The sequence below is a fragment of the Saccopteryx bilineata genome, chromosome 11 (assembly GCF_036850765.1).
Source record: "Saccopteryx bilineata isolate mSacBil1 chromosome 11, mSacBil1_pri_phased_curated, whole genome shotgun sequence".
NCBI lineage: Eukaryota > Metazoa > Chordata > Mammalia > Chiroptera > Emballonuridae > Saccopteryx > Saccopteryx bilineata.
The window spans coordinates 1,974,776-2,116,760 of NC_089500.1; the positions used below are offsets into that span (position 1 = coordinate 1,974,776).

At 49.4% G+C, this 141,985-nt stretch overlaps 1 protein-coding gene, 1 non-coding gene and 1 pseudogene across 8 annotated transcripts; 1 reads left to right on the top strand and 2 right to left on the bottom strand.

The window, feature by feature from the left end:
- Window positions 1-1,192: 1,192 nt before the first annotated feature.
- Window positions 1,193-102,936, top strand: ZNF516 (zinc finger protein 516). 7 transcript variants are annotated; one of them, XM_066246224.1, is made up of 4 exons: window positions 1,193-1,367; window positions 49,292-51,204; window positions 84,009-85,427; window positions 98,820-102,936. In XM_066246224.1, the coding sequence occupies exons 2-4, from the start codon at window positions 49,473-49,475 to the stop codon at window positions 98,834-98,836; spliced, it is 3,168 nt and encodes a 1,055-aa protein (XP_066102321.1). In that variant the 5' UTR covers window positions 1,193-1,367; window positions 49,292-49,472; the 3' UTR covers window positions 98,837-102,936. The 7 variants fall into 7 exon arrangements, with proteins under 7 accessions (XP_066102321.1, XP_066102325.1, XP_066102322.1 ...); XM_066246228.1 differs by lacking the exon at window positions 1,193-1,367 and adding an exon at window positions 1,697-1,777; XM_066246225.1 differs by lacking the exon at window positions 1,193-1,367 and adding an exon at window positions 3,443-4,635.
- On the bottom strand, window positions 15,213-15,288 carry TRNAP-GGG (transfer RNA proline (anticodon GGG)). The gene has a single exon. It is a non-coding gene; the product is annotated as a tRNA-Pro (tRNA).
- On the bottom strand, window positions 61,062-61,174 carry LOC136315810 (small nucleolar RNA SNORD115; annotated as a pseudogene).
- Window positions 102,937-141,985: the final 39,049 nt, after the last annotated feature.

The window sequence follows — 141,985 nt, forward strand, 5'->3', positions numbered from 1 at the left end:
AGCTGTGTGTAGTAGTTTCTGTTGTAAATACCCTAAGTTGGAGAGGCCCCCCGAGCTGCAGCTGCAGAGAGAGTGCTATTGAGAATGCTATCGAGCATTAGGCACCGGAGAAATGCCACCACGGAAGGTCTCGCCCGGACTGCAGCGCAGCTGGTGGAGCAGAGAGACGTCGAAGGTGGTGTCTTGGACGGAATCCATCCCCACTGCGGAGTTATCACGAGGAGAGAACAATATGGCCAGGAGCAGTGGGAGAGGACGCTTCCTCCTCCCCAGCTCCCCGCTGCGCCCCCACCGACAGTGGAGGGCACCCTCCTCGCCTTCCCCCACCTCCTTTCTTTCTTCCTTTCCACCTCCCCCAGCTTACCATTAATGCTTTTGGAGGTCAAACTGGGATTTTTTGTTGTTGTTCCCAGAGGCAATTTATTGCAACTAAATACGGCCCACGGGGGATTAAGTGGCTGGGGTGAAGAAATGGAGTTTTTGAAAAACAAAAATTAGAGTTGAACTTCAAGGATAAAAATAAAGACAACAGTCCTTTTAAAATTGCCTTATAGCGGAATCCGGGTTCTGAAGTCTTTCCAGAGGGACCCTTTGATCTTGGTTCAGGACTTATTGACATTGATATGCCGCATCTGAATACCCCCAACACATTTGCCAGGAAGTTGAGTAAATGCACCCCTCCAGGCCGTTTGCAAGGCACACGCCCTGGTACCGCCGTAAGGAGCCCCACAAATCGCTCTGGACTCAGTGCTCAGGTGCCCAAGCCGGCTAAGAGGTGCATCCCGACACGTCTGCACGTATGGATGCGTGCGTGTTATGTGTGGATCCGTGTGTGCGCGTAAACAGCTTCCCATAACTGGAGCTGTGGCGGCGGAGTCCTTAGGAGAAAGGGGCGACGACGAGCCGTTGGGATCGTGATTCAGGGCTATTAGGGGAAGAATGAGCTGCGTCTGAGTCATCGCGAGCTTCCAGACTTTCCCCGCAGTGTGGCAGAACTTTGTGCTGATGAGACAATAGTGGAGCGTGTGCGTTTCCTACAGGGCAGACCATTCCGGGGCTGGGGGAAACCTGGGGCCTACGCCGGGCCGCAGGGGCCCGGCCCCCTCCCCGCGCCGCGCAGCCCCCGGAGCCCGGCCGGCGCCGGGGTCCTAGTGGGGCGGGTGCGTCCGGGGCGCGCACGGGCGGCGCGGGGAGGGAGTCCGGTGCGTGGAGGGCTCCGCGCGCCCTCGCGCGTCCCCCGCGCCCGGGCGCAGCTGGCGCGGTCGGTCTAGCGCAGCGATCGGCTCCGCGCCACCGGCGCTCGGCTTAACCTTCAGAAGCGCGGGGCGTGCGCGTCCTCTTTCCCCGGCCGCCGCCTCCCCGCCAAGGTAGAGGACGCGGTAGGGGGGCGCCGCGGGCCCGCGAGGGGGCGGGGGGGCGCGGGGCCCCGCCCTGACCACGCCGTGGACTGCTGTGTGCTCCGTGGGTGGGGGGCGCCGGGGAGGGGCTCCCGAGCGCAGGGAGGGCGGCTGGGTTTTTCCTGCTGGTAATTGCTGGGCTCTGCAATTCTAGGAGAGGGAAGATGCAACTTCAGGAGGCGAGGCGTGCGCCGGGAGGTGGTTTTTACTGCAGTGGAGGGCCGGGGTGGGGGCCGGGGTGGGAGCGCGGAAGAGGCTCTGGCTTCGTACACTTCGTCAAAGGCGACGCGGGAGGAGGGGAGCTTGGATGCGCTCTCCGTCCATTAGGAGACAAAGAGCAAATTGCCTTACTTTAAAGTAAAACACGCTGGCTAATGAAGGTGGGTGATGGCGCTGCGGGGCCCGAGGAGCCGCTTCAATTATTAAGGATTTGGCTGATGGGATCGATGCAGAGAGCACCGCGCGCTGCTGCCTAGGGGATGTGTTTGCTTACGGCCGGGGGGGGGGGGGGGGCGTGGTGTTTGTCCTTCCCGCTCCCGTTTGCCTGCCTATCGGTGGGAGTGTATCAGTGACTCTAACATTAAAGAAGTGAGAGTCTGGAAGGGAAGTTAGGGCAAGGGTGGGGGCGAGGGTTCCCGCAATGACTCGGACAGAGGTGGGCAGAGGTGGTCCGGGTGGCAGGGACTCCTCGGAGAAGCACACAGCCAGGCTGGGGCAGGGGCTGTGGCGAGGGTGGGGTTAGAAGGAAGTATTGATCACAGTATATACTCGGGTATATGCAAGAAAAGAAAAGAAAAAAACAACCATGATGTGTGGTGGGGGTTGTGGGGGTGTGTGGGGAAAGGGCCTCGTCTTCCATTTCCAGGGAGAACTACCATACTGAATAGTTACGATCGGTGTTTAGATTAAGCCGCCTCGTCAAGTTTTAAAGAAACTTTGTATGGATAAGTTTGCTAAAAGCCAGAGAGTTGGGTATTTAAAACAGTGGTTTATGGAGGTAGGTGGCGCGATGACTATCAGCCCTGGTGGGCTGGGAAGCCAATGGACCCAGCAGTTAGGGACCAGGGAGACCCAGCCTATTACGGGAAAATGTGGGTCCCTAAGCCAGCCCCATTTATTATCAGCATTAATAAGCTCCCTACAGCAGACCAGGATCAGACCGGCAGCTTCTTGGTTGTGGATCTTGTATGTTACCCATTCCTCTGGGCTTGTTGATAATTACTTGGTCTCCGGTGTGCAAAGATGAACTCAGCCTTATTTTAAAATTATATTCCTTCTGTGCCTTATTTAATCCAGATGCACAAAAAAGCCATTTGCTGCTTCATTGTTGGTTTACATTTTTTGAAAAGCTGACTGGTGTAACCTGTGGAATTTGAAATGCAAATAAAAGCCTGTAGGATTGAGGCAGAACAAATCGGTGTTTATAAAGTGAAAAAAGATTTAATGTCTTTGAAATCATTGCAGAGGGGAAAAAAAGGGAAGGGAGGGAGTCATTTTTCAGGGAGTGAATTGTGGTGATGTCAGGTCTTTTTGGAAAAGATATTTTTAAGGTCTGAAACCTGGGTATCTAAAGTGCTTACAGGAAAAACAGATTACAAGATTAACATCTGTTAACATGATCGTTTATCTCCAGCCAAAAATAGGTCAGTTCTTAAGGAAACACGATTGCTGGCGCATGTTTAAATAAAATTAAAATGAGTTCATAAATTAGGACCCGCATTTTTTTAGAATCTGACCTGTAAAATACATTTTTTTATATATATATTTCGAGATCAATGAAAGGTCAAAAGTTCCTTGGATGTTGAGAACCGCTGTCCACCCTGCGTCCACCCCTCCCAGAAGGACCCCCTTCTCCTTATCCTAAGCTCCCTCTTTGCCCCCTCCCGGGATGGCTAATTTCCCTTTTCATCCATTGTGGAAGTACAAAATACACTTAAAATGGATATTGTCTGACGCCCGTATGAAAGAAGGAAACCCCTTCGTGCAGATGGCTAACTTTCAGAGCTCTGCTTTTCTTTCACCATTAAATGAAACGGTGGGGAGGGGGAAAAAAAGGAAACAGCCCTCGCAAAGTTTCCCTGCCCCTAAGTGAGAGTGACGGCTCTGCCGGCCAATCCGTAGCGGCTTTCTCCATCCCGGAGGTAATTTGGGGTGTGAGTGTGTGTGTGTGCGCGCGCGCGTGCATGCGCTCATGTGTCTGCACACTGTTAAGTCCCACCAGCCCCGCACATCCGCAGGCTCCTAATTTGCACAGCTGTATGCTGTAGACGTGGATCCACGCTTTTATCTGAGTCCCTGCAGTTCCTAGGGCAAGCCGCAGCCCAAATGGAGATCCTGCCTCCTCCAAGTGTCCTGTAAAGAATGGACACAAGAGGCGCTTTCGGATTCAAGTGGAAACCTGCAGAAAAGAGGAATGATGTGATCATGCTTCTTCTCAACAGCTGGGGGAATCGGCTTTTTCTACCTCGTTCCCACGCGGCAGGCGCGCCCTTGCGCGTCTGGAGCCCGTAAGATGCAGCCCACTCGACCGGCTCCATGTGCACAGAGGACGAGGACTGTTGAAACTGTGATGTTAACTCCGTACAAAAGTGAAGGCAGCGTGTACCTTCAGACTTCAAATTTTATTTTGTCTCCGGAAGTTGTCACTTAGTCCTTGGCAAATTCTAGAGTGTGGCCTGCTGCTGGTCAGTGAAAGTTCGGCGGACCACCGACTTAATGAGTGTGGAGCACGGGCCGCATCGCTCGCACCATGAGCACTTTCACGGGTGGAGAGCGTCACGGGCCGCCCCACGCTGGCCTACCAGCTTGATCTGGCACCAGTTTCCCTGGGAACGTTGGTAGTGGTGTGTGTGGAAGCGTGTGGACCAGACCAGGCTGTGTACCATCTCTTGTCACCGTTGCACTTGCTGGCCTGCCTCACTCCAGGATGGATGGTGATGCCCCAGGGCACGGGTTAAGGACCCACGTGTGCCCCTTCCTCCCCGGAGACCCCTGCTTGGAGATCCCTGGGAGGGACTCGCTCCAGGTCCACTGAGCCGGACTGAGATCACCTCAAGGCCCATGGACAACCCCAGGCGACCTTCGTTCTCCTTCTGTAACAACCTAACTCGGTTATGAGGCGGTGTCCAGCCCCACGCCTCCAACTTGGGCCGTTTCCGCCCCCCAAGGCGGAGTTGGATCCGATTCTGCCTCCCGTCCTCCCAGTGAGCTCGCCGGTTGAGGAATGGGCTGCAGTGGGGTGTGTAGCTGGATTAAATCATTCCTATTTTTGTATCTTCAAGCGTTTCGGCACTGGGTCTGGGGCACCGCGGGGTAGGCGTGGACCGGGTGGGGGCGGGTTGGGGCAGAAGCAGGGGGATCTACCTGCCCGCCTCGGGGGTGGGGGTGGGGGCGGTGGCAGCTTGTTGCTGGGCTTCCTGGGGGCGGGCCGTGGGCGGGGCGGCAGGGAGGGAGGTGGGGGAGGGCCCGGCCCTCGCCCCCGCCCCCGGCGCCCGCCCCCCGTCCCCCGTCCCCCGCCCCCGTCATGTGGAGCGGACGTCACACGCCTGCACTGTAACCCAAGAAGTGAAAGAGACGGGGACCCACGGCCCAACTTCTCACCGTAACAAAGGCGGGGGTCGGTGTGGGCCGGAGGGGGATCAGCTGGGGAGGGAGCGGGCAAGAGGAAGCGGTTCGGGGCGGGGGCTAGGGGGTGGGGCGGCGGGGGGGTAGGGGCCCGGCTGTGCGGGGTGGGGGTGGGGGTCTGCGCGGGGCGAGGGAATGGGGCCGGGCCTGGCCCGGAGTCCGTCGCGGGGCAGGCGTCTGTGCCTGGCCCGGGGGTCTGCGCCTGGCCTGAGGGTCTGCGTGGCAGAAGGGGTCGCGCTCCGGGGGCTCTGGCGCCTCGGAGGCCAGGTGATTGGTTTCTATTTTAAACTTCACTTTGTTCTGGCGGAGGTGGGGCGGTGGGAAAGGCGTGGCCCCCAGGAAGATTACATAAGTGTTCACACCTCATTCTGTCCGGGGTCTGGCATCCCGCGCGGATTTGGGTGGGAGGTCTGGGGTGCAATGACCCAGGCGCCTGGCGGGGGCCATTGCGCGTGGGTGTGTGTCCTGCGGTTAGACCTGACTCGACTGGGCTGGAGGAGCCCGGTGGACTGGGGGCCGCCTGGGAAGCCCAGATGTGCCCGTGGGCGTGGGCCGGGCCTGCCAGCTGGGCCCACTTCGTAACAAAGGGCAAGGCTACGGGACCCTCGGATGCGCACCGCACTGACCTAACAGCAGGTCACAAAAGGAACTTTAGAAGGTGGTCTTGATTAAACACTGCCCCCCCCCCCCCCCCCCCCGTGAACCTGCCATTAAGTCACCAATACTGATTAAAGATGATTTAAAAATGGATATACCTCCTGCTGTGGCTGCGTAATCAATACCCTTAAAGAATTCACCGGCGTCAATGCAGGGCGGGCTGTTCCCCCCAAACAGGACCTTCTCCAGATTATTTTTCAAGCCGCCCTGTGAATAGTATTGGGGTATTTTGGTGGAGGAATGTAAGTGCTACTTTAAGGAAGGAGGCATGCGTGCTATTTGATAGGGTACTCTTTTCTGCCGCGAAAGAAGCTCATTTTATCATTTGTTTGTTCCTCCTTCATTTTCTCTTGCATTTTTTTGATTGTGGCATCAAAAATCCCTGTTATTTAAATATACATATTTACCCAGACCAGCCAGAATTAAACATACCGCATGCCAGAGCTGCACAGTCAATGGGGAGTTCCCCCTCTTGGTCAAATTTGAGAGAGTTGGGTGCAGTGGGGGTGGTGCCTGGTCTGAGAGTTGGGTTGCAGGGAGGACATCTTTGGTTTCACAAGAGCGAGGGCCAGGCCATCTTGAATGGGCCCTAAGAGAAACTGAGCTTGCAGCCAGGCTGCTGGAGCATTTTGGTAATGGAATTAGACTTTGGATGTGTTAAGATAACACACGTAGCATGTTTGATATTTTTCTTAGTTGTTTGTGTGCGTAGGACTGACTTGTTTTCTTCAGCTTGCTGCTTTGAATAGGCTGAAACATTGAGAGCCCATGAATGTACATGTTCAACAAATAATAATCCCATAGGATGTGTGATAAAGTGACTCCGTTGGCCTGGGAATTGCTTCTCCAAAGTGAAACCAAACAGGGAAGTGCATGTTTGGTAGGCACTGTGTTCAGCAGTGGGAAGGCAGGGGTTTTTGCTTATTTTTGTTTTTCAGGGTCATTTTCCATAAGGCTGACTGTAACTGAAATTTACTGGCTGAAAAGAGCTTTAACTTTGGGATATATCACTGAGGACCTGTGAATCCTTGACTAAAAGGGGCCCGGGTTAATCCCCTGTATTTGTAAACAACCTTTAAAGTTGCCCTGACCAATTTAGAGACTCATGGGGTCTGAAAGCCCACGTCTCTAACTTGACAAGATGTTGTCCCAGAAACCAGCAGGCAGTGAATAGAATGCAGGGTTGATGGTGGAAAGAGGTCAAGGCTCAAAGCTCTGTTGTCTCCACTTCTGCCCTACTAAACTTAACCTTTATTTACCTTTCCTTGTTTCCTACCTGGGGATGTTTGAGTCTTGCAGGTGAAGCAGTTGATGTTGGGATGCATTGAACCAAGAGCAAGGAGGCTCCTTTAAAAAGGATGCTTTTTCAAACGGAGGTGTGTGCTCTCACAGATGGTTTATTAGCCTTACCAAATAGGGAAAAATGGTAATGTAACCCGGAGATTTAAGGAGGGTTTAGTCATGGATTGTTCTTGAAGAACCAGTACTCAGTGTATTGGGTTATGGGGGATTTTTGTTTATTCGATTTCAGAATACATATTGCTCTTAACTCATAATTTACCAGAAGGAATCTTTAAAAAATTTTTAAGGGAGTGTCTGGCTGTAAGGCTGCGTGGGGGCTGTGTTTAGAGTTTCAGCGGCATTATACCTTAATGCCACAGAAATAGGAAACTGAAATATAAGCTGATTACGTGCTGCAGGAAGGAGCTTGTCCAAACGTGTGTGCTTTTCCTTCTGTAACGTGCTTGTTCTCAGGGTTCAAGGTGGTGCTGTTTTGCTGTTTATTCCCTTTTCACTGGAGAAAAGGTGTGTGTGTGTGTGTGTGTGAATTATATAATAGAAAATGGCATTTTTCTTAAGAATGTACCTAGATTTCTGAGTGCGTGAGGCTTCTCAATCACACGTGAAGGAAACAATTAACTTTCTGATGGGCATTTGATGGCCAGATAGCTTGGAGGTGTCTCAGCAGTGGGCACAGAGTTAGGCAGAAGTCACAGAACCGATGGAGGAAAGCAGAAGAACGTTAACTTTATTTGATGGCTGTGTTCTACACGTTTGAATGTAGAAGGAACATTCCTTCTTCAAAAGCAGACATCTTCCGTGCTGTAAATGTTTACATACTTTAGCGCGTGGTTAGAGCTTCTGACACAGTTGATTTGTTCTTTCAAAAATACATCTCTTGGCTGCACTGAAGGTTGTTCACTACCCGTGGGCCCATGGGGGGGGGGGGCTTGCATGTGTTGGCCCAACCCTGAACCATGTTCCTCCTTGAGTGTGGGCTCACCTGCGGCCCAGGGAGCACCCAGCACCTTGAGCTGCCCCGGGTTGGCTTACCACATGGCACCTTTGACTTTTACTTCCAGGATTATTAATGTCAAAACCTGAAGAATTAATTGCGTTCCTGTCTTCAGCACCCAGACCCTGCAGTGGCTGGTGGTCAAAAAGTACATCTTGTATGGATTTGCGTTTTTCAAGTGAATTGCTCTGGTGGGATGCGGGTGGTTGGAAGACATCTCCTGGTGTCACGGAGATAGATGGCAGGTGGATGCAGCTGTGTGTGTGGAGTCTGGTGTGTGTGGACGGCTGACTGGCATCTACGGACTCTGTCCTCTTTGCCTGGGAGCTTAGGGAGCAGCAAATTGTTCCACTTCCTTCTGTGTGGGGCTCGGTGCTAAGGGGGCCCAGGAGCTAACTTCCATAACTGTGGTCTTCCTCTCCCTCACGCCTTCCCTGGGATTCTCACCTCCCAACTTGTCTGGCCAACAGTGTGTTGGCAGCCGCCTGTGAAGGCTTTTACTGTATCCTGTGGCAGCCTATTCCAGATTCAAGCTTTGGCCTTGGTCCTTTTTGGCCCCAGAAACAAGTGAGTTTGGGATGCGGGAGGTGGATAGTTCTCTTTGATGGTTGAGTGATTTCTGCTCTGAGCGGGGTGAGATTACACCCCCTCCGCACTTTCACCAGAGGTGGCAGAGTGACTTATAATGTGTGTGGGGGTCCTCTTTATCCTTGGACTCGGGCTGTGAATGATCCTAACAGTTTTCAGGAAAACTGGCAAATGGTGACACACCCCTTTCAGGAGAGCGGAATCAGATCAGATACTTAGGAAGAATTTATTAAACCAACCTTCTCTTTGGAAGACCAAAGAAAAACTTGTATGAACTTAAAACGTCTCCTCCACTTCTTTCAAAAGCATCTTTCTTCCCCACGAATTGTCTTCCACAGAGGACTGTTCTGGGGGGGAGGCATGACTTCGCTGTTGGAAGGGCACGTCCTCGGGCACTGTGAATGCGCTGCCTGTATTTGAGGACAGCCAGCTCCGAGGCTCGGTCTGTGGAGGGTGCTTGAGCGGCCTGGGGAATGAGCAGTTGTAACTGTCCGTTTGTGTCGTCTTTGTCCCTCGAATCTGGCCGCACGTGATTTGGAGCAGCTGCAGCTTTTCTTTGCGAAGCCAGCCTGGCTGTCCCGTGGATGTCCAGAACAAGAGGGTGTCCAATGGCGTGCCTTTGAATGATATGAAGTGTAAACCCATGCTGTTTCCCCAAAAAAGAAGACCTGACAATGAGGCTTCCCTTCCAGGGCCACTGAAAACCTCCAAGCAGGGGCAATCAGAAATGCGACTTTTTTTTTTTTAGCATGCAAACAGGTCAATACCTGTAGAGTAAGGGAGGAAGGAGCACCCCCCCCCCCAGGGGCCTAGAAAAATCAATTGTTTAAAAAAAGCAATGGCATCGGATGTGTACATACACTTTGCTGTTTACTTGAAATTTGAGTTCATTCTGGTCGATAGTCTTTCTGGGGTGTGTGTGTGTGTGGGGTGTGGGTATGTGTTGGCCAGGAGTTTAATCCACTTGTCCAACTCTCAAACTCACTTTGAGAGAAAGGTATCTTGTCAGACGGGGTGGTCCATAGGTAGGTTTATGGTCGTGAGAATGTGAAACACAGTTTATTCTTAATATTTATTTGCACTGCTCGCAAAAACTAGGGCATCAGGGACAGTGCAGAAGCTCCAGTCCTTTCAGCCTTTCTGTCTACTGCATGTTCACCAATGAAATAAAAGTTGGTTTTGCATCTCACCTGCCTAATCGAACAACTTCCTTTGACTTGTCCTTTGCTTTTCTGATGTTCTTGTTGAATGAAAAAAAATCAAGTGCTGCTTTTTTTTTATCGCTTCATATTAATTTTGAAATATCCCCTAATTTCTGTGAGTAGTAGTACATTGTCTTTCTCTTCCATGCAAGCCACTGTGAAATGACTTTTGCCCCACCCTGTATAGGATGGTGAAGTTTAGACAGTTCCTTGACTGAGGCTGGGGGGGAGAGACAACTATATTTTCTCTTCAAGAGCAGGATTAAGCTGGTGGTGTATTCCCTCTGAAGCAGGTAGACTCCTCTCTCTCACCATGGGGCACCCCAGGGAATTGCTGATGTCAGCTCTGCCCTGGGCTACAGCTGTCCTCCTATTTTCTTGCTCATTTGGGGGCTTGTGAGTGCAGGCGAAATGTGGTGTTGGCTTTCAGGGCCCTGTGAAAGAGAGACTTAGAAATTTGAGGTGCTGTTAAAACTCAGTATTTAACTGAGGTGCAGTATTTTTTTTTCCTTGGTGAAGAATTAAAACAACAACAACAACTTTTTTTTTCCAGCATTATTTTGCAACCCTCCCCAAACCCGCTCTTCTCTTTTCCCCCTATTGCAAGGAGAGGATGGTTGTTTAGGAATTTCCCTCTTTGTTTCAGAAAAGGGCAACAATGTGTCTGTCTCTGCCATCTGGCACTATTTAACCTCTGGTGCTCGGGCAACTGGGCCCGGTGCTGGCCAGTGATTTATTTTGGCATTTGAGAACATTGTCTGAAATTTATAGTGCGGGCGCAGGGCGCAGGGGAAGTTGTGACAGAGGCTGCCCCTGGCGCCTACAGCTTGTTGTTGGGCCCATGGGTTGGGGTGGTGAGCTAGTTAGTGTCTCTTGTAAGGTTCCCGAGATAAATTTTGTGGGAAATAGTTTGACGTTCAGTGCGGACGGGTTGAGTCAGTTCAGGCAATTGTGGAGCCCAGCGTGGGTGGTTAACATTTCTGCCAGTTGCAGACAGACTGAGGTTGGGCTGGTGAGAGAGTGCTTTCCCTGCTTCCTTCCTCATCGCTCAGTGAATTTAACCTCGAGCTCAGAAATAGGTTTTTTTTGTCCACCCCTTCAAGACTTGTTTTTTTTTTAAATAGATGGATGAATTGGCGAACATTCCTATTTCATAGTATTTTATTTTTTTCTGACTTTAATTTATTTTTTATTTTTATGGTTCCAGTTAATAACACAGTATTCTATTAGTTTTGGGTATCCAACCCAGCCATGAGACATTGTGTAACTTCCTAAGTGACCATCCAGGTGCATCTGGGATGGGTCTGACACCACAGGCAGTTACCACAATGTCATGGACTCTATTCCCTATGTTTTATACTCCACATCCTTGTGACGAGTCTGTGACTACGACTCTGTTTCATACTTTGAATCTTTGTGGTGCCCTGGCCCGGTAGCTCCGTTGGTTAGAGCGTCGTCCCCATATGCAAAGGTTGTCAGTTTGATCCCTGGTGAAGGTGTGTACAGAAACAGATTGATGTACGTGCCCTCTCTCTCTTTCTCTCTTTCTTCTTTCCTCTCTCTCTAAAAAATCAATAAAAAATGTTAAAAAGAAACTTTTGTGGTGCTGTTCTGGAGTGATCTGGAGGTAGCCCTGTAATGCCGTCGCTTACGGATGTGTTTTGAGTACCCAGGCTGTACACTTTTGCATTTTGGGGATTGGCTTGCATTTAATTCACAAGGGGACATCTTCAGCCACAACTCGGGGGGGGGGACCCCATGGAGACAGAGCTGCATGGAAGCCTCTCCCTGTGTTTTCCACGTCCCTGCAAGGCTATGGCCTCACTGCCCGTGCCCGCCCATCTCCGGGCCCCTTGCTGTGGATGGATCCATCTCATTAGCTCAAATCACACCCTGCTGCCCGGTTTTAAGGAAAGAAGTAAGCATATTGGTACTCCCTCCCGCATGTGCACCTGTCACAGGGCCTCCACACGCGCGCGAGGTGGGGCCTGGGTGTTGCTCGGAGAACCGCAGCCGTGGTCAGGAATGCGGCTTCGGGCGATGCATAATTTATATTGACATTATCAGTGATGCAGGGAGGGACACTTTTATGCCATTTGAGAAAATATCACCACTCACCTGGATAATCCTATCCCGTCCGATTCAGACTCATCACGCCAAGGCGTCTCTGTCTTTAGCGTGACTGTTGGCATCATGATGATCATTTTATCTCTTTGTCACGCCAGGCATCCTTGAACCTGTGTGATTGTGCTGAGGACCGCCCAGCCCAGCTGGGGGCTCATGTGGCTTCCTGGTTTCTGAAACGGGGCCGGGGGGGGGGGGGGCTTTCACTTTTTAAAATATGAGGTAAGGATGATGATTTCATGCCCAGAGCCAGCTTGGAGATTTGGACTGTTAGTAATTTCGAGCGTCAATGTACTTGCCGTGGTCACATGAACCTGGGGACAGGTCTGTGGAGTCGTGGGATAAGGAGGAGGATTAAAATTGTCCTCCATAAATTACCCTGGTGACAGAAAAGCAGAATCTGTTAATGGTTTTTTTAGGAAGATTGGCTTATTGGTGATTTTCTAGGTTGGTAAAAGATTATGACCTGTTTAGAATGTGAACTTTAGCAGGGAAGGTTAATTTTCCTAATAGCCACGCCTTTTTGTTCATGGTGTGTAGGACTTGGTTGCGGAAGGAGTTCCCTGCAGTTAGGATGCAAGGAGGGGGAGGGGTTTCTACGATCCCTGTTTGTTGTTCAACTAGAGACATGAAGGGACCGGGCCCACTGTGCATGTCAGGCTGTCTGGAAGTCTTATCTACTGTTCCCGGAATCTACAGGCCATTTTGGAAAGTACCTTAGATCCTTTGGGCCCCAGGGGCACCATTTTGGATGCTTCAGAGGGAATGGTTTACTACTGCACGGCCTCTGCCTGCCCGGAGCAGAGTTCACGTGGCACCTTACTCCAGAGTGTGGGTTTCATACCGGTATGAAGTGGTACTTGGATTCTGTGGAACGACCGTGAAGGAAAATGTTGATTTTCATCATTATTTACCTTTGTGGATTTCTATTTGGGCTTGTTTTAGAAGGTTAATATTGAGAGTTACGTATATGTTATAATGAGCAAGGAACTGAATGATGATTTTTTTGGAGTGAATTCTGGCATTGTACAGGTACTGAGATGCAGAAGGATTTGGGAACTCAGCCAAGGGCCTAGCGATGGACAGGGCTCTGATCCTGTTTTCTTCTTCTTTTCCAAGTGAGAGGAGGGGGGATAGATTCCCACATGTGCCCTGACTGGGATTCACCTGGCAGCTTCCATCTGTGGCTGATGTTTCACCCATCTGGGACAATGCTTAGCAATCGAACTATTGTTGGCGCCTGAGACAGAGACTCCAGGGAGCCATCCTCAGTGCCTGGGGCTGATGAACTTGGACCAGTTGAGCCATGGCTGTGGGAGGAGGAGAGAGAGAGAAAAAGGGGAGAGGGAGGGGTTGAGAAGAGAAGCAGATGGTTGCTTCTCCTCCGTGCTCTGACCAGGAATCAAACCCAGGACATCCACACACCAGGCAGATGCTCTAACACTGAGCCAGCCAGCCAGGGCAATCCCGTTTTCGTGAGTCCCAGGTTCCACCAGGGTGAATGTGCACAGGAAGCTGTGGGAACAGTCCACATTCCAGATGAGCTTGTTAAGAGTGGATCAGGTAGCAGAGAGTGCAGACCCAGGCCATGGCTGGGGATTGAGGAAGGAGTCAGTGCACTGTCCCTGCCTCCTGTGTGCCCTCTGATGCCCAGCTTGAGATCCAGAGAGAAGAACGTTGACTAAATTTTTTACATCGCTCAACAGGGATGTCGGATCAGTGTGAGAACTAGATGGACGGTCCCATTTCAAGGCAGCAGGGGTGGGGAGCTGAAACTCAGGAACCCCAGGCCATCAAAGACCCCGCAGCTGTTGGCACGGGCTTCCCAGTTCAGCTCAGGGGCCGGCCACACACGCTTTTTTGGGAAACCCAATGGTCATGCCCACACACAATCACTTTTTAAATTTATTATTATTATTATTATTTGTATTTTTCCAAAGTAAGAAGTGGGGGCAGCAGACAGACAGATTCCCGCATGCGTCTGATTGGGATCCACCCGCATGCCCACCAGGGGGCGATGCTATGCCCATCTGGGGCGTTGCTCCGTTGCAACCAGGGCCGTTCTAGCGCCTGAGGTGGAGGCGATGCAGCCGTCCTCAGAGCCTGAGCTAACTTTGCTCCAAAGGACCCTTGGCTGCGGGAGGGGAAGAGAGAAATAGAAAGGAGAGGGAGAAGGATGGAGAAGCAGATGGATGCTTCTCCTGTGTGCCCTGTCGGGGAATCAAACTTGGGACTTCTACACGCTGGGCTGACACTCTACTGCTGAGCCAACCGGCCAGGGCCCACAATCACTTTTTATGAGAATAGTAGATAGAGGAAGGAAATGACCAGCATAGGAGAGAAAGTCCTATAAGAAAAAAAGCCACCAAACGCTGGCAGGGAGAGGGGTCAGAGAAGACAGATGGTAGTTGAGATGGTTCCCTGCTTCTCTTGTGTGACCCTTTCCTGAGCGAAAGAACAATGAGTAGGTTGAGCCCCAGATTTAGAATGTGCTGTCCCTTCTCTGCACTGAGAACTGTCTCATTAATTACCAGAAACTCTATCCCAGGTAGTTTGTTACCTTTCTAGAAATTTCTCAAACTCCCTGATGACCTGTGTGAACTCAGACTGGCCTGAGTGGGTGCAGTCGGCGTCAGACTTGATGGTTCTCTTCCTCTATGAGAATGATGTGTGTGTCAGAGTTTTCGCAGCCCTGTCTGAGTCTCTGGTCATGAAATCTTGTCCTTTGCATGTGAGTTGCGACAGTTTGCTCCCGTATACCCACCTTTTTCCGTCAAGGGCGGGAGGTGCACTTGAGGGTACACTTTAGATAGGCAGTAAAACAAAAATGAAAACCAAGAAGAAATGGAATAAGAGGTCACGACAGAGGCGGGGGAGGGGGGCATATTACGGATCATAGTATTCCCTCCAGGGGGTGTACAGGAACCAAATGTCAGAATCCAGTAAATTTCCGGCAAGAAAAGCAAAGAGAGAAACATGGCCCTTATATGTTGAAGAGAAAGACAGAACTCCCATAAAACAAAAGGCTTTTTTTTTTTTTTTTGTATTTTTCTGAAGTTGGAAACGGAGAGGCAGTCAGACAGACTCCCACATGAGCCTGACCGGGATCCACCCAGCATGCCCACCAGGGGGTGATGCTCTGCCCATCTGGGGCATCGCTCTGTTGCAACCAGAGCCATTCTAGTGCCTGAGGCAGAGGCCATAGAGCCATCCCCAGTGCCCGGGGCCAACTTTGCTCCAATGGAGCCTCGGCTGCGGGAGGGGAAGAGAGAGAGAGGAAGGAGAGGGGGAGGGGTGGAGAAGCAGATGGGCGCCTCTCCTGTGTGCCCTGGCTGGGAATCGAACCCAGGATTCCTGCACCCCAGGCCGACGCTCTACCACTGAGCCAACCGGCAAGGGCCAAGGCTTTTTTTTTTTTTTTTAATGTCAAACCATAAGGAATCTTTTTTACATTGATTTTATCCTGACTGGTTATTGTATGTATTTTTACATAGACATATGTCTTCCGTAGTGTCCTCAGGTCCAATGCCACAGTGGCCCTTGGCAAAGCGGCAGCACAGGTATGAAGAACCAAGGCCCGTGAACAGAACGTGAGGCATGGAGAGTGAGTTTTTGAATCTCCATGATGGTGTGACCCAGGTTATTGGGCGTGACCATGTCCCATTTTATTGGAAGTTGAACGTTGACTCCTCATGACTGACTGTAGAGTTGAGTCGCCCTTGGTGAGGACCTGAACGAACAGCTAGCCCGCATGCGAGTAGCTCACCCGTTCTCTGCGCAGTCCTTCCCTGTCTGCAAACACCCACCAGACGCCAGCCTTTCTCCACATTCTCGGTCTCTGTGCCTCATCCCAGTGAGAGGGCCGGGAGTCCCGCCAGTTCCTGTCCCCCACGGAGACACTGGGTCCGGCATGATTTGCTCACCTGGTCACAGTACCATGGCTGGGTTGGCTGAGGGGACCATGTTTTGGACAGTCACCCTGAGTTCCGGTTTTCCTCACTCCTGTTCAGACGTGTAGAGTTTATTTGCGTTCTTGGTCTGTGCCATCTGGAGTTATATCATGTGATGGAAGACCAAGGTCCCCTCTTTTGCCCCCCCCCCCTCTCCTAAGTGGCTGGGGTCACCGATGAGCCACCCAGGAGGAGATGGGAGTTGCTGTGTGGTGTCCTGAGATCGAATGCGTATGGTGACCGTATCTTCTGTGAAGACAAACAGAGGTATTGAGGGACCCATCAAGAAGGAGAAATGTCTAGAAGAGTCGGAGGTTTTGAAGCAGGGAAACAGTGTTCCAGCCAGCCGGAAGGATGCAGCCCCGCCCTGGTCCCCTGACCCTCTGCTTCTCTCTCCTCCTGTTCTCCAGTGCGGCTTAGGGAGTGTCCCCTCTCTGTGCTCCGGAAACTGGGGGGGGTCTGTATTTCCAAAACTCTAGGGCAGGGGTCACTGACGTTTTCTGTGAGGGGCCAGATGCTAAATATTTTGGGCCCCGTGGGCTCACATCTCTGATGGCATTACCCAGTGGAGGCTCATGGCGCGGGAGCAACAAAAGACTGCTCACCAGCAAATAGATGCCCTTCGTTGGGGGACTTGCACTGGATGTTGTTCATGGGCCACAAAATACTATTACTTTTTGATTTTGTTCCAACTGCTTAAGAATGTGAAAACCATTTGTAGCTTGCTCGCTTTACCAGAACAGGTGTTTGTGCAGGGTCTGGCTTATTGGCCGTGGTCGGCTGACCTGCGGGGACCGAGTAGCCTGACAGAAATACGATGCACCTGTCATTGGAGATTTTCTGGCGACCATGTGAAAAGTGGTTAAAGAAATGGGGGAAAGTCACATTCATACGTTTTTCTGTAGCCTAATGGTTCCACGCTACTTGTGCACCTAGGTGACGTGCAAATGATTACCGAGATATCTTTTCTTTTACATGCAGTCGGGGAAATCTGGTGTGCCGTTCATGCGTACAGCTCCTCTCCATTTGGACTCTGCCTCTTTGGTCCCCACAGGGGGCTGAGATGATGGACCCGTTTGGGGAGCCCCCACCGTAACCTTAGCCAGGTGCTGAAGTTGAGTCAGAAATCTCCACTCTGCAAGTTCAGCCATTTCTACACAAGGACATTGAGGGAGAGATGTTACTTTGGAACTATCTCAGTTCAATTCTAGCAGTTTCCTTAGACCTCTTTGGGGTCCATGCCAGGAGCCCAGGGTGGCTGTGTGGGGCACCATGCAGGAGGGTGGGACCGGGCCCCACGGCGGGTCGGCCCCCCTGAGTCCTGGGTAAGTTGGCTGAGGGTGCTCTTGGGCAAAGACCCACCTGTGTAGGTAGGTGTCTTCCCTGTGTTTCTCGTGGCCGGCCCCCCACCTCTGGTACGATGTCCAGGGAGAGAGGAACCGAGGGAAAACGCAGACTCTGTGTTGGACCAGCCTCCGGTCAGAGTGAGTCTGGGCCACGTCCTTCACCGTTCAGGTGTGAAATAGGCTGGCGACAGAGAGTGAGAGGTGCTCTGGGGTGAAGGGAGACACAGTCCTTGGTAACAACCAGTTCCAGCACAGACCCTGTGATGGTTGGTGTTATTCTCTGTCTCATCCAGCGGTGACTTTACCTCCAGTGTCAAACCAGCATAAGCAGTCTGGTTATTTCTAATCTTTGTGCTTAAAAAAAAAAAAAATGTTGACCCTGCCCTGTTGGCTCAGCGCTAAAGCATCGGCTTGGCATATCGAAGTCCTGGTTTCGATTCCCGGCCAGGGCACACAGGAGAAGCGCCCATCTGCTTCTCCACCCCTCCCCCTCTCCTTCCTCTCTGTCTCTCTCTTCCCCTCCCACAGCCAAGGCTCCATTGGAGCAAAGTTGGCCCGGGCGCTGGGGATGGCTCCATGGCCTCTGCCTCAGGTGCTAGAATGACTCCGGTCGCAGCAGAGCAACGCCCCAGAGGGGCAGAGCATCGCCCCCTAGTGGGCATGCTGAGTGGATCCCGGTTGGGCACATGTAGGAGTCTGTCTACTCCCCTCTTTTTGAAGAGTTGAGCATGGTGGTCACGTGGAACGAGGTAGATGTTATAGTTTGGTTCCCCTCACGATGTAGAAGGCACATGCACAGAATGAGGCCGCTGTCCCCGTGGCTTGGACTTAAGGTGCACCAGCCGTGAGGACCAGAAGATGTGAGCGGGTGATGGCTTTTCAAGCCTCCCTCCACGCTCCTCACGGACCAGTGCACCTGCTGCTGTGGGGTTCCCCCCACCCCTGGTCTTGTCCCTGAGACCTGGGATATGGTGGTTGCCTCAGAAGTCAGCGCGCCGCCCATTCTGCGTAAGAGCTGGGGAAGGGCCCACGGTCAGGGTTCTCACTTAGCGAGGTTGTGTGGAGGCTACCACCTTCCTTCCGTGGCGTGGATCTGGAATGCACATATGTCATCAGGCCTTTCTAAGGAGCTCGTTGAACTAGAGTAATATTAATATTCAATAATAATAAAAGTGACTACCACTCCACCCCCCCAGCAAAAAAGGATTGCAAGCAGTATGGCTCAGAAAAGCTGTTTCTCAGAAGGAAAAGGAAATAGCTCTGGCAAGGCAAACCAGTCTTCTTTTTTTTTTTTTAAATAAATTTTTATTAATGGTAATGGGATGACATTAATAAATCAGGGTACATATATTCAAAGAAAACATGTCTAGGTTATTTTGTCATTAAATTATGTTGCATACCCCTCGCCCAAAGTCAGATTGTCCTCCGCCACCCTCTATCTAGTTCTCTGTGCCCCTCCCCCTCCCCCTAACTCTCTCCCTCCCTCCCTCCCATGTCCTCCCTCCCCCCACCCCTGGTAACCACCACACTCTTGTCCATGTCTCTTAGTCTCGTTTTTATGTTCCACCAATATATGGAATCATGTAATTCTTGTTTTTTTCTGATTTACTTATTTCACTCCGTATAATGTTATCAAGATCCCACCATTTTGCTGTAAATGATCTGATGTCATCATTTCTTATGGCTGAGTAGTATTCCATAGTGTATATGTGCCACATCTTCCTTATCCAGTCTTCTATTGAAGGGCTTTTTGGTTGTTTCCATGTATTGGCCACTGTGAACAGTGCTGCAATGAACATGGGGCTACATGTGTCTTTACGTATCAATGTTTCTGAGGTTTTGGGGTATATACCCAGTAGAGGGATTGCTGGGTCATAAGGTAGTTCTATTTTTAGTTTTTTGAGGAACCACCATACTTTCCTCCATAATGGTTGTACTACTTTACAGTCCCACCAACAGTGGATGAGAGTTCCCTTTTCTCCGCAGCCTCTCCAACATTTGCTATTACCCGTCTTGTTGATAATAGCTAATCTAACAGGGGTGAGGTGGTATCTCATTGTAGTTTTGATTTGCATTTCTCTAATAACTAATGAAGCTGAGCATCTTTTCATATATCTGTTGGCCATTTGTATCTCTTCCTGGGAGAAGTGTCTGTTCATGTCCTCTTCCCGTTTTTTTATTGGATTGTTTGTTTGTTTGTTGTTGAGTTTTATGAGTTCTTTGTAAATTTTGGATATTAGGCCCTTATCTGAGCTGTTTGAAAATATCATTTCCCATTTAGTTGGCTGTCTGTTTATTTTGATATCAGTTTCTCTTGCTGAGCAAAAACTTTTTATTCTGATGTAGTCCCATTCATTTATCTTTGCCTTCACTTCTCTTGCCATTGGAGTCAAGTTCATAAAATGTTCTTTAAAACCCAGGTCCATGATTTTAGTATCTATGTCTTCTTCTATGTACTTTATTGTTTCAGGTCTTATATTTAGGTCTTTGATCCATTTTGAATTAATTTTAGTACACGGGGACAGGCTGTAGTCGAGTTTCATTCTTTTGCATGTGGCTTTCCAGTTTTCCCAACACCATTTGTTGAAGAGGCTTTCTTTTCTCCATTGTGTGTTGTTGGCCCCTTTATCAAAGATTATTTGACCATATATATGTGGTTTTATTTCTGGGCTTTCTATTCTGTTCCATTGGTCTGAGTGTCTATTTTTCTGCCAATACCATGCTGTTTTGATTATCGTGGCCCTATAATATAGTTTAAAGTCAGGTATTGTAATGCCCCCAGCTTCATTCTTTTTCCTTAGGATTGTTTTGGCTATTTGGGGTTTTTTATAGTTCCATATAAATCTGATGATTTTTTGTTCCATTTCTTTAAAAAATCTCATAGGAATTTTGATGGGAATTGCATTAAATTTATTGCTTTGGGTAATATGGCCATTGTAATTATATTTATTCTTCCTATCCAAGAACAAGGAATATTTTTCCATCTCATTGTGTCTTTTTCTATTTCTCTTAATAATGCCTTGTAGTTTTCGTTATATAGGTCCTTTACATTCTTTGTTATGTTTATTCCTAGGTATTTTATTTTTTTTGTTGCAATCGTGAAGGGGATTATTTTTTTGAGTTCGTTTTCTAATATTTCATTGTTGGCATATAGAAAGGCTATGGACTTTTGTATGTTAATTTTGTATCCTGCGACCTTACTGTATTGGTTTATTATTTCTAATAATCTTTTTGTGGAGTCCTTCGGGTTTTCGATGTATAGGATCATATCATCAGCAAAAAGTGATATACCTTTACTTCTTCTTTTCCGATATGGATGCCTTTTATTTCTTTGTCTTGTCTGATTGCACTGGCCAGAACTTCTAGCACCATGTTAAATAAGAGAGTGGCCAACCCTGTCTTGTTCCTGATTTAAGGTAGAAAGTCCTCAGTTTTATGCCGTTTAATATGATGTTGGCTGATGGTTTATCATATATGGCCTTTATCATGTTGAGATATTTTCCTTCTATACCCATTTTCTTGAGAGTCTTAAACATAAAATTGTGTTGTATTTTATCAAAAGCCTTTTCTGCATCTATTGATAAGATCATGTGGTTTTTGTTCTTTGTTTTGTTGATATGGTGTATTACGTTAACCGTTTTGCGTATGTTGAACCATCCTTGAGATTCTGGGATGAATCCCACTTGATCATGATGTATTATTTTTTTAATATGTTGTTGTATTCGGTTTGCCAGTATTTTGTTTAATATTTTAGCATCTGTATTCATTAGAGATATTGGTCTGTAGTTTTCTTTCTTTGTGCCATCCTTGCCAGTTTTTGGTATGAGGGTTATGTTGGCCTCATAAAATGTGTTTGGAAGTATTGCTTCTTCTTCAATTTTTTGGAAGACTTTGAGTAGAATAGGAACCAAGTCTTCTTTGAATGTTTGATAGAATTCACTAGTATAACCATCTGGGCCTGGACTTTTATTTTTGGGGAGGTTTTTAATAGTTTTTTCTATTTCCTCCCTGCTGATTGGTCTATTTAGGCTTTCTGCTTCTTCATGACTCAGTCTAGGAAGGTTGTATTGTTGTAGGAATTTATCCATTTCTTCTAGATTGTTGTATTTGGTGGCATATAATTTTTCATAGTATTCTACAATAATTCTTTGTATATCTATGATGTCTGTGGTGATCTCTCCTCTTTCATTTTGGATTTTATTTATTTGAGTCCTGTGCCTTTTTTCCTTGGTGAGTCTTGCCAAGGGTTTGTCAATTTTGTTGATCTTTTCAAAGAACCAGCTCCTTGTTTTATTGATTTTTTCTATAGTTTTTCTGTTCTCTATTTCATTTATTTCTGCTCTGATTTTTATTATCTCCTTTCTTCGGCTGGTTTTGGGTTGTCTTTGTTCTTCTTTTTCTAGTTCCTTAAGGTGTGAAGTTAAGTGGTTTACTTCGGCTCTTTCTTGTTTGTTCATATAGGCCTGAAGTGATATGAACTTTCCTCTTATTATTCCTTTTGCTGCATCCCAGAGATTCTGATATGTCGTATTTTCATTTTCATTTGTCTGTATATATCTTTTGATCTCTGCGCTTATTTCTTCTTTGACCCATTCATTTTTTAGAAGTATGTTGTTTAGTTTCCACATTTTTGTGGTTTTTCCCCCTCTTTTTTGCAGTTGAATTCTAGTTTCAAGGCTTTATGATCAGAAAATATGCTTGGTACAATTTCAGTTTTTCTAAATTTGCTGATATTGTCTTTGTGGCCCAACATATGGTCAATTCTTGAGAATGTTCCATGTACACTAGAGAAAAATGTATACTCTGTCGCTTTGGGATGAAGTGTCCTGTAGATGTCTATCATATCCATGTGTTCTAGTATTTCGTTTAAAGCCACTATATCTTTATTGATTCTCTGTTTGGATGACCGATCTAGAGCCGTCAGCGGTGTATTGAGGTCTCCAAGTATGATTGTATTTTTGTTAGTTTTTGTTTTAAGGTCAATAAGTAGCTGTCTTATATATTTTGGTGCTCCTTGGTTTGGTGCATATATATTAAGGATTGTTATGTCTTCTTGATTCAACTTCCCCTTAATCATTATGAAATGACTATTTTTGTCTCTGAGTACTTTTTCTGTCTTGTAGTCAGCATTATTAGATATGAGTATTGCTACACCTGCTTTTTTTTGGGTGTTGTTTGCTTGGAGTATTGTTTTCCAGCCTTTCACTTTGAATTTGTTTTTATCCTTGTTGCTTAGATGTGTTTCTTGTAGGCAGCATATAGTTGGATTTTCTTTTTTAATCCATTCTGCTACTCTGTGTCTTTTTATTGGTAAGTTTAATCCATTTACATTTAGTGTGATTATTAATATTTGTGGGTTCCCTACTGCCATTTTGTAAATTGCTTTCTGTTAGTTTTGTATCTTGTTTGATTCTTCTCTTTTGTTTTTCTATCATTTGTTTTTGTTTGTTTGTGTTCCATACTTTCCTCTGTTGCTATCTTTTTTAAGTCAATTGTTTTTGTGGTGGTTTTTTCAAGGGTACAAACCAGTCTTCTTTAAAAGGATGCTTTTTTGCAAGGAGATGAGGGCTGAGGACATTGTAATGAATCTCGTTCATGTGCACTGTATTGGTGAGTATGGTTCCTGTATTGTTCCCGGGCTCCTAGGAATTACAGTGAGCTACACGGAGGAAGGTTTCAGGGGTCCTGCCTCGGCGGTGTAACTGGGCCAGTGTGTGGGTGCTGGGGAGTGTGTTTGGGGGAGTCTGGAAGGCAGGCGGCAGGGAGGGAATTCATCAGTGTACAAGTGTGGGAGAATCACGGTGTGTTGGTACATTATTGTGGGCCTCAATGTAGGCCCGGAACGCTGGACTGGTTTTTTGGAGATGGAGCTAAGAAGCTAAAGCTAGTCTTGCTCCTCATGTGGCCCCAGACGTCTGTTCTGTTGGGCGATTCCATTTTGTCCCATTTTCAAGGTGAGACAGTTACATTGCTACTCATTCCGGGGCTGGTCCCGTTCTTTGCGACAGGGTGTGTGGCTCACCTCTCCTCCCTTGCCTGTAAGTCCAGGGGTTCAGCTCAACAAGTTGATTATTTTGACTGAGGGTCAAAGTTCCATTCCTCCCCCCTATCAATCACTGAAATGCTGCTTTCGATAGGGAGCCGGTATGGAGACAGACGGGGGTTGGCGGGGGCAGTTTTGTTTACCGTCCTGCCCGTGGAATGGCCGTATCAGCGTTCAGCCAACTTATCAGATTTTTATTTTTTAATAAGATTGGCCAGCATTTCGGTGGAATGACAAAGTCCACAGCAGCGTGGTTCAGCCATGATACATTGTGCTGCTTATATTTTCGTGTGTCTGTGGCTCAGCCAAACAGCGCTTGGCAAACACGGGCAAAAGGGTATTTCTGCGCCGAGTAGAAAGACCAGCCTTCCACGTACAGGTCACGGTTAGGGTGGGACCTAAAAATGCTCCAGAGAGTTTTGCAAAAATCCACGTGTCTCGACAAGTTAGATTGCATCAATGAGCCCTTATCTCGAAAATGATTTCAGCCTCCTTAGCCGGTCACCCCCTATTGGCCATCCATGGCGGGAGGGTTAGGGAGGAGGCCAGGAGCTTAGGCGATTTCCACCTGGTCATGTGAAATTTATAGGTGTTCAGTTGCCCAAGGATCTGCTCATCAGATGAGACTTGGGCATCGCTGTCAATGAAAGTGTTTTGATGAAAACAGCCCTTTATTAGCTGGTCTGGGAAATTAGTGGGAAATCAGTAGCCCCCCGGGGGGCTTCCTGTTCAGTTGCTCAGGTCAGACTTTCATTTTCCCCTTGCAAGTCACTTTATTTAATTCGCTTTAAGATGTCCGAAGTTGAGCCCTGTCTCTGAGTGGGAGGAATCATCTTTGTGCTGGGTGGGAATAGGCGTGCTCCCTTCTTGCACGCCCATCTGTCACAACTTTGCTGCTCCTGCAGAAAATCCCTTTGCTGGCTGAGCCTTGGGCCACGTGTCATTATTCCAGGGGATGATGTGATTCTACCCAGTGTCAGTACTGAACTGGAATGAAACATCAGCAACAGGTACCCAGTGCCTTACAGGGCTTGTTTCTCCCGCATCAAGGGATCAAGACAGACACGATTACTTTGCTCTTCAGACACTCACAGAGGTTTTCAGCAGTACTACAGATGTTCACAGTCTGAAGATGCCACACTCCCTCCCCCGCCTTGGTGTCATAAAGGGGGCCCGGGGACAGTGTGGGAGTCCCAGGAGGTAACACACAACTTCATTTTCGCCTTCATTTGTCTGAATAATTTAGTTGTGGCTCAATACTTAGTGTTCTCCTGCCCAAACTGAATGCTTTCTTTCCCTAGCTAATTATGTAAAAGGAAGAATTCATCCAAAGTCTTCCTCATCTTTGTGTTCAAGATATAGTTACCATCTAAACTGGAAATTGCATTTTAAAACAAAAGAATGTGTTTTGGACATGTCAGGACATTGGATGTAATTTTTATTTTATGCAAGATACTGTGTATTGAGTGCCTGCTATGTGCCAATCACTGTATTAGGCATTCAAATATATATATTAGCTTAATGATGGTGAAGCATTTTAGTGTTTATAAACTTTAAAAAATGTATATGAACTTTAAAAAGTTAAAGGCTCCTGTGTCATGCCAACATGACTTACTCCCTTTAAAGGGTGCGTGGAGGGCACTTGCCTGCACTTACCCTCGGGGTGGTCCGCTTCTGACCCATTGGGAAGATTTTGGCGCCCAGGAGCTAGGTGTCCACCTGAAGAGGCTGTGCTGTTTTCATCTGCCCCACTGGGGGTTTGGGGGACTTTCACCTTGTTGTCTGTGCGTGTAGAGAACCTCTCTGATACATAGTGCTGGGCTATTGTGGGAATATTTCTTCAGGAGAAATGGAATGTTTGGAATGAAAGGGGTAAGTGAATGGGTAGGTCTTCCCAAATTTCCCAGCTAAAATGTCAACATGGCAACAGTCTCTGAGCAGTGATTGGCCTTTCCTTGTACCACTGGGTGTCCTTAGATGAAGTCCCCCAACTCGCTAGGGGAAATAACTTGCTGTATTTAACAAACTCAGAGGGGTGTTGATCATTTCCTGTGTTTCCTGATCATTTTATTTTTCTAGTGGACCACCTGTTCACTCATTTGTTCAGTCTCTCCAAGGAGTTTTTCTTGATTTGTTGCTTGATAAACACAAGTGGTTCATCAGGGTCACCACTGTGTGCTTTATGTGGGTTGGCTTTTGTTTGTCGACTTTTTGTGTCTTACATCCTAGGTGAGTTCTTTTTGCTCCAGAAATAATTAGCTTATATCTAAATGAGCTGTTTCTCAAAAGGTGTCTGATTTTAAGTGATCCTTTGTATTTTTTTTTTTTTTCATTTGAGTGGATGGAGGCATGTATAATAAATAGTTCTCTTGGTTGCCTACAAGGTCATTGGTCTGGTGACCTTTTCTGTCGATTCCTGAGTGAAATTTGGACACTTCACTAGAATATCAGTCATTTCTTTGATCCATATTATCCAGTGTATTAATCCAGAATTTTGAAAGACATATTATTTTCATTTTCCTTTTGTTGGTGGTCAGTAAACCGAATTCCCTCCACCCCCAGTCCTGCCTTTTTTCATCATGTCAGCTAATCATTTATCTCATTGGGTTATCAAAGAACCGATTATTGGTTTCATTTATCAGTTTTACTTTTTTCCTGGTTTACTTTTTACAATTGACATTGAAAGCCCTGGCCAGTTGGTTCAGGGGTAGAGCATCAGCCTGGCATGTGGATGTCCTGGGTTTGAGTTCCTGTCAGGGCACACAGGAGAAGCGACCACCTGCTTCTCCACTCCTCCCTCCTGCTTCCCCTTATCTCTCTCTGTCTCTCTCTTCCTCTCCCACAGTCAAGGCTCAGTCGGAGCAACTTGGCCCTGGGCACTGAGGATGGCTCCATGGCCTCCACCTCAGATGCTAAAATATCTATAGCTCCATTGCTGAGCAACAAAGCAATGGCCCCAGATTGGCAGAGCATCGCCCCCTAGTGAGCTTGCGAATGGATCCTTGTTGGTTGGGCGCATGCGGGAATCTGTCTCTCTGCCTCCATGCTTCTCACTTAAGAAAAAAAAAGAAAGAAACTTAAGGTACTTACATCTTTTTTTGTTGTTGTTGTTACTGTTTGAGTTAGGTGTTTTGTTTGTATATTTCCTTTGATGGGGTGGCTGGGGACACTGAGTTTTGAGTTTCGGGAGACTTTGCACTTGTACTTTGATTTCTTCTTGCCCCAGAGGTCCTTATGGAGTTTGGAGTTCTCCTAAAGGCTGGACTTTTGTTAATGCTGTTTTTATATGTTAATTTGGGTGTCCTCCTAGTACTCTATCTCAATATCCCTGAGATCGGTGCTGTTGCTGATTTTTGGAACTGAGAGAGGCCGTCTTTGTGGTCAGGAGGAAGTGGCTGTATCTTCTGATGCCCAGTCAGCAGAGGGACAAGTATGGGGGTTTGATGCTTGCATGTTACACAAACCTCACTTACTAATGTGAGTCCTTGACCGTTGTTCTTGCCTCTTTAATCTGCCCAGTTTTAGGGCAAGTGGTCATTTCTCCCACACCTCTCTGTTTCCTCTCTGTCCATCTCTACTCATAGTTCCTGGGGTGCTGGCCGTGTGGATTTCAGTCTGTGTTAGTTGACATAAAGGTTGAGGACAATTAACCTGCTTTGTGACTCTCCTTTTTCCCCTTGGTAACAACCCCGGGACTTTTGTGCCTTTGTAAAACTATGACTTAGACTTTTTTTTGTTTGTTTGTTTGTATTCTTCTGAAGTTGGAAATGGGGAGGCAGTCATACAGACTCCCGCATGTGCCCTACCGGGATCCACCCGGCATGCCCACCAGGGGGCGATGCTCCATCCATCTGGGGCATTGCTCTGTTGCAACCAGAGCCATTCTAGCACCTGAGGCAGAGGCCACAGAGCCATCCTCAGTGCCCAGGCCAACTTTGCTCCAATGGAACCTTGGCTGTGGGAGGGGAAGAGAGAGAGAGAGAGGAAGGAGAGGGGGAAGGGTGAAGCAGATGGGCGCTTCTCCTATGTGCCCTGGCTGGGAATCGAACCTGGGACTCCTGCACACCAGGCCAGTGCTCTACCCCTGAGCAAACCAGCCAGGGCCAGTGACTCAGACTTTTAATAGTGTTTTTACTTTCGCTATTGTTTTTATTTGCGTCTTTCCTAGTATATTTTGTTTGCATATCCAGATATTCTGAGCGCCTTCATTCTCGGTGTCTTGTGTAGCGAGTGCACCGTTGGATGTAGGCTTTCAACTTCCTGCAGAGCCTCTTTTCATAGACACTTAGTCCATGTATTTTAATGCTAAAACCGATTTACTTTATTTTCTTCCCTAAATTTTTAAAAATAAACTTTTATCTTGTTTTACACTTTTTCTCCCCCATCCCCTTTATTTTCTGCTGATTGGCCCCTGACTAGTTTCCTCACCTTTAATTCTTGAAATCAGAAGACAGGTACAGAAAACCTAATGTTCTCAGCTCCATACGTGGTTACATTTATAACTTTTACTTCAGCAGTGTCTCTCCACGTATCAGCCTCGGGACGCGGAGCGCGGCTTCCTCTTGGGGAAGGATGAAGAAACGCCTGTTTCTCCTGCTACCTCCTTTCTCTGTCTTCATCCTGTCTGCTGCCTCACTGCATCCCTGAGCCTCCTCTTTGGGACGTTGTGTTAGTCAACTGTCGTTCATTTGCTTTTTTACATTCTGTGCCTTTGGTTTTAATAACTGTGATCACCACGTGTTTATGTTACGTGTGGATCCACAGGTATTTGGGTTCAACGCAGTTTCTACTTACTTGGCATCCTGAGTTTAGTGACCACGGCCAGACTTGCAGCATTTTTACTTTTCTGCTTGTGTGTCCCCCAGTGAATGTGTCCTCTTCTGTGTGACCGCGTGACCTTTCCATGCAGACCAGGGAGGATGTGCCCGTGAGGATGCTAGTCCTGTGGACAGTCAGCTCCCTGAGGGGAAGGTGCTGGCTGAGCCTCTGAGTGGTGGGAAGTGTCCCGGCCCAAGAGCAGATGATTATGCATGTGTGCGCACGTGTGCACATGTGTGTGTACCTGTGCTCATGTGCATGTGTGCGGGGTGGCAGGCAGGTGAGTGGCGGTGAAGGCTGATGTCTACAGCGTCATCAGGGTCAGAGTGTCAGGACTGTGGATGGTGGTAAGGACTCTGGTGGGACTGAGAGCTGTGTCCTGGGGACCTCTCAGGGTCAGCAGTGGGGGCTCCAAGCAGGTGACTGAGAAGAGGCTGGTCAGGGCAGCTGGCCCAGGTGGAGGATGGTGCTTGCCACTGGACAAGTGGCCATGAGATGAAAGAAGAGGGACTGGAGGCAGGGCCGCATTGGGAGGTGTTGTCCTGGACACGGTGAGTGACCCAGGGATCTGAGATGGCACCTGGTCCCTGGGAGGGGCTGCAGGTCGTGGGACGCAGGCTGAGGGCTGAGGGCGGGCACCGTGTGGATGTAGTGAGCGTGGGGCCGCCGGGCAGAGGTGACACTGAGACCGGGTTTTGCTTACAGAGAGAGACGACAGTGTCATTGGGCTGGGCTGTCCCCAGAGCTGGGCCAGGATCTCGGGGTGTCTGCTAGATGTGGGACTCTGCTGTCACATGACATCACACAGTCCAGGGAGGCCCTCGATTTGTTCCACAGAGATGCCTGACCACTGCTGCGTAGTGGGCTGTTCCAGCTGTGGTGGCCTGGGTCTCCCCAGTCCCAGAAGCACTTGGTGTGGCCCCGTGGCTGGTGGCTGTGGGAGGGGGCTGATCTCTCCCGCCTGCGCATTATGGCACACGGGTCTCCCCTGGGAGAATTCGGGTGCGGAATTCAGCCAGCAGGGCTGAGGCCCCTCCTCTAGTTAGGGAACAGGCTGAGGCTAGACGGTACCCGATGTGGGAGTGTTGGGGGTGCGGGAACGCAGCTCAGCCTTGGCCCCTTTGAAGTAGCAGATTGAGGGCTTGCTGAATGTCATAACCTGTGGACTGACCATACATCCTCATACGATAGAATTGTTCTTTCAACGTCTGGAACAGGAACAATATCTTTACCTCTGTTTCCTATTTCTTCTGGCCAGCGGACTGGTGCGGAGTCATGTCAGTCAGTATCTTGGATGTGAGGAGTAGCATAAACCGTAGGAAAGGTGTCTTTCCTTTTTTTTTTTTTTTTTTTTTGTATTTTTCTGAAGCTGGAAACAGGGAGAGACAGTCAGACAGTCTCCTGCATGCGTCCGACTGGGATCCACCCGGCACGCCCACCAGGGGCAACGCTCTGCCCACCAGGTGGTGATGCTCTGCCCCTCCGGGGCGTCGCTCTGCTGCGACCAGAGCCACTCTAGCGCCTGGGGCAGAGGCCAAGGAGCCATCCCCAGCGCCTGGGCCATCTTTGCTCCAATGGAGCCTTGGCTGCGGGAGGGGAAGAGAGAGACAGAGAGGAAGAAGGGGGGGGGGATTGGAGAAGCAAATGGGCGCTTCTCCTGTGTGCCCTGGCCGGGAATTGAACCCGGATCCCCCGCATGCCAGGCTGACGCTCTACCGCTGAGCCAACTGGCCAGGGCCAGGAAAGGTGTCTTTTAACCAGTCAGCTTCCGAAAAGACTCTTGAAGGAAAGAAGATGGCTGAGGAGGAGAGACAAATATGGAAGGCATTTTAAAAATCGGTTTTCATGAATGTGGTGGGAACATTTTCCAGGGCAGGCAGGGTCATCCTGGCAGCGGGAGGGAGGGGTTTGTAGGTCATCTCAGATGAGGCAACAACCTGTGTGTGAGTTAAGTCAGAACATTTGTGCTTTGGGTTGGGAGTGGTCGTACAATGTCTGTGACGGATCACAGATGAGCTGGATCAGTAATCTCGGCATGAACCCGAGAGCACAGAGCCGGGTGTGGGGGGCGTCCCCTCCGGGAGGACGTGGGGCGTGCTAAGGCTGGCTTTCTATGAAAGGGCTCCTTGGAGCCCACACCGCAGTGACCTGTGCAGCACTGCATCTAAAGTAACTTGAACTTTTGCTTTGTGGAGCCTTCGTGCCAAGGGAGGAGCCCCCCGCACAGCAGTCTTGGACTGGGGAGAAGCACCCCCTTTCTAGAGCTCTTCCTTGTCGTCCGTGGATTAGAATCGTTCCCATAAAAACTTTAGACTTGTTCCAGAGCGAAGGGAGAAATTGTGGGTCGGCTGTGTGTGCGTGTGTGCATGTGCGTGTGTGTGTGTGCACATGTGTGAACGTGCATAGGTGTGTGTGTGTGTGTGTGTGTGTATTTGGGAGACACTTTCCTGTCAGTGTTTTGGCCCAGAGAACTCAGAACTCAGAACTTGAGGCGGAACAGCAGCATCCCTTAACAGGCCGCTCCGAATTAGGCGTGAGAAAATTGGCTGCCTCGTTTAGAGGAAAAAAAAGTCTTTTAAACAGGTTATGGATTTTCACTGGGGCCTTGGAGATGTGGACATCCAGCCCTCAGTTGGGGTCAATCTGTCTCAAGAAGTAGCATGTTTCATGTACTCTTCATAATTGATTTTTTACCTGATAAATCTGACAAAGAGCACTCATTTATCTTTTGGATTTAAAAAAAATATTTATTCATTTTAGAGAAGAGAGAAAGAGAGAAAGAGAGAGAGAGAAGGGGGGAGGAGCAGGAAGCATCAACTCCCATATGTGCCTTGATCAGGCAAGCCCAGGGTTTTGAAGCGGCAACTTCAGCATTTCCAGATCGATGCTTTATCCACTGTGCCACCACAGGCCAGGCCATCTTTTGGATTTTTAAGGGACTATAATATTAAAGCATTTGGAATGATGTTAAGCATTTGAAATGCATATAATTTTATTTTGAATTTTTTATCGTGGTTAAAATATACACGACATGAAACTTGCCGTTTTAACGATTTTTCGGCATACAGGTCAATGACTACATTTGTTTTTTCGTCAGTGATGAATATCCATTAAGAGAGACATGAGGTGATGATCTGACATTGTGAGTACAGTGTGACTTAACCTTTCACGGTCTTGGAGTTCGAATAGCAGGAGATAAAAGTAGCCCATAATGTTTCTGTTCAAGCCCGGCCTAAAATTTTATTCTTTAAAAATATTAACGTTTCTCGTCTGGAGACGAGGGTGGGCATAATCCATTTTCTCTAAAATGGGGCTCTCCTCCCTTGGCCCAATCTGGTAATTTGATTTAATAATTTCTTCTTACACTGAAAGACAGAAAATCTCAGGACAGTCCTGGGAGCTACTACTAGGTTTTTGGTTATTTCTATGTCAAAGGGAAAATAGGTCACCTCACATCACAAGGACTTCCTTGTAACTGTCCACTCTGTGTCACACACACATTCACAAACCTTCACTGCAACTTTTTAAAAATTCCATTAAATATAAAGATATAATGAGTGTAGCTTTACACTCATTTTTTTTCATTTTTACACACACACACACACACACACACACACACAGTGTCCGTAAAGTCATGGTGCACTTTTGACCGGTCACAGGAAAGCAACAAAAGATGATAGAAATGTGAAATCTGCACCAAATAAAAGGAAAGCCCTCTCAGTTTCTGTAGGATGATGTGGCAGCATGTGCGCATGCACAGATGACGACATAACACCGTGTATACAGTGGAGCAGCCCATGGCCATGCCAGTCAAGATGTGGATGGTACAGAGGAAAGTTCAGTATGTTCTGTGGCTCGCTAAATTCGAATTCGTGACCAAAGTGCAACGTGAATATCTGCACGTTTATAACGAAGTGCCACCACATAGGAATAACATTACTCGGTGGAATAAGCAGTTGAAGGAAACTGGCAGTTTGGTGGAGAAACCCTGTTCTGATAGGCCATCAGTCAGTGACGAGTCTGTAGAGGCTATACGGGATAGCTACCTAAGAAGCCCTAAAAAATCTGTGCATGAGCCCACATCGAACTGCACTGAATAGGTATGAAACTGGGAGAGTTTTCCTTTTATTTGGTGCAGATTTCACATTTCTATCGTCTTTTGTTGCTTTCCTGTGACTGGTCAAAAAAGTGCACCATGACTTTATGGACACACTATATACATACATACAGGACAGGAGGTCATTAATAATAATAAGTTTGGGTATAATTTTGGGCTGGGGACCTCAGCCCAAACCAGCCCTGCACCATGGTTGCTAATTTTACATTTTGCTGGGACAAGAGAGCTGTCTTCCAGTGGGGGGTGGGGTGGGGGGGTGGTGGTGGAGGGGGGTGGAGGGAGGTAGTTAACACACCCTCATTTGACAACCTCGGTTATTTATGTTGAGAATTACAGGGCTATACACATGAGGAAACACTATCACTACATTTAAAAAAGAAAAACTTCTCAAGAACGGACCTTCCATGCCTTTAAAACCAGTCTGGGAAGTGGGCGTCATGACGGCACGTCCAGACGTGAAAGGCCCCTCCCAGCGGGTCATTTTGTCAGTGTTGCACCGTGTAGGTGAGGGTCCGCCCTGGGTGCAGAGGTGTTCGGGTATGTGGAGGGTAAGGACCAGCTGGGCACCTGGGACTCTGAGGACGAACCCGCAGGATTCATGGGTGTGTCAGTCCACCTTCGTGTGCACGCCCCCAGAGTGAGAGGTTTTACTGTGGAAATGGCGTGTGTGATGATGGTTTTTCTTAGTAAGTGGACCTGGGTCGGGTCTGCCCACATCGCCCGTGTGGGGGGACATTGCTGGTCTTCATTTCGGCATCTCTGATTTCAGACAAAGAAGCATGCTTCTGTGTAAATGGGAAGTGAGTTCCCTGTCCCTCTCTCACGTGTCTTGTTTCCCATGGTCACCGCCTCCCCCCCCCCCCGACCTGCCCTGTCGGGGGGGGCAGCTGGTGTCTATGGGCACTGCAGGATCTGTGTGCAGGTGGGTGTGGGCTGGCGTTCAGAGTCCCTGCAGGAGTTCCCATCTCCATGCAGGGTTGTGGGCTGTGTTGCCGCCACCCTCGGGCAGGTCGAGGACTTGGCGGGACAGATATGTCACAGAGAAGCACTGGCCACGGCCTTCCAGTGACGGCTGTGTGCTCGAGGCATCGCTGCCCCAGGAGGCTGTGTGACTGGTGGTTCCCCTGGGGGGACGGGTGCGTCTGGGCACGGAAGGCGCAGGAACCACGTGGCCTGGCGTCTGAACATGGCTGTGAGCGTGGGATATTACCAGCTCTCGCTGGGACGAGGCCGCCCGTGGCGGCTGTGGACGGTGCTTCAGGCTCAGACCCTAAACTGGTGTGATGAGCTGTGTCATCCTCAAGGTCTCAGACATAGTGGAACGGGCACTTGGACCCTGGCTTTAGGTTCCTAGCCAGCAGCTCTTTCCTGAGTGGCAGGGTCACCTGTAGCCCTTGGAGGACGACAGGGTTGTCTCTGCCGCTGAGAGTCTGATTGGGTGGGGAGGTCTGCAGTGCAATGTTTGCTCAGCCACCTGACCGTGCAGTGGCCTTATCCGCCCCAAGGTTCTAGCGGATAAGAGGGCTTGAGGCCCACAGTTGCCCTGGGTGACCGCTTCCTGGCATCCAGAGGCTCGTTCTGAGCTTAGCCTGTGTTTTCAGCTCCTCCCGTCCCTGAACCTGGTGTTTCCCCGTCTTCCTGCATGTGGTGAGGCTCCCAGGGTCAGCTCCCCGGCTCCCTCTAGTCTGTTCCTGGTGACAGGGCTCTGCTGGTTTCCAGTGTCCTTGCTAGTCCCAGGAGCTCTCATCTAGGCAGTGAGGGCCTTCGTCACGTCCACCTGCTTTTTTGTTTGTTTGGGGTTTTTTTTGTACTTTTCTGAAGTTAGAAGCAGGGTGTCAGCGAGACAGACTCCCACATACGCCCGACCGGGATCCACTTGGCACGCCCACTAAGAGGCAGTGCTCTGCCCATCTGGGGTGTCGCTCTGTTGCAACCAGAGCCATTCTAGCGCCTGAGGCAGAGGCCACAGAGCCATCCCCAGCGCCCGGGCCATCTTTGTTCCAATGGAGCCTTGACTGCGGGAGGGGAAGAGAGAGACAGAGAGGAAGGAAAGGGGGAGGGGTGGAGAAGCAGATGGGCGCTTCTCTGTGCCCTGGCCAGGAATTGAACCCAGGACTTCCACACGCTGGGCCGACACTCTACCACTGAGCCAACTGGCCAGGGCACGGTTCTTTGTCCACTTGTTCCCCACCCCTCTCCCAGACTCTCCTCTACTGCCCTCCGTGCCCTGGGGACACGCTGCCTGCCAGGGCAGCTTCCCAGCACCTTGTCCCCAGGGTTGGAGTTCCAGTCCCAGAAGTCCCTCTGCTCTCCGATTGTTTGTACCTAGACCCCTCCCTCTTCTTGCCTTCCTCCTGGAGGGGCAGGCGTGTACCCCACACAGGTGAAACATAAATGCACACAGATACAAGTGAAGTGGTTACCAGGGAAAAGGGGTGGAGTAAAGAGGGACAAATATACAGTGACAGAAAATGATCTGACTTTGGGTGACGGGCACACAACGCGATCAACTGTTCAGATGCTACAAAGTCGTTCACCTGAAACCTATGCACTCTTATTGATCAGGCTCACCCCATTAAGTTTAATTTCTCAATACAAAAATTAGGATTGATATGAACAGTGCCCATTTCAGACTCTGAGGGACTGGTGAAGTTTGTTCTCATCCTGAGAATGGCAGCTTTGGAGGGGGGGGTGGCACCCCTGGAGGGTCTCGTGACTCCTGTACACACTGTCCAGAGAACCGGGTGTGGTTCAGCGAGAACGCCTTCCCGCTGGACACAGGGCTGGGGTGGCACACGTGAGCCTGGCAACAGCTGTCCCCTCGGCCCTGCTGCTGTCCCTTCGCCTGTATGGCTAAAGGGGGAATTGCATGGCATCTGCCCGCCACAGAAAAATAACCGGACAAGAACGCTTGGTTGTGAAGCCTCCGGTCTGTTCCCCCCTCGTCGTGAACTCACAGGATCACAGAGCGAATCAGAGCAAAGCTGTCCGGGACCTTCCCTGTGAGATGGCTGCGTCGGCGGATCTGAGTGTGGTCCTGGGGTGGAGGAGACAGCACTTTGGTGTTTATTATCTGGGAGGACGATGGTGGAAGGGTATTTGTTGCTGTATAAGTAGAACGACCATTGCCCTCCCCCCGCGTTGCCCACCCACCCCTACCCCAGGGTGGTGATTTTGGGCAGTGTGCTTCCGAGAGGCAGACAGCTCCCTGCCCCTTGCCTGTGGTGGTGCTGCCCTGGGTTTGAGGGTTCATGGGTCCCAGACCTCTGGGGGTTCCCTCTGTCCTGTGTGTGGGGTCTGTCTGTGTGGGCAGAGGGAAAGCTTTTGGTGTTGGCTGGGTGGGTCCTTTAGGAGCTGGGTTGCTCTTCATTCTGCACACTGGATGTGCTGGGGTGCCTGTGGACTTGTGGGGTGGCTGTGTCTTCACCTCGGCAGAGACTCTGGAAGCTACATGCCTTGGGCTTGCAGCTCCTTATTAGGAGAGGTGTGGAGGCTGCCTCCTCCACTGGTCTCTGTGCGGGCTGTTGGGCGATGACATCTGTGCAGGGGTTTGGTTTGAGTTCGTAGGAAGGGGAGTGTCTGAGTTGGAGAAACGGGAAGGTGGACTTGCTGTCCTGTGGGGACCTCACGTGGCACCTGGCCTGGCAGGTCATCGTGGTCATGTAGGGTGGCTGGGCTGGCTCGCTGGGGATGCCTAGAAAGCCCTCTGTGACAGAACCATGTTCAAAGCAAATGCGGAAGCCCAAAAGGATACTGCTTGTGATGTTAACATGAGGATGGTTTGATGTGAAATAGGGTCAAGAGGGAAAGCATGTGTCTGACCTCTGGGACAGGAGACAATTACTGGACTCGAGTGTCTGCAGAGCCGGGAACAGAACTGCCTTCAAGGATAAGGCAGATACCTGTCTGCAGGTGTGGATGCCCAGGTGAGGCTGCCGGTGACTTGCCACATTAGACGGGGTGATCCAGGGCTGCTCAGACAAGGTGTGGCCCAGGCGTCTGGAATGTTTGATACTCTTGATGGCGAGGAGACTATAGGTAGCTTCGTCCACATGGCCCATATGCCACACAGATGGCCCTGTTTTCAGTGGCCATGGAGGTGGGAAAGCCAACCATGTTCCCCGAAGGAGGATGCTGTCCTGTTTGTGGTGGTGACCGGTGTCCCCTTAGAAATGGGGCCTCTGCCCCGCTCTGTGGTTCTCTGGATGCCATCCCTGCCAAGTCAAGTTCAGGAGGTTGTAAAATCCACTCCTGCCCCTCTGTTCCCTTCAGAAAAACAAAGGAATAAGTCATCCCCGGTGAAGAAGGGAACGGGAACATCACATGGGTCCAGTGGTTTGAGACGGAGGTTCCTTCCTGTCACTTCTTTTTTGTGATTTCTTTCTTGGGATGAGTTCAGACCCAGTAGACACTGGTTATGCAAATCTGGAAACTCTCATTCTGAGTTAATAACCATCACCCGTGTTTCCTGAGCTACTGTGTTTACTGAACAAAGAAAGAAACAGGGGCCACCAGGTATATCCCCCAGTTTTTGTGTGAGGCCAGTGGCTGATGTGCCAGCTACCCTAAACCTTGCCTCTCGTTTCATGGGTATGGATTTGGGCCCTCAGAGGGTCATGGTTCCTCCCCCCCCATCTCCCACTTGACTGATAGTGATGCTCTGATCACACTGTGGCCATGATATTATTTTGCATTTGGGGTGCAGCCCTTTTACTGGGAGGTTGCAGCCTGTCTGGGTCTGGTAGCATCTGAATAGAAGTTCAGTGTCATTCAACATTTGGGCGAGGTTTGCCCCCGCTGCCTTGGAAGGCCGTACTCATGGCCAGTGTGAGCTGCATGGAAGCTCAGAGCAGCGTGTTCTGAGCATCGTTTAGTCCTCGTTGTTAGTGGGACTCCTTCCTAGTCGTACGTTGATGGTTGTGAGCTGAGAGGCTCTCGTGACCGGGATGTGGCTGCATTTTTGGGGACTGGTGGCAGGGCCCCCTCCCCCACATCTCTGGTCACTTGACTGTTGTCTGTCTGCTTGGGACTCAGCACTTGGCCATGGGCAAGGACCTGATGCTGATCTGTTTTCTTTGCTGCAGACACATGAGACACGTGGTGTCACGTGCATTTACATGTCAGATCTCAACATGGATGGCATTTTGTTTTCTGTGTGGTATCTCAGGCAGAAAGATTCTGACCCGACCCGTGCGCCCTTCAGGCTGGCCCAGAGGAGGGACAGGTCTGAAGCCCCGCAGAGGCATCCACCCCAGCTGTGGCTTTCCTGTTGCCGTCAGCGGGCAGGGATCGGTGTGACTTAGCACCGCCTTTCCCCTCCCCCCCATGAATTAGTGAATCTACTCGTTGATCATAGCAGATGTGCAGAGACCCTGCAGTGCATCTGAAACCCTGTCCTTGGTTCTGAGGGTCACAGTTTGGCCGAGTGTCCCAGGGGCCATGGGTTCTGGTGGCTGTGGTGGGCCCGGAGGACTTCCTGGGGTGGCTTTGTGCTTCAGGAACAACGGGCCAGGTCATGAGACTCAGCATGAGGCACTTTACACTTTGTGGGTGACCAGCTTGCTCCTTATTGTTCATGGATAAAACAGGGTGTAGTTGGGGGATCAGTTAAGCAAAGCCCCCGGTAGGCTTATTCACCTGAAGATGTCGGGCGCTGCCCAGGACCCCAGGGCTCAGACAGGTGGACAGGGCCCTGCTTGAGCCGTTTAGAGACGGAGTTCAGTGAGCCAGGCTGGAGGGAGAGCCCAGTCCCGCTGGCCTCCTGTGGCATGACAGGGCCTGTCTCTAAGGGCGCAGCGGGCTTCATGGTCTCAGACCAGTGGACCTGCCTTCATCTTGAGTGAGGGACCGTAGCTGTGCCCCAAATGATGAGCCGCCCTGGCTCCTGTCTTCGGTCATGTCTGTCACGACTGTAATAGCAGCTCGCTGGGTGAGCTGGTGGGAAACGTACTTCGGAGCTGCCATGTTTTGTTTCCCAGGACCTGGTGAACTCGGCGGGCATGCTGCCCACGTTGGGTGGTTTTCTCCCCTGCAGCATCTGTTCTCAGGAGGGAGGACCCATGCAGCATGTTGCTGGTAGGTGGTGATGCAGTGTCTTTGTGGGACAGACCTGCGCTGAGCTGTGTCGTGGGTGCTGCACAGCCAGTTGACGATAAAATGTCCCTCTCACCAGAGAGGCACTTCCATTGTTGGCTTTGGTGAACTCTACCAGAGTCGTGCTCTTGGACGTGATTGTCCCAGGCTGTGGTGGTCACAGTCCTAGAGGACTCAAGGGCAGGCCTCCCAGGACATCAGCCAGCTGGTTTTGCATGGGGGGACCCTTGGGACCCGTGGTCTGCTGCCCGCAGTGCCCGGCACAGCTGCTCACAGCACCGGTACCCAGCAGACCCGAGAAAGGGACCTGGAGTTGGGGGTTGTGTGCTGTGTGCATGGAGGTGGGGAACGAGAAGGGAGCAAGGAAGGGGACAGCGGTGACAGAACGGATGTGTCGCACAGGGCATGCCCACCACCGTGCCACTCTCCCTGTTAGAGTGGCCCTAGCTGGAGCCAGCGGACGACCTAGAGGTCGTCACTGGATCTGGGTGCTGTGCTCATTCAAGCGCACACTCTATTCCCAAACACCTCAGGCAGGGCTGACAGATTCAAGATTTCAAGTTCAATATGGGTCCTCTCTGGGGACCTGGGGTTGTCGGGAGTCTGGGGGCTAGGAGCTTAAAATTCAAGAACACATCTCGTTGTAGTTTACATTTGCTTTTGTAACCAAAAGCTGTGTCTGGGTAAGGTGCTCTCGGCTTAGGAAAGAAAAATAAAACTGTCTCTCATTTCTGCACGAACCCTTCAGGTGTAACATTTTCTTAACTTCTATGGCTGCCTAACACACACACACACACACACACACACGTGCACATGCGCGCACACACACGATTATGGGGAACGAAAATGGAATTTTGCTTGTTTATTCTTTTTGGTGCCTTTCGAGAAGAGTAGAGAAGATGGCCTTTTATCTTGAGAAGTCAGAACCTTGCAGTGATGTGTTATTAACCGGGCCTGAGAATGTATTTTTAGACAGGCAGGCAGGATGGGTCCCAGGGCAATGTGACATCATGTTCCTGTCGAGAACTGCTCTTTGTAAACTTGCCCCCCCCCACCCCCCTGATCCGCCTCTTTAAGGGGCTGAACACAGCCCAGCTGCTTTCAGAGAGAGGCGCTGCGTGGGTGAGCGGTGAACTAGGTCACGTTATGGCGGTGCCTGGCAGCGTGGCCCTGGAAAATTTAAGCTGGTTAAAATATATGCGTGCTGGACAGTGAAGCATTGTGGGAGCGCCTCTCCAAAGCATTGCCTGGTGTGTGTTCGTACAGTGGCTCACTAAACCTTAAATTTCTTGTATCGGTGCGCCTTTTGGCTGTTCTGTGGAAATATCCTCAGTTCGGGGATGTCTCTACAGAGAAAGGTTTATAAGCAGTTGGTTAGGATTCAGCAAACTTGATGATGGGAGTGGTTGTTCTTTCCCCTCCCCGTGGGCTCTTCAGGAAGGGATTTTGGGTGGGTGGCTGAGTTCGGTGCCAAACCAGTACACCTGGGAAGGTAATGTTTAACAGAACGGTTTATGGCTTGCTGCACATAATTATCTCTCTTTGTATTCTCGGGTACAATTCTTTCTTTCATTCGGTGGTGGGTACTTCTAGGTTGTTTCACAAAAAAAGCTCAGAGGAAAGAGATAATGTTGTTAGCTAGGTATTAATTGCAGTCTGTTTTCTTATGCTGGGAGAGAAATGGTGGTTTGGGGGAAGAGGCTGGAAAAAAATAGGTCAGTATGTATGTTGGGAGCAAACCTTGCCTGTTGTTGTTGGTTTGTGTGGGATAAAATACAATGGATGTAACAGATTTTCAGTTAAAATACGTTTTGCAGTCATCTACTGGGAATTTCAAAAAGATCTGGCTGGGGGACCTGGATGTTCAGCGTGGTAAGAAAATACAGGGAGTGTTGCTGTGCGTGATTGTTGCCACTGCTGAGAATTAAACGTGCCCCCCCCCCCAAATGTCTATTAGATACTGAATTGGTGGTAGTTCCTGCACTCTGAGTTTAGGGTCAGTGAACACCGATGAGCCAATTTCAATGGGATATTTCCCCCCCCTCTGTAGTCCTTCTGGGGCCTTCTGGTTGTCCATGTTTGTTTTAAAAACAGGAGTTGGCCAGTCTTCGTTTCCTCCGGTGCTCCCCAAGTGTCCAGCGTGTCTGAATTACTTGTAGCCTGGCTTTAGTTGTGCAGAAGACTCGGGACGGAACGCTCCTGGGACGAGTCACCCAGATCCGTTCTCTGTTTGTGTGAAAAGCCAACGGACCCTCTGTGACGACAGTTGTCCCCAGAGCCGCCCAGGTAGGGAGATGTGGTCGTGAGCTTCTGGGACGTGGGGCTCTTAATGGGACAGTTGCCACGATCCTAACGCTCCTCTTCCCTCCCCTCCAGGGGGCGGGGGTCCCAGGAGGTCCCAGGGCCTATGGAAAGAGCAGGTACTTCACCAGGACAGGCACCTGCCGGAAATCTGAGGCCTGTGCTTGTGTTCTGTGCTGTTCTGGGTGTTTTTTTCCTCCCATTTAGGTTTTGTGAAGTTTACTTTTTTTTAAAAAGACAAACAGATTGATAAGGTCAGTACTGAAGATAAGACTTGGGAAATGGCAAAAAACAGGTAACACGAAGCATTCATTTTGGAGAGTGAAAGAAAAACAAGGATAAGGGCACTTTTATTTTTTTCTTTTAGTATTTTTCTGAAATGAGAAGCGGGGTGGTAGTCAGACAGGCTCCCACATGCGCCCGACCAGGATCCACCCGGCATGCCCACCAGGGGGTGATGCTTGGCACATCTGGGGCGTCGCTCTGTTGCAATCAGAGCCATTCTAGCGCCTGAGGCGGAGGCCACAGAGAGATCCTCAGCGCCCGGGCCAAGTTTGCTCCAGTGGAGCCTTGGTTGTGGGAGAGGAAGAGAGACAGAGAGAAAGGAGAAGGGGAGGGGTGGAGAAGCAGATGGGCGCTTCTCCTGTGTGTCTTGGCCAGGAATCGAACCCGGGACTTCCACATGCCGGGCCGATGCTCTACTGCTGAGCCAACCAGCCAGGGCTGCTTCTTTTGATACCAACATTCTCGCCTTGATTTCCACATGGACATCTCTTGATTAACGTCTCCATAATTCCACAGCCTTGGATTTTTCAGGATGTTATTAGTGGCTGGGAAGAGCCTAGTCCCCCTTCCTCCCTTGCTTGCTCTCGGACTTTGTGAGTTTGATTTAGTAACTACATTGTGCATTCATCTGCTTTTTTTGTTTGTTTCCGTGTCAGGTCAGATTTGAACGCCAGTCATTGTATTTTAGTAAAAGGGTATCAGTCCAGGTGCTAGAGGCTTGTTAATTTTAATTTTTCAGAAATATATTGGTCTACCTTCATCAATCTGTTTGTACCTTCCGTCTGGAGGTGGAGGTAGAGCCTCTTGTCCTGCGCCTGGACTGTCCTTTGGGTTCTTGACAGATTGTGGTCAACAACTGCATGAGAGGTCCCCGATGAGCAAGGACAGTGTTGAGGTCGTCCGGGTGTTTTTGCTGTACATGGGCATGGATTCTAAAGCTGCGGCCAGAGGAACGGACGGAGTGGGTGGAAGACAGTCTGGCCTAAGTAACTGAGGAGTTTAGGGAATCATAACCCTGATTATGGATGGTGGTTCCATGGTCATATTTGGAGACTAACCTGTCAATGCAATTTATCTGGAGGTGGGACATAATATAAAGGAGGCCTTTGTTTAAGGAAATGGGTACTTTGCACTGTCCTGTCCGATGATTCGCGTGAGACTTATCTTTAAAAATGTTTTTGACTGTACCGTGGGGGGCACGTTCTCCTCCGGCCCCCAGGAGCGAAGCCTGTGATAGGCAGTGTGTGTGCCTCAGGCCCCGGGATAGTGGGTTTGTGTCTCCCCCCCCCCCCCCCGCACCCACCCCCCCGTGGTGAGGGGTGGGTGCGGTGGGGTTTCTTGTGAATGCGGCCGATTCTGGTTGTCCTTATTCATTTTCTCTTATTCGAGTGGAAGTGTAGTTTGCTCATAATGGATTATTGATTGGTCTGGGCGAGGCGGCCCCCAGGCCTCGACGTGAAGGTCCTTACTCTCCCGAGCAGTGAAAGGGTCACTTCATGGAGTCCCTGGAACCCTGGTCTGGGGGACTATAAGCCTGGAATTGTGAATCTCGGGCAGGTTGGTGCGTGGGGAGTGGGATCTCCTCATGGTGGCTCTGGGATTTCTCCCCATTTGTTCAGAGAATGGGCTGTTTGTCTGTGCGTGGCAGCGGATAAGCTTGTGAGGGATGTGAAGGATGTATTTTAAATTTGTGGGTCATAACGCTACAGTTTAACCAGTCGAGCTCAGTTCATTGTCAGCGGAACAGACGCCCAGTCTATGCTAGACACACTGGCCCAGCAGCCACGGGGCAATACCCTGTGGCCAGAGTCCTCCTTCAGAGCCCCCCCCCCCCCCCCCCCCCCGCTGAGCTGGAGACTTCTCCTTTCTTCTGAAGTTGCTCTCTGGAGCCCCAAGGCCCGGTCCACGTCCCGGGCCGCCTGTCTGCTGTGAGCGGTGCTGTCTGTGAGGACGTCATCTCTCCCGCTGGCCCCGCTCCTTCTATTTCTCACGCTCTCCTGTGACCAGCGCTCTGAAGACCCCCTCCCCCAGGACCACAGGGACCCCTGCCCCTCTGGCTCAGGCTGTGCTCATTCTGCCCACTGTGCCCCGGAAGGTGACCAGAGCAGGAGAGAAGGATCAGTGACTGCACAGCGTGGAGGAAACCAAGACCCTGTCTTCGTCTCACGATATGCTTAATTAATGAACTAGAACTAAAAACAAAACAACACACAGAATGTAGAGGGCTCTTTGAGAAATGGCGTGAGCCTCAGGGTTGGCTTCCCTGAACTGGAGACCAGTGACCTTGGTGCATGCAGGAAGCGTCCCATCCAGGGTTCCAGAGGCTTCTCCAGCCTCCCCTGGGCGCACATGGTCCGTTTGGGTTGCTTTCAGAGTTTCTGTGTTATGGAAACTACGCTACATGTTCGAGGTGGTTGGAAAGTTGGAAAGTTGAGCCTGCCGATTGCCTTTTGCAGGATAACCGTGGGATGGAATTGGCTCTGATAGTTTTGGGGAAACCGGTATAGAACGGGTGGGCTTTAGCTTTTTTTTTTTTTTTTGTATTTTTCCAAAGATAGGAGTGGGGAGGCAGTCAGACAGACAGACTCACTCCCACATGTGCCCAACCGGGATCCACCCAGCATGCCCACCAGGGGGCAATGTTCTGCCCATTTGGGGTGTTGCTCCATTGTAACCCGAGCCATTCTAGTGCCTGAGGTGGAGGCCATGGAACCATCCCCAGCGCCCGGACCATGTTTGCTCCAGTGGAGCCTTGGCTGCAGCAGGGGAAGAGAGAGACAGAGGGGGGTGGAGGGGTGGAGAAGCAGATGGGTGCTTCTCTTGTGTGCCCTGGCCGGGAATTGAACCCTGGACTTCCACATTCTGGGCCAACGCTCTACCACTGAGCCAACCGGCCAGGGCGGGCTTTCCCTTTGCATTGAGTTTAATTCACAGAACAGAAGGGGGCAAGATTTTCTGTTCGTTGAGAAATAGGCTCACTGTTTCAAAATGTAGGCTCGTTGACCTTTTCCTCCGATAACACCATCTGAACTGGTTGGAAACTGGTTGTTCATGGAAGAAAGTCCTCCTCAGTGGCATCACTGGTTTCCACCATGGAAAGCGTAAACACCGGAGGTGGCCAGGCTGGCTCGTCTGGCTGGCTCTGGTCACACTGGGCCCGGGAGCTTGGGGGTGGGTCCCTGGGATATCACTGGTCCAGCCTCCTGGGAGACAGCAGCCAGCCGTCTCTTACAATAAAATACTGCTTTTCATTTAAATAGTTCCATATTATCCAGATGCTTTTACTTTCTTTGAATGCCCCACACTAGAATGAACAAAAGATGCTTTCCTGACTTGCGTTGCTTAGAGTCCTCTGAGTTCCTTGGGGGCCCAAGGACGGGGAGGGGAGGAGAGTAGGTGGGAGAGGGAGGGTAGGAAAGGGGTGAGGTGGGGTAGGGCACCCCCCAGGCTCCCCCAGAGTAGCTCTGCTTTTACTTGTGTTACTGAGGTTGCAAGTGGGAGCCATTGTTTTAACTTCTTTTGTGAAAAACTTAAAAAGAAAAATCCGTCGAAATAGAGTAACGAATAAATGTGCATCCCCGCCCCCCACCACCGGTTGGTCCAGCAGTTTGCCTTCTCTCTCTTTTCTGTCAACCACCTCTAAGGTACTTCATCCTTGATCTTCAAAAACCGAGAGGGTCTCCAACATCAGCCACCCCACAACGTCACAGTGGTTCCCCCGGGCTGTCCGCTGTTTATTCTGCAGTGAGGTGAAGTGTCAGGCAGGTTCTGGCCCTGGGCTGCATTGGGTGGGTCTGCTGTGAGGGTCACCGTAGCTGCTGGTAGAAGACCCGGTCCTGCTAGTGACCTATGGTGAAGCCGGGGCCCCGTGTGTGCACAGGTGTTGCTAGGGAGCAATTTCTGGGCTAGCTCCCGAAGCTTCTGTTTGTCCTTTTGAATTTATCAAAACAAATACTGCCCTTCCCAGTGACAAGGAGTCTCTGGGTACTCCCCTGACATTCTGTTCATTGATTGCACAGTTATTAATTATCATACCTGACATACCCTGGCCGTTGACTGTGTGCTCAACATTCCAACTTGCTTGCCTTAATTTAAACTTCATAAAGTACTGTTATCATGACCGTCATTTCCATGTTCAAGAGGAAAGAATGGACTGGCGAACAGAGAGGTTCAGACACTTGTTCAAGGTCACACAGCAGATTTAAGTGAGCTGTCAGGTCATCTGACCCAGAAGCTCACGGTCGAGACCTCCTCTTCCGGGGATTTGGGGTGAGGGTGGAGAAAGCTCTGTGTTTTGTGAGCCTGCCCTCGCAAAGTATGTCGTCTAACACACAGGTGTGTGACGGATTAAAGAAGCAGTAGTGGGACTGTGTCGTCTAACACACAGGTGTGTGACGGATTAAAGAAGCAGTAGTGGGACTGTGTCCAGAGGTGTGCTGTGATGCACCTGGGCCACACAGAGTGCCTGGGGCTGGAGGGGGCGCTCCGGGGGCCTGATTCAGTCTGCTGCACATGGGGCTTAAGCCATGCCCTTGAGAAAGTCAGTGACTGAGGTGTCTGAGGGCCCAGAGGTCACTGTGAGTGTGTGTCCAGCTGGGATGTGAGCAAGACACAGGGTCACGGATTGGGGGAGCTGGGGACAGCCTCCTCGGTGCCGATGCGGCCCTTACAAGCTCAGGTAGGGGAGCCTGGGCCCCGTCTGCAGGATGTGAACGCTTGTGCGGGGTGGGAGTCTCAGACTACCCAGATGTGCGTTCTGGAACTGGGGTCTGGGCTTGAGGCAAGAAGGGGGTGTGAATTCAAGACTGAACTGGAGACATAGTCAACAGGATAAGGACTTTTTTTTTTTTAATGACAGAGAGAGAAATAGAGACAGAGAGAAGGACCGATAGGGTGACAGGCAGGAAGGGAGAGAGATGAGAAGCATCAATTCTTCATTGTGGCACCTTAGTTGTTCATTGATTCCTTTCTTATATGTGCCTTGACTGGGGGGCTACAGCAGAGCGAGTGACCCCTTGCTCAAGCCAGTGACCTTGCGCTTCAAGCTGGTGAGCCTTGCTCAAACCAGATGAGCCTGCGCTTTTAAGCTGGCGACATCGGGGTTTTGAACCTGGGTCCTCCATGTCCCAGTCTGACGCTCTATCCCTACGCCACCGCCTGGTCAGGCACATTTTTATTTAGTAAACATTTTAATTTTCCCTATTTTTATAGATACTACCTTTTTATTTTTATTTTATTTTTTTATGTAATGCATTCAAAATATAGTTTTCTTTGAAAATTACCTAAGGCATTTTTAAAAAGTAGCTTCAAACTATTTGCTCTTCTCGAGAGAAACACACACGTGCGTGCGCATGCGCATTTGGAGAGAAACAATGAGACGTCCATTGGACATCTATTTTAAAACCCTAATCAGCAAGCCATTTTTATGCCTAAACGATTAAATTACAGTCTTGTCTGGCAAGTTCCCAGTGGCAGCCTTGGAAAAAGTTTGTAACACAAGTAACAACAAGACTGCGATTTATTATCGGGCCAGTTCCCATGGGGCTGTGCTTCATGCATGTCGGTGGTAACCTGTTGTCATGTGTCAGCTGAGACACACGGACATGCGTGTGCTCTTCAACCTCCCCCCCAGCACCTCCTTCCAGATGTGTTCCTGGAGGTCTTTCTTGAGTCCTGGTTTGGGTGAAAAGCTTGTATTTGTTTATGTCCACAGTTGGTAAGGTGTAGGTATCAGTAGGATGGTGCGTTTTAGGGGGGTTGGCACACCTAACCCCCTGGCAGCTCAGGACTGGCATGCTCTGTACTCAAACCAGAAGTGCCACCCTGTCACCTGGTGGCATGTGGGTGTGAACTGTTTACCACAGGGCCACGCCAGTGGGGAGAAGCCACTCGAGACCCTCCCAGCTCACAGGGGCTGGGGGTCTTTTAATAAAAGAACAGCGAAGCCCAGCTGGTTTTGAGGGGGTGTGTGCCAACAGGGCTGAAAAGGTCCCGCAACCCTGTCACTGGAGTGACTGCCCCAGGGCCCGTTACTAAGTAGGAAGTTCTGATGACAGCATTCTTGTTCTCTTTAGGAAAAGGAGGGGTGAGTCTGTCTTAACTAGCAGTCTTTGCCGGCAGCTAGGAAGGAAGGAAGGAAGGAAGGACCGCGAAGGTCTGCTGACTTGGCCAGGAGAGAAAGAGAGCCAGTGGCTGGGAATTACCGTTTTGGCTGTTTCTTAAAAGGTTTTTTGCAGGAAACTTAATCAGTCAACTGTGGGCATTCCGGAGGGGCGGCCGAGTGGGCCTCCTTCACGCAGAGCCGGTTTTTGATGTTCGGATTTCCTTAAGATAATGGCGATTTGGGTTGAAATTGTTCCGACCGTTACAGCACTTTTCCCGTGTTTACGTTTATACATTTTTCCCTTCAGAATGTTGTTCAGTGCTTGAACAACCCTGGGCCACGCCGTTCTGCAGGGGACTGACCGCTGGGCTGAGTTTTGGGAGATTGGGGTGGGCACAGGAGACCAGGCTGCCTGGCCGCTGCTGGCCGCCCTCGCGTCCTTTCTCTGGAATGTTCTATAAAATGGAGGGCCTGCTGGCTTTGGGCCAAGCTTTTAAGCTAGGTTTGGAAGGGAGCTGGAGAAGAAATGAAAACTGTCTTCTCTAATCTGGATTCTCGGTCTAGGCTTTCGTCGGGGTTTGGGGTAATATCCAGGTTGTTGTGAGAACATGGGGATTTTTTGGGGGGAGCAGATGAGGCAGTGCAAAGATTTTTCAAATGTGTAGGAGATTTTGAGCCCCCCACCCTCACGCCAGGAAGGAGGGAAACATTGCTGCTGCATCGTATTCTGAGAGACCCAGTGGGCCTGGATGCTGGGGGTGTTTGGGGACCCCTGAGCTTTGTTGTAGTGGCCAGGGGGCTGTGCTCACACCTGTCCTGCCCCTTTGCCCCAGCTCTGGGCCTTGGCAGGTCACTGCCTGGTACTGGATGTGACAACCTGTTGGCCAGGTATATTCATCAGCCTGTCAGGCACTGGGGCAGGGATCTGAGTGGCGTTCAGTGGAGGGGCCAGTGAGGAGGTGCTTGTAGGGGCTTTGGTGACACATGGCTGCTCTTTTGCGATATCCTGACTCTCAGCACCTGACACATGAGGAGATGCCCCCGGGGTGTGTAGGATGTGCCCCTTGGAAGCCATGTAGATGGTTAATGGGGGACCATGGCTCTCAGGTTCCACATGGCACCCCTTGGCACTGGTTGGGACCCCAGGACCTGCCACACCTGGATGGCACAGAGACGGGGTCCCTAGGTGCTCACCCTGGAGCTGCTACTCAGCTTTGAAAGATCCTTTTGAGTTGGAGGATGGGCTGACGGTTCATACCGCGATGGACCGTCGGACAGGTTGCGTGGAGTCTAAAATTAGTTCAGAGCCACTGGTTTCCGGTATTTTAGTTGGTTTTTCCCTTCGTAAAATTATTTCTGTATGTTCCTTAGACTCCCAAGATTTTTATACCCAGATGAGGTTTACTAAGTTAAATACAAGTGGCATGCTTCATTCATAATTTTGTATATAACGTCACATTCAATACTTTGGGGGTAAACTAGGCTCTGGGATAGACGAGAATATGTGCAAATTATCTGCCTCATAAAGTCATCACAGATAACGTACAGATACCTAAAACTGGTGCCAAGGCCAAACCCGCTTGGAAAAACAATTTTAAATTAGCTTAAAATGTCATTAAGAGGTATTCTCGGCCTCCTTTGTCCAGTTTTTGGGGGAGTGTTTGTGGATGGACATGGATGGAGTCACTAATTTGGGGCTCCGTGTTCCATCAGGGGGACCCGTGTGCACCTGTTGGTTGGGACGGTAATGACCACTGAGCACAGCACTGGCCACGCAGTCCTGGGCAGCCGGTCCAGGGCACACATCTTCAAGGAGCGGAGGGTTCCTTCTCTGCACTTCATGACCTCTCTCTTACTAAATCATCCAACTTCTTAACCGAAGTCTCTTTTCCCTACTCCTTAATGTCTTTGTAAGGCCTTTCTGAACTGGACCCTGTGGCCTCCTGCCCCGGCAGGAGCTCTGCCTCCCCCACCTTTGCGGGGGTTGGCCACTCACCCCCATTTCCCTTTGCTCCTCATTGCCAGGCTGTAGCTGTGTGTCTCCCACGCCCAGGAACTCCTCCTAGTCTTTCCTGAAAGATTTTATCTTTTTGACAAAACAATTATTTTAGCACACAGTCAGGTACATTGGTGGTTTATTTTGATTCTTTTCCACTGTTCTCGTCAATAATTCATGGCTCGAATATTGACCTTGGCTTGTGCAGCTTTGTATTTTTGTGGGCATCTCCTTTCTTCAATTTAGAGGGATGGATACTTGTATGGAGGACTAGTGCTGGTGGAGGCGAGTAAATCCCTGGCCACGGGGAAACCTTCCTAAGCTCTCCGTGTCTCTCTCTCCCTGTTCCAGGTGCCGGCTGCCCTGCGCCATGCTGTCCAGGTAGGACATGCAGGTGGCGGCGACAGGCACGTCTCCGCAGCCGGGAAACAGGAGGTTCCTCTGAACATGGAGAGATAAGACCCTGTCCCCCAGGCCTGCCTGACAGAGAGCCGTGCCTGCCTCGGCTGGGCCAGCCTGCAGCGTGCCCCAGATGGATCGCAACCGGGAGGCCGAGATGGAGCTGCGGAGGGGCCCCGAGGTGGCCGGGGACAAGGCCATGAGTCACAGCTGCTGCATCTGCGGCAAAAGCTTCCCCTTCCAGAGCTCCCTGTCACAGCACATGCGCAAACACACGGGTGAGAAGCCCTACAAGTGCCCCTACTGTGACCACCGGGCTTCCCAGAAGGGCAACCTCAAGATCCACATCCGCAGCCACCGCACAGGGACTCTGATCCAGGGCCATGAGCCCGAGGAGGGCGAGATGCGCGTGTCTGAGGGCCTGGACGGCTGCACCAGCCCCACGAAGAGCACTTCCGCCTGCAACAGGATCCTGAACGGGGCTATCCCGCTGGACAGCAGCAAGATCCTGCTACGGAGCAGCCGGAAGGAGGCGGAGGGCACCGCGTGCGCCCCGGAGGATGGCAGGGTCATGGCGCAGTGCTCCTTCTGCAAGTGCAAGTTCGAGCGCAAGAAGGATCTAGAGCGGCACGTGCACCGGACGCACAAGCCCTTTAAGTGCCGGCTGTGCAGCTATGTGACGCTGCGGGAGGAGTCCCTGCTGAGCCACATCGGGAAGGACCACATCACTGCGCAGGTGCCCAGCGGCGAGGCCTGCGTGGAGAACGGCAAGGCGGAGCTGCCGCCCGGGGAGTTCCCGTGCGAGGTGTGCGGCCAGGCCTTCAGCCAGACCTGGTTCCTGAAAGCGCACATGAAGAAACACAGGGGCTCCTTCGACCACGGCTGTCACATCTGCGGCCGACGATTCAAAGAGCCGTGGTTCCTAAAAAACCACATGAAGGCGCACGGCCCCAAGGCGGGGAGCAAGAACAGGCCCAAGAGTGAGCTGGACCCAATCGCCACCATCAACAACGTGGTGCAGGAGGAGGCGATTGTGGCTGGCCTGGCCCTCTACGAAGTCTGCACCAAGTGCGGGAACCTGTTTACAAATCTGGACAGCTTGAATGCCCACAACGCGGTCCACCGCCGGGTGGAGGCGGGCTGGCCTCGGGCCCTGGCCGCGGAGGGTGCGCTCGGCCCCGCCCACTCCCAGGAGCTCTTCCTCCAGTGCCTGAACCTGTGTCCTGCCGGGACCGGTGCCGGTGCACCCGCTCAGGGACAGGCTGGGAAGCGGGTGGCCGAGTTGGACCCGGTCAACAGCTACCAGGCCTGGCAGCTGGCCACCCGGGGCAAGGTTGTCGAGCCGGCTGAGTACCTCAAGTATGGCACATGGGATGAGGTGCAGGCCGGGGACGTGGCCTTCGACAAGGAGCGGCGCGAGTACATCTTAGTGAGCCAGGAGAAGCGCAAGCGTGAGCTGGAGCCAGGGGTGCAGGGCCCCCCGCGCAAGAGGACGGGCGCGCCCGGAGATTCTGTGCCCGGACCCCCAGACCCCCGGCCCGCCGCGCGCCCCAGCCGCCGCGCCGCCACCCCCGCAGGCCAGGGCAAGTCGTCCGAGTGCTTCGAATGCGGCAAGATCTTCCGCACCTACCACCAGATGGTGCTGCACTCCCGGGTGCACCGCCGCACGCGCCGCGACCGCGACCAGGATGGCCCTAGGGACTGCGCGCCCCACGCCCGCTGCGGCTCGCTCAGCGAGGGGGACTCGGCCTCGCAGCCCAGCAGCCCCGGCTCGGCCAGCGCCGCCCCTGACTCCCCGGGCTCCGGCTTGGCTGAGGAGGCCACAGAGGAGAGCGGAGAAGAGGGCGCGGTCGACCATACACCAGGTGAGCAGGACCACCTTTGCCGCCAGGTTACAGGTGGTTGGTGTCCAGGTGTCTTAGGCTCAGGAAGTCCTGGTGCCCAGGTGTCTCATGCTCTGGGAGTCTGGGCTCAGGTAGCCCTGTACCCAGGTGGCCCAGGCTTGGGTATTCTCAGCTCAGGTAGCCCTATCCCCAGGTGGCTCTGGAGTCAGATGGCCCCTTGCCAGGTCGTCCTTGCCCAGATGTCCTATACCCAGGTGGCCCGGTGATCCTGTATCCCTGAGCCCAGGTACCCTCCCTAGCTCATTGTTTAGTACCGAGGTAACCTTGTTCAGGGTAGCCCTTCCCACAGTGTCTCTGAGCCCAGGAGCCTTGCAGCCTTAGAGCCAGATGGCTCAGGCTCAGATGGTTCAGGAGCCCAGGGAAACCTGGTGCTCAGGTGCCCAATGCCAAGGTAGTCAGTGCTCTCATAGCGCCTTGAACCCAAGTGTCCCAGGCCCAGCTGCCCTATAGCCACGTGGCTCATGGTCCTACGCCAAATAACCCTGTGCCCAGGCGGTCTGGGCTCAAGTAGGCCCGCACCTGGGTGGCTCTGAACCTTGGCTGGCGGGTGAAAACACAGGTGCCTAGGACTCAACCTGCAGGCTCCTCTTTGCTCACTGCTCAGGAGAGTTTGCATAAACGGACACCTTTGACAGATTGAGTGGATGGTCCCTCTAGGGTGTCGGTCATTTGGTTAGACCACATGTGACAGGCCACCTTGGGGCCTGCCTGTCTCTTCTGCTGCCATCGCAGACCTGGTTTCCTCACCGTGGTGTGCACATGAGGGCAGGAACAAAGGCACAGTGAGTGCACAAGCACACGTGCCTCCGCCCCTCCTCTCTGGCGCTTGGTGGCCAAGTAAAAGAGGAACTTCAAGTCAGTGCACAGTTCTAATTAATCTCCCTGGGTTCAGGTGACCCGGTGGGTTCAGAGACAGCTAATTGGCAAGGATGACTTTCCAAATAGCCGCTATGGAAACACATCAAGAGGCTCTGCCAACTTTTGTTTTCATCGCTTTCCTACGTTTTATAAATTCTAAACATTTTGACACTTTTTCTTCCTTGTTTTGTGTTCCGGGTGTTTCTTGCAAGTCCTGGGGTCTTGTAACTTTCTCTGCATAGCCAGGAATGTTTCCCCCCCTTCTAACTCTGAAAACTGGGTAATGGGTGTGGCTTTTACCTGAAGGTCAGGCGTGATGGAAGGAATCCCGAGTTCCTTCAGCAGGGCTGTTTCTGGTTTGTAGGGAGAGAAATGCCCTGGATGAGTGTCTGTACACATAAAGGAACCATCACATCACTCACTGACCCACATTTTTTACGTGTTGTTTGGTCATTAACCGGTGGGACGGAGCAGGGGACCGCTTTGTACAGTGCTTGTTCCCTGAGATTTTTTCCTTTTGATTCTTCTAACAACAGCTTGTCATGCAAAACCTGGTGAACCCGTCGTGACCCCTGCGTGGCGTTTTAAAGTTTTGGGTTTCTTCTTGCCAAGTTTTTATGATTGGAGATTTTATTTGGCCACGGACCAATAACACAATGACTACTTTTTTAGAGCCTAATAGGTAAACTCTTTTAAGCTAGTCTTAAATTTTATTTATTTTTACTTTGAAGACAGATATTTTTAATACTTGGAAGAGCCCTTGGGCCTGGTCCCCATCTGTTATGACAGTGGTCGAATGATTAATCATGAACTACTTCAAGGGTGTTTTTAAAGGCAAAATAAAGTGGGAAGATCGAATTATTTTCAGTATTAATTAGAGATTACTCTTTGGCTCGGGTTCATTAAAGTTTAAAGACTGTCATCTAATTCTGAATAGAATGATGTATATTTTCTCTCTGTGTAACCTACCGTTGGAGACATTAGATACCGCAGTTGAGTCTGTAATGAGATTTTGGATGACAGGTGAATTTAACATATTGACAGTAGAATAAACAGAATATTGTAGCTCATTGACAGGCTCCAAACAAATTTATGGCATGACGATGCCTTAAACCAGTGAAGAACATTGTAGGTCTGCATGGGTCACTCTTTGTATAACCCCTGAGGACGGTATCTTTCCTTGTTAAAACCACAGACGTCTCAATCCTCATGACCTTGAATGGTGGAGCGTGGCATGAAATTGCTACGTGATACACGGTTCGGGGTTCAGGAGAGAGATGCGTGTTTTGGATTTGTCTCTCACCACTCTCCCTTACAGAGCTGGGCTAAGGGCCTCTCCAGAGAAGCTACTGTGGAAAAGGGCGGTGGGTATTTTGGATCCTTGAGGTCCTCGTTCATGATCTGTAGTGTGCCTTTGTTTTCTTAAAAAAACATCGAAGGGAATTGACATTCTCATAGAACACTGAGGAGGTGACAGGTTAAAATTGTTAGAGCAAGCTCGGAGCCATGGAGGTCAGAAGATCTCAGTGGTCCTCGTATGAGTGAGTCTGGCAGCTGGGAGCTGAAGCAGCCCAGTTGATCTTTGTGACCCTCCCAGTAAATGTCCATTTTGCCATACTTTTACTCAGAGACTCTTTTTTTCTCCGACATCCAGGAATGGATTTGAATGTCCCTTGTGCATTGAGAGATAATTTGCACTAGTAGAGTGAATGTAAGAAACGTCCTTTTTTTCCCGTGAGGTGGTAGCCATCTGTGAGTGTTGCCACCTGTGATCATCCCGTTACTTTTGTTTCCACGAGACTGGGTCCCTGGCAGCTCTCCTCACTCGGTTCTAATGAGAAGAGCAACATTGTGAATGAAGTTCAGTCATTTCAAGTGTCTTACTGAGCTCCATTTAAATCTTCTTTGGAGAAAGTGACCAGGTCCAGGTTAGAGAGTCCACTGTCGGTGTTCACAAAATTCATTCTGTTCATTAGGGACGAGGAACGTGGAGAGAGAGGGAGTATGACTGAAGTGTATAAAAAGACAGCATTTCCCAATGCAGAGCAGAGATCGGGGTGCAGAGGTCACCACGGAGGGCCGTGGCTGTTGCTTCATGTCAGCAGGTGCAGAGACCACGGGATGACATAGGGGTGTTGGAGGATACCACGTGCTTCTGGAAGGACCTGCCTCACACAGTACCCACCGAGCACCTTCTAGTGGCCCTGCCTGGTACTGGGGGCCATCGCAGGTGTTTGAATCTGCCTCAAACACAGGACTCCCAGGACTCTGTCTCTACAGTTTATCTGTATATTATGTCCGCTAAACTTGATGTCACTACCCCAGGTTGGGACCATTTCCTGTTCTGACCTCTTTTATCCCATCAAATCCATGTTCTGTCGAGCTCACCCCCTTTATTTATCTTTGGATAATCACCACAACTTGATTGATAGTAAAACCCCTAAGTTTTAGGTGGAATAGCATAGAAATTGCAAGTAGGCGACTGTTTTTGATGGAATAAGACGGCAAATGAGATGTGTCCACCTCAGGGCCGCAGTAGCCAGTGCAGCTGGAGGCGTTAAGGGGACAGTGTCGGCATGGTCACGGGAAGGGAGAATAAATTCAAGTGAGAAGTGAGGTTACTGTAGCAGCAAGTGTCCCCCCTCTGGGCAGCACTCTTGCAAATTTGCAATTGAATGAAGACCCGCAGTCTCTGGTTATAAAATGTTATCTGAGTGGTGCTTCTTGACTGGCTCCTTGTCCCTAGCTGTGTGCTGGCCAGCAGGGAGGGCCAGGCTTGGGCCTGCAGTCAGTTCAGAGGCTGAACAGCTGTCATGTCTTTGTAATAGAGCCACAAGGACAGCATAGGGGACATGTTTCTATATGTCCACCCACTGCAACAGGATTTAGGGTGAATTGAGCTAAAAGAAGTCAGGATGTGGGGTGTAGGGTGGGCTGGTGACAAGGAATCTCTGGACAGTGGAGCCGGATGGACGGAGGGCAGTTCTATTCTGAGTCACAGCACAGCAGCCACAAAATGCTCACAGATGAAGCAAAACCTTGAGTGGTGACAACCATCTTCACACTGCCCTGAGGGCTGAGCAGTTGATTTACAGTAGTTGGGACCAGGTGAGGAAGAGAGTAGAAGACTCTCCTGAAGAAACACTCAGACGTGCTTGACGGTGAGCGCAGAATGCTCAGTGCTGTAGCCGCATTTTAGCAACCAGAAAATGGCTCTCTGTCAGCGCTGTGTGCACACAGACTCAGGGACGTCTGTTTGTGTGACGCCATTGCACCCCGTTCGCTCTGAAGGACCCGAGGAATATTGAGTTAGGACAGGAGCAGTGTGTTTTGCTATATTCTGACACTGCAAACATTGATCATCTACACATGACGTGCGTGCTTGCATTTGCTTGGAAAGAACACCACGTTCGCTGCCCTTCCAGAATGAAATTATTCTGTGAGAGACATCAGACCCTGGAGATGAGGCTTTGGGATTTTCCTCCTGTCACCGGGAGGCATGGATGGGACCTGTGTACTCACTGTTGTAAAACAAACAACACCGTGCACAGCAAACATTTTGGCTTGCTGGCAAAATTCACTTTATTTATTTTTCCTTATTTTTATTTTTGACTTGCTATAGAATCATAGCATTTTTGAGCTGGGAGTTGCAAGCTCAGAGTTGTTTATTATGCATTCCCCCCTCCCATTTTACCAGGGAGGAAACTGAGGCACAGGGTAATCTCGTACTTGGCCTGGAGCTGAATGCTGTTTATTCCCGAGGAACAGCGTGGCTGGAGGAAGGCACGTGAGCTTGGATGCCTAGGTCGTGATTTTTTTTTTTTTTAATTTGCACTGAATAGAAGTGTGTCTTCCATAAATTCTCCAGCCCTGTGAGTGTTCAGTTTCCATGGTGACAGTGTGGGGCCGTGATTCCATGGAAGGGGTTGTCGTTAATGTGTTCCTGCATGTGCGTGGCATCCTGGGTGTTTGATACACACAACTCTTTCTGACCCTAGTGTTAAAACCAGAACTGGGATCCACAGGGTCCAGTTCACAGCCTACCAAAGGGCTCCCATCCCAGTTTGTCACTCGAGGGGTGAGGGCATGTGGTCAGAGGCTAGCTTGAACCTGAGCTGTCCAGGGTGCAGACCCCCTGTCTGCACTCTACAGCGTCCCCGTGGGCAGGAGGTGGAGGCAGCTGCACTCGCTCTGCGGAAGCCGGTCTTCTGTGTGGAGCGTGCTGGTGTCATCCTGTCATGGGAGGTCACTTGTGGTAAACCCTGAGTGAGCATTCTCTAAAGGTGACCTTAATGATTCTCCTGGATTCCAGTAAAAATGCAGGTGCTGCGTTTCCAGAGCCCTATTTGACACTACCACTCCGTCTTTGCTCTTATCCGGAGTCCCTTGGTGCCGCCGTCTTGGCCGGGCTAGACTTTGTTTTCCCAGTCTGCAATGTGGTTGACGCTACGATTCCAGCTTCTCCTCTGGGGTCTACATGTCACTTCTATTATGTCACGAAGAGGAGCTCTTGACCTTCTCCATTAGTCAGACTTGAACTGATATGAAATGTCAAGACTAGTACTTTTTCGATTTTATCCACCAATAGTGACTAGAAACAGTTGAATTGGGGTTTATCACCCCAGTTCCATGAGATGTGACCTCACGTGTGGAGGGCTGCAATGTACCGGGTCCAGGAGTGTCCGCAGAGCAAGTTGCTCCAGTCTTGCTTCTGAGCCATTGGTGGCGGACCAGTGGGATGTGTTACAGGGGTTGAGGGTCAGCCCTGGAGGAGGAAGATCCCCCCTGCAGTAGACGTGGGTTCACACCTGGTGAACGGCGGCCAGGACCTCGCCCCAGAGCTGATGCCTTGTTTCAGAGCCGTCCTGGTCAGTAACAGTGGAGATGCCCAGTTGGGAACAGTAGCTGGGCCCAGTTACAGTAGCAGTGGCTTCAGTCAGAGAGTGTACTGTGAGTCCTTGTGTAGTAACAGTTTTAAAGTTGAAAGTGGGTGAATGTGAAACAGTATCCTATCCTCTTGGATGGGCAGGACTTCCTTACAGTTTTAGCATCTTTTGGTGAGGTGTCAGACTAGGGATCTGGGAGGGTGCCTTTCTCATGGCTTCTGGCCTGCATGTCTTCGCCGATGCCCTGACCTGGAGTCTGCGTCCATGGCCTTCTGAGCCGTCAGTCCTGTGGTCAAGTAGCAGAAATGGCGGGCCCCCACCGCACGCAGGGCATGGGGAACTCAGAACAGGGGCCTCCCTCATCCTTGACCTGCGTGGTGCTCGGCTGTGGCAGGCAGGACAGCCCAGGCTGTTGTGGCCGGTACTTCTTTGGCCCCCCCCCCCCCCGGGTTGTTCTGGGGCTATTGTGAGGTGTCCTGGGGCACAGCATCCAGAGGGACCACAAGGAGCTGTCCTTTCCAGGGGAGGCCTTCCTGTGCAGTGCAGACAAGCTGCAGGGACCCTTCCAAAGCCACTGGCCCATGTGACCTGTGGTCCCGCCTCGGATCCTCAGGCTGCTGGGAAAGGCAGGCTCTCCTGTCCCCACTTGCTAAGCCCTGGGCAAGTAGGAGTACAGAGTCAGGCATGGCCCGGGGGCTCAGATGCAGCCCCTCCCCCCGCCGGAGCTGGAGCTAGGGCGGCCTCTCAGCAGTCAGGGCGCCCCCCAGAGCCCAGGCCTGGCTCGGGCCTGTCCGGGCTCCGCTCAGCGGGCTACTGCTGCGTTCCTGTCCACTTGGTCTGCCTGTTCTTAGGGGGTGCCGCTGAATTATTTAGTAAGTTGAGACTCTTTCCAACCACTTAAGCTTTATTGACTAAGCGTTTTCTTTTCTTTCTTTTTTTTTTTTTGGTTGTGAATGCATTTCTGAGACACGTCTTGACTTCTTCCTTTGTAAGTTTAGGTTGATTTTCTTTTTTTTTGGTTCTTAACGTCTGGTGTTCCAAACCTAAGTGGAGGCCCCTTTTTGTTTTTGTTTTTTTTCCAGAAAATCTCCATAGGCTCCTCAGAGGAGCTAGTATTTGCATAAGCTTCTGCCTATGAAAACGGATGGTGGTTTTTAGATTCGTACTTTACTGGAATTAAAAAGGCTAGGGGGGTATTATTCTTCAGAGGAAAGGTTAGAAGGTCACACTTTCATTGCTGCCTGACGCCCTGTGTGTGCTGTCAGCATGGTGGCGTCTATCTAAAGGACACCTGCCTCCCGGTTGATTGACACAGGCAGCCATTGATTGGAGAGGAGCGTTTCCACAGATGAGTAAGACGTTTGGCCTGACAGCGGGCTGCTAGATATGTTCCCGTGGAAATGGCATGGGTCGGAGTCTAAACTCATGTCCTCTCTCCTGATGGCAGAATGTTGCCTTTCTGCACGGTGAATAAACTGTGTGCCAGACTTTTCAGGGTGACTGTTTTATATCTAATAACCTACAGCGGTTATTGAAATAGATCATTCACAGTGAGAATTCAGTGGTGTCCCCTAATGGCTTGGCCATCCCCTAGGTAGGACTAAGTTTCCTGTGTTGCCAGACTCTTGTATCTGAAACCTCCTGGAGAATGGTCACTTCCCTCCAAGCCATTACCTTGTCCTGACATCGATTCCAATATTAATGTCATTGGAACTGTTCATTAACTGGACGGGGCTGTTGGAGAGCATCCTCTTTGAAACTGAAATGAATGGTCAGGTTTCCAGTGTGAGGTCTGGTTGCTGTTGGTCCTTTGGTATAAAACACGCTTATAAATATCACCGGTTAAGAAAAAGGACTACCGCCCGATTCGTGGGATACAATTTGCCCCCCCCAGACCGTTTTGGTATCAGGCTAGAAATTAGAAGTGGTAGGGTAGATGGAACGTTTTCATTTTCAAGAAATGTTTCTGAGTACTGTGTTTTTTTTTTTTCAAAAAGGATGGAATTGGGTAAGGCAGAGAGCTCTGGAGGTTGAAAACAAGGCACAAACCCTTAAAAACCTTCTTGACTGACAGAGGAGGGTCAGCCGTGTCCTCCCATGTGTGTACCCTGCAGGTGACACTCCGAGTTCCTGTGAGTCAGGGCCGAGGAGAGCTGTCGCCCAGTCCTGACTCGGGAACACTTTGGAAACCAAGTGGAAGCCACTGGACAGGTTGTGCCTGGGCCGAGGAGGAAGAGCCTCAGCAGTTTCCATGGTGATAGCCTACACACCACTTAGCATCAGATTCCTGAGATGTTTGGAAGCCCAGTGACAAAGGGGCCTGTGCCTGGGAGTGAGTTCCGAAGAGATGAAATCGTGGAGGCGGGGGCTGCCTGCCTGCTTCCATTCTGGGTCAGACCTTCATGCACCCTCCCCCCTCTTTTTTCTCAAGTGAAAGGTCTTTGTCTTTGAATGTGAAGATCTGCTCTCCGAGGGGCTGGCTGTGGACGTTTGTACAAGTTTTCAGAGCTGTGCCCCCCTCGGGGCAGCTAGCTGGGCCCATCTAGAGTGGTGGTGACACCAGGTCTTTCCCTTCCAGGCATCTGTCCCCAGGGGCAGCGATGGAAGCCCAGACAGAGGCCGCTGGACACAGGAGCACCTGGAACCTGCCTTGGTCACCCCCATGGACCCTCTGCCCCATCCCAGTGTGAATGTGTTAGTTCTCAGCTCCTTTGTTGGAAGTAATTCGTTCCAGTAGTGTGTTTGTGTTAAGATGAGAACAAGTTCGAGCTGACTGATTTAGTGACTAAAAAATACAGGATGCCTGTTAAATACAGATGGGGGAACCCGGTTCTTTTTTTAGTGTCACTGTCCCATGGCCTGTTGGAGACACACTTAATGCTCAGCAGTTGTTGGTCGCATATCTGAAATTCCGGTGACCTGACCATCATCTGTGTTTCCTCTGGGGCATGTCTCCGCGGGCAGGTCAAGTCGCCTTGTGCAGGTGAAAGTCTGTCTGGTTGCCTGGCTGACGTGTTGGCCCATGAACACTGGCTGAGCAGCCCATCCTGTGATTACTGTCGGCCAGGAGACACTGGTTCTCTCTCCGTGTGGCTGTTACAAGAACCATTAGCCAAGGAAGAAAAGGGGTAAACTTTTGGTGGCGTTTGCTTTTATTTTTTCTCTTTATTTTTTTAGTCCTAGTTGCTAAAATGTTTAAGCCCAGGTTTAGGCTCTGTGGAGGGTCAGAGCAGGGCAGTGGAGAAAGAGAATCGGAAGAATCAAAGGGGGTCTTCAGTCTGTTCGCTCAATGATAAAGTAACAGGTTTGCTAGCGGTTGTGTCCAGCGTCTCACAAGGACACCAGACACGTGAGTACTCTGTATAGCGCGGGGGAACTTGACCTTTGAAGTTTCCATTCAGTCTCTGAAGTGGGACCTGAAGCATGATGCTGTGGGGTTGTGTCCCCGACTCAGAAGTCAGCCCCCAGAGAGGAAGATTCTTCTGTGTGTGTGTGTGTGTGTGTGTGTGTTGTAATATTTTCAAAACTTTTAATGAGTAACTTAAACTTGCGAAAGGAGTGTAGTTATTGTATCAGTTTTGATACTCAGAATGGCCACATACAATCATTTCAACTGGTACACATTTTATTTTTAAATCATTTTTTATTGTTCAATTATAGTTGACGTACAATGTAATACTAGTTTCAAGGGTACACCCGAGAGATTAGACGTTATATAAAATACTAAGTGATCATCCCGATAAGTCTCATACCCATCTAACACAGACATAGTTACTAGAATATTATTTTTTATTTAAAGATGAAACTTAATGGGGTGACATTGATTAATAAGCATTATATAGGTTTCAGGTGAACGTCTCTATAGCATTTGAACTTTTGATTGTGTTATGTGCCCCTCACCCAAAGTCAGATAATTTTCTGTCACCGTATGTTTGACCCTCTTGACTCCCCTCCCCTGATGACCACTTCACTTTTATCTCTGTGCATCCTATGGAGTATGATTTTTCACTTTAGTTGTTCATTGATTGCTTCTTATATGTGCTCTGACTGGGCACACCTGGGATTTCAAACAGGCGACCTCAGCGTCCCAGGTCGATGCTCTGTCCGCTGTGCCACCACAGGTCAGGCTTGAGCATGATTTTTAAGTCATCTCTCTTCAAGATAATAGGAGTTCTCAACATGGACCAACTGGTACAAGTTTTATTTTTAAATTATTTTTTTAAAAATTGTATTTTTCAATGACATTTGACATTCAGTATTACTGTGTGTTAGTTTCAGAGTAGTGTCTGGGATGTCAAGTTCAGTGTAGGGACCATCGTCAGTAACATTGTAATAACTATGTAACGTGCCAGGTGGGAACTTGAATTATCGGGGGTTCACTTTGGAAAGTTCTGTCTTGTTTGGGATCTTATAGGTGGCGTTTCTGAGTGGAGCCTCTGTGGGCCTCCCTTATGTTGACGCCGTTTCCGTAGTGAAGTGTCGATGCCCCAGGTGTAATGTAGGGTCCACAGATTCTCTCTAATATGTGGTCATTGACCAGTGCCCCACAGCGTCCAGTAAGGATTAAGGTGTGAACAGAAGACTCCCATCCTAACCACTGAAATTATGTCTCATGTATGGACCTTGCTCCGTAATCCAAAGTCGGAAACGTCCCAGGAATCATACTTGAGCTCTGAGCTGCCCAGGGACAGGAGAGGGGTGCGCTGTGACTTCTGTGGTTGTCCGTGACACAGCTGTAGGCTGAAGTTTTCACAAATAATAGTAAACAAATGCTCTGGAATAGCTATCCCCTCCCCCCAAAGCAGTGTAAGATCAGTGTTTCCTCTGGTTCTAAGTTGATTTTGCCTGGGGTTGGTCTATCTATCCTTACTTAGTTTTGGTTTCAAAAACTGCTAAGCAAGTATGTGTGGGAAAAAAAAATATGTGTGGAAAAAAAAAAGAAAAAAGAAACCAAAACAACTCATGGCAAATAACTATCCTCTTGGGAATCTTTGTCCCATGTTTGAATTGTTGAAGAATGACTGACATATTAGTAGTGGATTCCTCTGCACGGATAGAAAAGTCATAAAAATAGTTCCTCTGCCCTGAACACATGCAGGGAGATCTTGACATCCTTACAATTAGATTGGCTCGTCATTGAAATAGAAGGTTCTGGAACCTGGTAGTTGTGTGGAGGTGAGGTCCTGTTGATCTAGTTCAGGGGTCCCCAAACTTTTTACACAGGGGGCCAGTTCCCTGTCTCTCAGACCGTTGGAGAGCTGGACTATAAAAAAAACTATGAACAAATCCCTATGCACACTGCACATACCTTACTTTAAAGTAAAAAAAAACAAAAACAAAACGGGAACAAATACAATATTTAAAATAAAGAACAAGTAAATTTAAATCAACAAACTGACCAGTATTTTAATGGGAACTATGCTCCTCTCACTGACCACCGATGAAAGAGGTGGCCCTTCCGGAAGTGCAGCGGGGCCGGATAAATGGCCTCAGGGGGCCGCATGTGGCCCGCGGGCTGTAGTTTGGGGACCCTTGATCTAGTTGAAGGTCTGAGCCTCATCTGAGTGCGGTTGAGAGGTGAGAGCAACTCCTGACCAGTGCAGTGGACATGCGTGAGAAGGACTGGGGGCCATGTCTCTCCCGAGGAGCGTAGGGACCTCAGGGCTGGGCCAGTGAGCGCCCCCTTTCCTGCCTGGTGAAGAAGCCTGCAGGCTCCTGCTGGGGGTTCCCCTCAAGACGACTGGTGTGCGGAAGTCTGAGTTTGTGTTTGAGTTGGTCTTCACTAGGTCCTACTACTTGCTGTTGACCAGAATCCTGGAATCTTATTTTTCTTCTAGTGATCTCCTTTGGGAAACCACCAAAATTCAAGGAAACAGACCATTCTTTTTTTCTTTTTTTTGCATCTCTGATCACAGATTGCCACAGTGTGTAGAAGTTCAGTAACTTTTAGGTACGTTGAAGGTCAGGTATCTGTTTGTGGACTAGTCTGGGAACTTCACTGCTACGTGTAGAATTTTCTGATAAGAACACATTTTTATTTTTGAACAACCAGCTTATAAATGCTTTGTTTTTGGACTCTCACACATTCAAGAGGTATAACCGCCAGCATTTTAAGGTGGAATGAAGGCATGTGAATCAATCAGTCAATCACAGACATTCTTTTTTTTTTTTTTGCTACAGTAATTGCTTACGCTCTTGTGTTCTTTTGATCATCTCAGGTTTAGGAAAAGAAAATTCTTTTTTTTTTAGCTCTCCACGATACTCTGTGAAATAATGCCACTCTCGTCCCTCTGCATAGAGTAGGTTCCCTCACCTTACAGTGAGACGTGCTTGTGACCATGACCTTGGCTAGCTGGGTGTTCTCCTGTGTCTGGTATTTAGTGTTTTAGCAGTTTGATGACTGTTTCAGCAGCTTTTCGGTAGAGCTCAGTGCACCGTTGTGGATAGTTCTGCCCTCAGGGGCTCAGAGAAGGGCAAGAAGGAACTCATTTCTGGCATCGAGAGACTGAGGTTGCCTGTGTGGGTGTGGCTGTGACTTCTCTGGGTCCAGGGGACATCCACAGGGAGCCCTGCCCCAGGGGATTCTGGCCTCAGCTGGCTGTCGGGTCACCACAGGCACTTGGTGTCTGTCATTTCTCACCTGGCAAGCGAAATGGTCAGACTTGGGGGGCGTGCGGGGGCTGTTCTGACCCCTCTCCATGGTGGTCTCAAGGAGGAAGTAAGTTCTCTTCACTTCGTGACAAATTGGGTCCGTGTTGATTTGTTCAGTTTTTTTTTTCACACTAAAGTCTTTATGTGGAGTTGGGGGTGGCAAAAGTAGATTTACAGCTGTACATGTGAGATACAGAATTGATTCTTGTGATTACTTACTACTGTGTTCTCTTCCATAGGAACAGCTGTAGACCTCCCTTGGCCCCGCCCTATCTTGCAGTGGGGGACAGTTCGTTTTCCTGTCCTTTCTCATGGTTACAGGTTTCCAAAGAGAAAACAATGGAGAGTAATTGCATTAGAAGTGAAGTGATTGTTAGAAGGTTTTGTTCTGACCTTAATTCTTTTGTCACATGTAGAGCTAATCCAAGAAGCCATCTTCTTTTTCCTTTCATTTTTATTCATTTATTTCTTTTAGTATCTTAGATTAGTTTATTTTGGGCAGTGATCTGGGTGACTTAAAATTAGTGAAAGGTGTCCCCAGCAGTGATTCCATAAATGGGGGACTCCTGAAACTCTGGGAAAGAGAAATGAAAAAAACAACTGTTTTATTGACGCATTTATTTTACCAACAAAACCGCCTCTTATCATTTGATTTTAAAAATTGAAAGAATTGTAACTTGATAACGAGCAAAACTGTGGGGTTTCACATTTAATAGGTGAGCACTCTTTGTTTTTTTAATCTTTGACGATTTAAGTACTATTCAGAGGTTGAGACAATGTCAATAAACAGAGATTCATGAATTTCTGAAACGTACACAAAACCTCCGATGGCTGCAGTAATTCCGTAAAAGGGATGATATGGGTTTTTTTTTGTTTGTTTTTTTAGGAATAAGCAAATCTTCCATGCACTATTTTCTCTCATTGAAAGCTAGCAAGGTAGTGTAATTAATGGCATTACAAAAGGGAGGGAAAAAAAAGATTCCTTCTTGATTTTGTGACTGCTTGGCTTTTTATGTAGCCAAGATTTTATCAGATATAAATCCTGAGGCAGGTTTTTAGGGGGTTTCGCTTATTATGGTCTGTTAAAGCAGCGGAAAGTTGTTGTTGGACCCCGCACCGATCTGAATAGGTTAACTAGCAGAGCACAGGTTCGAGAGGGCGATGTCTTTGCTGGTGCGTACCTTCCTAGGTTGAGACCCAGAGTTGGGCATGCTTTCAGAACTGGGTGAAGGCAGATGTAGTTTCAGGTTTTGAAAGTTTCCCAAGGTTCCCAGACTTTGGTTTCCACGTTTTCAGGGGTTAATAAAACTTCAACGGTGCACGTACCGGGCGGGGCGGCAGGCAGTGTGACCCATGGAGGCTGAGGTGGGCTCCCAGATCTCTGCCCTGGCCGGATGCAGAGCCGGCCTGTTGAAGTCCGGGACCAGGGACCAGAGGCACCGTCAGTGGTTGCAAGGAGTTGGAAGCCTCTGGGTTCAAAGCTGCTCCCAGAGAACGCCTACCAGGTTCCATCTCAGGACGTGACAGCCGCCATCAAATGGTTGCAAGCTGAGAAGCATTGTGAAAAGTCTGTTTATTTCTCCGTCTTCCGGACCGCCCTGACTCTGGAGTCTCACAAGTTATTTACGGAGGTCTTTCGGGCTTGGGTTTCCCGCATGTGAGAACGGCTCAGGAGTCCTGCCTTTCTGTCCTCTTGGTGTGATGATTAACAACAGTTGAAATTGGGGGGTGAAAAGCTGCCCTCTTCCCCTTTTAATTTGGAGGAAGAGAATAGGAAAACGAGGGAGTTCTTTGTTCTTTTGTCTAGAACCAACCCAGGAAGGAGGCGGTATTGAAGAAGGAGGGAAATGTCTATTTCCATTTCTTTTTTTCTTTTTCTTTTTTTTTTTTTTTTTTTTTTGCTGATGCTCAAGATTCAGGGTTTTACTTTGTATGAGACTTGAAAGCTTGGATTTGGTCTAAGTGATGGTTAGAGGTTCAGGGGTGTGGATGCTGCTTCTGAAAGATGGCCCAACATTTCCTGTGCGGACACATTGCAGATGCAGTCTGAGTTGTAAGTATTGTGGGTTCTGTTGGTGTGTGTCTTGAACCGACAGAAGGATGCGAATTGCAACATTCTGATCTGGCCTCTGGGGTTGAATTGAGTCTTAGGACGTGAAACTGGATTAGATGTCTAATTAAAAACCCCCCAAAACCCAAAGCACTAAGTTTGAATAACTTAGAGATCTTGCCTTGGGGTCACTGATGGGAAATTCATGGCTTTTTAACATTGTGTCAAGTCTGTCGCTGGCACCCAAGAACACGCTATGACATGGACATGGATCCGGGGAACGTCAGCAGCTTTGCCTACAAGGGCCCGTGTGGTTCTTTTCTCGAGTGTGACACAAGAGACTGTTCTTCCTGTGGGAGGGGCCCGTCCCGGGCCACATGCTTTCCAGCGCTGAGTTTTTATGACGTAAAACAGCGGTTGCTTTCCTACCTTGGTCTTTCCTGAGTGCCTGCCCCTCCCTTCCAGTAAGATGTAGTGATTCCATGTGCAGTGCTGGAGTTTGACCACAATCAGGGTGCGTTTTGTGTGGAAGGATGTGTATTGTTTGGAATAACTGACAGTGTTGTAAGAGTTAGTGAATTTCATCTCCAGTTGTCGAAGACCGTTGCTGCCAGGATATTGACTCATTTACACACTGAACTAATTGGTATTTGGAACTGAAGCGGCTGTTGAAATCCTTACCTCCCTGGTGGGACGGATGCTGTCTTTTGAAGAAGCACCTGGTGACGGGGCTCAGGCTCCGTCACCCTCATGGAAGCGGGGGTGTGAGGACGGAGCCGGAGGCAGAGACTTGGAAATGAACCCCGCGTGTCCTCAGGACATGGAACTGACATTCCTGGAGCAGTTTCAGAAGCCTCTCTGTGCGGCTAAAAAGTGACAGATACGTGACTTCCAGCAAGCTCGACAGAGGCTTCTTCCCGCGCGGCCGGGCTCCGAGGGTCCCACACCCTGTTTCTTCCACGGTGACCGTCTCCTCAGAGCCCAGGGACAGGCTCTGCTTCAGAAACCACAGGAGCTGCTGGGGTACCTGCCCCACAGACCTGACAGATGGACACACGAATGGACATCTACTTCCACTCTGTAGTCCCTCAGCGACAGGACCGCAGACGGTAGTGTACGGTACCGGGAAGGACTCTCGGTGGTAGTGAGAGAGTGGACGCAACGTGGGGTTCGCTTGGTGCCCACGCTGGAGCCAGGGTCGCTGTTACCGCGCCAGAGTCAAGTGACCGACCCGTGGATAACATGGCTGATGTAACTGCGTTCACCTCCCGTGCCCTTGCCCTTCTCCGTCAGCTCTGCTGTGTCTGAGTTTGGTTCCTTGTTCTGTGACCCGATGGCTGGCAGAGTGGACCTGTTGTGACTCCTGCCCGGGGCTGGGGCTCCGTGTGGGCTCTGGGGCTCTCAGTTGGGAGGTGGTGGGGCATGGGGTGCCAGTGCACCTCCGGCCAAGGAGGAGCATCGGCCAAGTGTGGGGGGCTGCACGCCCACCATCTGCATTCTCGGCGGGGGAGCTGTGGTTTTGAAGACATTGTGACTATTGTGTGTGACTAATAGAATTTTTCCCAGTTTCTAAAAATAAGAATAATTTCATTCTTTTTATTTTTTTGCAGTTACATGTTGTAGATTTGGTGTGGGTGTTATATAATCATAAAAGCTAACAGAAGTCTGAATACAGGAAAAGATGGGACCCTTGTGTTCCTGAGGCTTAGCTCACACTGGCTCATAAGATTTGTCACTTTTAAGTTGTTAAGGGGATGGACGGATACTCTCAGCTTTCAAAAGTAGCCTTATCTTTCTCTCTCTCTCTCATACACACGTGTGCACATTTTCTTCTTTTAAAGAACAGTGTGTTCCTTTGGTTGAAATTCTGGACTTAGTAATTGGCTGTGGGAAAGGGAGTGAGTTCTCAGGACTCAGGGTCATGTGTGTAATTATCTGGCTGGAGAGTACTGACCACAGCGGTCCTCCCATTCCAAACCCTGCAGGTCTCTTGTGGGAAACTGTGTGTGTGTGTGTCTGTATGACTCCATCTGTACATGTGACTGTGTTTACATCGCATGTGTGCGTTTCCTGTGAGCGTCTGCATTGAGACAGCACCCATGTGCACACTTGTCTGAGTATGTGAGCAGCAAGGCGTGAGGACAGACAGGAAGACAGAAGTGTGAATGGGACAAGGTCCTGCCACGCAGTGTGGAGGCTGAGCGCAGCCTCGTGACTTCCGGGTGGTGACAGGGGGACTCAGCAGCAGCGTGGATCATTAACGTCTGGGACTGTGGTCTGTTTTCAGATGTAGTTTATGGCTCGCGACCCAGTGGCTGCCACCCTGCCACCCCCGTCGAGAGGCCTTTCTTCCGTCCTGTCTGCAGTTGTGAGCCGCTGGTGCTTTGTGAGAAATGGGGCTTCTCTGTGGTGGAAATGCCGGTGCCTGACCCTGACTGAGCTGTGTCTTAGGTCAGACAGAGGAAAGTGTAAGCTGACCAGCTTGTTAAGTGGCCACTGTTCTTACAGTGGTTTGGGGAACAGACCTGTGGCGGCCTTTCCCCGTCACGTCCTGCTTTGCAATCAGGCATGCTTGCCTGTTGCCTTAGCAACCTTACTGTGGGCTTGGGGCGGAGCTGGGTCCCCACCCTCACAGGCACAGTCCCCTCACCTGGGTGCACACCGGGAGAACACCAGTCACACAGCCTGGAAGTGGACTGCAGAGCAGGCAGAGCCCAGGCAGCCTGGAGGAACCTTCTGGTCAGTGCTGGGCCTGCTGCCTTCACCCCTGGGAGGTCAGGCTGGCTCCTGGTTAATTGATAAGCACTTACCTCCCCCCATGGACAGCCGTGTGTGCTTCCTTCACCAGCAAAACCAGCACGGGGCGTGACAGTGACTGGAAAGCCTTTATTTAAAGAACGAAAAGAAGGAATTCGTGTCCATCAAGATGGCATCCTTCCAAGTAGAAGACATGGGGCAGAGAGGTGACTTACACCCTCAAGATGTGACCTCAGAGAGCCACCCCCAGCCCCTGGGATGCCCACCCCATCACCTCCCATGCGTGCACGCGTTTGCACACACAGGCATGTGTTATCCTCGCTGTCTGGAAAGGGCCTGCACAGTCAGTACTCAGCAGTGCTGCTATTCTCTGTCCTTCTTCAGAGCGGGTCACATTCTTGGGGGGGGAGGCTGTGGGGGGTGTGGCACTGGCTGAGCGAACAAGGAGCAGGGTGATCCGTTGTTTCCTGACCCGTGTGTGCTCCTCAACTTTGCCCCAGATATCTCCTGTCCCGAGTTATTTCGGGCTGGCTGGGCCAGCTGCATGCTTCTTAGACAGCCTGGGAAAGGAAAGCCACCAGGCGGGGGGTGGGGGGGGGGTGTACAGCAGAGGGACAGGGCCTCGGACACTTCTGTTCAGTGCGGCTCATAGGATTTGCTGGAACACCCTGTCCCATCCCGTTAAAAAACCTCTAATTCGTAGATGTGGGGTTCGGGCTTTGGCCAAGGGCTCCTGGCAGACAATCACAGAGAGGAGATTTTGCAGCTCCCTCTCAAAATAGAAATGTGACTAAAAGGTTGAGGAAACTCAGGCTGGCTGGGGCTTTCCAGAGAGTGCTGAGCCCCCGGGCGGCTCTGTCTCCTAGGGGCTCATGCTCCCGTCTCCCTTGGCTTGTTAAAAAACAATAAAAATGGCTGGAATTGAAGGTGTGTGATAAATTAGGAGCAAATCTAAAGACACACAATAAAGGGGAATCCATTTATTCCCTCTTTAGATAAAAAGAAGAGGAAACCAAACTAAGGGATGGATACGTTCACAAAAGAAAGTGTATACACACACACACACACACACACACCACACACACACACATACACACACACTTTTTTTTTCTTATTGTAATTACAATCTTAGTTTAGTGCCTAAGGTGGCGTAGCAGCCTGCCTGAGATTACAGAAACATTTAGGGATGGGTTTGGGAAGGGTGGCTTAAATGATTAAGCCAAATAGAAAGCAGTTCTTTCCACGAAGTGTCCCCGTTGGAATGGAGCTTTTGAGATACAGTGTTTACATGAGAGTTAGAACTTGTCCTGTCGGAGAGACAGAGGAGCTACCTATTTTATACTCAGACGTTTACAGCCATAAGAGGCTGTAAAGATTCCTGCACTCAGCCTTCTGGTGTGGACATGATTACCAGCAGACAAGCAGGTGGTGGCCAGCCCGGCTCACTGTCTCCACAGCCACCTCCTGTCACCTCCTTGCTGACGGCTCCGTGATCCGTGGGTCACGTGGCACTAGCTCGGGGCTCCACACCCCGTGAGAGAGGGACAGGTGAACGAGGCGAGGTGGGACACTCTGGTATCTCTACGCTGGCTTCATGGAGTCATCAGGGTTTCCACTTTTTGGGCACGGAGTTCGCACGCCAGTCCTGGCGCGTGTTCAGGAATGGCTGTGCCCGGTATGTTCCATTCGCCCGATGGAAGACACACACGACGATACCGAAGGAATGAAAATAATTTCAGTTCTGACAGAGTTCTGTTTGGGAAGGGACGTGGAACATCGCGCCACACCACATAGGCAGCGTCCCGTGAAGTGCTCCTGTCTGTCTTTGTCACCCATCTCCCTGCAGACCGGAGGAAAGAGCCAGCTGCAGAAGGATTCCATGTTCCTCCGTGCCCCTTACACACATCTCGTTACCCCTCCTGGGTTTCTGACTCAAAGTCCCGGGAGGGTCAATAACGTGCGTCCCCACTGCGAAGCGGTGTTGGGCACACAGGGTGAGGGAAGGGGCGGTCCCCCAGCTGGGTACACTGCACAAGGGGAGTCTCCGCCTGAGACACGGCATCGGGGTGACCTGGGACTAGGACTCAGACCTTCATACCTGAGTCTCCTTGTGACAAGAGACGGTGGTCCCACCTTCTTAGACTGGATACCGTGTTCAGGCCCCCAGAACATACCTGTGTTGTAGCTGTGAGGCCAACGTAAAGATACCTACCGGGAAACATTTCAAAGTCAGTCGCTAAACTACTAAAATAGTTCCTGTCAGTTGCTAGATCTCTAGATTGAATACATTTTCAAAATGTCGGACATTTGAATGTACCATAGATGATGCCAGCCCTGAATCTTAAGTACATCTGAATTGGTTTTTACTAAATAATTCCAGGACACGATTAGTGTCAAGCTGCGTTTTAATCTTCTTACAATATCAATGAAGGAACAGAAACCCGAACAGGAGATGCTGTGAGACCCCTTGATGAACTCTTTCAGGGATTACATGGGGCCCAAGGCTGGGTGTCAGAAGAAACACCCGGAAGTGTACCAGCAGCTTTTTTTTTTTTTTTTTTTTGTATTTTTTTTCTGAAGCTAGAAACGGGGAGAGACAGTCAGACAGACTCCCGCATGCGCCCGACTGGGATCCACCTGGCACGCTCACCTGGGGCGACGCTCTGCCCACGAGGGGGCGATGCTCTGCCCCTCTGGGGCGTCGCTCTGTCGCGACCAGAGCCACTCTAGCGCCCGGGGTAGAGGCCAAGGAGCCATCCCCAGCGCCCGGGCCATCTTTGCTCCAATGGAGCCTTGGCTGCGGGAGGGGAAGAGAGGGACAGAGAGGAAGGAGAGGGGGAGGGGTGGAGAGGCAGATGGGTGCTTCTCCTGTGTGCCCTGGCCGGGAATCGAACCTGGGACCTCCGCACGCCAGGCCGATGCTCTACCACTGAGCCTACCTGCCAGGGCCACCAGCGGATTTTTAATGCAAGGTCTGGGTGACCATCTTTGACTAATAAATACCTGTTGTTCAGACGTGGATGCCTCTGCAGTTAGCTGTCCGGAATCTGGGGACCACCTACTTGGCGCCAGAGAGAGCAGGTTATACATTGTGAGCAGGCGCCACCCAGTGGTGAAGGTAGCTCATGGCGCCCACTGCGCTGTGGGCTGGAGTCCGGCTGGAGTCCGGAGCTGGACTGGCCTCATGAAATGGCCTTTGTTCTTTCTGCAAGTCAGATACGTGCCCGCCTTTCCATTGAACCCTCTCCTAGTGAATCATCTTTGCCTTCCTCCTCCCTCCCTTCCTTCCTTCTTTTTCCTCTTTCTCTCCCTCTCTCTTTTTCCTCCCTCCCTCCCTCCTCTCTCCCTCCCTCCCTCCTCTCTCCCTCCCTCCTCCCTCCCTCCCTCCTCCTTCCTTCCCTCCCTCCCTCCCTCCCTCCCTCTCTCTCTCTCTCTCTCTCTCTCTCTCTCTTTCTTTCTTTCTTTCTTTCTTTCTTTCTTTCTTTCATCATTACACTTTCCATGGGAAAGACTCAGAATTTGGGTTTTGTATTTTTGAATACTTCATCAGCAGAAACACTTGGAAACCCACTTTAAGGCTAGGGTTGTGGGTGTAGTCACCATCCCTGGGACGGAGACTTCTCCGGTTCCTTCTCCTCCAGAGTCTCTCTGCTCCTGTCTTCCAGAAACCCCTCTTGTGGCGGAAACAGCACACGTGCTCTACGTTAAGTGCATGTGTGGTGTAAGGCTCCCCGAGGGGTCCCGGACTCTCCCACTCCTTATGAGAGCTGTGGGATTGGGGGGAGGGGATGTGAAAGTAGGTGTCCTGTGTCCCCTTATTTCTGCCCTTTTTCTTACTGTCCACTTCCTTGTGGACATCTTCCTTGTCCACATCTCCAAGGGCTCTGGGCACTGCTTCTTTGCAACAGAACTGTGGCTCATTGATATTCAGAGCATGGTGTGTCAAGTTCTGTTTAATGATTTCTTTTTATTTTTACACTTCTCTGCATTTTTTTTCCCCGAACGGACCAGTTACAGTTGACTGTGGGTGCGGAGGCGGGTGCATAACACAGGCAGTAACGTTGAAAATAGGCTCGAATTCCTTCACTTCAGCCTGGGTTAGGTTTAAAAACAAAACAACCGCAACAAACCCGAGGGACACGTTTTTATGGCTGAGTCAACGAGGAAGCAATTAGTCAGTGCTGGGCTTCTGGTTGGTGGCTTTATGGCGGACGGACTCCTGTTTAGTCACTGAGAGCTGGTGGGTGGGACTGGGTATTCCATTGACCTTTAAAATGTTGATTTTTTCTGTAGTCACCAAACAGGCAAGCTTTTGAGAAAATTCTTTCCCAGATTTTAAGCATTAAATTTTTCTTGTGTAACATGGTTCCTTTGTTCAGTCAGAAATCCAGTCTTTAATTCCGAACTGTTGTTTCTTGAGACTTCCGGAGTGCTAAAAGTATATTATTATGTTTCTAGTAATGTAAACAAGTTACAGTTTTGTAGGTGATGTTACTATGTTCATTACTGAATAAAAGGGAACTTCTATACTGTATTTAGTCATACAGGAACACTGTAGCAGGACCAAGTTAAGGGAACAAAATAGACTTTCATGTATAAAAATTTTAATTGGGGATTAGTCAGTTTTCACACAGTGTCTCGGACCTGTGGTTGCCCGCATTGCTTAGACTTTATTATTATTACATTATTACTGTAGTTCATGTTGCTTCGTTGCTTGTGTTACACGTAGTCTATGTATCGTTTTGTTCCTCACAGAGCTTAACGGTTTTCTTACCATTCTTGTTATTTTTGTAGTTCCCATTGATGCACAGTAGGGGAGGGAGCTTGGACACACAGCTTTGAAACTTCTCTGACCACAGGGCTGAAATGTCCTTGACAGACATGGGACTATGAGAAGGAGTTTTTTTTTTTTTTTTTTTTTCTTGTTCTCCATGGGAACCAAGGCTATCCTTTCCTGAAGAGTGGAGTGAGATCATGCTGTTAGTTTCACTCTGCTGGGAGTGGCACTTGGTCCTGGGGGTCTTGGGACGTCCTTGTCTGTTGGGATGCTGCCCCTGAACTGGGTCCCCCCCACCCGGGGACCACGCTTCCCTGGAGTGGCTCTCCATGTAAGTCCGCAGTCACCAAGTTCACCTCGGGCTCCTGGCTGTTCCCTGTGTCTTCCGGGAGAACTTGCAGACACAGCCAGCCCGCGGCTGGGTGCCCAGCTCTGTCCTGGTCTCTCCTGCCCCGAACGCTTACGTCCAGGCTGTTAATTGAAAAGCCCTGTGGAGATGGCAGCCAAAACATTTTCCTAACGCTTTTCTGCTTCATACTCCAAGCCTTTTATGTTAACTGCGACTCCTGCACCGTGTTTTCAGCTGACTGCTAACTCTCGGTCACATTTCACTGAGGATCAGGGCTTTTGTTTCTGAGACTGTTTTTTGTTTGTTTTTCAGATGAAATGTCTTTCCAGGGACTCTTTCCCTGAAAGGGAGGCCCTTTCTCTTAATTCCTTGCATTTCCAGTCTTAGTAACTCCCATATTTCAACTAAAACTTGATGCCTGTTGTTCTCATTTTTCCCAAAATCTTGTACCTATATTCGGTCCCGTATTCTTCTGGTTACCGGTTTCCTTTTAAGGCAGGTAAAGATGGATAGGGCAGGGCTCTCCTGTGGAACACTGTTGAATGCCAGTGTTCTTGCTGTCCCTTCAAGGCTTGGGCAATAGGAACTATTTGACACAGAAGTGGCTAGACATTCACAAATGCCAATATCACCTACTGAAATCTCAACGCTTTTTTTTTTAAATCCCGTCCCTCATGACGGGAGATTTCCAGGTATGTAGTACGGGGCTCTCTTGTCTTGGGATAGGGTATTGTGTGAGCTGTGTGTGGGCTTGGACCACTAGTATAATTGGGATTTAGGCTATTTATTTATTTCTTAATCTCAAATACCCATCTGCCCCTGCTCCTCCCTGTGCACACTTCTGTGGAGTTCATTAGCTGGATCTTGATTGAATAGCAGGTGGCAGGACGCTGTCCTGTAGTCACGGCCGCTCAGCCTGCAGGGCCTGGCACCTGCACATGAGGTTTGCTGGGGGCCCTGCACCAGCTCTCACTGGGGGCCATCACCTGAGGGCTGCAGGATATGAATGAAGCGGCTAACAGAAGCCGCCCCACGGGTCGTACAGGGGAGTTAGGTGGGCCGGGGGGGGCAGCGTCTCTTCCTGCGTCACCTGCAGCCCTGTCCCCCTCCATGGTGGGCATGGCAGGGCAGCAGCAGCGGCTGGGAAGTGGCGAGTGGCGAGGTCGTGTCTCCGCAGCACTGAGGCCTGGGAGGCGTGTGTGGGGGGTGGCCCTCCCCGTCTGCTGCGGTGTGAGCAGGGGGACCAGTCGTATGGGCGCTGCGCTTTCTCACCCGCGTAGCCAGACTAGGTTCCCATGGTTTGTTGGCAGTCCAGCCTGTGTGGGTCCGCGCTCCACCTGCACCTGCCTCCGCTCCTCACTTTGTCCTTTGAGGCTCCCCTGTGCTCTGAACCTGCTTCGCCATCTCCTGGGTGCATTCTCCTGTGTTACCTGGAGTGTCCTTTCAGCCCACGAATGCCGCATCCTGGCTGACGAGCCATTTGCCAAGCCCAGGGCCTAGTTGGCTGAGCTCCGAAGCCTGTTGTCGTGGTGACAGGTCCCCACGGTCACATGGTTCTGTCTCATCTGGACACTCAAGTTCTCTGTCCTTCCGCTCCTCCCTCTTTCCTTTTCTGTCCTGTCTCGTGGCCTCCTTCTCATGGGGAACTGAGAACAAAGGGTTAACTCACCTCCATGTCACCACTGGTCTCTGCAGAAAGGGGTGCGGTCCTCTGAGTCCTCCGAGGACACCTTGCATTGGAGTAGAATTCCATGTTGCGATTTGGGGGCACACTCACAGCGGAGACCAACGGGGAGGTAGCCTGTCTTGTGCGCACACTGGTCACTCACTGCTTGCACTCTGGCTCATTCACGAGTGGACTTTGGCCCTGCACTCACAGCCTGTCCCTCGGCTGACCCTGCTTGTGGCCACACCCGTGCCCCCTCCTTCTCCGGCTTGCCTGATTTGTGTGTTGGAACCACTGGCCCATCTCTTGTGAGACTGTGCTCACATTGGAATTCTTCATGTGTGTTCATAGCCTGGGGTCAGGCGGGAGCCTCAGTCTGTACAAAACTGTACAAACACCAGAAATGGAGCTGCTGCTTCTGTGACCACAGGTTTAACATAAACCTTCTGAGGGTGATGGAAGCGGGACGGCCGCTCTCTGGTGAAGGTTGACGTTGGTCTGCTTGGTATATTTATTACATTCATGTGAAGTTTGTTTTCCTTTCTGTTTTTTTTTTTGTTTTAACTGAAACAGTAAAAATTAGGATAAACATAAAAAGGAGGCAAACATCCATGCGCGTGCAGTAACTGCGGATGCACTGTGTGTGCTGGCTTGCTGTTGGGAACGAGGCAGCCTGTGGTAGGGACGTGCAGGAATGAGGCTCTTCTTGTAAAACCCCGGTTCCTACCTGGAGACTGGCCCCTCCCTGCGCGCCCCTCACCCCGGGGGCACTGATGGCTGCCCAGGGCTCCTCGCTGCGCAATCACACGGGCTATTTTGAAAGCTATAAATTGAGCAATGACAAAGCACGTTTTTTAAAAAAGTATTTCCACCTTAACATCCCTCCAGCCCGTCAGCAAAGCCCTTGTGCTCGGTGAACTGAGCCCGGAGAGAGGAGGGTAGTGAAGGCGGTAGGTGCCGCCTGGTGGGGTGGGCTCCTTTGCTCCCTCTCAGATCCTTAGCCAGGGGGACGAGACCACCTCATGCAGCGACGTGGACAGGCGAGCCCACGACTCCTGGGGGTTGATGTCCGGCTTTTCCTCTGCCTTTCAGTGACACGGGCTCGCTGGGTCTACCATAGTGCCTTCTCCACGTCAGAGTCTCTGACGCCCAGCCTTGGTGACTTCCAGCTGTTTGTCCTATAGGGACCCCAGTGCCCTTTAGTCTTGGCTACAATTGGAATCACCCAGAGTTTGTTTGTTTCTTTCTTTCTTTCTTTCTTTCTTTCTTTCTTCCTTTCTTTCCTTTCTTTCCTTTCTTTCCTTTCTTTCCTTTCTTTCCTTTCTTTCCTTTCTTTCCTTTCTTTCCTTTCTTTCCTTTCTTTCCTTCTTTCCTTCCTTCCTTCCTTCCTTCCTTTCTTTCCTTTCTTTCTCTCTCTTTCTTTCTTTCTTTCTTTCTTTCTTTCTTTCTTTCTTTCTTTCTTTCTTTCTTTCAATAGAGTGTGCAGGCCTCTCCCACAAAGGTTGGTTCTTAGTCTAGGCACTGACCTTGGAAATTTTTTAACCAATGATGGTTCATTTTTTTTTTTTCCCAAATGACTCTGGTGTACAGCCAGATGACTGTTTTCCATGAACCATTTATCCATCCATCCATCCACCCACCATCCATCCACCCATCCATCATCCATCCACCCACTCACCCACCCATCCCATCCACCCACCCCTCTACCCACCCATTCCATCCACCCACCTACTCACCCACCCATTCCATCCACCCACCCACTCACCCACCCACCATCCACCCACCTACTCATCCATCCACCATCCATCCACCTACTCACCCACCCACCCACCCACCCACCATCCATCCACCCACCATCCATCCACCCACTCATCCCTCCATCCATCCATCTTCTACTGAGTGAAAGTCGAGTTTTGCTGCAATCCCCCCACCAGCCCCCTTTTAGGAGGAACCGTCCACATTTCTGCAGTCGTGCTTCTTATTACTGGGTTTCCAGAGTGTCTCTTGCCCACCGCCTGCAGGCTGTTCTGGACATGCTGACCCCCCATCTTATGTGTCTTCCCTTGGTGTCTCAAGCTAAGTCTGGGTTCTTCCGGCCCCATGTGCTTATCTGTATTCTTGCTTCGCTAGCTGTGGCTCAGGATGCTTCCACTCCATCGGAAACCCCCTGGGCTGTAGCAGCTCACACTGAGCTTGTGGTCCCCTGGGAGCCTAGGCTCTTTTTCACAGCACATCTCTTAAAGTTGGACCTTTTCCTTCTTATACTTTCTTTTTTCCCCTTATTTTGTTAGTTTTTGAGCCTTTGTTTCCTATTGTTGAAAACTTGGCATCTTTGTTCTTTGCTGAACGCTTGGGCTGTCCCTCCCAGCAGAGTGTCAGTCTTGGATCTGACAAGCTCATCCAGTTCCATTCTTTCCTCTGATAGGGGAGGACCGGCGCTGTAGTGCCCTGCAGGGACCTTTCTCCCTGTGGACCCGGGGCTGGGCCCTGGGTCAGCTCCTCGGTCATCTCGGTGTTGTAAACCCGCCCACATGTCACCGTGTCTCCCCGATGGTCAGGGTGTCTGTCCCCTGAGTGACCGTGGTGGTAGCCCTCCCACTCACATGCCACCGTGTCTCCCCAATGGTCAGGGTGTCTGTCCCCTGAGTGACCGTGGTGGTAGCCCTCCCACTCACATGCCACCATGTCTTCCCGATGGTCAGGGTGTCCCCTGAGTGACCATGGTGGTAGCCCTCCCACTCACATGCCACCGTGTCTCCCCGATGGTCAGGGTGTCCCCTGAGTGACTGTGGTGGTAGCCCTCCCACTCACATGCCACCGTGTCTCCCCGATGGTCAGGGTGTCCCCTGAGTGACCACGGTGGTAGCCCTCCCACTCACATGCCACCGTGTCTCCCCGATGGTCAGGGTGTCCCCTGAGTGACCACGGTGGTAGCCCTCCCACTCACATGCCACCGTGTCTCCCCGATGGTCAGGGTGTCCCCTGAGTGACCACGGTGGTAGCCCTCCCACTCACATGCCACCGTGTCTCCCCGATGGTCAGGGTGTCCCCTGAGTGACCACGGTGGTAGCCCTCCCACTCACATGCCACCGTGTCTCCCCGATGGTCAGGGTGTCCCCTGAGTGACCACGGTGGTAGCCCTCCCACTCACATGCCACCGTGTCTCCCCGATGGTCAGGGTGTCCCCTGAGTGACCACGGTGGTAGCCCTCCCACTCACATGCCACCGTGTCTCCCCGATGGTCAGGGTGTCCCCTGAGTGACCACGGTGGTAGCCCTCCCACTCACATGCCACCGTGTCTCCCCAATGGTCAGGGTGTCCCCTGAGTGACCACGGTGGTAGCCCTCCCACTCACATGCCACCGTGTCTCCCCGATGGTCAGGGTGTCCCCTGAGTGACCACGGTGGTAGCCCTCCCACTCACATGCCACCGTGTCTCCCTGATGGTCAGGGTGTCCCGTGAGTGACCGTGGTGGTAGCCCCCCCAGTGGAAGAACTCACACTGTACAGTGAGAGGCTTTCATAGAGCTCTGGCCCGCTCCCCCCAGCTGAACCTGGGATAAAATATTTTGAAACTGTTCCTAGTTTATAAACTAGAACACACAGAATCGAGCTAATATGCTTTCTTGGCAGGTCAAGTGCAAAATATGTTTAGAGCCGTGTTACCATGTCTACAAGGTACTTACTTGCTTTGCCGTTCAGCATGATGTGACAGTCCTGCACACGGGCGCTGGTGGGAAGTGCTGTAAGGGGCTAGCGTCGTGCCATGGGCGCGCTCACCTGCCCCTAGACGCTGCGCTCAAACCAGCTGCATGTCTCCACGTCTGTTACATGGTAAAGGCCTGAAAGAAGAAGACACTTATTTACATGTGTGTCCAACCCCACGCGTCCTGGACCGAGGGGAAGGGACGCTGGCGTGTCTTGCTGGGTCTCTCTCGGTTGTCTGGCCGTTCTAGTCCCCACGTCCCTCTGAGTCCTAGGAGCAGGGCCGCAGGCAGGGTGGTGTTCCCCGAGGGGCCGGCCCTGGGGTCGCTGGCTCCCAGCGGCTGCATCCTGGACCCTGCTGGTCTCCTGCAGGAGTTAACAGCACATAGGCCTGCTTTTCAGTTGTGTGGTCTTTTAATTGAGGGGACAAAACAGAGGCCCAGAGATGCACTAAGAATGAACTGCTTTAAAAATGGATATAGTCACCCTGGAAGGTGGTGCAGTGGATGAAGCATTGTCCCCGAGCGCCGGCAAGATCCCGGGGTACGGTCAGAGTGTGTATGAGAAGCAATCAGTGAGTATGCAGCCCAACAGAACAACTGAGTGGAACAGCGAATTGAGGCCTCTCCCTCTCCCTCTCCCTCAAATCAATGGGAAAAATGAAGTGGATATAAGAACAAAACAGGATTGTAAGAGGTAAACTCTAACAATGGTTAAAACAGTCAAGTTTTGGTTATGTGTGTTTCACCACAATAAAAGTTTTTTAAACAGTGAAAGGGGAATGGGTTTTTTCCTGCCAAGTGCCCACAGTGACTATATCAGGGCTTCAGGGGGGCGGCGGTGTGCTTGTGTGTTTGAGATGCTGCCCCAGGGATTCTAAACTCAGAGAGCCCCTAACTCTCCCCCCCAAAAAAAAAACTTCCTGGGCCGGTTGGAGTCCCAGTGAAAGTGAACTGGCACCCCCGACCCTATATCTTTGGGACACAGGGCTGGCCAGTGCTGGTTTGGAAACCACACCCAGGAAGGTCCTACTTGGAACTAGAGGAACTAAGAGCACGTGTGGATCACGTACACGATCACCTGGGCCAAGGAGAGAGCAGGCCATGGAAACATGACTGCGTGTGTGTGTGTGTGTGTGTGTGTGTGGGTCACACATGCCTGCTGCATGTTTCCCATAGGCTGGTCACCTGCTTCAGCATCCGGATGGCGGCTGGGCCTCCACTAAGGCTCCCTGTGCCTGTGGTGACTTGTGGGGCCGCCCTGGGCCCCTGTCCCGACGAGGTCAGTGTGTAGCCTCCTCCTGGTCAAGACCCAAGGCGACGATCTCCCCTCAGCACGTAGTGATATGCTCAGTGCTCTGGGCCGTCCTTCTGGGCACACCTGACAGAGCACTCGTTGCGTGCTGCTTCTCAAAGTGGCTGCGTGTCCACATGGGGCTTGGTGACTCGTGAAGATGGCTGGACCGCGGCTGGGGGACCGTGCAGAGAGGGGGGTAGATGCCTCTTGTGTAGGCTGCAGGGGAGGGCGTCGGCCAGCCCAGCTTTGCCCTGTGTGTGTGTGTGGGGGGGTGGGGGTGGCACTTCGTTTTGGGGGAAGTCCACCTTGCAGGTGAAAGGCCCCCGTGAATGAAATCAGAAGTGGAACCAAAGAACCCAGAGCAGAGGCCGAGACCTGCTCCCTCGGGCCCAGCAGGACAGCTGCCCTCTCGGCCTCTGCAGACCTGACAGTGAGGAGGGGCAGCCCTTTCCTCTCCCTCCCTCGGGGGCTCATTCCGGTGGCTCAGGGGCTGCCGGCCTGTGGTAGCGGTGGGTCAGCGGCAGGCCCCCCGGGGAGCTGCTCTGAGTTCACCTAGAGTCAGCTGTTGAGGGTCAAGTTCACCGATTCGTGAACCAGAGAACCTCCGTGAGGAAGGGCCCCAGGCTGTGAGGACCGTGGCTGCCCGGTTTTGGGAAGCTCACAGGTCCTCCTCTGCCTTCTTGTCACCCTTGTATGATCTCAGATGATCAACAGTCCCCATTCCTGACTGCCTTCCTGGAGGTGGCTGGCCACCAGGGAACAGCGTGGTCTCGCCTCTTGTTAGCAATTTCCTGAGAAATTGTAATGCTCCGCCCCGGCCCCAAAGGGGACTCTGCGTGGTGTCTGTCCTTTGCTGTCCGTTTTGCTGTCCTTGGTGTCTCCCATCAGAGGCACTGAAGTTTAGCTGTGCTGTCTGATGATGATTTGGGGGAGCGTGGTGCTTGCTTGGGGACTTGGGTGGGAACACTAGGTTCCCGGCGCTGGGTGCTGCTGTCTAGGAAATTGCAAAGCAAGTTTGACACAATGAGCAGGCAAGTCTGAATTACTTGAAGGCCAGGAAGACAGCTGCCCTTTTAGTTCCAGGTGACATGCCCTTTCCATCAGTGGGGCTTCCTCCTCCTGAGTGGCCCCCGGTTCCCCCTGTGACAGACAGGCGCCCCTGACTGTCTGCTTCACGGTGAGCCCTTGGGTGTCCGTGGGAGTTGAATCCGTATCCCTCCTCTGACTTGGCTCCTCAGCCTTCCTGCTGGTCACCACACACTAGTCATGTTTTGTACGGGGACGTCATCCTTTCACATTGCTTGGGAGGGGCTCGCCGAATCCCTGGGGGTTGTGGGCGAGCCTTCGTCCCTGGTCAGGCAGCTCCGCGGATGTTGCCCCTCCCCCCCCAAGGGCAAGGCAGGGCAAGGATTTTTCCCAGTAGAGCAGGACTCCTGAGTCTCAGCCTCAGGAATACATGTAGAAATACTTAAATGAAGAAACAGATACCTACATTTCACCAGAGCGTTAAAATCCCCCAAATGGTCTTATTTAAAAGCTGCCAGGACTTGGCCGTCTCACAGGAGAGCGCCTGTGCCTCTTGAACCCATCCCTGCAGGGTGGCACTCACAGGATGACGTTCTTCCCGGGGGGGGGGCAGGAAGAATGAAGGTGTGAGGGACCCTGTGCCTCTTGAACCCATCCCTGCAGGGTGGCAGTCACAGGATGACATTCTTCCCGGGGGGGGGGCAGGAAGAATGAAGGTGTGAGGGACCCTGTGCCTCTTGAACCCATCCCTGCAGGGTGGCAGTCACAGGATGACATTCTTCCCTGGGGGGGGGGCAGGAAGAATGAAGGTGTGAGGGACCCTGTGCCTCTTGAACCCATCCCTGCAGGGTGGCAGTCACAGGATGACGTTCTTCCCGGGGGGGGGCAGGAAGAATGAAGGTGTGAGGGACCCTGTGCCTCTTGAACCCATCCCTGCAGGGTGGCAGTCACAGGATGACGTTCTTCCCGGGGGGGGGGCAGGAAGAACGAAGGTGTGAGGGACCCTGTGCCTCTTGAACCCATCCCTGCAGGGTGGCAGTCACAGGATGACGTTCTTCCCGGGGGGGGGGGCAGGAAGAATGAAGGTGTGAGGGACCCTGTGCCTCTTGAACCCATCCCTGCAGGGTGGCAGTCACAGGATGACGTTCTTCCCGGGGGGGGGGCAGGAAGAATGAAGGTGTGAGGGACCCTGTGCCTCTTGAACCTGCAGGGTGGCAGTCACAGGATGACGTTCTTCCCGGGGGGGGGGCAGGAAGAACGAAGGTGTGAGGGACCCTGTGCCTCTTGAACCCATCCCTGCAGGGTGGCAGTCACAGGATGACGTTCTTCCCGGGGGGGGGCAGGAAGAATGAAGGTGTGAGGGACCCTGTGCCTCTTGAACCCATCCCTGCAGGGTGGCAGTCACAGGATGACGTTCTTCCCGGGGGGGGGGCAGGAAGAATGAAGGTGTGAGGGACCCTGTGCCTCTTGAACCCATCCCTGCAGGGTGGTAGTCACAGGATGACGTTCTTCCCGGGGGGGGGGCAGGAAGAACGAAGGTGTGAGGGACCCTGTGCCTCTTGAACCCATCCCTGCAGGGTGGTAGTTACAGGATGACGTTCTTCCCGGGGGGGGGGGCAGGAAGAATGAAGGTGTGAGGGACCCTGTGCCTCTTGAACCCATCCCTGCAGGGTGGCAGTCACAGGATGACGTTCTTCCCGGGGGGGGGGGGGCAGGAAGAATGAAGGTGTGAGGGACCCAGGTATGTTTCCTATAGACCCTTCCACGTTTTGACTTCTAGAGTTTAACAAACCCAAAGCCCCTGGTGCAGACGTGAAACGGGAGGGTTTCTCCTGTGCTGTGGCATCTATACGGCTCACAACAAGGAGGGGATATTTTATAGCTTCATCTTTATTTGGAAATATCCCCTCCTTGTTGTGAGCTGTATCCTTGGTGATTGATCCTCTAGTCTGACTTCACAGCAGGGGGTGGAAAACCCCGGGCCTGAGGTGGGGCAGGCCCACGCTTGGTGTGCTCTCACCAGCACGGAGCGTCCACCTGGGGAGAGAGGCCAGGTCGGGTCACGTGAAGCCCTCCCAAGGAGGCCGTCAGTCCGTGTGTGCCTGGGCAGGACCCTGCAGGTGTGGAAAGCTGGAGTGAGACTCCATCCCCCAGAAGGAGGGAATGAATGACGCGCCCCTTCCCTTCACACCTCCACAGGAACCTGTCAGTGTCGAGGGTTTGGCCTTGGACATCGGGCTGTCCAAGAGCGAGTCCTCATGACCCTTTCGGGATCGGGCCGCATCCACCTGTCGTGGTTCCTGAGGCAGCGAGGGTCCCTTGGGCGGAGGAAGCTGTTTTCTTGCCCTGCTTTGTGTGGCCATGGCCTGCTTATCGGCCTCTCTGAGTCTTGTTACCTTAAACTAGTCAAGGGTGAGTGTGAGGCCCCATAGTAGCCCCCAGTGCACCTGCATTAGCAAGTCCTTTGCAAGCCCTGGGAACCCTTGTGTTGTTGGAGAGAGGTGTTTTTCCTAGTGTCTGATGGAACGGATCACCCTCTGTTAACTCGTGACTGTGTCGTGACAGGTTGTCAGGACTGCCCGTCACCTGGGCCACCTCCTCCTGGGGCACTGTGGGGAGCCGGCCAGGGCGGGGACCTCTGGCTGCCCATGGGCGCCCCTCTCCGCCGCCCGGCACCTGGTGGGCATCTGTGCCTGTTCTGTTCCAATGAGAGATGGTAACTCCCGTTTTACATTTGATCCTCAGGAGCAAAGCCACACGGCTGCTGCTTTTCCGAAGACGTGGCTCCGACCGTGCTCCCCAATGGAGACCGGAGTCGCAGCCCTGGAAATACCCCGTCCGAACAAGACGCCCTCTGCGGGCCCCGCGCGGAAGCCTCAGCCACTGTGTCCACGTGGGGGGGCCATGGCAGAGACTCCTCCCGGAGACCCGAGCCTGCTCGCTGCTCTGTGGACTTGAAGAGGCCAGTGTGTCACCCCAAGCAGGAGGTCGCCGGCTCCAGGGATGCGGCAGACCTCCCCCCAAATGCGGATCAGATGTTTCCGGAAGGAGCAGCCCTGCAGCTCTCGTCCGAGGGCCCAGCCGGCCGCCTGAAAGAGAAGTTGGGTGATTTGCACAATCAGGAGCCCTCTGGGGGCAGCAAAAGGTCACCAGCTCCCGACCTGAGCCCCCTGGACCTCAGTGAAAGGTCTACCCGGGACGACCCTAGCCATCGGGAGCTGGCCGCCTCGCTGCGGGCCGCTCTGGCCGTGCACCCATGTCCCTACTGCAGCCATGAGACCTACTACCCCGAGGTCCTGTGGATGCACAAGCAGATATGGCACCGGGTCAGCTGCAGCTCCATGGCCCCCCCGTGGACGCAGCCCAACGGTTACAAGAGCCTCAGAAACAACTTGGTGTTCCTGGTTCGGAGTGGACGCACAGGTCCCCCGCCTGCGCTTGGAGGCAAAGAGTGCCAGCCCCTGCCCATTGCTCGGTTCACGCGCACCCAGGTGCCGGGTGGGGCTCTGGGGTCCAAAGGCAGCTCCTTGCCCCTGGGAGGGACCACGAAGGCTGCTGGCATTTCTAAGAGCAGGGACAGCCACCCTGGGGGGCCCTGTGTGTTCTGGACAGCCGGCCCTGAGAGACCTCGACAGACCAAACCTGGCCACCGCCCTTCGCAGCTGCCAGCACCGAGGCCCAAGCAGGAGGCTGGCCCCAGACAGGGGCTGGTGGCAGGTGGTGGGTTCAGCAGAAGTGCCACCCCCACGTCCACTGTCATTGCCCGGGCGGGCTCCCAGCCCCCGGCTCCCAGCAGGCCAGGGGACAAGTATGCCATCCCCCAGACTGGGGCAGGCCTGGGCCCCCCAACTAATAATAAGCACAGTGCCCTGGACCCACTGAAAGCCAAATCGAGCCCCCAGCCTCAGGGTCAGCCGCATGTGAAAGGTGACAGGGGCCCCCTGCTACCTCCCCAAGAGCCCCCCTCCAAGGCTGGCCTGGGCACCAGAGGGAACACTGCCTTGCCCGCTCCGCCCGTCCCTCCAGCCGTGAAGCAGGAGCCTGCCTCTGAGGGCCACGAGAAGCGCCTGGACATCCTCAATATCTTTAAGACCTACATTCCAAAGGACTTTGCGACCCTCTACCAGAGCTGGGGGGCCAGCGGCCCGGCGCTGGAGCACAGAGGTAAGCCGTGCGGGCTGCCCCACCCTACCCGCCAGCCTGCCTGCCCCAAATGTGGCCCCCGCTTGGGTCCCCCACTCCTGCTGACGGGGCGCCCCACCTGCGGCCTGGGGGCTGCCCTCTGGGACGTTCACTCAGGCCCCTTCCCGTTTCTGTCTCCATACCGCTGTGGACAGGAGGAGGAGGCGGGGGCCTGGGGGCCTGGGGGCTGCCCTCTGGGACATTCACTCAGGGCCCCCCCCCCCCGTTTCTGTCTCCATACTGCCGTGGACAGGAGGTGGCGGGGGCCTGGGGGCTGCCCTCTGGGACGTTCACTCAGGCCCCCCCCCCCCCCCCCGTTTCTGTCTCCATACCGCCGTGGACAGGAGGAGGAGGAGCTGGGGGCCTGGGGGCTGCCCTCTGGGACGTTCACTCAGGCCCCCCCCCCCCCGTTTCTGTCTCCATACCGCAGTGGACAGGAGGAGGTGGGGGCCTGGGGGCCTGGGGGCTGCCCTCTGGGACGTTCACTCAGGCCCCCCCCCCGTTTCTGTCTCCATACCGCCGTGGACAGGAGGTGGCGGGGGCCTGGGGGCCTGGGGGCTGCCCTCTGGGACATTCACTCAGGCTCCCCCCCCCCCCCGTTTCTGTCTCTATACCGCCATGGACAGGAGGAGGTGGTGGGGGCCTCCGCTTCCTGGTTGTTTCTGAGTCTTGGTAGACAGTGTGCACCATCCCTTGTTGTTTTCTTCTTATCCGTAACTCATATATGTAAATACACATGTACTTATGTATCTAAGTCATATGTGTACATATATATGTGTATATATATGTAGATCTCAGCACTCTAGCATCAGTAAGCCAAGCCTGGTAGACTGTGAACATACCAGAAAAGTTTGGAGAATGAACTCTTTCTGGTTCTGGGAAACTGCACCTCCGCGGTGATCTCCTTTCCTTCTGGTGCCTTGGTATTGATACCGAAAGGGATAATAACCTGGACCTGCCAGCAGGTGTGCACACGCTCCGCGGGGTACCATGCCCGTGATCGTACATGGAAGTAGCTCTCTCCGTTTATGCCCGACACACTGGAAATCTGAGTATTTCCGACTCACGACAGCCCCGATGGACAGACCCCTATGGGGTTCTGTCTCAACGTTCATACCCAGGCGGTCCTCGCGGGTTCTGGACAGAATCGGATGTCACGCACTCGTACTGTCTTAACGCAGGTCTGCACTTGCTGTGCCCTTTGAGAGCCAATCCCTCAACGTCCAGGAAGCTGGAAGCGCTCTGGGGGCATGTGGTTCAGGGTTGGGGAAGTTGTGCCTGCCCAGAGGCACCCTGTATCCACCGGGTGAGGGGACCAGGCAGTCACGTGCGGGACTGAAGTCCTGCCTTTCTCCTGTGGCCGTGAATTCTGCCACTTTGGTCTGATAAGTGGTGCATTTGGTTCATGTCGACCCTGAGGGAAAAAGCTGGGTGTGTCCTGACTAGCAGGACACGCAGGTGTTGTGGAGTCTTGGTGGCTGACTGGTGGGGCCCTGAGTCCAGGCTGGCCTGGGCTCCTGGCCCAAGAGTGCCCAGCCCGGTGGGTCTGCTCAGAGCCAGCACTTCTTGTGACCTGCCCGGGATGAGGCTAAGTGCCCGGATGCCCAGACTTGTTGCGAGGCTTTGGGCCAATGGTTCCAGAGATGCTGTGAGACCCGGTGGGTCACTTCCCTTCTCCTGGCAGAGTGCTGTGTGCACAGTGTCACTGGCACGTGCCCCGTGGTGGGCAGAGACGCGCAGCGACACAGCTTAGGGTGCTCACAGGCCTGTTTTGAGCCAGTTACGTCAGCGTCTCCATCTGTCCTAGCTTATTTGCTATGAAATGGGGTGAGAGTATCCAGGTTGGCCTTTTTTGAATCTGACGCGGGCCTCAGTTCTATAGGGAAGGGTTTTCTTGTACGTGGGTGACAGGCGAGAGTCTGTGGATGTCCATGCCCCTTGCCACCCTCCTGTCCAGCCCTTTCCCGCGGCTGCTGCCTCCAGCAAGTGAGTGACATGTCCGCTTGGTGTTTGCACGACCTCCATCCACCTCGGCACTGGACCTGCGAGGGAGTGAGTTTTCCCCCGGCGGCTGCGGAAGTGGCCCAGACCGACTCCGGCCACATCAGGCCTTGTGAGTGTCTCCCTACACTTCCACGCCCCGAGTGGCCTGCGCCTGCTTCTTGTCTCCACATCCCCCCAAAGAAGAAATGAGTATGAAATGAAAATTTTAAGAATTTCAGATGACAGAAATACAAAGTCGCCTGCTATACTTTCCTTGTTCTTTTTAAAGAGGTTAAATATTTATTTTTTAAATATGACAAGTGCTCGGCGGTCCTTATAGCATCTGAGCTCCCCATGGAGTGTCACCCGTCTAACGTCCGTATTGGAAGTGTTAGGACGTCGTCCGCCAGTCTGTGGTGTTTTGTTTGCTGGTGGGGGTTGCTCAGGGGAAGGGTTTGAAGCTTTCTGGCTATTCTAGATGGAGTACAGGTATGGAAATCATAGCTTCTGGGGAGCTTAGGGCGGCACTAAGTCAGCTTGTCTGAGACACTCAGCGGTGGTGTTCCCATGACATGGCCCCATAGTATGAGTGACCACCTGGTGAGGTGGGGACCTGCCTCCCCCCCTGGAGGGGTCTGTCCTCTGCTGAGTCCATCTGGGTCAGTCCCGATCTCAATGTGGGGGCCGTTCAGAACCCGCCGGAGCCCGTGCCCACCACGATGCGTTGTCTCCCATCATGACCGTCGTACTTTCCTGGGTCCAGCTCCTGCCCAAGCACCCCACCCTGCACAGGTACCTGCCGGCCTCCAGGGCCTTTGCTGGTCCCTCTCTCCTTGTGTGGAAGTTTGTTAGTTTATGAGGCTCTCAAGGTACCTACCGGGAGGAAAGCCCTAGCCTGGGTGTGGTGTGACTGTCTGAGAGGGGCCCAGGGTATAAAGTTCTCGTTAGGGAGTCTCTACCCCGGTCGCTGTCGTGGGAACAGGTCACCAGGTGCAGCAGGAGCCCCCCTTTTTAGGTGTGCTATCCACCCTAGCTGCACCAGCTCCTCCTTGACCCTGTGAGCAGCTGGCCTTTGTATCGCGGATCTACACTGTCCCCTGATTTTCTCTCTTCCAAAAACGATCTTTTGGACTTCGTTCTCTGAGCCCGCTGAGACTCCTTGGGTCTTATTTTGTTGTCTGAGGTGTTCACTCTGCGTCTCTTCCTGGGGTGTCATCTACCGAGGGATGGTGATGGCCGCCCCACTGCATGCTGGCCCTCGATGGAACAGGGAGCCTCCCCTGGCAGTGGGGAGGGAGAGATACGCGAGGAGTGAGTTCTGCTGGTGGGTTCGTGGCGTTTTGTGGGTGCTGCACCCGAGGGTTCCGTGATGTGTTCAGTGAGTGTTTCCATTTGAAACAGAGGACTTGGCTCTCGGGCGGCGTCTCGGAGACATCAGATGTTCTCAGGAATGAAGACTGGTCTCAGAGCCCCTTTCCACAAAGGCATGTGTTGACTGACTGACTGATGCATGCTTAGAGACGACTAGTCTGAAAGTCCTGCCCAAATGACCCTTGTCTCTTCCCTTAGGGCCTTGCAGACTAACCTTTTAAGAATGAAAAAAAATAGATCTTCTGTAATCATTCTGCAGGGTGGCCACCAAGCCTGGAACCATCTGACTAGAAGAACATAAAGAGTTTGTTAGTAGAACTGTAATAAAGTAACAAATGACCTGCATTTCCCGACGTGCAGCTAGCCTCCAGTTTTGCAGCATTATAGATTTCAGAAGGAAAATAAAAAATATTAAAGGTAACAGCATGGGGTAGTGCCAGATAGAAGAACATGCGTGAGGTCTTTCTTACCGGGATTTACAAGTAATCTCACGTAGGCTAGGGACGCATGGATACGATGATGTGAAAGGTGCTACGTTCTTTGTCCAAACCTCTCCAGGCTCTTTGCAGAATCTTTTCAAGGCTGAGGGTCTGATGGGTCCCCCGGAAGACGGGCCAGGCCTCCTCCTCACCCCCGAGTCCACGCCGCGTGCACCTCGGGTTTCTGGGTCAGAGTGTCAGAGCGCTGCTCCCCGGGAAGTCTTCAATTCAAATGAAGGGTGTAACCTTTCTGATGCACTCAGAACTTTGCAGTAGCTTGGGCATAATATTACTGAGCGTCAAGGGCAAAGGTCCCTTCTTTAGAAATTAAAAGAGAAAAATGATATGGGAGAATTCAGGGGGAAACTGTGGGGATGCACGCAGATGCATACTTAATTGAGTAAGTTAAGCATGGTGAGTAGAGACGTAGTTTGGATAGGAAGTGGCCAGCTAAGAGATGTCCTCAGGACAAAAGTAGTATAGCCACTTGGTGTTTGACAAGTGCCATCCGTGTCCCCACCCTTAGCAGGTGTCTTCTGGAGGCGTGGACGGTGCGTGCGATGCAGGTACCAAGGAAAACCAGAGAGCCACAGTGACTTGTCAGACGTGGTTTCCATGGGAGCACCTCTGGATGGTGGAAAGGTGTGGGGAACAAAGTGCTTTTACAGCTAAGAGTGTCCTCGACCCCAAACTGGAAGGACAGGTGTTCCCAAAAGACGCCGTTAACCATGGTCAAAGCTGTCCATGGGGGGGGGCGTTTTCGCCCTGGAAGATATGTGTTGTCAGACCCAGTGCAGGCTAGTGGGTGGTGGGCGCCCTCCGGAGTCCGCAGGCCCACTCTGGGGCCCAAGGACATGTTGGTCAGAAGGGACGCCCTCCTGAGCAAGCTTCCCTCCGCCCACTTGCTGGCCCAGGGGCAGCAGCCAAAGTCGCGGAGTCACAGCGTACAGCGAAGGGGGTGCCTTGCCAGCACTCGTAAGTGGATTTCCATGAGGCAGATGGACACGTGCTGGTTTAAATGTGTCCTGTCCTTTTTATGTTTCTGAGCGAGAATGTGGCTGGAGGGCCAGGTCTTAGGTTTCTCAGTGGTTCGTGTTGGTGACTTGTCATGTGGGAATTCAGACAGGGTCTGCCTGACGGGTGGTCTGTGCGTCTCTTGGCTTATTCTCTCCATGAGCGCTCTCTGCAGTGTAGGAAAATAACTTGACGTTATTATTGGTGGGGGCGTCTGGACTGGGAGACCACTGACTTGGTTTCAGCCGATCTGACCGAGAGCCTTCCACATGCAGACCTTGGACTTTTGGTCCATAGACACCCAGCTCACTGAGCGTTGTTTAAAAATGTGTTACTTCAGGGGTACTCTTTCTGGTTAGCGTTTTCGTTTCTCATTTTTTTCCCCCATTGAGTTGAGTTACCATTGGGCTCAGGCAGGTCTCTTTGGCACTATTACTGTGAGAATTAGCTTTCTCTTGGAGAGACCCTGCAATAGGATAGACGTGCAGACTCCCACTTGATCATGGTGTATGATTTTTTTCATATATTGCTGGATCTGATTTGCTAATATTTTGTTGAGGATTTTAGCATCTAAATTCATCAGGGATATTGGCCTATAATTTTCTTTCTTTGTGTTGTCTTTGCCTGGTTTTGGAACCAGAATTATATAAGACTTGCTACTGTAGTCCTGAAAGCTCCCTCTTTCTAAGTGACTCTGCTCTGAGTGCCGCGGGAGAGCTTGTTTGGCTGGTGTCCTGCTTCCCTTTGTTGGTTTCCAGGGGAAATATTCACTTCAGATTTGGGGAGTGACTCGTCCCAGGGGTTAGAGTGGCTGTCTCTCAAAATGTTTCTCCCTCTGCCTCCTAGATTACCCTCTCTTCCTGCTACTCTGGTCCTCTCCTCTCTCCCCATCCCCTGGAGCCCCGGGAGAGTGGTTGTGAGAGAGGTTTTCTGTGCTGTCCCTTTAAGAAGAATCCTGGGTCTGAGAAATCAGTCTCTTTCTCACAAACAGTATCCTGACTTGTTTCCAGCTAATACTGTCCCTATGCCTCTTCTAGGCTCTGGGGCTGCAAGCTGGGGCTTTGTTCCTGGGACTCAGGACCCTCCTCTCTCTGCTAAACTCACTTCCCGCCACACAAGCCTTTACCGGCTGCCGTTCACTTTGGGGAGCTGGGGAGCCCTCTCTGCGTTTCCACTTTTCCTACCAGTCTTGGTGTGGCTTCTTCAGTGTTTCTTGTTTAAGAGTCCCCTTAGTTTAGTCCAGAGTTGGTTTTTCCAGATGATGGTTCTTAAAATTAGTTTGTAATCCACTTTGTTTCTGGGAGGTGGAAGTTGGTATGTCTGCCTACTCCATCACCATCTTGTATCAAAAAAGCCTTTTCTTCATATGCCATTGACAAAATGCTTGGCCGTTGGTTCACTGTTTACTAGTGGCTTCTCCCTCTTAATAGAACCTGTATGTTTAGAATGTCAAGTAGTCATCTCACAACGCTGTGGCAGTGTAGGAAAGAGATAACAGCTCACTGAATGCTGAATTCAAGGATTTCCGAACACAGGTGACCTCAGCTCGAATTAGGTGGCACTTCCCTTTTTAACAGAAATCAGTAACCCCTCCGCCCCCGCCTGTGACAGGAGTCAGAGAGGGGTCTGTAGGATGCTGTCACCACAAGGTCAGGCCATCATTGGAGAATTACATATTGAGATCCCACCACGAGTCAGTCCGGATGTTCCTGCATGTGCTGGCGACCTGTGAAACCCACCCAAGACATGGCTTTTTGGTGAGCATTTGGGGGGGGCACCGCCGGGCCCTCTGTGAATTGCTCAGGGGGCGTCCCCGGGAATCCACGCCCCTGCGTTGGCTGCATGTTCATTCTGCCGAGGCCTCTTGAAAACACTCCGGTCGTGGGGAGGCGTAGCGCGGGGACTGCGTCGTGAACCATTTCTGTGCTGCTCACAGTGACGTCGGGCACGCATGGACGGTGTGTGGCTCTCCCTCTGACTCCGACGGAGAGGGGACGCCTTTGTACAGTTGTCTCCGTCTCTGAAAACTCAAGCTCTGCTCTTTTAGACTTCTTGTGGACTACCCCTCCATCCCCATTTCCTGTGACAGTGACTCAGTCACGGTTAACTCGTGGGGGAAGGTCCTCAGTGCTCAGACGTCCTTCCCAGTCTCATGGTGGGGGCAGGTCAGGCCGGCAGCAGGAGCACAGAGCTGGGTGTGTGCGCCTCTCTCGTTAGGGCGGCTCGCTGGTGGAACGCTGTGCCCGGTGGTACTTTTGGTCCTTTGTGATGTGGCAGGTGGCTTTTGTTGGTTCAGTTCTGCATGTTCAGGTTCTCTAAGGAAACTCCCAGGGGGCTCTTGGTCTTCTTCCTCAGCCTGTTTCTCTTGGTTCACTAACATGGCAGTCACTGTACTGCATTTAGCTACGTGGTGGGGGCGTTGTGGATTCAGAGAACCACTCAGTGGCTACTTGGGTACAGAGCAGAATGCTGTGTACTTACCTACCCAGTTCTTTTTCATGTTCACTGTGCTTTACTAACATAACTAATACTTAATTTTTTAATAATTTTTTTTTAGAGAGGATAAAGGGAGGAAGGGAGAGAGAGGGACAGACAGACAGGAAGGGAGAGATGAGAATCAACAACTCAGTTATAGCACCTTAGTTGTTCATTGGTTGCTTTCTTATATGTGCCTTGACCAAGGGGGCTCCTGCCGAGCCAGTGACCCCTTGCTGAAACCTTGGACTTAAAGCAGTGTCCTTTAGGCTTAAGCCAGTGACCATGGGGTCATGTTTATGATCCCACGCTCAAGCCAGCGACCCCATGCTCAAGCTGGTGAGCCGGTGCTCAAGTCGGATGAGCCCGTGCTTTAGCCGGCGACCTCAGGGTTTTGACCCTCTAGGTCATCAGCATCCTAGGTCAATGCTCTATCCACTGTGCCACGCCTGGTCAAGTTAAATAAAACTCTTCTTCTATGTGCTTTAGAAGCTGAGGCTGGGGGCTGTTTAACAGTAACTCGCAGCACGGTGAGTCCGTGGGGCATGGTGAGTCTGCCTGTGCGGCACGATGAGTCCGTGGGGCACGGTGAGTCCGCCTCTGCAGCACGGTGAGTCCGCCTGTGCGGCACGGTGAGTCCACCTGTGCGGCACGGTGAGTCCGTGGGGCACGGTGAGTCCGCCTGTGCGGCACGGTGAGTCCGTGGGGCACGGTGAGTCCACCTGTGCGGCACAGTGAGTCCATGGGGCACAGTGAGTCTGCCTGTGCGGCACGGTGAGTCCATGGGGCACGGTGAGTCTGCCTGTGCAGCACGGTGAGTCCGCGTGGCATGATGTGTCTGGGCAGCAAGTGTTTGATGACTCCTGCAGTGGATGGACAGGTGTGGACATTCATACTAGATGTGAATGACGTAATTGAAACAATATTTGGGGATTTAGTTCAGTAATCATTTATTCATTCATTAAGTGTCTTGTGAACATCTACAATGGGCCAGGCAGGCTCTGTAATATTGGGGCAACAATTCGGATGTTAGGGAGACAAAGTAAATATTTTTATCTGTTCTGATGGTTTTAAAGGTCTGTGGGTGGTTCAGACAAGAGGGTGGCAGTGCAGAGACACGGCATGGGTCCGAAGCCGGGACTTGGGAAGGCCGTGCTGGGATCAGATGCGGGACCCCAAGCACCTGAGTTAGAATGTGTGGGTTTCACCCCGAGAGTGTCGAGAGCCCCGAGCTGGGATAAGGCCTTGCATCATATTCAGAAGGGGTGTCAGGTTAGACTTAGGAGGGATGGATGGATGTGGTTCCGGACGGTCAGCCGAGCAGAGAGAGGGACAGAGGTGGCCCAAAGTGGGGCTGGGGAAGACCAGGTACGTGGAGATACTGGGCAGCAGAGCCTGGGGGAGGGGTGTGGGGTGTGCAGGGCTGAGGGGAGCAGGTCGACCCCAGGTCTGGCTCAAGGTCCCCAGCTCCCTGGAGGCCCCACTCCCTGAGCCTGGAGCCGGGCAGAAGGACAAAACCAGTTCCAGATCACTCCGAGATGCCTGCTGGGGACCCAAGTAGGAATGTCCTCAACGAGCAGGTTAGCACACATCTGAAGTGGACACACGGTGTCTCGTCACTGTGACAGTTCCGTCCCCGCAAGGTCAGCGCCATCTGCCCCGACAGACCTCCGTGCAGGTTGTTAAGAGGTTGGGTTTTGCGGAGATGGCTCTGACTTGGACTCTCCGCCTGTGAACTGCCCCCGAGTTTCCCATCTATGAAATAATGACCGTAGCCTCATGTCACCTGCGGTCTTGCTGGGGAAATCAAACACAGAATATGAACTCTGCCTGGCCCACGTCAGGAAGTGAGCGACTGTCAGGTGGTTGAAGAATGAACGTCCATCCTCAGTGACTGGAAGAGACCAGGTGTGGGGTGGGCACTTGTGTGCTGTGCATTGTGGGTAGACACAGAGACACACACATTCCCCGGGTGTCCTACCTGCAGCTGCGGCTAGGGGTGCTGGGGACTCTGCTGCATGATGCTTTTTTGCGCTTGGTGTCTGCGGCCTTGTCGGGCCCTGGCCGTGTGCTGGTGGACAGTCTGGTCCAGTTTTGTTTTGCAGGCTGTGATCAGGTTGCCCCTTACAGGGAGGGACGGGGACATGTTAGTTTGGGAACAGTGTTGTCAATCTCAATGTAGTTTCCTTGTGCATTGATCTCGGTTGAGAAGACCTGTCAGTGGGCAGACGTCATCTGGACGTGTACCCCTCCCCTCTGAGGACGCCTGCCCTGGCATTGCCCTGTGAGTGTGGGAGTCTCCTGTGTGGGATCATTCTCACAGATCAATCACGTGCCCTGCACCGCCGTGAAGAAGGTCCGTGAGCGTGAGGTCCGGGGACGTCGGCGGGAAGGGACGCGAGTTTGTTAGGTCAGAATGAACAGGTGCGTTGAAGAGAAGGGACATCCTTTCCTTTGGATGTGTTTATGGTTGTGGTCTCTCTGTCCCTCCTGCGGTTAGAGTCAGCCTCTCCCATGTGACGGACACGCCGTGGGCGGTGTGAGCGCTCCGAGCACGGCCGTGCCTCAGGACACACTCTGCTGGGGGACCGCGTGGGAAGGCTCACTGAGACCAGAGTTAAAGCTGTAGGCTGAGTATAGTCGGTTTCTTGTGGGAAGTTATGGTCACACTGTCCATTTTCGAGGTGTCCCGTCTTCTTGCATTTATTGTGCACGGGTTTGGGTGCTGGTGGTGGGGAGCCGTCCTCACGGGTGACGTCTTGACAGCTGTGGGGATAGTTCTTCCAGTTCCTGGGCGTAAAGGCCCTTGTTAATGCTTGTGTATTTTGACAATAATTCCAACTATAAAGTTAGCTAAGAGTCCGAGAAAAATTCTAAACGTGAGGAGCAGTTGATGCCTGTTGTCATTTTCAGGTGCTTTGTCTTATGGTGAGGATGATTAATTTCTCGCAGTCATCAATAAGTCATTAGAAAGAACACATTTTGAAAATAATGTGCTGAAAAATGGGTATCATTGTCCTATGGATGTTAGGGAAAAAAAACTAGGAGGTATGTGTGTGTTTTTGTTTTTTTTTTAGTGTTGTGGAGAAATGGACTCTCCATTATAAGGTTATTTTTACTTCTGATGAAATGAAAGTTTAAAACCAGGAAAACTTAACCCTTCCTTCTCCCCCCCCCTCCACAACCCCCTGGTTTGGGGATTTAAATGACATGATCAACTTTTGCTGAACCACGAACACTAGAATTCTGATTTGTTTAGATTCTTTGCCAAAATTCAAAGACTATGATTAATTGTTGATTTCTTATTATTCTAAGTGTTATTTTAAAACAGTTTAGCTGGAGAAATAGTTCCATTAATCAAAATAACAGGAAACGAGAAAACAATGGCAAGCTAATTTGTCTCGTTTTTTTTTAGCCGTGGGTATTATTACAGTGCGGACAGCGGGAGCTCGCACAGGCTGGCATACCTGACGTGCCTGCGCCCCCCTTTCCAGAGTCCCGTTTAGATTTTCAGCTCACAGATGACATTTTGGAACCGGGCTCATTTGTGTGAGCAGTTTTCTTCTTTGTGAAAGCCAAATAAACATCTTACAACAAACACATGGTTCGTTTTTCTCTAGGAAGAATGTACCTACCCAAAAGTCCTGACTGTCGCGGGTGATGTATCCAGGGTGACCCACCGGTACACGGGCCCCTGCTGGCGTCTGGCTTGTTGGGTCGGTGCTGTGATCAGTTAAGGTGTATTGTTAGCAGCATCAGATGACGTGTCCTGATGGAAGCCTTGCTCTGAAGGCTGAGGGAGGGGTCCGTGTGTGTCCCGGGGTGGGGGTGGGGTCAGGCTTTATTGTGTGCATAGTCTTGACCTCACCACAGGAGCACAAGTCTCATCCTTATAAAGACAGAAGAGGGAAGACCAGACCGCATCAAGTTCCAGAAGTCAGTACCCTGGCACATGGAAGTGCCTGAGAGAAAGGCGATGTTTCTCTCGGCATCCTTGGGGAGTCCCACACTGCACATGCTGCAGAGGAGAGAAGTCGCTTTTCTCAATAGGCATTCTTCTTGTTTTCCGGTGGCTCCATGTAGGAGGGAAGGAAACAGCACAATGTGTGTGTTCTCCAAATAGCAAGTGTCCTCTTTAGTTCAGTGTTTCTGCAGCTCCTAGGTGGGGGGTGGGGGGAGCTGCAGTTTCCCCTTGGCCTTGATTTCTCAGGTGAATTTCATACATTGCTTAGAAACCCTGCATTCAGTAGCAACATCTCGGTTTCAATGTATCAACATGTGAAAATGATCTCTTAAAAAAACAAAAACAACTAGATGCTGTTTGAACCCATCTCTTCAATTATGCATCTCCATTTTTTGGGTACTGAATTTAACAGCCTTGTTATTCCGGGTCCCCCAGATGTTGCCTGTTGCAGTCCTCCCTAAAATAAATGTTTGTCAAACACTCCGGCCGTCAGTCCTCCACAGAGGGACTTGCCTGTTTGCTCTCTCCTGGTCTCTTGTACTCTGCCCAGCGCCAGCTTGTGTCTTCTGGTCCAAAGGACAAGGAATCCCGGTGTTTAGCTGGCATTCTGTGTTGTGTACACGGAATCCAGACACGCATGACACGTGTTCTCACCCGTTCGGGGCCCGCTTCCTGGAATCCCCAGCAGGTGTGCCCCCTACATAGGAGTGGGGCAGAAGCTGGTTTACCATTGTGAGTAGGTGAAACATGCGATTCTTCTTACACTATTATTTATTAATCATTGTATTTTCTTTTCCAAATGAATAAGTGTACACCTGCTTTTGCCCCGTCCTGTAGTTGCTTCTTAGGAATGGATGTTCAAGGGTAGTCCCCTAACAACCGATAGTAAGTCCTGTTTTCCTCTGTGTGAACACGAAGGCTGCTTCCCCTGTTTGAACGCCTCCAGAACTGGGTGCCGTGAACCCCATCCCCAATCTGTCTCGGGGACATGACGTCACCATGTGGAAATGTGTAGCAGGCTTCTTGCTTTACTGCAGGAGGTGCCCCATTTACCGAAGGACGTCTTTTCCCATTTCATACTCGGTCCCTGCTTCACGGCCAACCCCACGCAGAGCTGTGACCATTGTCCTGACGTCCACTAGATGTCGACGGTGACATTCTGCAGCTGGTCATGAATGCCAGCGTGCTTTTTAAAACAGGAGTTTTCTGACACGTTAATAAAAGACAAGCACTGAATTTGTTATGTTAACCAGACACCCCCCTTCTTCTCACCCTCCCCCACCCCGTTTCTGGGGCCCCTGTAGGCGTAGCTGGAAACCCCCTGGGATGTTCCAGGAGGGCTCTGTTTTGTGTGCATGTTAATTTCCAGTGGTTGGTCTCCCTCAAGCCTTCAGCGGAAGGTTAATGCAGTTAAGTCAGATTAATCTTGCCTGCTGTTTTGTCCTCAGAGGGTCAGCGCCGCTGTTCAAACGGTGACGCTTCCAACACTACCTGTGAGTGTTCTCTGAGGGCAGCCGGCTGGTGCTGACTCTGTTGTTACCGTGCTGGCTGCCTGGTGTGGCGGGTCCCCTTCCCTTCTTCCAGTGTGGGGCTCCGTTATGAAAACCGGGGCTCGTTGCTCAGGTCTCGGTGGGCTGGGTGGGAGCGCCACTTGCCTTTGCTCGGACCACAGATTCAGCCCTGCCCCGGGGGCCGTTGTGTGCACCTCCTCTTTGTGCTGCAGAGTTCTGCATGTCTGAGCCATCCCCCAACCCCTTCCGGCCAGCCTGTGTGCAGCCTTCTCCCCAGCACCGGCTCAGACACCACGGTTTGCCATTACTTCTGTGTGAGGCCATGCGGGGAGCCTGGCCCCCTCTGAATCGTGGGGACAGTGGGCTATAGCTGCTTCCAGAGGGCAGGCAGGTGCATCGTGGGTAAGTCCCACTCATGGGCAACGAGGCGCAGCTGAAGTCAGGGACCTTTGATGTCCTGATGAGCGGAGGTCATTGCTTTTCGTTCTCAGGGGTTGGTAAAAAAAGTGACGGGAAATACGGAGAAACCGAAAGGCGGGAATGAGCCTCTTTCTCTGTTGTCTCCTTTCCTCACCAGGTGAGCGACCATTCTAATCCAGAGACGGCCCAGTCCAGACAGTGCCTCTCAGCAAGGGAACCCAGAGACTCATTGCCAGCGTGCCCTGTGCCTGGTGACCGCTTCGCAGCCCCCTCCTGGATGTCCCCACAGCCTCCTGTCAGCGACCCTAAGTGCCCACCCCTGCAAGGAACAGTGGCCGAGTCCTCCCCACCGGACACCTCCTGTCCCGTCCTGGACCTCGGTGCTGGTGCGGCTGCTGCCGCCGTGTGAGGCCGCTCCTGGTCAGACGTTCATGTGAACTGGAGACACTCTCCTCTCAAGTTCCACGTCGCCATGCTGTGCACGTCCGCAGGGCCGACGACCACAGCTCCATGCTGCTTGTGATCAGTGGTGGTGGACATGGGGTTGGGGGCACAGACATCTGGGTCGCTCAAGACACATTTGAGACACTGGAGAAGAGCTTCCTGTGCGTGTTGGACTGAGCGAAGCCATGCACGCAAGGCTGTCGGGCAACGGCAGGACAGTCGGAGGCGGGGTTGAGCTGGACACAGCGTTGGTGCTGCGGCTTCTCCTGTCCGCGTGGGTATTGAAGTTGTGAACGAGACAGGACGGAGGAGGCGTGCTGGCTCTGTGCACACTGGGCTGGGTCGGGGGAGGACAAGGCCCTTTCTGTTCTGTGGTTTGGTCGTCTCGGAGGAGGGGCCCTTTGCATCCCAGTTGTCCCCCCCTTCCCCCGCTGTGCTCAGAGCATGAGCAGCAGGAGCTCAGCCAGGGGAGGAGGCTTCTGTTCCGCTTTGGAGACGGAGTGCATTGAACACTAAGAAAAGCAGGCCTCTTTGTTTATTCTCAGGACCTTTTGTAACAGGGCTACATTCTGCAAACCGCTCACCAAGGAAGGCTGCCCGTCTTAAGCAGGTGATCTGGCCACTGCACCCTTCTGGTCTGGACCGTTTTAGTCATGGTAGACGAGTCCCTGGGCATACACAGGGGCCCTGACCACAAGGGAGCTGGTGCTCCGGAACCTTCTGCTCTCTCTCCCTCTCTCACTCCTTCCCTGTCCCCCACCTCCCACCCCAGCAAGTAGGTGTGTTTTCTTTGTGGGCCTGTCCTCCCCAGGACAAGCACCTTCGTTCCCAGAACACGGAGGTCCCCGGGCCCCTGGGTGCCGGCGGCCATATATACCTCTTCCTCAGCCATTGCAAATGCAAGTTTTTGTGGTGGGGGTTAAGGACCGCAACAAAGGATCTTAAACCTTGCAGTGTACACAGTGGACATTGTATTCCACAGATATAAATTTTTCCTTTTCCCGGTACCGTGACACTCTTCTGTGATGGTCACATTTCTGAGTTTCAGATCTTTGCACATAGGATGTTATGCGTTATCAAAAGTTACTGCTGCCTTGAATGAAAATGTTCTGTGAAATTTTTTGCAAAAGCTTTACTAGGTTTTTTTAATTGTGAAAATTTTGTAAAGGCAGGAAACGGATTAAGATGAGCATGCTAAATATATTTTTCAAAAAAAGCAATAATTTTACATGTACAGAAATTATCCTTAACCTTTAATACTGGTGAGAGCGACAGTTTACTTCAGTGGATTTAGCGCAGTTTTTATAGAAAATGGGCTTCTGATACAAAGACTTGTTTAAACACACACACACACACACACACACACACCCTAAAGTATGGTTTTCTTGTTCTAAGATTTGTTGAATTATTTTATTATTATTATTATTATTGTTATTATTAGTTAGTGTTTGGTTCTGGATTCTACTTGTTACTGAACTTAAATTACTTGATGGTTCAGGTTACTTGCAACACTTGGAAACAATGCAATGTAACTGGCTAGCTTATATATATACATATAGACATACACACGCACATATAACTTGTGTGTGTGTATTTAATTTTCTACTTGTGTTTTTCCTCATATTTTTTTACACCACATATGTACCAGAATGACCCACCTTGTTGGTGCAAGTAGGAATGTCCTTGCAAAATACGGTCAAGCAACGGCACTGGAACGTCTTGTCCTGCGATTTTGAGCAAAAGTTGGCAGACACATTCCTCTCTTCACCTGAGACATTATGATGCCTTCCTGTTGGCTCACATTTGCATCATTTCAGCCGTTTCCCCCAAGTGATGATCGTTTCTGCATTTCCCGACTTTCAGTTTTCTGGCGCAAAGCAAGCAGCGATCATGAGGGGCACGCGGGGCGAGGGAGTCGGCCTGGCCTGCTTCTCTGCGTTGCAGTTATGAAAAGAAATTCTGTCCCCACCGGGGACATGGAGGTATCCGGTCCATGCTTGCTGTTTCGAAGCTAGAGGTGTCCTCCCTGGGGACAGAGGGAACGTCGGTTCTCGAGTCAGTGCAGATAGTCCTGAGCCGCACAGAGCTCAGAAGCCAGGTTCATTAAAGAGGCGAGGGGGGCCGTCCGAGAACGCCCTCCCCCCCAGCATGTCCTCTCTGGACCTGACTGTGGGTCCTTCCCTTCCACTGGTCACCAGTATTGTATTGGTTTGGTAACGCCTTCCTGTTTGTTCTGCCATTGTATTTAATAATGATTTGTTTTCTTATTTATTTAGCCAATGTGTTTTGATTTTTGCTTTTTTCTCTCTCCCACCCCGCTCCGTGAATGACATTTTCTGCGTGATCTCTCCTGTAAGTCACCTCCTGACCGTTTGCCGACTCTCTACTACCTCTACTGATCTGCTGTTCCCCTGAGTCCCTGCAGGATTCTTACAGTGTTGGTGTCCAATGTGACTTAGACAATAAAAGGGTTTGGTTGTCTACACGCAGCTTCTCCATCTGTCTCCCCTACCCCGCCCGCTGCGCCCCTCACTTCTCTCCCGCTCACGGCACTGACTACCCTGTCGTCTTCAAATAGCACGCCAGCCACGAGCTTGTAGAGACCTCTTTCAGGTTGTTATGATTCACTCACACTCCTTAATTTGAAGAATGAACATTTCCATCGTCTGACAGGCTGGCCGGCCGGCCTCTCCTCTGGGAAGTGGTCCGCTCTTCTGTCCCTGTTGTGCCTGGTTCTTGGGAGGGTTTAGGACGTTAGGTGAAGAGATCTCATCTTGGTCCAAAAAAAAGAAAAACAAACAAAAAAACTATACAGATTTTCAAGCCAAGTGGGTTTTGCCTCTTTGGTTTTGAAAAGTATGAAGTGCTTTAAGGGGGTCCCCCCAATATTTATTTTTGGGAGCAAGGGAGACATAGGCGTCCTGCAGAGAAGGTGGAAATTTCACTGGGAATTGTTAGCCTGTGGCTTCCTTGGTAAGATAACGGAGGTTGATTTCACCCAGTGTGGCCACTCAATCAACCGGGTCCCTGATGTTCTACAAACACCGACAGGAAGGCACAGGCATGTGTGGGCCCAGTCCCTCGGCACACCTTAGGGTGGACCACTGGATGCAGTCAGGAGCAGGGGCCCCCTCCCGGGCACGGCCTCTGGGAACTGCCCTCTTCTTTCCAGTGAGAGAGAGTGTAGCTCAGAGGACAAGTCTGACAGGTAGCGGAAAGGGACGTACCACCCCGCCCCCTGCCACATTTCCACGGACTGGTTCTCTTCACCAACATTCCATCTTGAAAACGACCCCAACCCTCCCCCCCACCCCCAAGAGTTTCAGGAATGTACACAGAAGAAGGACCCGTGTCTTGGTACCTGTTTACCTTAACGCTCTCTGAGAGCATCTACCTGTCCCGTTTTTCACTTGCTGAGTCCTGATTACAGGATGTTGACGTCACCGAGCAGAGACAGGGAAACGGTGACAGGCCAGGGCCTCGAGGGACTGAGGGATGGTGGTCCTCGTGTCCACAGAGCCCTGCGTGCCTGGGGTAAGGGGACGGGCCGAATGTTCATTCTTCATCGATTTTGCTGATTATACTTTGAGGCCGTAAAAATGCAAAAAGACCATAGAATTTGTATTTCTTTTTTTTTTAAATACAATTTATAACATTATATTTTGTACTCTTTATATTAGAATTTGTAACTAGATTGATGTATTTAACTCTATTTCTGGAAAAGAAAATAATTCCATGTTTCGGTTGTGTGATAAAATATTTAGATAAAGACATATTCTATTGGAAATTTGAAATCAATAAAAAAAATAACAACAAAAAACAAAACCAAACATCTTGGAGTTCTTGAAGTTTGTATGACCTTCTTCCCCCATTTCCAGGAGGTGGCTCACATCCTTGGACAGCCTGTCTTGGTCGGCGGTTTTTTATTTTTGTTGGCTGAACACGCACTGAAGTTTTAGTGGTCTTTTATTTATTTAAGCAGAGGAGTTTTTAGGATGATTCACAAGATAGTTCATTCAGAAAGATGCCAAGATGGCCGGAGTATTTTTTTCCAAGTCGTTGGTGGACTCCAGCTATACACACATGTTAAAAGAAAGATTTTTTTTGGAGGGTGACTGACTGTGTGTTTTTCATTTCCTCCCCAGCCCCACACCCCCGTCTCCCTACTCCCACCAGGATCGTTACTGCTCTTACACCGAATCAGATGAAAACCTCTTATCAAAACCTTGGGGACGTGAAGGGGCTGGGGCCATAGTCGCCAGGGTTCACTGATTAGGTAGCAGAATAGGACTGGTGGGGGTGGGGCCTCAGATGAACTAACAGAATTTTAATTTAAGTAGACAGAATGTATTTCAAAGTTAAAAGGCGTTACTAGGTGTCAACGGGAAGAATAAAGAAGGACCAAGATAAGGACTTGACCTGGCTTTCCGATTGTTCCGGGGAGAAAGCTGGAGACCCGCGCCCCGACCTACTCGTGAGGCAACTGGGGGGGGCACAGAGCTCACCCCTCCACACTGGACAGTGAGGCACTGTCCAAAGGCCCATCGCTGGTGTGGACGGTGGAATCAGACGTCATTAGAGAGAGTGGCTTACAACTCTGGGATGAGGACCTCTTTTCTCAGGTGCTGCTGATTGGAATGAGGGACTGGAGACACCAAGCCCTTTAACCAAAATACTGGTAGCCCTTGTGGGGTGACCAAGCAGAACCCCCAGCCCGAGCCTCCGTGTGTCAGCTGACATAGGGGATTCCTTTCAGGTCCATGGGCCAGCCGTGGTGGTCATGGGTTCAAGTCCCAGACAGGCCCCTCTCCCCTGCACATACCATGCCCTTTCCTCCAAGAAAGCAGCCTTCCTTCTCCAGCCCCTGTCCCCATGGTGAGCGCATGGACCCCTGCCATGAGCTGGGGTCCCCTTGGCTCTGGGGAATTAGGAGGGAGATGATGGTAATTGAATATTGCTGTGTCTGTGATCTGTCACATAAGGATGCTGTGACAGGATGTGGCCCTGGCTGTGCACACGCACTGACCATGCAGACCTGGGCACGAATCGCTCCCACTGACCCACTTCCTGTCCCTGTTGCTGACTTGCTGTTGGAAAACAACGGAGGCTTTTCTGGGCCGTGCTGGTTTGTGCCCTTCATGGTTCCCAGTTGACCTTTCTAAAATGTGAGCTGTTATTCAAGAGATGAGCAGCGTTATCAAAAGAGAATGTGATAGGCCATGGTCTCTGCCTGTGGGGCAAGTTCCTCATGGTCAATGGATGCCCAGGCCAGATTGGGGCTTTCAAGCTGGGGAGCCTCTACAGGACCATGGAGCATAGGATGGTGACCACCCTCCACCTAGTGTTCTTGATGTGGAGTCAGGATAGAGTGGAGTGAAGATTGTGGTGAGAAGGCTCTCTGGTTACCCCCCTTTTTTCTTTCTTTTCCTTTTTTATTAAGTGAGAGGAGGAGAGGCAGAGACCGACTCCCGCATGTGCTCCACCTGGGATCCACCTGGCAAGCCTCCTATAGGATGATGCTCGGCCCATTTGGGGCCACTGCTCTGTTGCTCAGCAACTGAGCTATTTCAGCGCCTAAGGCGAGGCCATAGAGCCATTCTCAGTGCCCGGGGCCAAATTGCTCTAACCATTTGAGCCATGGCTGCAGGAGGGGAAGAGAGAAAGAAAGAAAGAGAGGGGGAGGGCAGAGGGGGAGGGGTTGCTTCTCCTGTCTGCCCTGACCGGAAATCGAACTCGGGACTTCCACATGCCAGGCAGATGCTCTACCACTAAGCCAACCGGCCAGGGCACCTCCCTTTTGTCAATGGAAGAAGATATTCTAGAGAGTCCATTCCAAACCCAGTCTTCATGGGATGGGGGTCTGCTGAGAGGCGTCAGAATAAAGCTCTGGCTTGGGTGCTAAGAGTTGTAGCTTTTGAAGGGAAAGAGGAATCTGATGTTCTCTGTACTCGGGTTTGTTAATATTCAAGTCACAGCAACCGTCCCCGTTTGACTTTGTCCTCGCTATCTCCTCTGTCACGTTCTGTTTGGTCCTGCAGTGCGTTCAGAGAGAGACAAGAACAAGCTAGGGTGTTTCCAGGACTGGTGACAAACTCAAAATCTTTTTTTTTTTTTTTTTGTATTTTTTCCGAAGCTGGAAATGGGGAGAGACAGTCAGACAGACTCCCACATGCGCCCGACCGGGATCCACCCGGCACGCCCACCAGGGGCGAGGCTCTGCCCACCAGGGGGCGATGCTCTGCCACTCCGGGGCGTCCCTCTGCCGCGACCAGAGCCACTCTAGCGCCTGGGGCAGAGGCCAAGGAGCCATCCCCAGCGCCCGGGCCATCTTTTGCTCCAATGGAGCCTTGGCTGCAGGAGGGGAAGAGAGAGACAGAGAGGAAGGAGAGGGGGAGGGGTGGAGAAGCAGATGGGCGCTTCTCCTGTGTGCCCTGGCCGGGAATTGAACCCAGGACTTCTGCACGCCAGGCCGACGCTCTACCACTGAGCCAACCGGCCAGGGCCCCACAGAGGATTTGTGCAGAGAAGCGCCCTAGTCTGGGTCCAGCGGATGCACCTTTCCATCCTGATGGGCGAAGGCAGAGTGACCACAGACATGAAGGATGGCCTGGGTACCAGGGACGGGGGTGGAGGTTTTCACATATTTCAGCTCGCTCACGTCTCATGGTGCTTCTCATGGTAGGCTCCTGAACTCACTGGACAGATGGAGCAGGGAGAAGGTGTGAACAGGGCAGCCCTCCCCACAAGGACACAGCTGGCAGCTTGCGGACAGACCTCTGGACCCGAGGAGGGTCGACTCGCACAGGGCTTCTTGTTCTGCTTTGTTGCCGGGCCTGCAGGTCCGTTATGAGGGCAGACTCTATGTGACTATGTTACCACTTCCAAAACACTTGGACATCCATTACCCCATGGGCCACGACAGCGCCCTGCAGGAGGAGGTGGCTGCCACCCCCGTGCAGGAGACGGACGGGACCATCACCAGATCCGAATGAGACGATTTGGATTTCTGAGCCCTTGTTTTTTTGGGGGGGATCAACGTTTCTCTTGGTTGACCTTCTGTAGGTTAAGAGCTGACATGCTGAGTGGGATTCCAGAAGACCTGGGTGTGTCACAAACTGAACGCATGCATCCATGAGCCGCTTTCTCCAGACTCACCCTTAACTTCTTCTCTACTGGTTCCTTTTTTTCACACTCCGGACGTCCCCTTCCCCAAAACACCACTGGGTAAGCATCTTCCTGGGGTCTTCTGCTCCCTCCCGATCATTGGGTCCCACCCTGTGTTTAATTGTCCACCTTCTGAAAAGAGGGGGCCGCCATCCCTTCCCCCCATATTCTCCCAGGGTTTCCTAAGGGGATGTGAGCATGGGGACCCTGGATTCTCCAGGTAAATCTTCGGCAAGCGCCTAGTCCCCGGCCGAGGCAGAGGCACAGCCCCAGGACCGCCACCGGAAGTGCAGGCCCGGCAGGCGTGCACAGTCCATGGGCAGGCCCGCGGGAAACGCGCCCCCGCCGCCCCGTGGCGTCTTGTCCTCCCTGAGGACACGCCAGCTCTGGCCACATAGGGGAGCTCTCAGAACTCCCGCTGGGGGCAGCTGCTGTGGAGGGGACCGTGCTCGGCTGCCCTGCTGGCCTCTGAGGTGCTCTGTCCCTTTCTCCTCCAGAAGCTTCTGGTCCTGAGCTTGCTTTCTCCCACCACTAGATGGTGGGCAGTGGTCAGACATGGAGGCAGAGGACACCGTTTTCAGTTCATTCGCTCATTCGTTACTTGCATCAGCCAACGCGTGGAGCACCTACCTCATGCCGAGTGGGGTGGGGTGGGGTGGGCTTGCCGCCAGGGCTTCCAAGGTGAAGGCACAGGAAGGCATTGGGGTTGCGCGGCCCATGGCACAGGATGGGGAATGGCACGCCTCCCTCCCTCGACGTGAGCAGCTGCCTGGTGTCATCCTCAATCCAGGTCTGTGTACTCACGACTTATCCAAGAGGGGGATGCACTCTGTTTGCCCACCTCCCCCGGGAGACTGATGCAGGCAGGACACACACGTGTGTGTGTAGCCGGACATTCGCGTCTGCGTCTCCTGTTGGCACCCTTCCCCACCCCTCCCCCTACAGGCGGGGAAACCATGGGAGGGAATGCTGTGGGTGAAGCCTGTGGCTCTTCTGAGACAGTGTGCCCTGTGAGGCACTCACCTAACCGCTCCCTGAAACAACCAAAAAGTCAGCATGCAGGCAAAGCCGCTGGTCCAGCCTCCTGCCCTTCATGTTAAAACCGTGTAAGCTGCTTGTGGTTTCTTGCACACAAGATTGATCTAGTGTCACTATAGGGGCAGGAAACCTCTCTGGAATCGGGCCTCTGCTTTCAAGGATGGTGTGGCTGTCCTTAGCTAGCACAAGGACACTCACACTGTGCCGGGAGCCCCGCAAAGAAGAGCCTTGTCCCCACAATCAGAGTTCAAGGCGTGTCACACCCACGGGTCTGTGGAGATGGGGGTGGGAAGCTTACCAGGAAGGAGCCCTTGTCGATGTCACAGGCGCTCAGACCCTTCCTCTTTTGAAAAATGATCCTTTTATAGGTTTGTCTTGGCAGCAACACCCAAACTGCACAAGTGATTTGAAAAAAAAAAGAAAAGAAAGAATGAGTATTTCCAGGAATTTGGTTGAGAGAAGCACTATCACACCCGGCCTGCGTTCAGTTGACTTGACTTCACCATAGAAAGGAAGTTAATGGAAGAAAGACTATTCACAGGGCGTGGGGGGGGGGGGCACTGTCATCACAGCGGTCTAGATATGGATGTGAGATATCAGTGTGATGAGAGGAGGCTTACTGGGCAGCTGAGTCCTCCTGAGAGCGGGGCCGCTGTCCCCAGGCCAGCGTGGATGCAAACCTCTCCTTTTCCTCACTTGGTGTGTCTAGGCTCCCAGGACAAGGGACAGCTCTCAAGTTCGAGCACCTCCGTGCATAAAGTGTAGGGCATCACTCACCCAAACATCCCTCCATGGTCCCACCAGTGTCCATCTATCTAATCGTGGGTTCACTTGGGGCGGCTTCTGCGTTTCACACCCGTGTTTATGTTAAGGCAATGTGGTAAATGCTCACCTGTCTAATGCACTGCTGTGGTACAGGTCTTCCTGCCTTGTTTTAAACTGAGTGACAGTGTTATTTTAAATAAATTGGTAGGGGGAATAAAAAAACCAAATCAACAGGGAGAGTGCTCTGTGTGCCGGATCTCGAGCTAACGATGAACTGTTCAGCCCTGGCTATGTGCCTCCCAAAGTCAAGCACATCTCCACCCTCTGCGGCTGCTCAGGCAATGGTTTTTGGTTTGTTTTCTATGACGTTTGGAAACAGAGAATGCGGCTGTGGCCAGGGCTGGCTCTCCACTTTGGAAACAAATGAACAGGCTGATCCCAGATGGAGGAAAGAAAGCCCATCGATGGCAGCAGGGGTCACCTTTCTGCCTCTTGCTTCCTCTTTCCTGTGTCTGGGGGTTTCTTTTGTTTCCCCTCCCCCTCCTCCTCCTTCTCCTTCTTCTTCCTTTTCTTCTTCCTCTTCCTCTTCCTCTTCTTCTTCTTCCTCTTTCTCTTCATCCTCCTCCTCCTTTCTTCTTCTCCTTTTATTTTGCATTAGTGTTTTTTTAATTTTAATATTCCAAATGACTTCCCCTTTAATATTAGATGGAACGTGTTAATTCTGAAAAACTTAGTGGAGAAAGGTTGGCAGAAAGAAAAGTCGCAGTCTGAAATCCCACTGCGGAGGGATAACGGTCACATTCCAGAAAGAAGACTCCGAAGAGTGTTCGTGTGTCACACGGGAGCGAAGGTAACAGGATCTATTATGTTCTCTGAAAAGACATTATGTGTCACACACCGTTTTATACTGTTTTTTAAATCTGTTACGTGAACATCTTGCACGCTCATGAACGGCCACCTCTAATATCTTGTGTAGTGTTGCAAAGACATTGGTTTGTGAATGTATCACTTACTTAACCTGTTTTGTTTGGGTCGCCTAGAGATTATTTTCTATGGAAAAAAAAAATATATAATATATATATATATTGCCAATATATATAATAATATATATATTGCCAAGTTCTGGTGATCCTTTGCTTGCCCATCTCTGATTTATACATTATCCCTTCTTCAGATTTGAAACTGCCACCCTTTAAAAGGCTGTCGAGACCTCGTCCAAAGACCCCTGAGAAAGGCTCCAGCCACTGGTCTCTGGTGAGGCCGAAGGTGGTGGCCCCATTCACCCGGCACCCTTGCTGAAAGTCTCCTTTTGAAGCAGGGCCCCCTTCTTTCAATTTTTTTTTTTTTTAATATAAGATGTCACTTGATGTCCCTTGGCCGTCCTCGTTTGGGGCTTGTTCTCTCCTCACTGGTGAAAAACGAGAAGGCGAGAATTGGGATTCTAAACCAAGTCGTGCATTTTGAGTGACCTGAAAGGACCCCAGCCCAGCAGCCTGAGAACGACCTCCCTTCCTGTCTCTCTGTCCTGCCGCGGGTCTGGACTGCCGGGGGCGCCTGGTCCTTCTGCCGTGCTCTGCCCCCAGAGAGCCTTTCATCTGTGCTGGTGAACTGTTCCGTCAGCTCCAGAAAGTTCCCACCGATTTTCTCCAGGCGTTACATGCTGATGTTGCTGGAGATGTGTGCCTCTACCCCATCATTTGTTTCGCTCTCTCTGTAATAGATTTCCGTTTTTAAAAAAATCAGTTTATTTGTTTTGACAAGTTCATGTGCCGCCATCATGTGCCGTGTCATAATATAAAATATAGTCCCTGCAATTAGCTCGGTGGTACTGACTTGGAAAATGGCTGCTTTTATAATTTTTGATGATTTGAAATTCAACTCAAGTGCTCCCTTACCAACGCCCTCATTTACGAGATGGATGTATTCTTGGTTTCGACAGGGGCTGGAGCCAAGGTCGGCCACCCGTATGTACCTGTCCCAAGCAGCGGGATAGGGAGCTTCATTTTTGCAGAGTCTGGACCCAGGAAGTCCACAGAGAGGACACGGGATGGAATGTGGACATGCCCCTGCCCCTGGTTCTGATACATCATCCAGCAGCCTTTGAAATCCTACCTCTTCCCTATCTTCCCTATCCCAGACTTGGACTTAGATCTGAAATATATATATCCTTGCTAGAGTTTTTAGTAATTTCTTCCAGAACAGTAATTATTTTTTATATCTCTTGATGTTTCTGGTGCCATTCTAGCTTTGGTTGGAATCTGATGTTTAAAAATACGTCTAGCCTGACCAGGCGGTGGCACAGTGGATAGAGCATCGGATTGGGATGCGGGGGACCCAGGTTCGAGACCCCAAGGTTGTCAGCTTGAGTGCAGGCTTGAGCAAAGCTCATCAGTTTGGACCCAAGGTCGCTGGCTCAAGCAAGGGGTTACTCGGTCTGCTGAAGGCCCACGGTCAAGGCACATATGGGAAAGTAATCAATGAACAACTAAGGTGTCGCAACAAAAAACTAATGATGATGCTTCTCATCTCTCTCCATTCCTGTCTATCTGTCCCTGTCTATCCCTCTGACTCTCTCTCTGTCTCTGTAAAAAAAAAAAAAAAATCTATATATATAGATATAGATCTAGATCTATATATATCTATATATATATATATATATATATATCTGTATTTTTAAGGTATGGAATGAAGATGGAGCCAATAGCACACCTCCTTATCTCTTGGCTCACATGTCTGCAGGAGTTCTGGAGGGGTTCACGATGACTTCCTTTGCAAACATACATCATGCACCTCCGGGAGGAGCAGGCACGACAACACGAATTCTTCGCTTGCTCTCGAGCACCATGGAAACATTGCGCTTTGTCAGAACATTAGGAGGCTTGTTTTATGTCTTTGCCATCATTAAGCAGAAAATAGAGACCGTGTTATTGTCTGTGTTTGGTAAAATGTCCTCCTCACTTAACATGCTTTATAAATAACAGCATTAATAACAGTGCCGCTGAATCATGAAGTTTTTTCCGACTGTTTTCTCTTACCAAGTTCAAAGCTGGCTTTTCCTTCTGCCCTCTCTCCTGCCCTCACCCTTGATTTTGTGTGTGTGTGTGTGTGTGTGTGTGTATGGCATTTCAATGAGTTATTTTAATCTAAGCCATGTCGTTGTGTGCTTCATGTAGATATCTTCTTTATATCTCCTAGCCACCTCTCCAGGATGACTTTCTTCTTTGTGTTTTGGAGATATCCAGATATTAATATCTCTACTCTGAGGCTCTGAGAGGTTAATGAACTTATCAAATGTCACTGCATGAAGAAGTGGCAGAACCAGGATTTGAACTTGGGTCTGTCTGGCCCCAGAGTCTGTCTGTTCTGCCTGTGGTACTCTGCCATTCTAACACCCTAGGGGGCATTCAGACTCTACCGCTTGGGCCGCTAGGATCTTCTCCAGTGTGACGGAGCGTCTGGGTGGTCACAGGTTGGAGCTCCAACAACATGGACATCACAAATGAGCCAGGTCTCTGTTAATGAGTGCGGGCACCATGAGAAGCCTTGCCCACATCACTATTCTGCTTGCCAGCCTGTTCAGTGAGCATTCGCCACGTGCCAGGAGTGGTGTGGGGGACAGGGTATCGGGTGCATGCAGGTGGCGGTGGCCCTGTATCTTCATGAAGAGACCAGACACGCAAAGGTAAGAAGGACGCCTTCCTGACTCGGAGACCCAAGCATGCATGAATGGGCTTGCAGTTAGACCATGTCATGTGTGGCGTGCAAACAGGCCAGTAGATGGTCCGTGTCACTACAGCTAGCTGACCTCGCGAGGGTGTCTTCCCAAGAAGGGCTAACGGGTCTGAGATGGGGGGGGGCAAGGGTCAGCCATGGCAAAGGGGGCAGCTGCTGTCCCAGGCCTCATCCACTGTTCTGCAGTCGTAAGAAGACCCAAGCCTGCCTGGAGAGCCTCTACTCCCACCCCCAGTCTAACGAGGTGGGTCAGAGCCTATGATGAGGCCATTTTTGAAAATCATAAGCTGGTGCACAAATGTGAAGCTGAGCTGTTTACTCTCCTCGTTACTCAGTGTAGCCGTTTGAAAGCTTTAGGTGGTTAAATTTTGAGTGAACCTGTACACCTGAGAAGCTAGTCTCCTAATTCCAGTCTTTAGATAATATCGATAAAGGTTAGGCAGCCCTGGCCAGTTGGCTCAGCGGTAGAGCCTCAGCCTGGCATGTGGAAGTCCCGGGTTCAATTCCCAGCCAGGGCACACAGGAGAAGCACCCATCTGCTTCTCCACTCCCCCCCCCCCCGCCTTTTTCTCTGTCTTTCTCTTCCCTTCCCGCAGCCAAGGCTCCATTGGAGCAAAGTTTGCCCCAGATGCTGAGGACGGCTCCATGGCCTCCACCTCAGGTGCTAGAATGGATCCTGTTGCAACAGAGCAGCACCCCAGATGGGCAGACCATTGCCCCCTGGTGGGCATGCCGGGTGAATCCTGGTCAGGCACATGTGGGAGTCTGTCTCTCTGCCTCCCCACTTCTGTCTTCAGGGAAAAAAAAGTCTTTAGGCAAAACTCTAACTTCAAACTTATTTTTTCATTTTTTCTTCTTCTTTTTTGGTAGGGTAGTTTTCTTTAAGAAAGAACATCTGTAAATAAACTCTTCTTCAAGCCCAAATACGTCTTGGTGCTCTGGCCAGCACTCTGGGGTATTCATAGAATGACTGTTGAGCTGGACCAGTATTGATGACCTTCGTCTCATACAGGTAAGGGAGAAGAGTCCACACCAGCAACCCTTTACAGTGCAAAACACACACGTGCAACCTTCCCAACAATTCCGAGATCAAATGGCTCTCCGCACAGTGTGCTGCCACTTTACCTGCTGCTGCAGGAACGCATTTCAGACCCTGACAGTGGGGCGAGAGTGCAGAGCGCAGTGACCAGCTCCGGGAAGATGGACTGTCTCCTTCACCCCGCGGAAGGCAGGGTTTCCCCTTCTTTTTATTGCAGGGTTGTTTTGTTTTGTTTTTTTTGTATTTAATATACAAGAATTTAACACAAGTACTACAGTATCATCAAATAATATCCATTTCACCCCATAAAATGATGATATCCCATCTTAAAATGTTAAAGATGTCACTCTTAGAAGAGAGTCACATAAAACTGGTTTTATAATATGAAACCTCTCATAACGTGACATAGGGCCATCTGTTACCTTCCCAGACAATATTAAACTTTTTCTCATTTTTCTTTGATTTTGCAATTTTTAGTGTGTAACAAAATGAGATGGAAGTGTAAGGCTTTGTTCATGATTCCGAGGCCGGGCATGGTGGCCGAGAGGGGACCACCAGCGGCATGATGACAGACATGTCACCTGAACCCCTGTAGTTCCTCATGTTTCCAGTGGGTGCCTGAGATATAAGGTGCTGAGGGGTAGCAGCCCAGGGGCAGTGTGGACGGCCCAGTAATCTCATGACACCGGGTTGGAATCGGTGGACACAATGAGGAAAAAAGGCTTGAATAAAATGGGAAGACATGAAGGTAACCCCTCTAGGAAGTTATAGTTTCTTTGTTTTTTTTTTTTTAATTTTTTTATGTGAACTCTCCGAATATTATATTTTGAAGGCAGAATGACTGTCAGACTGGGAGTTATTGTTTGGAAAGCACATCTGTGCAGCTGTGCACAGCTGCCTGCCTCTCTGCACACCCCCTCCCCCCACCCGGACACCGAAGGGGCACAAATGTTCCTCTTGGGGGTGTTTAAAAATGTCGCGGTGCACTCCCTCCTGTTTCTTAAGAAAGAGCTGTAAGACGTTGCCTTTTAAAAAATTTACTATTACTCAGGGGAAGGTCTTTTTTTAAGATGGGTTCTAAATTGGGGACTGTTGGATTCTAAGGTTTTTAAGAACATGCCATGTAAGTTAGCCGGGCTTTCTCTTGGCTGCCATGGACATCAGTGGCTTCGCGGAGAGTGCAGGGTGTAGCCTCATTCACGCCTGCTACCATTGACCTATATAATCCTAAGACACGAAGAGTTGTTGAGCACAGATGTTAGTTGATGAGCTATAGGCGAGGTTTGTGAGCCCAGCGTCCCAGCCTCGACATCCTTGGTCACATCCAGCCTCTCTAGAAAGCAGTCCCTCCACGGAGGACTTGGGTATGTTTGCTGCTGTTGCGGAATCACTTGCTGATGGGCTCACTTGGCATGATGGAGGTCTCCATACGAGAGAAGACGACTGTGCATACCCTCATTTTTACATTGAGCGTTCTCCCCCTCCCCCCTCCAGCGCGAGTGTGTCCACATAACCAGAATGGCATGTTCTTAAGGGTGTCTTTGAAATATTTAGTAGGGGTTCGCAGCTCTTCGAGGGTTGTTATGGCCACGGAGTGGAGTGGAGACGCCGACTGGCGTGCTGGGAGGGCATCGAGCTCACTAGATCAGATCTTCTCCAGGAGACGTGATTGATGGTGGGGTGATCACCTCCTGTTTCTTGTCCGCCACACCTGAGATGCAAGGCATGAAAACCAATGGACAGGTAGGAAATGCACGTCATTAATGACCTTGTTCATGGTCGAGAGCACTGGCTTGGGGTCAGACCCAAGCTCACATCCCCTTTCTTGCAATCACCAACCTAGCCATGGTTTCAGGCAAGTTAATTTCCATCTCTGAACCTCAGGGTCCCCAGCTGAGAATGAAACCCCAGCCCTGTAGAAGTAGTAACACCGGGGTTTGATTTGGGGCAGAACGTAGGTGGCACCCATATTGGCATACAGTAAGCGCTTCGTAAACGAGAGCTGTCAATTTTACTTTGCTTTGCCAGCCAGCTTCCTGACAGCCACAAATATGTGGAGATGGAGAAAAGAAAAAGTCTAAGTGCTTATATACTAAAATGAAGATCCCTTTCCAATAAAATTTGTATTATTTTCGACCATGCTTGTTTTTCCTACCAAGCTAAAAAAGTTACCACGTGTTTCTAGACACTAGGGAGAGAGAGTTACTTTTTAATGAATGAATGCAGAGATGATCTCTTTCCTTTTTTTTTTTTTTTGGTGGGTCAAAGTATCACATATCAGGCATCCCCAAACTACAGCCCACGGGCCACATGCAGCCCCCTGAGGCCATTTATCCGCACCCCCCCTGCCGCACTTTCGGAAGGGGCACCTCCTTCATTGGTGGTCAGTGAGAGGAGCACTGCATGTGGCGGCCCTCCAACGGTCTGAGGAACAGTGAACTGGCCCCCTGTGTAAAAAGTTTGGGGACCCCTGAATACAGTGCTAACTGTGCTATTACAGTTATGCGCTTCAAAGATGTGGGTTTATGAGACCTCTAATTTTTTTTTTTTTACAAGGTTCTTGGTGGGCCGTCAGAAAGATGGAACAAGTAAGAAAAGAGAGGAACAGGGTTGGAAAATGGAGAATGAGAAGGTCCCACCAGGTGAACGAGAAAGGAAGGAAGTTTATAAGAGGGGAACAGCGTTCAAGCCGGTAGTGCACCTGCGTTTGGGAGGAGGTGTCCTCTGCGGGTGTCGGACACTCGCACGTCACACCCTCCATTGTGCTCTCACCTCCCTTCCACTTCTTCCCACTGTGTGTCCTGCAGCTCGGCCCTGACACTCTTTCCCTGTGGGAGGCAGAGCCCGTGTTCACAATTCAGGGCAGAGGCAACAGCTTGGAGACAGAAAATGAACAGTTATTTCTTCACGGACCCCCTCCTCCTTCTCCACGAGATGATGCTTGCTCCAGAGTTCCGGACGGGAGCGAGAGCCTGCCGGAGACAACCCTTTTTGGAACTGGAAGTCACGTTTGGCAGACAAAAGGTGCTGCTTTTCAGGAGAGAGGCTGTTCTTGGCAGATGACAACAGGAATGTCCATCTTCTCAAAACCGCCGTGCCACTCAAGTGCCAGGTTGGGGGATGTGGCAGATGCCATCGTTTCTGAAACAAGGGCAGGAGTGTCCCCTGGATTCTCTAGTGGAGGAATTCCAGTGAGGAGTCCGCAGTCTGTTCTCTGGCAGACCCTCTGCCGCTGCTACCGACACCGTTCTTTTCTAGTTCCTGTTTTAGTTTAAACAGCTTCGCTCGGCTGGCATCACGTTAACAGACCCGTTGGGCCATTGCTCCAAGTATGGCAGTCTGGGACAGTCTGCTTACTGGCTAACGCGACGGGCCAGGTGAAGACGCTGTTGTCGACACCTCAGAAAGTGGAACAGTGTGACCTGGCGAATTATAAAGAGAAAGCAGGTACTCATCCTGGACTGCCAAAACGGAGACGCCTCCTTACATGGGGAGACAGATCTCGAAGTCTGTGACTGGCAACGGCTTAGGGTGACAAGGCCATCATATTCAACTAGGTTTTTAACACTTCCACCCGTTCAGGTCTTACCGAGGCCATGAAATCAAGGCTGATGGGGACATGGATATGTCTCTTATGTGGGCACTTAGAAATGGGATCAGTCGGTCAAGGTAGTTGGGGTACATGGCCATGATGAATGTTTATTGGAAAGACCTCCTTCTGTGGATGTCCCGGCCTGAAAACCTAGTCCCCGTCTGTGAAGGGTTAACTGGTGTCCCATCAACGGGACACCACCACCAGACAAAGTAACACAGCTGAATGCGCCCTGCTTTGAATTTCGTGTTCACGCCAGGTCTAGGCTAAAGGCCAAACAAATTTACGGACACTTCACGCCTTGTACGGAGGAGCATCTTTTACTGAAGGGTATGTAAATAGTGCACTAATCAGAGGTTTCTGGAATTCCAAATGCCATAAAAGGTTATGACCCGGAGCCCTGTTAATATACCAGCAAGGGCGCAGACTCAAGTCTTTTTGAGTGACAGTGAACACGGAGTGTTTTGCATGAAAAACAACCTCTAATAAATGACCTCTGCTTTTTTCTTGTCAAACCGGTGACAGTAATGAGTGGGAAAGGGGGAGCTTCCTAGGACCGGCCAGTTGCTATTCACACCTGACACAGAGGAAGGTCTTCCTGTTGTGGAGGCTGGGAGCAGAGGATATCATCGGGAACACTGTTTTTTTTTTTTTTTTTCTTTCCTTTTTCGTTTTTTTTTTTCTTTTTTTGGGTGGGGAGTGCTTCCCAATGAGATCCAAAATAAAAGAGAAAGAGAAAGAAATACCAATGTGTGCATGTTGTTAAAGAGTGTTTCATTTCCTAAAAAGTCCACCCCATTCCGTTGGCGGGTGTGTGTGGAAGCTCTTGGAATGCTGATAAAACCTCCCCAGCAGAGTTCATGACCTCTCGCCTGTCAGATCTCTGTCTCTTCAGGGGACAGGCCTGGTCCGGCAGCTCGGGGTCCCTGCCAACAGCTCGTGGGCTCCTTGGGGCTGCTCCTCATGCACAGAATGTTCTGGTGTTTCCTCAGATTTCAGATGGATCAAAAGAAACAACATTTAAATAATGAAGATCTTCCCCCCAGCCCCGCCCTCCACTCCCCACAACATGCAAGTGTCTTTTCATCTTCATCTTCATTTTTTTTTTTTTTAAATAAAGGGTCCTTCTTTTTATTTGCTTTTGGTTGCTTGAAGCATTTTTACCCAAGCTGGCCTTGGTCTCACTGACCAGATTTAAGGTCGCGACACACCCACGGTCCTGGGCCTGTCCTGAGGGTTCTGACAACGAGCTCTGTCATGTGGTTTGGCCAGCAGGTTTCTTTCTTTCTTTTTCTTTTTTTTTTTCAGAGACAGAGAGAGAGTCAGAGAGAGGGACAGACAAGGACAGACAGACAGGAACGGAGAGATGAGAAGCATCAATCATTAGTTTTTTCGTTGTGCATTGCACGCCTTAGTTGTTCATTGATTGCTTTCGCATATGTGCCTTGACTGTGGGCCTTCAGCAGACCGAGCAACCCCTTGCTTGAGTCAGCGACCTTGGGTCCAAGCTGGTGAGCTTTGCTCAAACCAGATGAGCCCGCATTCAAGCCTGAGTCCTCAAGGATCGAACCTGGGTCCTCGGCATCCCAGTCCGACGTTCTATCCACTGCACCACTGCCTGGTCAGGCAGCCGGCAGGTTTCTTCACGACATGTAAATCAGACTGCCGCCAGTTTTGTCCCTTTGAATTCCAGTTCCACTCCTGTCTCTCCCGATGTAGGGTGTGTATGCCCTGGCGTGTCTGCAGCACGTGTGGCACTGTCTGCTGTTCCGTTCCCTCCCCACAAACGCTTCTCTGTCCTGTGCCTGGGTGTTCCTGGGTGCGCCCCCTCCCGCCGCTCAAATGCCTCTGCACCCCTTTGATGTCCACGCAGGTTCTGTCTGAGCTGCACTTGTGCTCGGTGAAATGCTCCTGAGATCCAATGGCCTTCTTCCTCCATGAGTTTAGGAAAGCATCCTGGACAGTTTTCCTTGCCCAAAACCTGGCCTCCAGGCACGGCGCTATGATCTGTGTGAAGGAGGTGGCAGCGATGGGCGCCGCAGACCCTGGGAGGCGACTCTGGGCCTCTGGGATTTAACAGGTTGGGACCTGGGACCTGGGGGAGGGCGGGGAGGGCCAGGAGGGGAGAGTGAGCAGGTGCAGCCGGACTGGGGCACTCCTGGGGCGGTGCTTCTGAGCTGCGTTCACTGTCTGCCCCATGTGGGACAAGCGCACTGCCCCTCTCTCCGTGTAGTTCCAGTGTCCAAGCAGGTCTGCACTCTTGTCTAGCAAGACTGATCTCCCTCTGGTCACCTGCAGGAGCAGGTGCCGCTCTCTTTTGGCGTGGACTATGGTTTTCTATCTACCAACCCAAAACTCACCCATTTCCGTAGACGTCGTGGTGGTGCTGTGATGAGTGTCCATCCCCAGAGCCCAACTCTGACTCTGACACCTACCCCGAGGTGTGGCTCTGATCTCCTACAGCACGCGGGTGGGCGGCATGTCCCTGAGCACAGCCAACTCCCGTGTCGCTTATCCATTTGGGAGCTTGGGGACCGCTGAACGGCCTGAGGAAGGAGTAGAGGCCACGCTGGTCACTCCCCAGTATCTGCCACCACATGCCTTGTCTTGCCTTTGGAAAAGTGTCCTAGGATCCAGCTGATGTGCCAAGATGTGTGTGTGTGTGTGTGTGTGTGTGTGCACGTGCGCATGTGCACATGTGTGTCTGGTGGCTGAGCCAGGAGCACGCCCTCTCTCTCTCTCTTTTTTTTTTTTTCTGAAGTTGGAAACGGGGAGGCAGTCAGACAGACTCCCACATGCGCCCGACCAGGATCCACCCGGCACGCCCACCAGGGGGCAACGCTCTGCCCATCTGGGCCATTGCTCTGTTGCAACCAGAGCCATTCTAGCGCCAGAGGCAGAGGCCATAAAGCCATCCTCAGTGCCCAGGCTAACTTTATTCCAATGGAGCCTTGGCTGAGGAAGGGGAAGAGAGTGACAGAGAGAAAGGAGAGGGGGAGGGGTGGAGAAGCAAATGGGCGCTTCTTCTGTGTGCCCTGGCCGGGAATCGAACCCAGTACTCCTGAATGCCAGGCTGACACTCTACCACTGAGCCATCCGGTCAGGGCCAGGAGCATACCCTCTTGAAGGCTGAAATGCTGCACCCTGGAAGGAATCAGAACTCAGACCCACCCTGATCTTTATTCGAATAGATCGAACCTAGGGGAGGGCATGGCGATGTCTCGGGCAGTGGAGAGTGGGGTCATTTCTTGCTGTTTTTCCGGCCAGAGGAGGGCAGCCATTGCACGTCAAGGAGCACCTTGGCTTCGGGCACGCCCAGGAAGCAGCCATGGATGCCACCCGCCCCTCACATGCCGTTCCTACGGCTCACTCGCTCCCCGAGTCTCTATTGGTCCCGTCTTCCTGCTGCCTCGGACACCTCCGGGTTCTGCAGTCGACTGAGAGGACTGCGGATGTCTTCAGCTCTGTCCCTTTGGGTGATTCCACGGCCCGTTCTAGGTGCTGTGTCTTCTTCCAGAACCCAGCCTTGCCATGTGTCTGTGACCCCAGCTGGGCCACCCAGCTGTGCCCTGCAGTACCAAAGTCACAAGTTTCTGGAGGAACGCAGATGACTGCGGCAGCGAGACATAGAAGAGCACGTCTCCCTCCCAGGGACGGCCACCCGATTTTACAGCTGCCCATCTTCTGTTTCCTTTGCCTATCTCAGTGCCTTGCTTGGCGGTTGCTTGGCATGGTCGTGCCTGGGAGATGGCCTCTGACACTCCCACCTTGCAAACCCAGCTTGGATGGGTTTTCCCTCTGTCTGTTTTTCTCAGCAACTTGATTCCCCTGTGCCCCAAATGTAAACAAAGACAAACTTGTTTTTTCCTCCTCTCCATGTATTTGACTAACAGTGTTTGATTCTGAGACCTCTGAAAGTTGTCCCAGCTTGAGCCAGTTGGAGCAGGACGAAAATAAATATGCAAACAAACACGGAGATCACAGGCTCTGTTCTCATCTCAGTTTACACAGAGTAGGACATCGTCGTTTAAATATTTAATTCAACTTGACTCCTTGTAAAGCCTCAAGCCAAAACTTTACTTTCCCCATTTTTTTTTCTTTTTGGTCCAGTTGACCTCAACTTAGGTGAGGGAGGAGAGGGAAGCCAGCCTCCCCCCCCCACTTCCCCCTGTCAGGCTCGGCGAGACGGAAGTTTCTTTGTGTCCTGGCTTCCGTATCCCAGAGACAGAAGTGCATTAGACATCTGGATGAGAAGGCAACAGCCACGCCAGCTTCCATCACTGGCTGGCTGTGTCCCCGGGGGGAAGGGGACATGTTCTCTGCCCTGTGAGATCAGCACTCCCTGTCTTGGAAGTGTTTAGATTCATGGGCGTTTAGAGAGGCATCTGAGATTGGCTGGCACCAGATCCCAGGCACCTCAAAGTGGGCCAGGGATGAATGTCTTGTCCTTGTGAGATCAGATCCCAGATTGTTGATCATTTGGGCAAAGAAAAGTAGCTAAAATCATGCTAAAAAAATGTTCATGCTTTGATATAACCTCAGTCTTTCAGAGTGCATTAATCTCTGTGTTCCGGGTGTTCAAGTTTTGTTTTTTCTTCTTTTTTTTTTTAATTTTTATTTTTTTTATTAAATTTAATGCAGTGACATTGATAAATCAGGGTATATATGTTGAGAGAAAACATCTCCAGATTATTTTGACATTTGATTATGCTGCATACCCCTCACCCAAAGTCAAATTATCTTCTGTCACCTTCTATCTGGTTTTCTTTGTGCCCCCCCTCCTTCCCGCGCCATCCCCCCCCCCCCCGTTACCATCACATTCTTGTCCATGTCTCTGAGTCTCATTTTTATGTCCCATTTATGTATAGATTCATATAGTTCTTAGTTTTTTCTGATTTACTTATTTCACTCCGTATAATGTTATCAAGGTCCATCCATTATTGTAAATGATCCGATGTCATCATTTCTTATGGCTGAGTAGTATTCCATAGTATATATGTACCAAAGCTTTTTAATCCACTCATTCTCTGACGGACACTTGGGCTGTTTCCAGATCTTCGCTATTGTGAACAATGCTGCCACAAACATGGGGGTACATTTCTCCTTTTGGAGCAGGTCTATGGTGTTCTTGGGGTATATTCCTAAAAGTGGGATAGCTGGGTCAAAAGGCAGTTTGATTTTCAATTTTTTGAGGAATCTCCATACTGTTTTCCATAGAGGCTGCACCAGTCTGCATTCCCACCAGCAGTGCAGGAGGGTTCCTTTTTCTCCACATCCTTGCCAGCACTTATTCTGTGTTGTTTTGTTGATCGCCATTCTAATGGGTGTGAAGTGATATCTCATTGTGGTTTTAATTTGCATTTCTCTAATGATTAATGATGTTGAGCATTTTTTCATATGCCTATTGGCCATCTATATGTCCTCTTTGGAGAAGTGTCTATTCATTTCTTTTGCCCATTTTTGGATTGGATTGTTTGTCTTCCTGGTATTGAGATTTACAAGTTCTTTATAAATTTTGGTTATTAACCCCTTATCAGATGTATTGTCAAATATGTTCTCCCATTGTGTAGTTTGTCTTTTTATTCTGTTCTTATTGTCTTTAGCTGTGCAAAAGCTTTTTAGTTTGATATAGACCCATTTGTTTATCCTGTCTTTTACTTCCCTTGCCTGTGGAGATAAATCGGCAAATAAATTGCTCTGAGAGATATCGAAGAGCTTACTGCCTATGTTTTCTTCTAAGATGCTTATGGTTTCATGGCTTACATGTAAGTCTTTTATCCATTCTGAGTTTATTTTTGTTAATGGTGTAAGTTGGTGGTCTAGTTTCATTTTTTTGCAGGTAGCTCTCTAATTTTCCCAACACCATTTATTAAAGCGGCTGTCTTTACTCCATTATATTTCCTTACCTTCTTTGTCGAATATCAGTTGTCCATAGAGCTGTGGGTTTATTTCTGGGTTCTTTGTTCTGTTCCATTGATCTATATGCCTGTTCTTATGCCAGTACCAGGCTGTTTTGAGTACAATGGCTTTGTAGTATAACTTGATATCAGGAAGTGTGATACCTCCCACTTTATTCTTCTTTTTTAAGATTGCTGAGGCTATTTGTGTTCTTTTTGGTTCCATATAAATTCTTGGAATATGTGATCTATATCTTTGAAGTATGTCATTGGTATTTTAATTGGTATTGCATTGAATTTATAGATTGCTTTGGGTAATATAGACATTTTGATAATGTTTATTCTTTCTAACCATGAGCAGGGTATGTGCTTCCACTTGTTTGTATCTTCCTTGATTTCTTTTATCAATGTTTTATAATTTTCCGAGTACAAGTCTTTAGTCTCCTTGGTTAAGTTTACACCTAGGTACTTTATTGTTTTGGTTGTAATAGTGAAGGGGATTGTTTCCTTAATTTCTCTTTCTGACTGTTTATTGTTGGCATATAAAAATGCCTTTGATTTCTGAGTATTAATTTTATATCCTGACACTTTGCTGAATTCATTGATCAGGTCCATTAGTTTTTTGACTGAGACTTTAGGGTTTTCTATATACAATATCATATCATCTGCAAATAATGATAGTTTTACTTCTTCTTTTCCAACTTGAATGCCTTTTATTTCTTGTTGTTGTCTAATTGCTGTGGCTAGGACTTCCAGGACAATGTTGAATAAGAGTGGTGAAAGGGGGCACCCCTGCCTTGTTCCTAATCTTAAGGGGATTGCTTTTAATTTTTGCCCATTGAGTATGATGTTGGCTGTGGGTTTGTTATAGATGGCTTTTATCATGTTGAGGTATGTTCCCTGTATTCCCATTTTGCTGAGAGTTTTGATCACGAACGGATGCTGGATATTATCAAATGCGTTTTCTGCATCTATTGAAATTATTATATCATGTGGTTTTTCTCCTTCCTTTTGTTTATGTGATGAATCACATTGATTGATTTGCAGATATTGTACCAGCCTTGCCTCCCAGAATAAATCCCACTTGATCATGGTGTATGATTTTTTCCATATATTGTTGGATCCGGTTTGCTAATACTTTGTTGAGGATTTTAGCATCTAAATTCATCAACATCTAAATTCATCAAGGATATTGGCCTATAATTTTCTTCCTTTGTGTTGTCTTTGCCTGGTTTTGGAATCAGTGTTATGCTCGCTTCATAAAAGGAGCTTGGAAGTCTTCCTTCCTCTTCATTTTTTTGAAACAGCTTGAGAAGGATAGGAGTCAGTTCTTCTTTGAATATCTGGTAGAATTCACTTGTGAAGCCATCAGGCCCAGGACTTTTCTTTGTTAGGAGTTTTTTGATAACTGTTTCAATCTCATTTTGTGTAATTCGTCTGTTTAGGTTTTCTGATTCTTCCAGATTGGTTTTTGGAAGATTGTATGTTTCAAGGAATTTGTCCATTTCATCTAGGTTGTCTAGTTTTTTGGCATACAGTTCTTCATAGTATTTTCTTACAATATTTTGTATTTCTGTTGTGTCAGTTGTTATTTCTCCACTCTCATTTCTAATTTTATTTATTTGAGTCCTCTCTCTTTTTATCTTGGTGAGTCTAGTTAAAGGTTCATCAATCTTGTTTACCTTTTCAAAGAACCAGCTCCTACTTTCATTGATCCTTTGTATTGTTTCTTTAGCCTCTATGTCATTTATTTCTGCTCTGATCTTTATTATTTCCTTCCTTCTACTACATTTGGGCTTTACTTGCTGTTCTTTTCCTAGTTCTTTTAGATGCAGGGTTAAGTTGTTTACTTGAGCTTTTTCTAGTTTCTTAAAGTGTGCCTGTAGTGCTATAAACTTCCCTCTCAGTACTGCTTTTGCTGTGTCCCATAAATTTTGAGTTGTTGTATGCTTATTGTCATTCGTTTCTAGGAATTTTTTTATTTCTTCTTTGATCTCATTCTTAATCCATTCGTTATTTAACAACCTGCTATTTAGTTTCCATATGTTTGAGAATTTTTGAGCGTTTCTGTTGTAGTTCATTTCTAGTTTCATGCCATTGTGATCAGAGAAAGTGCTTGATATGATTTCAATCTTTTTAAATTTGTTGAGACCACTTTTGTGCCCTAACATGTGGTCTATCCTAGAGAATGTACTATGAGCACTTGAAAAGAATGTATATTCTGCTGTTTTAGGGTAAAAGGTTCTGAAGATATCTATTAAGTTGAGTTGATCTAGTGTGTCCTTTAAGTCTGCTGTTTCTTTGATAATTTTCTTTCTTGAGGATCTATCTAGTGATATTAGTGGGGTATTGAAATCCCCTACTGTTATAGTATTTCTGTTGATCTTGCCCTTTAAATCCATCAAAGTCTGCTTTATATATTTAGGTGCTCTTATAATAGGTGTGTAGATATTTATAATGGTTATATCTTGTTGGATTGCTCCCTTTATCATTATGTAGAGACCTTCTTTATCTCTTACTATATTCTTTGTTTTAAAGTCCATTTTGTCTGATATAAGTATTGCTACCCCAGCTTATTTTTCATTTCCATTTGCATGAAATATTTTTTTCCATCCTTTTACCTTTAGTCTATGTGCATTTTTTGTTTTAAGGTGTGTTTCTTGTAGACAGCATATGTACGGGTCCTGTTTTCTTATCCATGCAGCTACCCTATGTCTTTTGATTGGATCATTTAATCCAGTTACATCTAATGTTATTATTGATATGTAGTTGTTTATTGCCATTTTATTCTTTAAAGCTGTATTCCTCTTTTGCTATGTTCTTTTCTTACTTTGATCTGTTTACACCATGCCCCTTAACATTTCCTGCAGCAATAGTTTGGTTGTAATGAATTCCTTGAGTTTTTTTTTTTTTTTTGTCTGGGAAGCTTTTTATTTCTCCTTCAATTTTTAATGATAGCCTTGCTGGATAAAGTAGTCTTGGTTGTATGTTCTTGTTCTGCATTACTTTGAATGTTTCTTGCCATTCCCTTCTGGCTTCAAGTGTTTCTGTTGAGAAGTCAGCTGTCATCCTTATGGGAGCTCCTTTGTAGGTGATAGCCTTTTTTTCTTTAGCAGCTTTTAATATTTTCTGTTTATCACTTAGCTTTGGTATTTTAATTATGATGTGTCTTGGTGTAGGTTTCTTTGTGTTTCTCTTTAATGGAGTTCTCTGTGCTTCTTGAACTTGTGAGAGTTTCTCCTGCATTAAGTTAGGGAAGTTTTCAGCTATGATATGCTTGAACAAAGTCTCTATCCCTTGTTCTTTCTCTTCTTCAGGAACCCCTATGATGTGACCCCTATTCATGTTGTCACAGAGCTCTCTAAGAATTTCCTCAGACTTTTTGAGTCTCTTTTCTTTTTTCTTCTCTGCTTTCTTGCCTTCATTCAAGTTATTCTCCAACTCACTGATTTGATCTTCAACTCTATCCATCCTGTTTTTATTTTTATTTTTTTATTTTTTATTTTTTTTATAATTTTATTTTTTTAATGGGGTGACATCAATAAATCAGGATACATATATTCAAAGATAACAAGTCCAGGTTATCTTGTCGTTCAATTATGTTGCATACCCACCACCCAAAGTCAGATTGTCCTCTGTCACCTTCTATCTTGTTTTCTTTGTGCCCCTCCCACCCCCTATCCCTCTCCCATTCCCCCCTCCCCCCCGTAACCACCACACTCTTATCAATGTCTCTTAGTTTCACTATTATGTCCCACTTACGTATGGAATAATACAGTTCCTGTTTTTTTCTGATTTACTTATTTCGCTTCGTATCATGTTATCAAGATCCCACCATTTTGCTGTAAATGTTCTGATGTCATCATTTCTTATGGCTGAGTAGTATTCCATAGTGTATATGTGCCACATCTTCTTTATCCAGTCATCTATTGATGGGCTTTTTGGTTGTTTCCATGTCCTGGCCACTGTGAACAATGCTGCAATAAACATGGGGCTGCATGTGTCTTTACGTATCAATGTTTCTGAGTTTTGGGGATATATACCCAGTAGAGGGATTGCTGGGTCATAAGGTAGTTCTATTTTCAGTTTTTTGAGGAACCACCATACTTTCTTCCATAATGGTTGTACTACTTTACATTCCCACCAACAGTGTATGAGGGTTCCTTTTTCTCCACAGCCTCTCCAACATTTGCTATTACCTGACTTGCTAATAACAGCTAATCGAACAGGTGTGAGGTGGTATCTCATTGCCGTTTTGATTTGCATTTCTCTAATAGCTAAAGAAGATGAGCATCTTTTCATATATCTGTTGGCCATTTGTATTTCTTCCTGGGAGAAGTGTCTATTCATATCCTCTTCCCATTTTTTTATTGGATTGTTTGTTTGTTTGTTGTTGAGTTTTATGAGTTCTTTGTATATTTTGGATATTAGGCCCTTATCTGAGCTGTTGTTTGAAAATATCATTTCCCATTTAGTTGGCTTTCTGTTTATTTTGTTATCAGTTTCCCTTGCTGAGCAAAAACTTCTTAGTCTGATGTAGTCCCATTCATTAATTTTTGCCTTCACTTCTCTTGCCATTGGAGTCAAATTCATAAAATGCTCTTTAAAACCCAGGTCCATGAGTTGAGTACCTATGTCTTCTTCTATGTACTTAATTGTTTCAGGTCTTATGTTTAGATCTTTGATCCATTTTGAGTTAATTTTTGTACAGGGGGAGAGACTGTAGTCCAGTTTCATTCTTTTGCATGTGGCTTTCCAGTTTTCCCAGCACCATTTATTGAAGAGGCTTTCTTTTCTCCATTGTGTGTTGTTGGCCCCTTTATCAAAAATTATTTGACTATATATATGTGGTTTTATTTCTGGACTTTCTATTCTGTTCCATTGGTCTGAGTGTCTATTTTTCTGCCAATACCATGCTGTTTTGATGGTCGTGGCCCTATAATAGAGTTTGAAGTCAGGTATTGTTATGCCCCCAGCTTCATTCTTTTTCTTTAGGATTGCTTTGGCTATTCGGGGTTTTTTATAGTTCCATATAAATCTGATGATTTTTTGCTCTATTTCTTTAAAAAATGTCATTGGAATTTTGATGGGAATTGCATTGAATTTGTATATTGCTTTGGGTAATATAGCCATCTTGATTATATTTATTCTTCCTAGCCAAGAACAAGGTATATTCTTCCATCTCATTATATCTTTTTCGATTTCCCTTAACAATGGTTTATAGTTTTCATTATATAAGTCCTTTACATTCTTTGTTATGTTTATTCCTAAGTATTTTATTTTTTTTGTTGCAATCGTGAAGGGGATTATTCTTTTGAGTTCCTTCTCAGTTGTTTCATTGTTGGCATATAGAAAGGCTATTGACTTCTGTATGTTAATTTTGTATCCTGCAACCTTACTGTATTGGCTTATTGTTTCTAGTAGTCTTTTTGTGGATTCTTTGGGGTTTTCGATGTATAGGATCATATCATCTGCAAAAAGTGATACCTTTACTTCTTCTTTTCCAATATGGATGCCTTTTATTTCTTTGTCTTGTCTGATTGCTCTGGCTAGAACCTCTAGTACCACATTAAATAAGAGTGGAGAGAGTGGACAACCCTGTCTTGTTCCTGATTTAAGGGGGAAAGCCTTCAGTTTAGTGCCATTTAATATGATGTTAGCTGATGGTTTATCATATATGGCCTTTATCATGTTGAGATATTTTCCTTCTATACCCATTTTGTTGAGAGTCTTAAACATAAAATTGTGTTGTATTTTATCGAAAGACTTTTCTGCGTCTATTGATAAGATCATGTGGTTTTTGTTCTTTGTTTTGTTGATATGGTGTATTACATTAACCGTTTTACGTATGTTGAACCATCCTTGAGATTCTGGGATGAATCCTACTTGATCATGATGTATTATTTTTTTAATATGTTGTTGTATTCGATTTGCTAGTATTTTGTTTAGTATTTTAGCATCTGTATTCATTAGAGATATTGGTCTGTAGTTTTCTTTTTTTGTGCCATCCTTGCCTGGTTTTGGTATGAGGGTTATGTTGGCCTCATAAAATGTGTTTGGAAGTATTGCTTCTTCTTCAATTTTTTGGAAGACTTTGAGTAGAATAGGAACCAAGTCTTCTTTGAATGTTTGATAAAATTCGCTGGTATAGCCGTCAGGGCCTGGACTTTTATTTTTGGGGAGGTTTTTAATGGTTTTTTCTATTTCTTCTCTACTGATAGGTCTGTTTAGGCTTTCTGCTTCTTCTTGACTCAGTCTAGGAAGGTTGTATTGTTCTAGGAATTTATCCATTTCTTCTAGGTTGTTGAATTTAGTGGCATAAAGTTTTTCATAGTATTCTACAATAATTCTTTGTATATCTACGGTGTCCGTGGTGATTTCTCCTCTTTCATTTTGGATTTTGTTTATATGAGTTCTTTCTCTTTTTTCCTTGGTAAGTCTTGCCAAGGGTTTGTCAATTTTGTTGATCTTTTCAAAGAACCAGCTCCTTGTTCTATTAATTTTTTCTATAGTTTTTCTGTTCTCTAATTCATTTATTTCTGCTCTGATTTTTATTATCTCCTTTCTTCGGCTGGTTTTGGGTTGTCTTTGTTCTTCTTTTTCTAGTTCCTTAAGGTGGGAAGTTAAGTGGTTCACTTGGGCTCTCTCTTGTTTGTTCATATATGCCTGAAGCGATATGAACTTCCCTCTTATCACTGCTTTTGCTGCATCCCATAGATTCTGATATGTCGTATTGTCATTTTCATTAGTCTGTATATATCTTTTGATCTCTGCACTTATTTCTTCTTTGACCCATTCATTTTTTAAAAGTATGTTGTTTAGTTTCCACATTTTTGTGGGATTTTTTTCCTCTTTTTTGCAGTTGAATTCTAGTTTCAAGGCTTTATGATCAGAAAATATGCTTGGTACAACTTCAATTTTTCTGAATTTGCTGATATTGTTTTTGTGGCCCAACATATGGTCAATTCTTGAGAATGATCCATGTACACTGGAGAAAAATGTATACTCAGTCACTTTGGGATGAAATGTCCTGTAGATGTCTATCATATCCAGGTGCTCTAGTGTTTTGTTTAAGGCCTCTATGTCTTTGTTGATTCTCTGTTTGGATGACCGATCTAGAGCCGTCAGCGGTGTATTGAGGTCTCCAAGTATGATTGTATTTTTGTCAGTTTTTGTTTTAAGATCAATAAGTAGCTGTCTTATATATTTTGGTGCTCCTTGGTTTGGTGCATATATATTAAGAATTGTTATGTCTTCTTGATTCAGTGTCCCCTTAGCCATTATGAAATGGCCATTTTTGTCTCTAAGTACTTTTCCTGTCTTGTAGTCAGCATTATCCGATATGAGTATTGCTACACCTGCTTTTTTTTGGATGTTATTTGCTTGGAGTATTGTTTTCCAGCCTTTCACTTTGAATTTGTTTTTATCCTTGTTACTTAGATGAGTTTCCTGTAGGCAGCATACAGTTGGATTTTCTTTTTTAATCCATTCTGCTACTCTGTGCCTTTTTATTGGTGAGTTTAATCCATTTACATTTAGTGTAATTATTGATACTTGTGAGTTCCCTATTGCCATTTTATATCTTGCTTTCTGTTAGTTTTGTGTCTTGTTTGATCCTTCTCTTTCGTTTTTCTATCTTTTGTTTTTATTTGGTTGTATTCCATACATCTTTCCTCTGTTGCTATCTTTTTTATCTCATGTGCTTCTGTGGTGGTTTTTTCAATGGTGGTTACCTTTGAGTAATGAAAAGGGTCCCTGCCCTGTTCATTGTAGCGAACTATTTTGTGAGTACTTTTGCACTCCATCGTCCTTTGCTACTGTTAATCTCCGTCTTCTCCCCCTCTTTCTTTTTGTTGTTGTCACAGTTTAAATTTGGTTTTATTGTGTTCTTCTTGGAGCTTTTACTTGTGGCTCTGTTTTTTTTTGTTCTTTGTATCTGATTGGAGAACCCCCTTTAGTAATTCCTGGAGTGGGTGTTTTCTGATGATAAATTCCCTCATCTTTTCTGTATCTGTGAATGTTTTTATTTCTCCTTCGTATTTGAAGGATAGCTTTGATGGGTATAGTATTCATGGCTGAAAGTTCCTCTCTTTCAGGACTTTAAATATTGGGGTCCACTCTCTTCTAGCTTGTAGAGTTTCTGCTGAGAAATCTGATGATAATCTAATGGGCCTTCCTTTATATGTTGTATTCTTCTTTTCCCTGGCTGCCTTGAGAATTTTTTCTTTGCTGTTGGTTTGTGTCAATTTCATTATGATATGCCTTGGAGTAGGTTTGTTGGGGTTAAGAAAACTTGGAGTTCTGTTTGCTTCTTGAACTTGAGGCTTTAGTTCTTTCCACAGGCTTGGGAAGTTCTCATCAATTATTTGTTTAAGTATGTTCTCCATTCCATTTTCTCTCTCTTCTCCCTCTGATATACCTATTATTCTTATGTTATTCTTTTTGATGGAGTCAGATAATTCTTGTAGGGCTATCTCATTTTTTTTAATTTTTGAGTCTCTTTCTTCTTCTCTCTGTTGTGCCTCAAGTTGCTTGTCTTCTATTTCACTAATCCTCTCTTCTATCTGAGCTGTTCTATTAGCTAAGCTTGTTACTTCGTTTTTCAGCTCGTGAATTGAGTTTTTCATCTCTGTTTGATTTGTTTTTATAGTTTCAATTTCCTTGGACATATATTCTTTGTGTTCATGGAGTTGTTTTCTGAGCTCCCTATATTGCCTTTCTGTGTTTTCTTGTATATCTCGGAGGATTTTTAGGATTTCTATCTTGAATTCTCTGTCATTTAGCTCCAAGGTTTCCAATATATTAAATTTTTTCTCCATAGATTTTTCCTCATCTAGCTGTGTTACCTCTCTTTCTTTTGTATCCATGATATTCGATTTTCTCTTCCTTAATGGCATCTGAGGGTGGTTTTGTTGATAGTATTAATGAGATTTAATAAAGAATAAAAAGTTAAAAAAAATAAAAAAATAACAAATCGAAAAGAGTTGTTTTTTTTAAAAAAAATTAATAATGAAATAAAGAAAAATAAAATAAAATAAAAATTTTTTAAAAAAGGAAATTATTCCCCCCCTCTTTTTTTCCTCTCCTCTCCTCTCCCTTCTTTCTTGAGAAAATCTTGTGGTGGACTGTGAGTTATAACAAACAATGCCTGTGATGGAGGGCCTGAATTGGGGAAAAGTAATAAAGGGGCAAAAAAGAGAGAAAGAAAAAAAAAAAAAAAAAAGGAAAAAAAAAAAGAAAAAAGAAAAAAAAAAGAGCGTATGGACCCACAAAAAGCAAATAAGGAAAAAATTTGGGTCAAGAATAAAATGATTTGCTTTTAGGTGTTGGTTTTCTAAGAGTTATGATGAGAGGAATAAGAGGAAAATGGAAAAATGGGGGGACAAATTAAAAACTTACTATTGTATTTAGTGGAACAAGAACTAGATAATATGGAGAGCCAGGGATGGGAGCACTGCTAGTGAGTTAAAAAGGTGAAGTAAAAACCCCCCAAAATGCCACAAACATAGGTTTGAGTCCCAGATAAGATAATTTGTTTGTTATTGAGGTTTGAATGAGAGGAGATGTAAAGGAGAAAGGAAGAAACTAATATAGAGGGAGAAAAGAAAGAGAGAGAAGGAAAAAAAGAGGGAACCACTAAAAGAAGAAAAAAGAAAGGAGAGAGAGAGAGAGAGTTAAGGGTTTTGGAGTGCAACCCTCATAGAGAGAAAGGAAGAGAAGAGAAATGATAATGGGAGATGTAACACTTATGGGTAGTGTAGTTCAGGGAGAGGAGAGAGTAAGACCGGTAGAGAGTTAATCGGCCAAATTGGAGGAGGAAAAAAAAGTCTCAAGAATGAAGATAAGAGAAACAAACGAACAAATATAATAAAATGGGATAGGTTATAAAGTCTGCAGATTATTCTTGATTTTGAGAGGTTATCTTCTTGCTTTTTCTTTTCTCTCCCTCTTCCTGGTTGGTGACTCTGTACCCCGGGTTCTGCCCCTTTGGCATGCTCAGGTAGAGGTTTGCAGTTGATAAGTCTCTATGGCAATGTCATTTATTGTGCTTTATTCTCGTTGGGAATCGAGGCTCATTAGCATTTATAGGCTCCGACAGTGAGAGAGTCCGTGTTCCTGGAGCCTTTCTCCTAGTCTTTCCTTCCTCAATTAGTAGCCTGATAGTCCAGGTATGGGGTTGCTGCTGCCTCTGCCTGGATAGTAAGAGGCTCAAATTGCTGGCAACTCCCCACTCTATTTCCACTCAGCACAGGGCTCTGGGTAAGGCTCAGTCAGTCAGAGCTGCTAGCATAATCAGGCGGGCTTTCCGCCCACTCGAAGACCTCTGGCTCTGCTACTCTATCTGGTAACACAAGCGGGCGCCCACTTCCGGGGCGCTTGGAGGAAACTCTCACTCACTGTCTGCAACCAGGATATCCGGCCAGCAGTCTCATGCTCTGAGTGAAACCCCCAACCGCAGGGAAAAGTTGCAGCGTTGGAATTGAGTCTCGCTCCGTCCCCGTGTGCGGCTTTTGCAAGGCGCTGGGGCGGCCCGAGATTCCGCTTTGGCCCACACAAAGGCCCCTGACTCTGCCCCTCTGTGCGATAACACGGGCGCGCACTGCCGAGGCACTCGGAGGAATCGCTCACTCCTTATCTGCGCGCGCAAACCAGGATATGAGGCCGGCCGCGGTTCCCTCTGAGTGAAACAGCCTCCAGCACGGAAAATCTCCACCGTTGGGATTAGTTCTCACTCCCTCCCGTGCGTGGCTTTCCCAGGGCGCTGGGGCTGCCCAGAGACTCTGCCCTCAGCCCACAGAAAGGCCTCTGACCCTGCCTCTCCGTGGGGCAACACGGGCACCCACTTCCGCGGCTTAGGAAGAAATCTCTCTTCCACTAACTGCGCACCGACCAGGAGACCGGGTAAAATGGCCGCTCCGCTTGTCTTTCTTTGTTTGGGTTTGGCGCGAGTGTTAGCTTGTATTGCCGGGGTTGCCACAGGATCAGATTTTCCTCGGCTTGGATCTCTGAGCCACAGCCTGGTTCGGCCGTTTTTGCTGCGGCGGCCTGGATCTATTCACCCCCTTTGCCCGCTTCAGTTTCTAAATTCACAGTTACCAGAAAAAGCCGCCCTGTTTAGGTTAGTGAGGAAGGCGGAGCATTTCTTACTCCCTATTTCCTTCGGGGTTTGGTTATATATTTAGCCAATTTTTCACTCAATCATACCTTTGGGTGTATTGCGAAGAATCTGGAAGCTCCAAGTATAGGTTTTTCTGTTTCTGGTTGAAGATCTTGTTGAGTTTTGGGGGAGATTTATCGGTATCGCTTCCTACTCCGCCATTACTCTGACGTCATCCCATCCTGTTTTTAATTCCTTCCATTGTGGTCTTCATTTCTGTTATTGTATTTGTCATCTCTAACTGATTCTTTTTTTAATATTTCAATATCCTTTTTTATACTTGCTATTTTTTTTATTTAGGTATTCGTAATGACCATCCATTGTAGTTCTAAGGTCCCTGAGCCTCCTTATAATCATTATTTTGAACTCTGCATCCAGAAGTTTGGTTATTTCCATATGACTCTGTTCAACTCCTGAAGGTTTCTCTTGTGGTTTCATTTGGATTGCACTTCTTTGTCTTCTCATTATGTCTGTGTGTTTGGGTGTTTTGCTTGTAGAGCTGGTTGAGTCTAGGCTTGGTGTTGTCTGCCTCCAATATTCAATTGTGTTATTTCTAGGTCTTCTTGGGCTGGCATCAGCTATTATTTGTAATGCACTTTTGGTTTTAGGCTGCTTTGAAATCTTGATTTGTTTGTTTTCTTAACAGGTGATAGTCTTGTTTACTGATCTAAGCAGGGGGCTTCCTTGAAACTGTATCCAGCAGTGCGATGGGTGTAACCTGAGACTCTGAAGGCCTCTTCCACCAACTAATCTCTCTGGGGGCAGGGTGTTTTCTCAGCTTCAGTAGGGGGAGGTGTATCTCAGATCTCCATGGAGACCTGAGTTACTGCCCCTTCTCCCCACTTCTTGTTTTCAGCTGTGTCTTGTTTTGCTGATTGGAGCTGGAGAGATGTCTGGAGATCTGTGATCTGGAAGCAATTCAGTTCTGTTTTGTGGAAGGATCAGTTCCTCCCCCAGCTATGGCCGCCTCCAGTACTGGATGAGTCAGCTTTTTTAGGTTGTCTTCTGCATTCCTCTGCTCCTCACTGTCTGTCCCTCTCTCTCCCCTTTCTACTTGGAAGATAAGCCAGTCCTTTCAACACACCTCACTCCCTGGTCACCAGGCAAGTGACTATGAGCAGTATTTTCTGCTCTTTTCCCTGGAGTGAGAGCCCCTCTAGGCTCTCAGCCTCACCCTCCCCTCCATTCCTGTAAGCAGGGGAGATTCAGGCACTCTCTACCAGGTTTGTTGTGGCTTCTTCTTTGCTCCTTGGTTTTGGAGAGCCGTTCTTGTAGTCCAGAGTTGGTTTTTCACGCTGATTGTTCCTAAGTTGATTTGTATTCCAGTTTGGTGGTGAAAGCTGGGAGTCTGTGCATCTGCCTACTCTGCTGCCATCTTCAGGTCCTGTTTTTTCTTCTTTTTGAAGAGAGAGGAGGGGAGATAGAGAGACAGACTCCTGCATGCACCCTAACCAGAATCCACCTGGCAACTCCCGTCTAGGGCCATGGTCATAACTGAGATATTTTTAGTGCCTGAGACAGAGACTCCACAGAACCATCCTCAGTGTCCAAGGCTGATGCGCTTGAACCAATTAAGCCTTGGCTGCAGGAGGAGAAGAGAGAGAGAGAGAGAGAGAGAGAGAGAGGGAAAGAGAGAGGAGTGGAGAAGCAGATGGTCGCTTCTCTTCTGTGTGGTTTCTATTGTAGCCTGTCTATTATGAGAAAACGAGTTACAATCAAGTCCTCCTTTCCTCCTTCTGCAGGTGGGCAAGCTTTCTGCGAACGCTCCACAGTACAACGATTATCCCTGCTTGAGTTTTTGTCTCTTGGCAAACTCCTGGTCTTTGTTTTGGAATAACATAAAACCAAATTTAACCTGAGCTTCAACAAAACTTATTTTGATGGCAAGTCTGCTACAAAATGAGTTCCCTGCCATCTCAGGACAGGGACTTTGTGGCTTCGCACAGTACTGTTGTCCTATGTGAACACTGTTTCTTTCTCTCTAGGTCTGGAAGGTTATCTTCCTGTTTTCTCCTAGAATCTTTATAGCTCAGCCTTTAGGATTGGGTATGTACCGCACGAAATAACTTCTGTGTATTGTGTGAAGTAGAGGTTAAAGGTCCTTATTTTTTTCCCCCAAATGGACATCCAGTTTCTGTGGAACCGTTAAGAAAAAAAAAATTAAAAAGACGTCTTTTCTCCATTTCAATGCTCTGCTGTCTTTGTCAAGATTACTCGGTTGCACAAGTGTGGGTCTGTTTCTGGAATCGACACATTTTTAAGGTAACAGAAGAAGAGTGTGTTAGAATTGAGCTAATGGACTGGACACCCAGCTTGTGTCATAGAACAAGCTTGTTGTGGGAACCCTGCACCAGGTACCAGAGGTCTTGTGATTTGGTGTGAGCCTAGAGCAGGGAAAAGCCACAGGAGTAGACGTGAGTTTTTCCTAGTCAATAATGAATTAAATTTCCTTAATGAATGGAGGTCTATCTGACACTCAGTTTCATTTGTGTGAATTGGGGTAAGTTGTGTTTGTCAAGGACTTTGTTCAGTTGTCTAATTCATTAGCATAAAGTTTTTTTTTTTCTTTGAGATCTTCTTTGGTTTTTTTAATAGCCTATTTTTAGAGCCATTTCAGGTTCACGGCAGAATTGAATCCTACTTATTTTATATTTAATTTGTTCTTCCTTTTATAGCTTCTTAAGGTGGGCACTTAGGTTATTTATTTTTAAACCTTTCTTCTTCTCTAAGAAAAACTTAGAAATCTATACATTTCCCTCTAAGCACTGCCTTAATTTCATTTAACAATTTTGGATAGGGTGTTTTTTTAAAAATTATTATTCACTTGAAGATATTTTCTAATTTCCTTTTTACATTTACTTTTAATTTTCCTGGTGTTCCTCAGAGAAACAGAACCAGTAGGGAACAGAGAGTCTTGCATTATTAAGTTGATACTTTTTACTAAATTGGGAAATTTTCACCCACTATTTCTTTTTTTTTTTTTTTTTTTAATTTATTCATTTTAGAGAGGAGAGAGAGAGAGAGGGGGGGGAGACAGAGAGAGAGAAGGGGGAGGAGCTGGAAGCATCAACTCCCATATGTGCCTTGACCAGGCAAGCCCAGGGTTTCGAACCAGCGACCTCAGCATTTCCAGGTCGATGCTTTATCCACTGCGCCACCACAGGTCAGGCTCACCCACTATTTCTTAAAAAAATTTTTTTTTTCTTTTTCTTTCAGGGACTCTAATTACGTATGTGTTAGACCACTTGAATTTTTTCCTTCAGGTCTTTGAGATTTTCTCTCTTTGTTTTTCCTCCCCTTCCTGTTACTCAGGTTGGATTTTTCTATCAACCTGTGTTTAGTTCACTGAACTTTTTCTCTGCTTTTAAATCACATTCAGTCAATTTTTATTTTCAACGCTGTGGTTTTTGGTTCTGTAATTCCCATTTAGCTGCTTTAACAGATTCTCTTTCTACACTGTATTTCCCCATTTTTATCCATTCATTCAAGATTTTGAACCATATTTGTAATATCTGACTTAAATTTGTTTTCTGCTAATGTAAACATCTAAGTCATCTGGGAGCTGATTTTTATGGACTGTTTTTTGTTTTTTTCTTTTTGCTTGAGTATGGTCACACTTTTACGTATCTGTCCTTGTCTACTGATGTTTGATTGTGTACTTGAGGGGTGGGCGTTACCTTGCAGAAACTGTATTGTGTTATAGTCTTTTGAAGAGTGTTATAGTGGTCAGCAAATCTGGGTAGACTCAAACTCCAAATTTATTTTCAAAAATCTCCCCTTCTAACCCTGGCTGGGTAACTCAGTTAGTTAGTGTTGTCCTGATAAGCCAAGTCTGTGGGTTCGATGCTGAGTCAGTGCACGTACAGGAATCAACCAATGAATGCATAAATAAATAGAACAAAAATGGATGTTTCTCTCTCTCTGAAATAAATGAATAAATAAAAACAAAAACTAAAAAACTAAAAAAATAATCTCCCCTCCTAACTCCAACTGTCCCAAAGTTTCCCCTGTGCGAATACAAATAGGCTAAGGGTTTGGGCCGAATTATATATCTGGTCACTTGACGTCCCACCGTCGTCTTGTGAGTCTCCTCTGCTAGCTGTAGTTTGGAATCAGCTAATTAATTTTAACTTCTCTTAGGGTATCAGTTGGGATTCTATAGAGCTCATCCCGTCAAACAGGAAGAATAGCATATTTCAGCCTCCGGCCGTCTCACGATGTGATTTTTCATTTAGTTTGTCTTTTCTTTTTTTGGTCGATCAGTAAAGTTTGTATTTTCTTCAATGCAGGTATTGTCCCTCTCTCCTTAGTCCTGTTCCTGGAATTCATAGCTTTAGTTGTATATAAAAAGTGCATTTTTTGTTTTTATTTTCTGTCATATATTTACTTTTGGATTGTCACACAGCAGCACCAAGTCAAGGACCGTTTCCACTTATCGCCATGGATGTTCTAGAGAAAACTGTGAATTTGTCTTTACGTGTATCTCCTTTTTAAAAAAATAATTCACTGCATTATTAAAAAGGAATAGATTAACAGTCCTCTTGGCAGTGTCTGTTTTGCTGTGATTGGAACGGGAATAGTGTGTGTGTGTGTGTGTGTACGTGTGTGTGTGTGTGTGTGTGTGTGTGTGTGTGTGTGTGTGTATGGCCTGCAGAATTTCGCTTTGAATCGCCTGTATGCCTGCACTGTTTTGAACTGAATTAAAATGTCTGGGGAGGGTGTGCCCCAGGACATGGACTTTGGAGAGCATCTTTCAGTGACTCTAATATGCAGCCGGTTTGGGACTAAGAGTATAAAACTGTACCGGATAGCCATTGCGTAAAAACCTTTTACTCTCTTGTTTTTCTGGTCTTGAACAAACATTCATTCATGTTGAAAAATTTTAGAAAATAAGCCACCTGCATGCACAGTTTCTGTGGAAAAGATCAAGGTTACTAAGTAGAAGAAGAAGTCTCATAGCAGAAATAATGTTAAAACTTTCAGATTTAAATATAGGAATCCACACTCTTATCAATGTGTGTGGTCCTCTCTGCAGCTTATTGGTGTCTTTGCCTGTCAGTCAAAGGATATGTGGCCACTCAGGTCCAGGGTCAGGTGAAGAAAGAATTATGAGTTGCATGGCCTTGAGCAGGTAGGTTCTCAGCCTCAGTTTCTCTGTAAAACAGGATAAGAACTAACTAATTTGTAAGGCTGTGGTGTGAATTGGAGATGGTAAGTAAAGCATCTAGCCTAAAAGCGGCTTGGGAAATGACATTTTTTTTTTTGCTACGTGTAAACACTAGGTAGTGAATTGACTTTCCTTCTTTGTCGTGACCCCAGACAGAGCAGATGTTTTTCTGTAAATAGCCTCTCACAGGTGCAATTATTTATGTACCTGGGTCTGCTATTTGAAGAATGGATACACACAGAGGTATTTATAGGGAAAGCGAATCTACACTTCATTAATACAACCCTGATTCTTAAGGTCCCTCTCTAAGATTAAGAAAATAATTTCACTCAATCTGCTCCAAAGGACCTTGGGCAATTGGCATGAGCGCTCTTTATGAGTGACAGATGGGCAGGTTGTCTCGAGAATCACCCGAGATAACCTCTTTAGCTTGCGAACTGGCTGGGATGGTTGCAAAGTCTTCCCACCATAATAAACTATTTTGAAAATGAGACCAACAAACAAAACCTGTTAGTTAAAAAAAAAAAAAGGAACATAATTGTGGAATATTGAGTCTTGTTTTCACGATGATTTCCAGGGCTTTTGTTATCGTTTTTTTTCTGGCATTGAATCAGTCAGGCTGCCCTCAAATTCAGCTGGGATGGAGATGCATGTGCTAACAAAAAATGCACGCACCCAACAAGTCACGCTCCCTGTGAACGGTCTTGTCCCCGGTTAGGAGCCTTTCCTTTCTTTACGTAAAAGGTTTTTTATATGCTGCAAAAAAATGGTTCTCTCATTTTCAGGCTTGCACATTGGATTCATTTCAGCCGCCCTCCAAAATTTCTCATCTGCGAAATCCTGCTCCTTCTTGGAGCAAACTTATTGAAGTTGAAGTGCCGTTTCCCTCCCCCGCCTGCGAAGCTCGTCATGTGGAGAAGCACTAATGAGACATGACGGAGGAAGGGCGCACAGGTGTATTCTCTGGGCTCAGATTGGCAACTATCTCTGATACACACTGCACAGGCACGCAGACACACACACACACACACACACACACACACACACACGCGCGCGTGCACACACAGACGCCCGGAGCTGGGCTTGATCAAAGGCTTCCATTTGGTTGAACTTGGCAATGATTTTGAAATGTTGACAACTGTCAAATTAAGATCACCCAAGCCATTTCACAGGCTCAAATTTGGATGCGGGTCTCAGAACAGAAGGAGAGAGCGACTGGCGACCACCCAAGTGACTTCACCATCTATCATTCAGTTAGCTGTGCTTTATGAAATGAAGCCATGCAGAGATGGGGGAGGTCAGCATCCAACCTAGAAGGCACCTCCCCCCCCCCCCCCCGCCCCGTACATTTACCTGGGTTTCGGAGGCAGCAAAGAGATTCGTCCTTTGTGGAAAATGTGCGTAGAAGGAGCTTGGTTAGGTTTGCGTAACTCCTCTCTCTCTCTGGCCTCCCCCGCTCTTCCTGCCCTAACCCTGGAAGACGCAAGCATGAGGGTCCTTCAGTGGGGTGGGGATGGCGTGGAGGGGGCTCTCCAGTTCTCCGAGGGGCTGCATTCCCATGTTCATGGTCATGGTGATGTGTTCTACACCTCATGTTTCCCTGTCAGTCCTGGTTAAAATGTCCCTGTGTCTTTGGATTTTAAGCCTTTTTTTTTAAAGAGCAATGGCTGTGCCATCTCAGGCTCAGTCCGCATTTAACACCTCGTAAGGCATTCTGCACAGTACAGGGGCTTTCTCACCAGGGGGGCCAATGTGCGGAGCAGAACCGAGGATCTTGGTGTGTGAGAATCAGACTGGTTCTCTGGACTTGCCGGTCTTTATTGGGATGGGTGGCAGGACAGACAGAGTCAGATGACTTAACAGAAAACTTTGTGAGGTGTCATTAGTTACCTGTCTGTGAGCTACTCAGCTAATGTTCAAATGGGATCCTCTTTGTTAGGAAAAAGAGCATTCTGATGGTTCACAGGAGGGTTTCTCGTCTGGGGAGGTATCTCCAGACTTCAAGTTCAAGGTCTGAGACGTTCTCTGCCCACATCGTAGATGCCATTGTGAATGTCGCTGGGGAAAGGGCCACACCAGGCGCTGCCCAAAGCCCATTTATCCAGGGATGTTAGTGAATTGACCTCTAGGTGGTAGAAGAAATCAAACCACCAGCTAAGTTCAGGGTCAGTGGTAAATGTATGAAGTGACTGAGGGTGAAGCTAATAGCCATGGTGATAGCAGTCCTCACCTGTGGTGTGGACCACCCAGACCTTTGAGCTGCAACAGCAGGTGGCCCTCTGAGTGTCCAGAACACAGGACAGTTGACTGTGGAATGCATGGAGAAACTGTCAAGACATTGTAATATTTTTGGTGTTTTTTTTTTTTTTGTGCGTGTGCATTAGAATTTACTTGGGGTCTCTGGGACAGTGAAATAAATGACTATAGTGTCGGCTAAAAGCACACCTGTCAGTTACATACCCAAGTTTTCTTGCTTGTGGGGTGAGACTAGATAACTTTGTGCACACTGTTTGTGGTGACTCGTGCACACACTCCTCCCGTGTGTGGCACCCAGAGAACAGGTGCAGTGTCCACACACCTGAGACTCCCCATGGCCAGATCTCTGCCTTGTTGTTTCTCCCTGTCTTTGGAAACTTGAATAGGGAAGAGAGGTCCCCTGAGGCACCTGTAACCAAAGGTTCTTTCCTTTTCTTTTAGGGAAGCTGCACCTTAGGCCAATGGATAGGAACCTCTGTAGAAAGAGTCAGGTCTCAGCTTGACTAAGTCCCACCATTGCCTCCCTCCCGGGCATCAAAGAGTGCAGTGTCAGATGCTCGGAGGCTGCTGCTGAAACAGCAGGTTGGGTATCACACCCCGTCAGGACTGGACACCTACACAGACCAAGGGTGACCCTCTCTCTGCTGCGCAGGGCGCAGCCTGAACCCCCGTAGTTGGGATGCAAGGGAGGGTGGGCCTTCTTCTTGGAGCGCTCCTTCTCTTGAACTTGAAGCAACATCCGGGCTTTTCAGCACCCTAAGTAGTCCACCCCTGCCACATGCTGCAGGCTGGGTTGCTAGCAGGTTGTTGAGGGAGAACTTGAATTTAGAAGGGGTGCTGGCCCCAGAAGAAGGGAGGAAGGGGTGTCTAGGTTGTTTTTATTTTCTTTTTTCGATTACAGATGACATACATCATTATATTAGTTTTAGGTGGACACTCCAGTGATTAGACATTCAAATAACTTACTAGGTGTTCATCCTGATCAACCCCATACCCACTTGGAGCCATCGATAGTTATTAGAATATGATCGACTCTCTTCTCTATGTTGTACTTTGACCCTCAGGACTGTT

Bases quoted from the DNA above. Each gene is read 5' to 3' on its own strand.
- ZNF516 (XM_066246224.1), top strand. From the start codon at position 49,473: ATGGATCGCAACCGGGAGGCCGAGATGGAGCTGCGGAGGGGCCCCGAG. The intron at 51,205-84,008 runs GTGAGCAGGACC...TTTGATCCTCAG, and splicing joins CGCGGTCGACCATACACCAG to GAGCAAAGCCACACGGCTGC.